The sequence below is a fragment of the Parasteatoda tepidariorum genome, chromosome 5, assembly GCF_982258835.1.
Source record: "Parasteatoda tepidariorum strain Cologne lab strain chromosome 5, Ptep-v5.0, whole genome shotgun sequence".
NCBI classification, from domain to species: domain Eukaryota; kingdom Metazoa; phylum Arthropoda; class Arachnida; order Araneae; family Theridiidae; genus Parasteatoda; species Parasteatoda tepidariorum.
The window spans coordinates 120,344,434-120,488,612 of NC_141759.1; the positions used below are offsets into that span (position 1 = coordinate 120,344,434).

The window sequence follows — 144,179 nt, forward strand, 5'->3', positions numbered from 1 at the left end:
CGAGATTTAAAAAATCAATATCGCGATTTGTATTTACGAGCTTTTAAAGCCCTATGTAGCAATTCGTATTCACGTGAGCTTAAAATCCAATATCGTGATTCGTTTTTGTGGTTGTAATATCGTGCGATTTAAAAATTATGCATCGTGATCAAAAAATTAAAAAATCATGATTTGTATTTTCGCATTTTTTAAATTCGATGTAGAGTTTCATATTTACGTGATTTAAAAGTCTCATATCGGGATTTATATTCACATGGTTTACAAGTTTTAAAATCGCACTTTTTTGTCAAATTTTTGTTTATATATATATATATATATATATATATATATATATATATATATTCTTTTTTTTTCTTTCTTTTTTTTGTTTTTTGGATTTCCTCTTTTTTACTTTCTGACTACTCTCATCCCTGTTGTTTTCCATTTATTCGTTGGATTTGTTTTCCATTTATTCACTGTGTTTATTTTCCATTTATTCATTGTGATTGTTTTCCATTTATTCATTGGCTTTGTTTTCCATTTATTAACTGTATTTGTTTTTCATTTATTCGTTGGGTTTGTTTTCTATTTATTCACTGTGTTTATTTACCATTTATTCGTTGGGTTTGTTTTCCATTTATTCATTGAGTTTGTTTTCCAATTGTTCAATGTGTTTGTTTTCCATTTATTCACTGTGTTTGTTTTTCGTTTATTCATTATGTTTGTTCTTCATATTTTTAGTATGTTTGCTTTCCGTTTCTTTTTTTTCTCGAGGTGTTTTGGGCCCTTTATTTTTAGTCTTTTCACTGTGTCTGTTTTCCGCATTTTCCTAACGTTTCCTTTCGTACCTTCATGGTGCATTGTTTCTTTTTTTTTTTTTTTTATCTTTTCATGGTGTTTGTTTTCCGTTTTTATTGTTTTTATCCTTTTTTCACGGTGTTATTTTGTTTTTGGTTTTCTTTCATCACTTTTTCATTTAATTTTTTTTCACTTTTTAATGGTGTTTTTTTTTTTAAAATTTTCATTGAGCTTCTTAAGCAATGTTTTGTTTATTATTCCCGTTTTTGCTATAGTGGTTTTCTTTTCATTTTCTTTCTATCATTTGTTTTCGCATGCTTCTTATACTTTATTTTAATTTTAAAACATTTATATATTCCAAGTTTGCTTTCAAGCTCTTGCGAAATTAATGATATTTAACAAGCTATACTATTCTTTTTAATACAACATGTTTTAGACTTTCAGGATAATTTTGCATCGTACTACGATAGAAATGGGCCCGTTTGAATGATTCAAACATGATTAATTAAATTAACAACTGCCGGACACATTTGGATGCCGATTTATCAAGTTAGAGCAATTCCGGAAGACTTCTGTAAGTAAAGCATATTTATTCCTTCTGATTTTTTATAAAGCTATAGGTTATATATATTATCAGGGTTCCCACGGCGTGGAAAAAATAAAATAGTGGTAGCTAAAATTTTTCTATTCTACTGAAAAAAACTTTAGCTTTCATTTTAGAATTTTAAAATTTAAATTTCTTTCAAATTAAATATATATTTCTATCTATATATTTCTTTCAAATTAAATATATATATTTCTATCTATATATTTCTTTCAAATTAAATATATATTTCTATCTATATATTTCTTTCAAATTAAATATATATATTTCTATCTATATATTTCTTTCAAATTAAATATATATTTCTATCTATATATTTCTTTCAAATTAAATATACACTATCTGGCCATTAATGACCGGACACCCCTCATTTCGGATACATGAGGTGCTAGTATCAAGTCAGTAGGGCGTATTGCCGCCACGCTCCCAAATCACAGCTTTAACCCTTCTAGGAAGGCTATCCACTAGGTGCTGGTACATGGCGGCAAGTATTGCCCGCCATTCCTCCTGTAACATGGCGAAGAGTTGAGTGGTGGTTTTGGGGCGTTGGAGGTCTGGCCCTCAACCGGAGCTCCAACTCATCCCAGAGATGCTCAATTGGATTGATGTCGGGACTTTGGGATGGCCAGTCAAGCTCTTGCACCTCCATTTCATCAAACCAGTCCGTGATGGCATGTGCTTTATGAATGGCAGCGTTATCGTGTTGAAACACAAACGGGCCATTACCGAACTGTTGCAACAGGGTGGGAATCGCCGAATTGTCCAGGATGCCTCTATACCCTTCTGCGTTCAGGGTTCCACACCCCCTTTATGTCCTTGAGTAATGTTTGAATGGCCCCTATTATCGTGTTGCAAAGTTATTTATGTAATTTTAATCAATATGTATTTTTTTTTCAGCTTTCGAAATCTTTAGGAAACATAAATCCAACCAAGAGACATCATAGATTTTTAAAGGTAAGTCACATAAACACTCAAAGTATTTAATAGTCTTCGTGTGTATGCTAATCAGCATTTATATAAATTTTCAGAAAAATAACAATATATGATATAAATTAAAAAGTTTATAGTAAAGAAAAATATGGTAGAAAATAAATTGAAGTGTAAATTAAATTATGAAGCAAATATGTAAAGTAAATTTAGCTTAAGTTAACGTGTAAAATCTAAAGTGTAAAGTGAAGAGTAAATTATAAAATGAAAAAAAAGAAGGTAAAGTAAAAAGTTATCTGGAAGGTAAACTAAATTACAGCTTCAAATATAAAGTAAAGCATAAAACAAACCTAAAAAGTGTAAAGAATAAAAAACAGTTAATATAAATATAGCAGAAAGTTATAAGTAAAATAAATTATGTATTATAACAGAAAGAAAAGTGTTAAGTATGAGGACAAGTTCAAGGAGTAAAATAGAAAATATTGTGTAAATTAAAAAGTTAATTATTGTATAAGGCAAAGTGAAACGTGAAATATGAAATAAAGTATAATATAGTATAAAGAAAACTAAACATGTCTAAAACAAAACTAAATTTAGTATAAAGAAAACTAAAGCAGAATTATAAAATAAAAATGTAGTTTATAATGTTTAGTAGAAAGGAAAGTAAAACATATGTAAAGTAAAAAGTAAAGAAAAGCGAAAAATAAAAAGCATGTAACTCAACGCGTCAACCAAGTTTAAATCGTAATATAAATCGAGTAATATAAGAATAAAGCAGAGTACAAAGTAAAGTAAACTATAGGATAAAGAGAAACAAAGCAAATAGAAAGTTAAGGGTAAAACATAATGCATAAACTAAAGTATAAAAAAATTTAAAGTTTGAAATGTAAAGTATCTAAAAAGGTGTATTAATTAAAGCATAAAGATAAGTAGCGCTTAAAAAATAATAATACGCAAAAGTAATAAATAAAAAGTAACGCTTAGGAAAAGTTAAGGAAACGTATGATGAAAAACAAAGTATAAAATGTAAAATTAAGTGAAAAAAATGTTAATTAAAGCATTAAGAAAAGTAACTCGTAAAATAAAAAGAGCATAACGAGTAACACATGAAAAAGTAGAAGTAACGCTTAAAAAAGCAAATACGTAGAAGAAATTTTGAAATAATTGAAAATTATTTTAAAAAGTGATTAAATTAAAGCATAATGCGCAATAGTAAAAGTAACGCCTGAGAAAAGTAACGCGTGAAGTATGGAGTAAAGAAAGAAGAGCGAAGCGTAATAGTAACGTAGAACAAGAATTACGCATCGCGAAAAATAACTCGTAAAATATAATTACGCATGAAAAATACGAGAATCTTAGGTAAATGAAACATAACAACACGTAAAATAAAATGAACGGTTAAAAGTTATGCAAAAAAGATTAGCTGCGCAAACATACCGCATACTAAAAAAAAATGTGAATAAATTGAAACAAATGAATTGAAAATAAAAACGTCAATGCGACGCATAAAAGTGAACGCCCTTAAAAAAACGCATAATTAAGCAAAGGCGTAAAAGTTACGCGTAAAAAAATAACACGTGAAAGTGAATTGTTCAATGCGTAAAAGTGTGTATTACCCATAAAAGTAAAAATCACGCTTAAGAGAAGTAAACGCGCGAAAATAATGCGTGAATGAAAAAATAAAGCGTAAGGAACAGTAGAGAATAAAAAGTAAACTTCTAAAAACTCATAAAGAAAAGCAATAAATTAAAAAGTAAGGGGAAAAAAATAGAGCAACGTACTGCACAACAACAAAAAGCCTAAGAAATGTAAATTCTTAAAATTAACTCTGTAAGAAAAATAACACCTAAAATATAATATGTTAAAATAATGGCTCTAAAAAAAACTCGTAAAAGTAACGCTGAATAGAAGTAAACACCTGTAAAACTCAAAAGAATATTGCATAAAAAAGTGAAGTTGTAAAATTAAGAATAAAACAAATTTAATCCACAAAAATAAAACATAAAGAAAAGTAAAAGTAACGTTCATACAAAAATTGAAGATGTATAAGTAACGCATAAAGAAAAGTAAAGTGTTCGATATAAAGGTAAAATGTTTAAAATAAGATGTGTTTAAAATAAAGCATAGAAAGAGTAACACGCACGCGTAAAACTGAGGTATAAGAGTATATGAATAGAAATTATATTTGAAAAGTAAACGTTTAAAAGCATAAAGAAAACTATCACGTGCAATATTATTAAGCTTAAACGTAAGGCGTAAAGAAAAGTATCATATAAAATATGAAGTAAAATGTAGATAAATTGAAGCATAAAGGGAAGTAATGCTAGAAAATAAGGCATAAAAGCATTTGCTTAAAAATGAAAAATGTACACAGTAAAATAATGCATAAATTAAAAATACGCGTTAAAAATTTAAAGGAAGTTTGACGGAAAGAATTAAAACTACTGCACAAGAAAAGTAAAAGTAATACATGAAAAATTTTAATTCTGAATGGTAACATTTTAAGAAAAGTAACGCATAAAATATAATAACGCGTTACAGTAACAGTAAAGAAAAAAAAATAATGAAGAAAAGCCGTTGAGTTCGGTAAACTTAAACTGAAGTATTTTGATCTCGTGTAAAAATAACGTATAAGGAAAGTAAACGAAAAAAAGGAAGTCATACGAAAAAAACGCAGCGCGTAAATAAATACAAATACGTAACACTAATGCATATTATTCGTGAAAGATAAAAAAAAAAAAACGCATGAGAAAAGTAAAATTAACACATAAAGAAGAGTAACTCACCATAAATTGAAGATCGAGAAGTAACGCGTTAAGAAGTAAAGTAAAAATTGTGCAATTTCTGCATGAAAAATCGTAATGCGATAAAGTAACACGTAAAGATAACAAATTAAAAGTAAAGCGTAATATATGATAACGCGTAAATTGAGCAAATGCGTGAAGGTAACAAGTAAAAGTAAGAAGCACAAAAGCAAATTAAATGCTTAAAATTGTTGCATATTAAAAATAAAAGCATAAACGTAAGAAATTAGAAAACTAAACAAGAAAATGTAACGCATAAAAAATGTAGCTCGCATTTTACAATGACTTGTGAAATGAGCGCTTATGCCCTACAAATGTAATTCACAAGAAAGGAATGAATTACAATTGCACAGTACTTATTCCTTCATGAAACAAATTTTTGTTCTTACATGCGTAAAATAAAATATCGCATGAAAGAGAAAATAATCCGTTAGAAAAACTTGCAAAAGTAATTCATAGGAAAATTAACGAATAAAATGTAATAATGTGTTAAATTAATAATATCGCAAAATAAAAATAAACGCGTTAAAGTTATCCATAAGGAAAACAATGCTCTAAAGAAACACAAAAATAAAATTCCCCATAAGAATATAACGTGTAAAAATAGCTCATTACCTGTTTAAATAATGTCTGAAAGTTAAAGAACGCATAAAATAAGTAAAAAAAAAGGTCATAACGCGGTAAAATAAAGGCCTTAAATATAACGCATAAAGAAAATTAATGTCTCAGAAACAAAGTAAACTAATGTATGTAAATTAAAGCAGAAAGAAAAATAATCAAGAAAAACAAACGTATCACAGTGACGAAATGCATGTAAAGCAAGCATAAAATTTTTAAATTACCAGAAAGAGAAAGTAACTCATAAGAATAGGGTACGCTTAAAAGTAACGTTTAAGGAAAGTAAATAATATTTGAAAGTGAGAAGTAAAATAATAAAATTACTGCATAAGAAAAGAAAAAAAAAAGCGTATAAGTAACAAATAAAGCCAAAATGTAACGCATGAAGAAATTGTACTCGCAAAACGAGCGCGTATGTAGAGCTAATGTAAACAATAATAAGGGTAAAGCGTAAATTTAATATCGCTTGAATAAAAAGTAACAGAGGAGAAAAAAACCTGTCAACTATAATAACGCGGTAAATTAAAAATAACACAAAAGAAAAGTAAACATGTGAAACTCGTAAAAATAAAATATCGCCAAAGAAAAGGATAAGCGTAAAAGTAGAGCAAAAAAGTAAAATGTAAAATTAGTAAATTAGCCATAGAGTACAGATAAAAGTAATACATAAAAAAATGTACGAGTAAACTAAAGGCGTTAAAATAAAAAGTCATCGAGGATATTGTAAAGAATAACAAAAATAATAATGTATAAACAGAACTAACGCTTAAAATTATTCAGAAAAAACATGATAAAATAAATACGCAAAATGACCCCATTATAGAAAAAAACGCGTAAAGGTTACGTATAAAAATGTAACGCATGAGAACTTAATTCATTATTATTGCGTAGATATCAAAAGTAAAGTTTAAAATACAACGCGTAAAAGTGAAAATTAAGCATATTCAAAGTAAAACAACGCTTAAAACATAGTAACTTGGAGAGCTGAGTAACATGAAAAAGTATGTAATAAAAAATAATGTGTGTAAACTAAAGCATAATTTAAAGTAATACGCGAAAGTAAAAGTAACGCATAAAAATGTAAACGTGTAAAGGAAACACATGAAATGTGTAAAATATAAAATAACAATGAAACTTAAAGAATAGTAACGCTTAAATGTAGAAGTAACACATATGAAAAGAAAGCGCGTAAAATATAGGAAAGCCTAAAGTAAAGGTGTAGAGCAACATTTAAAAATAAGACAAAAAGTAAATGTAAGGCATAACGAAAATCTACGCGTATAAAGCTCAAAAGTACCTCGTAGATCTTAGAGTTAAGCAGTACATTTTTTTCATAGATATTCCCTTTTTTTTTATCTAAAAGAACCTTATGTAAAGTCACATTTGCTTTAAAAATAAAAAAATTTATTTATTTAGAGCAGGGGTTGCCAAACTTTTTTGATCATCGACCCCTGTATAATTTTTCGAAATCTCCATCGACCCCAACAAACGTAATTTTCTGTTAATTAAAATAAAACTCTATTAGATACAGTGTTTGTACATTTATTTTATGATTTTAAACATTTATTAAAGTAATAGTACATTGTGTAACAATAGTTTTATGAAAAATATATTAATATTGAAATTTACAAAAATTGGTCCATTTTGTAATTTTCGTAAAAAAATACAAAGTGTGCTATATATTGTCGCGGGCTGTACTAATTCATATTATTAGAGCTTACCTTCTTTTTTGTGCATTGATAATTAAAATTGATATCTAAACCAAACGAATGGTTTTATCGAAACAATAATTAATTATCCAAAACTATAAAAGTTTTAATAATGACACTGCAAATATTCAACACAGTTTGCAAAGATAGCTGAAACTGCGTATGATATTTGCATTTGTAACGCCAATGCTCGTCACACGTGACATTTGGACAAGCGCACATATGCATATGACTTATAAACTGCGCTGAGTTCGTGCCACTGCGCGGTGGAACGTAAATACTTGTTTCACCCCAATAAATATACGTTTATTAATTTATGTTTTATAAAGAAACTGATATTGAGTCAGTTATTAAAAAAATTCACAAATTTTACATACTTAATTAGGTATGTGTGATTTGCGTATTGAGAACTGATTTTTTTTTTAAATTCACAATCGACCCTTCCGATTCGGATCGACCCCCATTCGCCCCCCTGTCTCAGATCGACCCCCGCTTTCGTTAAATAGACCCCTGGGGGTCTATATAGACCACTTTGGCGACCTATGATTTAGAGCATTCAATATTGTTACAAGCTTTGCTATCTTAGTAACATTCAAACAATTCCTTATTTAACAATGTACAAAACCACATTTTGAGAGCATTTGTTCTTCTGCATTTCATTTTATTTTTAGCTTAAACATTTTTTTACTTAAACACTTTCCCATTAGTTTCTGAAACATTTTTTTAATTTTTCTTTTCTTTTTTAAATTATAATTTTTTTAAGTATGTTTAAAACACATTTCTATTCGTTATTTTAAACTTGCTTTAACAAAGTTTTTTTAAACTTAGCTACCCTGTCACAAATTATAACAACTGTAGTTTCTTGCAATGTTTTACGTTAAGACGTATGGTCTTCACACCTGGAAAGTCATGAATTTCAATATTGAACAAAATTTGTCATAAAATGTCATGATTTTAATTATTCTTTTAAAAAATAAATCATGAAAAGTCATGGATTTATTAGGTCATCGAAAAATCTAGTATTTAAAATGGAATTTTCCACCATACCAATTTCATGGTGTTCCAAATGTGTAACAAATTCTCCACTCACAGTCTTATTTTATTAAAAAATAAAAGTTTTTATCATGTTCTTTAAAAAATTATGGTGTTCTTTTAAAAAAATAAAAGAAGAAACATCATTTATGGAGCGAATTATCTTTTAAGCTTCTGTGATTTCAGAATTTTTTTAAAATTTATTTATTTTTAAATTTTGTTATTTTATCAATTTAAAACACTAGATGAAGCAAGCCAGTCAATTGGCGAATATTTCTTCATTGTGAACAGTAAAATCAGTAGTATTTCTTTCCTTTCCGATGAATAAGAAAATCATCTTGAGAATATAATTCTGTAAGAAAAAAAAATAATTGCCGATGTATTTTTTCATAATTTTTATTGTTTCAATTCTTTCTTTACTCTGCTTTTTAAATTTAAAATCTATAAATATGAAGGGGCCAAGTTTAACAGTTTTGTTTATACCTATCATTTCAATTAATGTTATTATAATACTTTTTTAAATTTATTGTTGTGTTATTGTCAGAGAAAATAGTAATTTTCCTTAAGTCATGAAAAGTTTTTGGAATTAATCATGGAAAGTCATGAATTTGAAAGTCTAAAATGTAGCAAAAACCCCATATATACCCTGTATACGCACACGCACATGGAAGGAGAGAGTCCCTCCCTTACTTCTACGATCACTGTATATCGAGAAAGGTTTCTTTGCTGATTTGGTTGGGTTTTTTTCCCATTATTTTTTATTTTGTGCAGTGTACTTTAATGGCAGTACTTTTTATTTAAATATAGTCCGGGTTTTATTACATTTAATCTTTCTCTTTTTTTATCTTTGTAAATGTTTTATTTAATACTTGTATACTTTTAAAATTTTACTATTAATAAACTGATAAATTTTAAGCTGTTTTTATTTTTACAAAAACTTGGATAAAGCTTAAATTATTTTTTTTTTAATTGTTAGGATTCGGCCATTAGTTAAGGAAAAGATGGTTTTAAGGTTTTTTTGTGTTATATCCATCATTGAACAGTATCGACCCAATTTTTTGGGTTTACGACTAATTTTCAACTCTGTAGCCTTGTAATTTTGAACTCCAGAAGACAAGGGAACTCCTAGATCAAGTTTTGGGAGAAATTTGTTCTTGTAGAGGACTTTCTGATGGAACTAACTCTCAGTTTTGTTACATGGAGAGGAAAACCTCTCACAGTTAGCCTCACGGGAAGGGGACTCTAACCTATGATTCGTCTACCTCTGAGGATATTTTAGGTCATCACTGTGGTCGAGGTGAGCCGGTTGCGGAATTCTAACCCGGTTAACCTCATTGGAAGGCGAATGCTCTTTCCCCTGAGCTATCACAGCTCGTTGGAAGATATTGAGTAGGATGTTAAATAGTTAAAAACTGAATACTGGGAGTTTAAAATCCAAAACTGTTATTAATGGAGGACCATCCTGAGGCAGGCTCGAGTTTTCAAGGTTCTGTTACAAAACTAATGAGATTAATACTGTAGTTATAAACCACGTTCATTTTGAAGCTCTGTTTGCAGTCACTGTAAAAATAAATATAAAGGTATAATAGTACCCCAAGTCATTCATTTCTTAAACAATTCTCTAGACATGTTTAATCACTGTAGTATACAATATTCCTGCATAATTTGTATAGATTTTATTTTTGAATTGAAATACCTGTGCTTAATGGTAATTTATAAATGATATTTAAATGTTGAAAAAGATTTTAAATTCATTTTATTTATTCTTCTTCCATACATTTTTTTTTATCTTTAAGCAATAAGTTTGGTCTGGCATGGTTTACTCCAACCTGTGAAGTTAACCTTTGTGGTCATGCAACTCTGGCATCTTCTGCCGTTTTATCCTTTGCTTTAAGTATGTTATTTCATTCATTTCTTTTTACATGAAATTTAAATAATTGCTTTCAAATTAGCAATAATTCTATTTTTATAAAAGAATATTTTTTATGATTTGTTTAATGATTTCTTTTTTATAATGTGGTATTTTAACTTCTTTATAACTTAATTTAAAACCGATATCAGTTATTAGCTATCAGCTGTGGATTGCTGAATGATTTTATATTGGTCCCCTTTTAAGACAAATTATCTTTTTTTTAAAAAAAGAATGAGTTGTTTAAAATATATTTGGCACCTTGGCGATTGTAGCGGGTGTGACAGATCACTAAACGGGTGTGACAGATCACTCCTTATATTTTTTTTAGAAAACTAAGGAGTTTAGGAAACTTTTTTGAGTGCTTGAAAAGTACTTAAGAAATGCTTGTTTTTTGTTCAAAAATTTGGATAAGCACCTTGATCTTATGTGTAGCGTTTCTGGAGTGTTGTCAATTGGATGTCTGAGTTCAGGAACTTAAAATTTCTATCTTAAAAGTACTTTTTTAATCCACTTTTATTTCTCAATTTGCATCATCCTTGATTTATTGTGACAAGTACATTATTATTAGGAACAAAAAGTTTTTTATCGTCTGCTATGCTTATTCTTTTGTTATCTATTAAAGAAACAAAAATTTATTTGCATTTATTTCTCAGAGGTGATATTATCATTTGCCTGATTTAAAATTACATTTGCTTTCTTTAAAATTCATCTTTTATAAAACAAATAAAAGCATAATATTGTTTATACATATGCATACTTTATTATTAGGAGGAGAATTGGAGAAGAGCATTATTTATTGTTAAGATTAGATATCTTTTTTATGAAGCAAATTGCAGCTTTCTCTTTTTACAAGTGGTACATTTTTGATTCCCCAATGTTTTGAGATTTTTTTTTCTCTTCGCAATCATTCATAATAAATAAATGATTTCTTTTTATTTATGAATTTTAAGATAAAGAATTATTTAAAATCCAAGTTGATCTCATCATACCTTGCTTTGTTAAATATTTATGTTGGCGCTTCTTTCAACAAACAATTCTGTTTGGTAATTTATTAGGGTTGTTTTTATTTAATTTGATTAATAAATTGATCTTTTATTTTATTATTTTCTTTTCTTTGCCATAATCATTAATTTTGTTTTGTATTAGTTAATTAGATGATTTTAATAAATCTTTCTTTTATTATAATTTGGTTTTATTTAGCTAATTATAATTTTGGCTTAATTTCAATTAACTTATATATTTTTATTTATTTATTTATTCTTTAGTTTAATATTTATCATTAAAATAAGATTTCTAATTTTTTTTAATTTCACAATTTTATTCTCTTAGGTAATTAATATTTTGCTATTTATCCATTTTGCTTTATGATTCTTCTTCTTCGTATTATTATTTTATAAATAGAATATCTTTACTTATTACATTTTTATTGTTTTTTCCTCCTTCTATTTTTAAGAAACTTTGTCTGTTGATTAAATATGCTTTAATTTCAATTAAATGCAGATTATTTGTTCAATATTTTTAGTAATTTAATGATTTTTATAATTTTTTTGGGTGACTTATTTAAAGAATTGTTCTTTTATTTTATAGATTCGTCCTTTATTATCTGCTTTCTTGCAGCTTTGTTTCTTATTTTAGGATGACATTTATTTTATTGCTAAGGATTTAAAGTATTAAGTTATTATCAGTTATTTATCCATTTATTTATTTATAAATCTATTTATCCATTACTGATTTTTATTTATTTTTTATTTTACTTATTTGATTTTATTTATTTTATACATTACACTATTAACTGAGAAACCTTAATCGGGAACCAAAATTATAATTATGATGATACAGCATTGAAGTTAATGTTTAAAGGGGAATGTCCTCCCATTTGTGTAGGCTTACCCTTTTTTTTATCCTCTTCTGAATTATTATAAATGTATACGTCTCCCATTTTTATCAAAGGAGGGGAAAAAACCTAGAAAAGGAATATATGCTAAAAAATCTCCTAAATTGAAAGAGAACTTTTTATATCTAAGAATGAACAACTTTACTAAAAATGTTTTTATTGTCTGAATAAATGTTATCAATGTTAGATATTAGAAATGTGTTTAGAATTTTGTTTTTTAAATAGTTATCTTTTTATTGTATAATTTGTAAAATCTTGCAAATTTTTTATTTTGAGGAAGTTGGCAATTATACCTTACAGCTGAACGTCTTTGTGGATAATTAGGACTCAGACAACCAATATTTAGAGTCAATCAATATTTAGAGTTTTAATTTGGTATTTGACTAGATAAATTTGACTGAAATTTAATAAAGTTTTGACATTCGTCAAAGCTTAATGTAGTGTGTCTACCACTACAAAAATACTATTCCAATTCACTTGTATACAAGACATGTTATCTCGATTCGATGGTGGGGTACCTTTTCGTAGTCGATAACTACTATCCCCACCTTTAAATTCAAAGAGTTTTTTTTTTTTGCAGATAATAGTTTATTTATTTTGCGATTTTTAGTTATTTATTTTATTCCTATAGATAACAAATCAGAAATTATGGAATTTGGAGCTCTTAGTGCCATTTTGAAAGCTAAAAGCCTAAATGATAACAAGATGCAAATTTATTTGATTGTCCATAATTTTACGCCAGTAAGTTACTTTTTCTAAACTTATGAGTTTACTGACTAGTTTTCATTTATTTTCATCTCATAGGTATCTACTTTTTCTCCATTATTAGAGGGTCTTCTTGATTTTAAGTGCCATTTTAGTGTGTGTCATGCGTATCTTTCTGTTTTTATCAAAATTGTGAAAATGTCTATAAAATCTAAAAACAATTTCTCACAGAAAGGACACATATAATAAATATTTTGTACATGTTTTATATATAAATGTGCATGCTTTAAATGAATGATATTAAATGTATTTGTTAAATTCCATGCCAACTGAAACCAGTAGTGAATTTTTAAAGTTTAAGCAATATCCTTGTATTCGGTATCATTTTAATAGAAATTTTTTGTAATTTATGAATTCAGAAATTATTTTTTGATGTTATGCATGATTATAGTAAAATTTAGCATAAATAGAAAGCATTCATGATTTTGATTTATTCTACCAAAAACAAACTGTTTATTTTAAAGAAGAATAAGTTATTAAAAATATTACTATTTTGCATATAGTTTGATTTATATTGTAAAATAAATTATTCCTGAGTCTAACTAAGTAGTGATTTCAAAAAATATTTTTCTTCTTTTTTTTTAAGTTAAAAATTATCTCAAATATGCATTTGTCTCCTTTGTTACAATTATTCTTTATTCATTACACAAAAACCTTTTAACTTAATATTTGGTCTTTACAAAAAAAGTCTATTAGTACAATCATGTTATGTTATATTTTTGAAGAAAAAAAATTAAAATTTTAAAGTTTCTTATATAATAGAGGGGATGTAACAGAGCAGACAAAACTAAATGTCCCCTCAGTTACACAAAATTAATAGGTTGACCGTTAAAAAGGAAATCTAGAAATGTGAACAAGTGCTAATGCATCCTGATTCAACTAGTTTAAATCAGTTCCTCCACTATTAGAGCACACTTTTTATGCAAAGCTGTATCATTTTTATTTGATAGTGTGTTTAGTTTATAGTTAAAAGTTTTTTAAGTGAGTAATCAATATGGGGGAAAGCAGCAACAGAAAGAATGAGAGAAATAGAGCTAGAATGTTAAAAAAAGACTAGGGTAGTTAATTTTGTTGCCCAAATAATTGAACAAAGAAAGAAATAAACAAAACACTTTTTTTTTAACATGGTGTGGTAAAATAAAAACTTTTAAGTATAACTACAAAGATGTAGCATGGGTTTCAATATAGCAGTGCTGCCAATTTCAACTTGAAATAACCGAAGAGTCACTTTTAACAGTGATATTCCCTTTTAACTTTTTGTCAGATTTGTTACATATAATGTCCTCTCTGTAACGATGCATTATTTGGAGTTAAAAAAATGTGTTTGAAATTTTAAAAGTCTTATAATAATTTATTTTACCTTGAAATGTGATAAATTAAAAAAAAATTACTGATATTGTTTAGGATGGTCTAAATCAAAGAATTTAGCATAAATAACAGTGCATGTCAAAAATGTGGGATATTATTTGTCCCCTCCGTTTCAAGTACTTTTAATTAACTTGCAATTTAATTATGAGGCTCTCTTATTATTTATGCCAATTAATTAAATATTGCACCCTAAAGTATCATATTCTAATAGAATTTTTGTTTTCAAAAATATTTAATGCATTTTTTAGAATAAAATACTTGTGTGATTTCCCCTCTGTTACGCTTGGAATTCAACATTTTATTAATTTGTAAAAATATATTAATTTTGTTAAATTTAAAATTACAATATGTTTTGTATTAATTTTCTATTTCTTAAAGTGGAAAGTTCCTATTTCATAAGGAAATTTTTATGTTTGAAAATCAAACATAAAAAGAGTTTTTTTTTTTTTTTAATTTTATTTTTAAAGTTTAAATAACTAGAAGAATTAAAATTTATTTCTATTATAGTTAATGTGGAAAATATTTTTCATATAAATATAAAAAACTGTGTAAAACTATTTTTTTTAATATCCGTATAAATGTCATCAATGGTTAATATTAAAAATGAGTTGTGAAAAAATTGTTTATGTATAGTTTTTTTCTTGTAAAATAATTTTTTATGTAACCAGGAGGCTTTGCTATCTATCCCCATGATTGCCAATTCATTTAAGTTAATTTTCAAAAAGATCGAAAATAACAAAAAGAAAAATATATAGTTATTATAATTTTATGCAATCGCATTTTACTAAATTTTTAATCCTAACAAAATGAAAGATTGTCTGGATTTGAAAGTAATCAAATTATACTTGAAAAAAGGAAACTTTGGAAAAATATGCTACGATAAGAAATAAAAATGAAATATTTTTTTACAATTTGATAGCAGTATGTAATGTTTATCTAATATGAAAGTTTAAATTTGAATTTTTTTTAATTAAAGCTTTTATGAAGAATTTAAAGAATAAAGAATTAATTATTAATTTCTTTAACTCTATATGAAGAATTCATTAATTTAAGAATTAATAATTTAAATATAAGTGTTAAGTTATTAAACTTGGCAAAATGTTCTTTTCGCTCTCTTCTCTTTTTTTACTTTCAACATCAACTGAAGTGTGAGCATATGAAATGAAGAGAGAGATAAAATTGTCTACAACATAAATAAACAGTTATTATTTAAGGCAAAAAGAATTTTAAAAAATTTCTTTGGAAAAGCAGTAATTTTTTGAACAAATTGCAATTTTGAAAAAAAATTCTGAACTCAAGTTCATAAATTGCCCCTTTCAACACGCAAAATTCAATTCTTTAGTTGCATACCTGAGGATTGCAAGGCAACGTATCTTTTACTTCAAGTATAACAGTTGCTGATTTTCAATCTAATTATCAAATGTAAAATTCCTTGTTTACTTGTACATTTTTTACACACCTCTGTAAATTCAAGTTTCTAAATTATGGAATTTGTGCAGAAAAACGAAATATAAGTTGAACCCCCAAATCAGCTGTGGCCAAGTCTCTAACGCATTTTTAATAAAAAGAATATCTTTTTATTTTGTAATATTAACATCTATAAATTGTTTTGTCTGCAGATTTATTTCACTCAAAAAAGATTTATTTCACTCAAAATTTTTAAAATCAAAACCATTTTTCAGTCGCTGAAATAATGTTATAATTTAAATGATAAGTTTTGCTTACATTTTCTATAAGACAAATAAAATCAGTTCATCTTAAAAGCAATTGATGAAATGCTAAAAATCGGAAATTGTGTTTTTGGCACTATATTGATTCGTAAGAATCAATCCTTAGAGCCGGGCATGTGATTCTTCTGTTAATTTGCGGAATTCTGCGAATCAATAATTTAAGCTCCGACAAAAAAAAAATTGTAGTTCTGCTAATCTTAAATTTACATTTCGTTACTTACACATACCTGCCAAGTCTCCTGTTTTTTTACTCTTGTATTTTACCACTATCTCCTGCTTAGCCCTATATTCTCAAATTTCTCCATATTTGTTGAAGAAATTTAAAAATAAAATTTTGGCGATAAAATATCTTCTAATGGCAAGAATACCTTTCTTATTCCTCAACAGATGGTCCTATTGCTAGTACCGCAGTATGTTGAGTGTTTATAGTTTAAGTAATTATAAATAATGGTTTTAAAAAAATCTTCTTTAGATTAAGATTTATATACATACTTTTTTTGCTTACATTACAAACTTCAACAACACAAGACTGAAAAAAAATATCCATAATAACTTTGTCTAGAATTAATGAACTAGTGAGTCAAGCACTAAAGTATAAAATTGATATTCTAAAAAGTAATTCCAAAATAGCAAATTTGAAAGTTTTTTTTCTCATTGTTTTTAAAACTTATATTTTAACGAGTAGCAATTTTGTTACAAATTCCGACTTGTAATTAAAGAATCATTTATTCAAGTGCATTTATTTGCCAGCAATTAGAATGAATAAATTTTTAATGGGATCACTAGAGCCCAGATTTTGATGACCTAAAAAATCTCAATTATTGCCCTTAAAAAGTGCGAAAAATGCCCTTAAAAATGCGAAAATTGCGCTAAAAATACCTAATGACAATACTTAAATAAAATAAAAATATTGAACTAAAACAATGTTTTACTCTTTAAAATTATTTTGTGTACGTTCATTAAAGTTTGAAAAATATGTTTTAGATCCTAAAATAACAAAAAAAAGGAAAATATTGACTCCAAAAGATTTTCATTTTGTATAGAAACTAAATGAATATAACAACTTCTATCTCATAATATTACTAAATATCAGAATTACATTGGATTATTAAATGTTTTTTGTTATTTTGAAATGTAAACGAGCGTCTCTTGTCTGAAAGTAAATTTTTATACCTGGAGAAGCTTCTTTCAACGTCTACTGATGTTATTGGTGCTTACTTGAAAAAGACGGTCTCACTTATTGACAATTCTACTTCAATTTGAAAAGTTGTTGCTTCACCTGTTAATATCCTAGAGATTTTCTTCATTGTTTGGAAGCCAGTGTAATAATAAATGATTAAAAAATAATAAAAATTGGAAAAAATTAACAAAAAATTTAAAAAATGCTTCAAAACGCAAAATATGCCAAAAAAATTAAAGGAAAATGCCCTATAAATCTAAAAAAATGCTCTAAAGGACAAAAAATGCAAATGTCATCGAAGTCCGGGCCTTAGATCATGGATAGATCAACATGGAAATTTCTAATTGCACATTCAATGCGTGCGATCCCATAACGAATCTGTGTTTCGATTTCTTTTTTTTTTTATTTTCTTCTTTTGCAATTAATGAAATTTATTTTCCCATAGTTTTTGAAATTCCGATATTATTACAGCTTACAAAATTTGAATCATGCTTTTGAGTAATCACTTTCTGAAACGCTTGAGTTGTGCGAATAGCATCATGAGTACTGTGATACTATTATATCCCTGCATTACTTCAATAATTTTATTGGCTATTAATACTAAAAAATTTCTAAATGTTTTTTTTAAAATCCCTACATTGTTTAAACATTGTTACGATATGCAAAATTCTATTTGTGTATTTATTAGTCACGTTTCGACCCGACGACACCATTGTTTTTTTTAATGACTTTCTTTCAGTTATTGCGACTGATATCCATGCGTTTTTTTTTAATTCATATTATTAATTTTACATACAATAGCATATAATTTTACTTACCGTATCATTTAGAAACGAGGAATTTGATTCACACATTTGAGTAATTACCTTAAACTGCTCTTGATTATCACTAAATCCAATTTTTTTTCTTCTTTTTTTGCAATTAAAGCTGTTGATTTTCAAATTTTTTTTTTAAAATCATGACATTATTATGGTATGGGAAATTCAAATTGCACATTTAAGTAATTCTATTGATAATTATGTAATTTTTCAACCTATTATTCGGCAGTTATCACTACTTATTATTGTATATTTTTTAAAATTTCCATATTTTAATACGTTATTAAACATATTGAAAATATCAAGAAAACGTCTGAATCTTGAAACATAAATTTAATTAACCCCTTTTTGTCGCTTTTGATTCATTGTAAATACACTTGGGCTAATCGTTATTCTTTTTTCAGTTATTCTTCTAAATTTCAATTCTTAAAACTGTTACTTGATCACCTAAGTTTAAAATATAACATTGAATCTAAAAAAAAGTAGTAATTGAAATATTTAAGGACATATTTTATGTGTTTTGCTTATGATATTTATTTATTATTTTATTTACTATATTTATTTAAACTTATATTCCAAATAAACTTGGTAGATTTCATTGATAATTATTTTTAAGTTTAATGACTTTGGTTAAATTTTTAAAAATAATTTTCAATTATTTTGTTAATTTTGATACTTATTTATTTTAATGAGAAAAAAATGCAAAATTTTCAATTACTGTACAGTAATTTTTTAAAACTTTGCATTACTGTAAATTTTACTTTGATTGGAATGTAAAACACATAGAAATGTTTACTCTGGCTACAAAAAAAGCGCTACCGTAAATTGTACCTCAATTCTATATATCCCATCGATTTACTATGATTTCTACTAAAACAGCAGGATATTTGGTTATACGTTTAAACTTTTTATATGGATGTTAACATCACTTTTTTAGTTTTAATTAAAAAATGGATTTAAAATTTATTTTTAATAAAAAGAGTTAATTTTAAATTTGAAAAGGAATATAAAATTACATACCTGCTAAGTTTCCTGTTTTTTAACAAAGACTCCTGTATTTTACGTCCATCTCCTGTTTAAATGTACATTCTAAATTCCTCCTTATTTGTTGAATAAATTAGAAAAAAATGTGGCAATAAAGCATCCGCTAATGGCAGAAATACCTCTCTTATTCCTCAACAGATGGTACTATTGCCAGTACTACAGTAAGTTGAGTGCTTATAGTTTAAGATATTATAATTAGTAATTTTAAAAAAAATCGACTTTATGGCTTAGAAAGTATAAAGAACAAAACGACCAAAGCTCTGCCTGATCATAATATAGAATATTCAACTAAGATATTTATTGCATGTCTGTCATTGAACTTCTTTCCTGAAATATGGAAAACTGCAAATATAATTCTATTTCCTTTACCAAACAAAGATCTCCGACCAGTTTTCAACCTATAAGTTTGCTTTGCACTCTTGGTAAGATACTGAAAAGAATAGCATACACAAGGGTCAAACCATTTCTCAGTTGTTTACTAGATGAACAGCATGGATTCAGGGCGAAACTGTATACAACAAAACAGTTGTTACGTTTAGTTGGTTATGTTGTCAGAGGATTGCACTTAATGCAGACTTCGGCTTTGTTGATGCTTGATATTAATAAAGCCTTTGATAGAGTTTGGCACAAAGAAATAATTTATAAATTAATTGAGCTTGAATTCCCAAAGGGAATAATAAAATTTGTTTAGAGTTATTTGGCACAAAGAAACTTTCAGATTAGAATGAAAAATGCATGTTCCCCGGTGAGGAGCATAAGTGCAGGCGTTCCACAAGGTAGCACACTCGAACCAATTTTATAAATCCTTTTTACACACGATTTCCCAATAGAACTTAACAACTTAACTGCGTTTTATGCAGATGACGCAGGTGTCATAGTAAGATCAAGTAACCCGAACATGGCTGTAGAAATAACTGCAGGATAAGATATACGAGAAATGGTGCTTAGATTGGAAGTTTGAAATAAATGCTCAAAAGTCCTAACTATTGGTAATCCAGAAGAACAGGAAACCAATTAGACAGCATGATGAACCAGTTCTCGTGAATCAAGTGATACCAAGAGTAACTAAAGCAACATACTTAGGTCTAGTCAGTAACAACGGACGGACTTGGTCGGTGAAAAACGTCAAAGATAAAGCCAATTCTGCAACTCAATAATGTACAATGGAAAACTGAGTTTAAAACTGAAGATATTACTTTTCACCTCCATGATTAGACCAGTCATGACCTCGCTAGCATGGTGTACCGTTTCAGAAAGTGAGCCTGGGAAACTCACAAGAAGGCAGAACAAGATTTTAAGAAAGATAACTGCCGCTCACTGGTATCAGAGAAATGTAGACATAGAGATTGACAGTTTTGATCACCACTTTAACAAACTAATTCGAAACTTTTTTAAGAAAGACTTCAAAGCCGCAAATTTCGACTCAATTTTTTAGTTCGAAAACTTAGCTGAAGATGCCTCCCTGAGGCCAGTAGCTCACTTTTTCAAAAGTGATTTAACACTGACAGTCTGAGTATAAATCAATGGCACGAATATAGTGAATAATTATTTTATGGCGATATCTCAAAATGGCCTTAATATATATATATATATATTAAACCATGTATCATATATATATTTAAAAAAGAATATAAAAAGAAAGACATGGACATGTAATTGTATGAAAGCGTTGACGCAAATCTACTTGATTTGTAACAAACTTGACTAGTAAACTTGCTTTAGTAAAAGTGAACTGTGAGAATGCTGAGAGAGAAAGTGAATTATACCTGAGATGTACAATTAAATTTTTGACAAACTTCTTAAGTATACTTCTTTTATTCTTTTTTATCTACTTATTGTGAAAATGTATAATTTTATGATATCACTCCAGCAATGTGCCCAGTATCAATTCTCTAGTTTCATTTTTAGGATGCAAGGACCTCAAGGTAATACCACAAGGATCCACCATCACAAGATGAAGGGGTAAAGGGCCACTCCTGCCTCAGGCACCCCGACCAACTGAATTTTCAAATTTTGGGTAATTTTTACTTAATTTACTAATGTTATAATTGTGCGAAAAGTAATTTATTGTTAAACAACAATAGTTTTTTATTTCTCGGATAATTCCATCTGTAAGGGATCCCCTCTAGGACTAGACAGCTTTTCCTAAAAAAATGTGATTTTTTTTTTTAAAGAAAAAAGAATGTTATAGCCTTTTTTATTCTGAGCAGTTAGACACAAAGATAATATCTAAATAACATTCAAAGTTACAGCAAAAATTTTGAAAACCATTCATGAAAGCAATAAATATATCAGACTAGTTTTCTAAATGGGAATCGTCTGCAAACTCACTTATTTTTTTCAAAAGTATTTAAAGTTATGTCTTTAAATCGGGTTTTCACAATTTGAGATTTTCAATTTTTGCGCACAAGATTTCTCGACTTCTACTAAATCAATTAAGTTCAAACTTGGTAATTAGATTCAGGATAGCATGGCGCTTTAAAAGAAAAAAAAAATTATTAAAAAAAAAAAAAATTCTTATTTTTCAATTTTTTGAGCTAGTATGGTTTTTGAAAGATATTTTACTCTCTATTAAAAGTCATTAGTAAGATTTTTAGGACTTTTATCGTATGCGCAATAAGCCACAGAATCTCTTTTATTTTTCCTTTAACTTTTAAGTCTAAGGAAAATTAAATTGTAAATGTTCTTTGTGATGTATCACAAAAGTGTTTGTATTTAAATAATACCTGCGCCTATGTTAAAGTCTTGAAATAAATTCCTGAGGACAATTTTAAATAATTAGTAGCAAGTTAAAAAAAAGTACTATCATGCATTTTTGATGAGATTAAAATCATCCTAGACACCCTCAAACAAATTTTTCTGTAGACTGATAATAATATAAGTACTCATTTGTCTAGATATAAAAGAACTTTTTTTAGGAACATAAGGATAACCCAAATTAAAACACAAAGTAAATTATTATAATAGGTTATAAGAGTTTAAAATTCTATTTAAAACTAAAATAAATAATATAAAAATAGTAATTTTATATAAAAAAAAAAAAAATTATTTCAAATTGCAGAGGTGAATTGACATGTTAAAAGGTAAAAACTCAGGAACAAAACAAGAAAGTAAAATGTCATTTCCTCAGGAGTGCTCTTGCTTTCCAATATCGCTCGGTAGACGACGTCCCGCGGAGGGCCCTGCAGCGCTGAATGTGGCCGCCATCCAAAACAGCTTGGCTCAGGCACAGAGAACAATAGGGATCAGGTGCCAGCCCTAAATATATTTTTATTGTACTCCTTTTTTATATTTTTATTGTACTTGTTTTACAGTGTTAAATTTATCATTCTCGTTTTTACTATTATGTATTTCTTTCATTTTCATGTTATTTGTTTCTGCATGCTTCGAACACTTAATTTTGAAACATTTAATTATTCTACAGTTGTTTTTGAACTCTTTCGAAATTAATTGATATTTAAAAAGCCACGCTTTTTTTTAATACAACATGTTTTCGTTTTTTAGGATTGTTTTGCATACTACTACGATAGATAAGGGCCAGTTTGGATGATTCAAATACGGTTAATGGAAGGTAGAACTGCCGGACTTATTTGGATGCTTATCTGTGAAACAATTTCGGATATTTGAAGATTTTTCTGTAAGTTAAGGATATTTGTTTCTTATTTTTTTTTAGAAAACTGCTGATTATTTATTACCTGCAAATATTACCAACAATTATTTTTCAACAAAAAGTGGTTTCAAGGATAAATACTATATTCCAAAAAAGTTTACAAATATAGATGATCCCGCAGTGGACTGATCGTTAAGACACGGTTCCCGACAGATCACCGAAGTCAAGCATCACTGGCTACGGTCAGTGTGCGGATGGGTGACCACTTGGATCAGTCTGCGTAGGGACCTAGGGTGTGCGGTATTGGTCCTCGTTAAACTGTTCTACCGTAAAGTGCTCGACTTCGCATGCAGGTCGTCGGGCTACCGAATCGGGGGTGTCATCCCCTCTGCAGAGGATTAAAATTGTGATGGCATGTCTTCGGATCATCCTCAGGGGTGTTTCCCAGACCGTCGCCAATAGCCCATCGTGCAGCTCTAGTGCGACGTAAATTAACTATAACCACAAATATAGATGTGGTCTTTTTTTATATTTTCGCTGATTTTTTCTATTGAGAAAGTGAGCAATAAATTTTAATTTAATATTTTGAAGTAGTGTAAGCGTGGAATTTCTAATTTTTTTTTCAAGACAACGTGGTTCCGAAAAATATTAAACATCTTTAAATATTAATTATGTGACAGCAATATAATAATGTTCCATGTGATTTTAATGTCACAAAGGCAGCAAATAAGATAAAATATTTTAATTTAATGCTTTTTAAATATATCCTCCTCTGAAGTGTTTGGCTCCCAGTTTTTAAAATAAAAGTAGTTAAAATAAAATCGTTCAGAAACCATTAAAACATTACTAAAGTTAATAATATCATATATGAACAATTAATACGAAGTGCATCCAGAAAGTAACTTTTCCAAATTTTTTTAAAAAATGGAACTCACACTTTCAGGAACATATTTATTGGCAACACGTACAGCAATGTTTAAGTTATTTTTCAACATAGCCACCACCAGAATCGAGACACTTGTCGTATCGTGGGATCAACTTTTGTATCCCTCTGTCGCCTGTAATTGGAACCAGCGGGTAACACACGCTAACCGTTACTGTGACTTGCCATTCAAAACAAGAGTCATGGAATGCAGGTGTTACGCTCCTCCATAACAATGCCACATACAGCACAGCAGCTGTTTTGACGGAATATGGCTGGGAGTTGTTTGATCATCCACCCTACAGCCCTGATATTGATACACAAGCAATTTTCACGTTTTCTTGCAACTCAAGAAATTCCTGTCCTCCGGCGAGCGTTTTGGCAACGACGAAGAGCTGAAAACGTCTGTCACACGCTGGTTCCATTCACGGCCGGCAGAGTTCTACGACGGAGGGATACAAAAGTTGATCCCACGATACGATAAGTGTCTCAATTCTGGTGGTGGCTATGTTGAAAAATAGCTTAAACATTGCTGTACGTGTTGCCAATAAATATGTTCCTGAAAGTATGAGTTCTTTTTTTTTTTTAATATAAATAGGAAAACTTACTATCTGGATGCTCCTTGTACAATATAAACTTATTCACTGCAATTTTTTATAGGATTAAAATATTTGAGTCTGCTATTAACCATTAAGATTTAACTCTCTTCATTTACAAATGAAATGAAACTAGTTATAAATTTCTAATTTTGATTATTCATTTAAATAAAAAATTAATTAAGCATTTCTAAATTTATTGATTAAAATGCTTGATTTCTTTATAAATGTCTTCATAATAAATGTCCAACATCTTTACAAATAACTTAAAAATCCTAAAACGGAAATATTTCTATTGATATGAGGTCGTTCAAATAAAGCCTGTTTTTTCAGTTTTACTTTCGCTCCACAAGAATAAGCAAATCACATCCTTTGCTTGTCTAAGAAAGTAACAAAGTACTTCCTTGCTCTAATTTTAACTTTTTATGAAGTAATCAAATTTTAGAATTTCATTTTAATAAATAATATAACTCTCCAAAAAAAATAGTATAGTACATATTTCAATTAATTTTATAAAATTTTGAGAAGAATATTTTTAGGGAATTTTGCTGTTTTTTTTAAATGGCTAAAATTCTAGAACTCTAAAACACATAAAAACAATTTTTGTCCAAATTTATTTTCTCTTTCTCCAAAATTTTATTTAAAATTTAAATTGTTTCAAGCGTAATTTTTTCCAAATTAATTTTTTTTTCTTTTGAAAAAAAACAACTTGAAATTATTATGTGACTTAAATGACATACGTAAGAAATGCTCGCATCCTGCCATTCCTCCATTGTCAGCAAATTTAAAAACCTCATGTTCATTATGTCCTTAAGTAATGTTTGAATGGCCCCTATTATCGTGTTGCAAAGATATTTATGTAATTTTAATCAATATGTTTTTTTTTCAGCTTTCGAAATCTTTAGGAAACATAAATATAACCAAGAAACATTAAAGGTAAGTCATATAAACACTCAAAAGATTTAATAATCTTCATGTTAATCAGCATTTATACACTACTGGCCATTAAAATTGCTACACCAGGAAGGATTGCAAATAACAGAATGATATTTATTGGACACATACATTATAGTTGGAAGAAAGAGTGATTACATTTTCAGGATATTTGGATTTATAGATCCTGAGGAATCAGTACTCAGAGCAGCCTCCACTGGCAACAGCAGTTACTCTCCTGGGCATCGAGTCGAACAGAGCATGGACGGATACAGCATTCAATGCAGCTTCAACATTATGCCACAATTCACCGTAGTGACTGCCAGGTGTTTGGGAACCATTGACCAGACGTTTTGAATTGGTGAGAGATCAAAAGATCGTGCTGGCCAGGGCAACAGGCTCAATGTCAAGGAAGGTCAGGACAGTGTGGGCCAGTCGTGCATTGTCCTGTTGAAAAGTAGTGTTATGGAGGTCTCGAAGATAAGGCAGAGCAATTGTCCCTAACACATCAGAAATGTAACGGCTGCTGTTCAAAGTGATGTGAACAAGAGGTGTTCGAGACGTGTATCCGATGGCACCCCATACCATTACTCCAGGTGATGGACCAGTATGACGATGTCGAATACAAGCTGCCTATAGGCATTCTCCACAATGTCGCCAAACACGGATGCGGCCATCACGATGCGGTATACAGAACCTGGATTCATCTTAAAAGACGACGTCATGCCATTCCTGAGTTCAGGTTCGTCGTTGATCACACCATTGGACGCGCTCCTGCCTGTGATGCACCGTCAAGGGTAGCCATGATCTCTATGCCGACAGTCCATGCTGCTGCAAACGTCGTCGAATTGTTCGTGCAGACACTTGACGTCTTTCAAATGACTCCATTTGTTGACTCAGGACTCGTGCCGTAGCTGTACGATCCCTTAAGGCCGTGTGGATATCATGTCTGTCTTCTCGGCTGTTAGTGATGGGGGGGGGGGGCATTGAGATCTTGCACGGCGTTCCATACGACCGTCATGAACCAATCGATTCCATATTCTGCTAACAGTCATGAGAAACAAAAACTTTACCAAAAACAGCTCTCAAATTCAATTTATGTATGAAAAACTTACTGTCATATATTTTTTTATACACATTGTAGGTGTCGCTACCACCGCCTGCTTTTTGCATGAATGCATACCATAACGTGCTTTATCCGTCCTGCAAATATCAAGTTCGTGGTGTGTCGCCTTCCTGTTGTAGCAATTTTAATGGCCAGTAGTGTACAAATTTTCAGGAAAATTCACTTTGGGAGAAGCTTATTGAAGCAATATTATTATATTGCTCCAAGCCATGCGAAAATGTATTTTAAAAGTTTAAAATAAGGCTTTGAATTTCGTAGTAGATATTTTAGTATGTTACTAATTAGCTTTGTGTGCAAATTAAATGATCTTCAAACGAATAGGTTATAAAAATATGACAATTACTTAAATGAATTTAAATTGAGCCTTTCAAATATTCTTTTTTTCACATAATATCTGAATTAAGTAAAAATACCCTTGCCAACAGCAGCAGGAAGGAAAAAAACTGATTACAAGTTTCCACCTACGCTAACGTAAGAAACTGTTTGGATTTGGCTTATTTACTGCAGCAATTTAACTAAACTCAATACCTCGACAGCCCATAGCAGGCCAAGGCCTACTGTGCCCATCTCAGTTTTCTTGACATTGGGCTCTGGGGTGCAGGAGCAGATTTTCCTGTTAGGTGGTCAACCGAAAGCGAAACCCCAGTGTTTAGTACCCAAGCATGCTTTGTACTCTTTTATCAACCCACTGAAGGGATGAAAGGCTGGCAAGAAGGTAAAACGCGTATACTTTAAAAAGTTAAAGTATAAGGTTAAGTGAAACGTGAAGCATAACGTAAAATATAGGTATGCAGTAGATCGTTAAACCTGTTGTTACGTATTAAGTAAACAGTAAGATATAATGTAAAGTTAAATATAAAGTAAAACGTGAACTATAAAGTAAAGCCTAAAATGCTATATAAAAAGCAAAGTATTGTATAGAATAATATAAACGTAACATATAAAGTAAAATGTAAATTATGAAGTTTGAGAAGAAAAAGTAAAGCAAAGTGTAAAATAAGAAGTGAAGCATCAAGTATAAAACGATTAAGCGCAAAATAAAAAATATTACTACGTAAAGCAGAAAGCACAGAATAAAGCTTAAAGTCAGAAGTATAGTGCGAAGTATGAAGTAGTTAAGTGAATACAATATAGCAGAATAAGGAAGTATAAGGTAAATGCGTCAAGTAAACTAAACATAAAGTAAGGTTTGAAGTAATGTAGAGTAAAACATAAAATAAAAATATAGCTTATAATGTTTACATGCTTTTTTTACGTTTCTGTTTACTAATAAAGCGTAAAATAAAAAGATTGTAATCTAAAGCGTAAAGCAAATCTAATGCGTAATATAGATTAAAAAGTAAGGCAAATGGTTAAATCTAAAAGTAAAGTATAAAAGAGTAAAGTCTTGTAAACTTAATGCATAAAATAAATGGATTAAGAAAAGTTAACTCTTAAAAATAACCCTGAAGAATGATAAATGAAATGAAAATATACTCGTGTAAGTAACGCATAAAGAAAGGTAAAAACTGGTTACTCATAACAAAGTTAACGCGTAAAGAAAAACTATTGCGTAAAAGAAACTCGTAAAAATACGGACCGCGTAAAAGTGAAAATAGAAGAAAAGTAGTAAAACATAAAGAAAGGCAACAGGGAAATAACGCGTAAAAGTAACATACGAGGTGTGATCAAAAAGTATCCGACTTTTATTCATAAAATAAACGTTTATTATAATAAAATTATTTAATACAAATCCCCTTCAAAGTAGTCCCCTTGGGCTGCCACACACTTCTCCCAACGCTTCTGCCACTGTTGAAAGCATCGCAGGAAGTCCTCCTTCGGTATGGCTCTCAGATGGTCTGTCGCATTCTGCATAATGTCTTCTCTGGTCTGAAATCTGGTCCCTTTTAGTGGCATTTTCAGCTTTGGGAAAAGCCAAAAATCGCAGGGAGTCATGTCAGGAGAGTAGGGAGGTTGACGAACCACTGGTGTGCTGTGTTTTGTCAAGAAGTTCTGAATTAAATGGGAAGAATGTGCGGGAGCGTTATCATGATGGAGCTTCCAACTGCCTGTTGCCCACAGATCCGGGCGCTTGCGCCTCACTGCGTCACGAAGGCGACGCAGAACCTCTTGGTAGTACTCCAAGGTGATTGCAGTACCGTGTGGTGCGTACTCGTGATGTACTAAGCCACTGGAGTCAAAAAAGGCAGTTAGCATGACCTTGACATTGCTGCGAACTTGCCTTGCTTTTTTGGGCCTCGGGGATGAAGGATGCTTCCACTGTGTTGACTGGCGCTTGGTTTCTGGGTCATATCCATAAACCCATGACTCGTCACCTGTAATCACTGTGTTCATAAAGTCGGGATCACCGTTCACAGTTTCCTGCATGTCTTGTGCGATCTCCAGACGAAGGTTTTTTTGCTCAAATGTTAGCAGCTTTGGTACAAACTTTGCTGACACTCTCCTGAGGCCCAAGTCGTCAGTCAAAATTGATTGAATGGAACCAAAACTAATACTCACCTCGTCTACAAGCTCTCTGATCGTGATTCGGCGGTTCTGCATCACCAGGTTCCTCACTTGATCAATGATGACATCATTTTTCGATGTTGAGGGCCTCCCTGAGCGTGGTTCACTTTCAACTGATAAGCGGCCATCTTTGAAGCGGTTGTACCACTCCTTTATCTGTGTGGTGCCCATCGCTTCATTTCCAAAGACTTGTTTAATCTTGCGAATTGTTTCCACTTGCGAATCACCAAGATTAAAACAAAATTTTATGCAATAACGCTGTTCGACTTTTTCTGACATTTTAAAAAAAATAAAATCCGACGACACTCACTTGCACCTGTTCAATCATGAATGGCCTGACGCCGACTGACTTGTATTGGAGCTGTAGAAAAAAATGAGCATGCGCACTAGGCATGCTCACAACCACACATCGAGCCCCGCCCCCATAGCTGCGTTTGTTTGACCAATAAAAATTAAGGTCGGATACTGTTTGATCATACCTCGTATATATTGAACTAGCGTGTAAAATATAATAGCACGAAAATTTTTCAAGTAAAACAAAAAGTAACTCGTGAGAAAAATAAATGACTGCATTATAAAAGTGACTAACTAATAATAACTCGTAATTTGCAAAAATGCGTAAATTGAGTTCGTATGCTGCACAAATATTATGCATGAGAAAGATATTTCGAAAATATAATGTCGTGTAGAAGAAATTGTAACACAAAAAAACATGTAAAATTAATGTAAAAGAATCGTTAACACTTAAAATATTATAATGCACAAGTATAAATATAACGCATAAAAAAACGCGTAAGAATAGTTAAGTATAAAAGAGGCAAATAAAGCATTAAGAGAAATCAAATATAATGTTAGTTAACGCTTAAAATTAATGCACTTGAAAAAACGCACAAAAAAGTGTGACGCTTAAAAAAATAAAAAAGTGAAGTAAAAAAAATCAAAGTTTAAAAGTGAAGCTTAAGAAAAAGTAAAACATAGAAAGAATTAAAGTGTAAAATAAAAAAATGAGGAAATGTAATGCATAAAAGGAAATGTAAAGAATAAGGAAAGCAAAACGTGATCATTTAATTTTATGCGCTACTTTGTGCCTTCAAAGTAATGCACAAGAACTAATAGTAAACGGGTAAAATTGATGCAAAATTAAAAGCCCTTTAAAGAAATGCTTAAAAATAGTAACGCGTATACAAATGTGTACAAATTAAGTCTATAACTCGTAAATGGGACGCATGAAATGTAAAGTGTAAAAGTAGCGCTTACGGAAAGAAAAAGAAAGTGATTGAAAGACTAAAAGCGTAAAGTAATGATGGAATAATTAATGTAAAGCCATAAACTAATAAGAAAAGTAAACTGAAAAGTAACATATAATTTACAATAAGGCTTAAAATGAGCTTGTAGGCATCGTGAATGTAACACATAAAATTAATATAACGCGAAATTAATTAAAGCGCTTAAAAGAAAAAGTAACCTCTAAGAAAAACCGATTAAAAGTAATGCTTAAAAAAGTAATCGCATGAAACATGATAAATCGCGAAAGCATAAATATCGCATAAGAAATGAAAACGTGTAAAAGTAAAGCGTAAGAAAAGTAAAAACACTACGTAAAAGAATAATAAACTGGTTAAAGTAATACATGAAAAGTGACGCATAAGAAAAGGACTCGTAACATAACAGTAAAGCCAAAGAATAGCAAAGTGTAAAATATAATTAAAATAAAGCAAAAAGAAAAGTAATACTTACGAAAAGTAAACGCGTGAAAGTTATAACTGCACATAAAAGAATGAAAGTAAAGAATAAGACATAAACGTTTGAAAGTGATGCCTAAAAATAACGCTTAAATAAAGTGTGTGAAATAAAAAGAAAAGCGTAAAGTAAAGTATGAAAGAAAGTAAAAGGAAAGCGTGAAGTGTAAAATAAAGCGAAATATATAGATTAAAGTATAAAACAAGCATAGCAAAATATAAAATAGAAAGTGCGTTAATTTTTAATAGGGTGTAGAGAAAAATGGAATACAGCTTAAACATAATAAAGAAGTAACGCGTAAAATTTAATAACACGCAACTATAAGGCTTAATTTAACTTGTAAGAGTAACGCACATTAATAGTGAAGTATAAATAATAAAGTAATAAGTGTCATAATTTAAAAGATTATGAAAACGTGCAAAAGTAAATGTAACGTATAAGAAAAAGCGTGTAAAATATCGAAATTTTACGCATAAAGTATAATAACGAATAAAATATAAAAGTAATACGTGAGAAAAATAGACGCAGGAAAGAATAGAATACACCTAATGCATAAAGAAAGGTAGAATATTAATTATAGTGTAAAATGTGTGAAAATTAAAGCATAATTAATAAAAAGAGATGATGTATAAAAATAATCGCTTGAAAGTTTCGCTTTAAAAAAAAAGTAATGCGTAAAAAAAAACGCGTTCCAAAAATTAAAGTTTAGAGCGAAGAATGAAATAGAGCAATGCGTAAAAGTGCTTCATAACAAAATTAACTTTTTAAGGTAACGGTATAAGAGAAGCTATACGTAAAACATGATAATGAGTAAAAAATAACGCATAAAAAAGTAAATGCAAGAAAGGGACAAATAAAAAATCGCATTAAAAAAAGTAAGGAATAAATTAAAGCATAAAGCAAAGAAACGAGAAGAAATAGGGGTAACTCATAAAAAATAAAACGCATGAAAAAAATGCATAAAACATGCAAAAATAAAGCGTATAACGCTTAAAAGTAAAACATTAAAATAGTTAAGCGTAAAAGTAACGCTTAAGATAGAAAAAGTAATGCATTAAAAGAGTAAAATGGAATAAGAAAAATTAACGAGTAAAAAGAAATCCCATAAGAATGATAAAAGAAATAAAAATATTCTCGGATAAGTAACGCGTAAAGAAAGGTAAACAATAGTTATGCATAACAAAGTTGACGCGTAAAGAAAAACTATTGCGCAAAAGGAACGCATAAGTGAAGTGTCGAATAAGAAAGGTAAAACATAAAGAAAAGCAACAGGAAAATAACGTGTAAAAGTAGCACTTACATAGTTACGTATTGCTTTTCTTATAGAGTGCAAAATATAATGGAGCGAAAAGAAGTTACAAGTAAGACAAAAGTTACGCGTGAGAAAAATAAGTGACCGCATTATAAAAGTAACGCATAATGAAAAGTATCTCGTAATTGACAATAATGCGTAAATTGAGCTCGTATGCCGCGTAATCATAATACACGAGAAAGATATTGCGTAAAATATAATATTGTGCAGATGAAATTGTAATACAAGAAAACATGTAAAAGTAACGCACAAGAAGCATTAACACGTAATATATAATAACGCACAAATATAAAATTAACGCATAAGAAAAGTAAACGCGTAAGAATAGTAAAGTATAAAGGATGTAAATAAAACATTAGGAAAAATAACTAACGCGAAAATTTAAAACTTATGCATATGAAAAATGAAAGCTGCCCATTAAAGAGTAACTGCACAAACGTTAATAAAGGAAAGTACGGTACAAAATGTAAAATAAAATATTAGTAAATAAAAACACAAAAAAAAGTAACGCGTGAGAAAATTAAAAGCGTAAAGGAATAAATACAGAAAAATATAGTAAAATAAAGTTAATTAAAGAGTGTGAATTAATGTATGAAGAAATTTAACTCGTAAAAGTAACGTGTAAAGGAAATAAACACGTAAATGTTAAACATATGATAACTAAAGTAAAAGTTATAAAACTAAGTAATATGTGTGTAATTTAAAACATAAAAAAAAAAGTAACACGCGAAAATAGATTTTGAAGAAACGCAAAAATTTTGATCTTTTATCCAACATCTTTTTATTTTACTGAATAATGCAAGTAGAAATCGCAAAATTTGTCAGATTAAATTACGTATACATATTATTATTCAGGCATATAGCCCCAGAGTTTTGTTCAATTTTTTTAAAAATACAGATTTGGTTAACAATGTTAAATAATCAAATATTTATAATGATGATTTCAGGTGACATACGTTTACTAACTATTTTAAGCAAATGCTGTAACCTATTTTGAAGGATGGACATTTGTTTCATGATTCATATCTTTCATGTTGTGGCATAGTGGTCCCTTTTTTTTTTAAAAAAAAAAAACGTGGCCTTTAAAAAAATGGAAAATTTTAAACAATTAAAAAAAGTCTATTGTTTATAAATTTAGGCAATTTCTTTTTAGTTTTTTCTCAAAATATAACAGATGTTACAAGGTTCATAAGAAATAAAATAATTATAAGAGTACTGTAAACAATTTATAATAATTCCAAAAATTAATAATAAAAGATCCGTTTTCGACGAATATAGTAGAGACTGGCAGACAATTTTTTAATCGCAAATTGTTAAATTTAGTCCCCCTTACGACTAGAAGCGACCGTCAATTTTGCCCTATACAGTTCAGAATTGGTAAAATTAAACTGGAAACTTTAAAATGTTTTGTTCTAAACAAAGTAATGCGGAAATTAAAAGTAGTATTTTTTATTTTGTGATAAAATTTAAAGTTTGCCCTTTTTTAATGTAGTCTCGTATACGTATGATCTTCTAAAAAATGTATTCCTTATTTTTTTGTGCGTGTGTGTGTCTTTTATTTTTCGTAAAGTTCATATTAATTTTTCTGACGCACTCGTTAATAAAGTTCAGATTTTTTTCAATTAAAATAGAGGGAAAAAATTAGACGATGGCCCTTGACCACATGTTATGACGAGGTAGAAATAATAGTGCACTTTTTATTGCAGGATCTAGAGGCAGATAGATTAGAGATCGTTACCAATGAGTTGCAAAACTGTTTGTTAGACATTTTACTGTTCTATGTGTACACCATCCTCGTCATAATAGTTTCGTCTGCGTTGTTCCTGTTTATGATAGATCAACATGATATGGATGAAATTCAAGAGTCATGTCACCCACGTGATCTGAGTAAGGACTGAATAACTGATGAAATAAGCAAGATCATCTTCCATGTACATTAAAGACAAAACTGTAAAGGCTGACAAATGTTATCTTTCTTTAACAAAAAGTTATTATTTTACAGGTTATCCTCGCGAATGTAATTAAAATGCATTGTGTGTGTGTGTTTCTTCCTTTATCCCAAACACATAAATTATGGTGTTATAGCATATGACCACAAATATTGAAACTAAAATTTTAGATTTATATTTTTAAATTGGTTAATAGTGACGAAAGGACTCCTTTTTTAACTTATAGTTTTTATGAGAAGATCTAAAAGCTTAGTTTTTTAGAGGTTTCAAGGTATAATTTTATTTCCTCTAATCACTAATTAATGAGGACTCCAATGTGCAGTGAGAACAAGAATGACGATTTAAAACTTAATATAAATTTATTTAAACGTAACAAGTAACAAGTTAGTGCGACTGCTCGCTGAGGGGATACTCACTGGAATGATGTAAAAACCTTAATCCCGGCCTCTCAGGGTAGGCTGAAGAGGCACAATTTGGGGGCTTGATCTAAAAATAGATCTTCCAGAAGGGAATCGCTACAGAGTATCCCCCCAGTGACTTTGTCACGATACAAGAAATTTGCATATCTACAATTTATATGCTATATATAACATGTTTTAAGTTTTATGACATTTTGATTATGGAAATACATGTATAAATATATACAAATGAAATATAAAAGAATAAGATAAATGCATAAATGTTTTCATAAAAATTCTTGAAAAAATTATATATATGTACAATAGGAAGATTTTTAAATGGCATATTCATCAGTTAGATGTTTGGGAAACCGTACATGCCGACCAGATCTGGTGAGAGTAGGTTGTTGCTCTTGTTTTTCTGACAACGGAGTAATCCTTAATGGAGTGGAATTTTGTTGAATTACATTTGAAATTTGGAATGCAGGTTTAAGCCTGTCTATAGAAACTGTTGTCTTTTTTCCATTCAATTCAATTACAAATGTTTTATCAGATCTTTCTATCACCAGATGAGGTCCGGTGTATGGTGGTGTTAAAGGTGGTTTGACAGAATCAATTCTTAAGTAAACATGCAAACAAGTTTGTAAGGACTGATGAATATAAAGTGATTGTTTGCCATGATACTGAGGTGAAATAGGACTTAAACTATTCATTGTGTGTTTAAGTTGTGCAACATAATTTTCTGTTGGTGATGACAAATCATTTGCACAATTAAAAATGTCAGATGGCAAGCGAAGAGTAGTGCCGTACACCAGTTCAGCTGACTATGCATTAATATCAGCTTTAACAGCTGAACGTATGCCCAGTAGGACGACAGGTAATATTTCTGTCCACCTAGGAGTATTATGGGCCATGATAGCACTTTTTAAATGCCTATGGAATCGCTCTATTATGCCATTTGACATTGGATGATAGCTTGTACTATGAATCCTATGTGCACCTATCATATCTGTAAGTTCGCGAAATAAATTTGATTCAAAATTCCGACCCTGATCAGTTGTGATTGTTAATGGGCAGCCAAACCGAGTTATCCACCCATTAACTAATGCTTGACATGTTGTTTTCGCCGTCATATCCTTAGTTGGTATGACTTCGGGCCATCTAGTAAAACGATCGGTTATGGTCATGCAATATTGAAAATTATCAGAAATTGGGAGTGGACCTATAAAATCGAGATGAATATAGGCAAATCGAGCATCTGGAAGGGCAAAAGTACCTATTGGAGATTTAGTGTGTTTGTGAATTTTAGCACGTTGACAATTTTGGCAAGATTTTACTGAGTTTTTTATAAATTTATTCATATTAGGCCAAACAAATCTTTTTGAAATCATTTTAGTTGTTACAGAAATGCCAGGATGAGAAAGGTTATGTATATGGTTAAATATAATAATGCGATATGATTCAGGAATAAATGGTCTAGGAATGCCTGTGTCTAGATTACAGTAAAGATTAATATTTTCAAGGGGAAAATAGTGTTTTTCTAACTTTAAAATTGGTGTTGATTGCGAAAGAATATTTTGTAATTCTAAATCCTTGAGTTGTGCATCCGCTAATTTTTGATAATTTAGTGGTTCACAAGAAATTGTGTTTATCTCGATTCTAGACAGGGCATCAGCAACTATATTGCGTTCGCCTTTAATAAAACGTATATCGGTTGAGTATTGGCTAATAAAATCAAGATGGCGCAATTGCCGAGGCGAACATTTATCGGCTTTCTGTTTGAAGGCATATATTAGAGGTTTTTGATCTGTATAGATGGAAAACACTCTACCTTCAAACATATGCTTAAATTTCTTTATAGATGAATATATAGCCAATAACTCCCGATCATATGTAGACCAATTAATTTGAGATTTGCTCAATTTCGTTGAATAAAAGGCTATAGGTTCCCACTGTTTTTCTGATAATTGCATGAGGGATCCACCAACAGCTACACTCGATGCATCTACCCATAAGCTTAATTGGGCACCTGGAATAGGGTGTCTAAGAAGGGTTGCTTCAGCCAAAGCTTGTTTTGAAGCAATGAATGATTTATTTGCATCATCATTCCATTTTAAATGCTCCGTATCGGTAGCTTTGGAACGAGGATGTTTTTTCGTGTTTTTGTGACCCTCTAAAAATTTAATTAAAGGTGCAAGAATATCAGCAGCTTTGGGAATACATCTGCGATAGAAGTTAAACAGTCCTAAATAGCGACGTAATTGGGTTAATGTTTGTGGTTGGGCAAAATCAAGAATACATTTTACTCTATCAGGTAGCGGTTCGATACCCGCACAGGACAATTTAAATCCTAAGAATTCAAGAGTGGATACACCATACTGACATTTTTGAGTATTTATGCAAAGACCGTATTCATCTAATTTGGCAAATAATAAGTCTAAATGATGCAAATGTTCTGTCTCATTATTCGATGCAATTAATAAATCATCAATAAATGCGTAAACGAATGGTAAGTCCCTAATGATCTCATCAATAAAGCGTTGAAAAGTTGACGATGCATTGGTTAGACCGTATTGCATTCGTAAACTTTCGTACAAGCCGAATGGTGTGCAGATAGCAGTTTTGTGCACATCCGCAGGATTAATTGGAATTTGATGAAACGCTTTGACAAGATCAATATGGCTATACACCCGTTTACCATGTAATTCAGCTGTGAAATCAGTTATATGAGGAATTGGATATTTATCTTTTATTGTTTGCGCATTGAGAGCACGATAATCACCGACAGGTCTCCATTGGACAGTGCCTTTTTTGGGTACCATATGCAAAGTTGAAGCATATTGGCTTTTGGATGGTCTCATATGACCTAATTCTATCATGCATTGAAATTCATGCCTGGCACTTTTAAGACGATCTGGCGCTAGCCGTCTCGGTTTAGCTACAACTGGAGGACCTTTTGTGTTAATAAAATGTACAGTATTATGTTTAACTGGTTTACTAGGATCATGAAGTTTAGTAATATTGGGATATTTTAATAATAGTTTACCATATATATTATTTTCAATAACTGATTTCACAGAAAAAATAGAACAATTATACAATTTAGCATGCACTTTTAAATTTGTATAAGTATCAATTAATTTTTTATTTCGGAGATCAGGAGCTAAATTGAAATTATATAAAAAATCTGCTCCAATTATTGAACATGAAATATCACAAATATAAAAAGAAAATGATCTCCTTAAACCCAAATTAAGTGTTAAATTTTTACGTCCATAAACGTTAATTAACGTGCCATTGGCAGCACGAAACGTTTGAATTACAGGATTTTGTTTTTCTTTTTTGGTTGCCATTATTAGAGATGCATCACTACCGGAATCAATCAAAAATGATTGACCCGAATTTTTATCCATGATAAACAAGCGGCGAGATAGATTGGAAGACAAGGAATTACTCGCCGCTATTCCCTGACCACTTGATTTTTTGAAAAATCACAAGGGGGCACGCATTTACGTGCGTTTTCCTGGAATTTACGATGGTAAAAGCACAACTTCGTAGCACTATTTCCAGATGCAGTGGAGGAAGAGCGAGCGCGCGAAGAGCTTCGAGTATCATTTCGAAACAGAAACCTGCTCCTGCTTCGAAGAAAGTTCACCTCCTTCCGTAATGCTTTCACTTCTTTGTACAGCTGGGAGAGAGAAATTTCATCCTCCCCCGATGAAGAAGGAGAGAGAACGGGGTGTTGACAGTCCCGCGGGGCTGTTGACCTCTGGGATGAATGGACTGAGGGAAGTGGGGAGTGTAGAGGATTCGAGATCGCAGGATTCGAGATCGCTAATATTCTATCAGCAACTTCTGCAGCTTTTTCTGTTGACAAGGGGGAAATCGAAGCAATGATTGTCTGGACGGGGAGAGGCATCGCTTGAATAAATAACTCGAAAAGCAGTTCGTCCTCAATTTTATGATTTTCCGCTCTTCGTTTCATGTCTCGCAAGAGCTCTGTAGGTTTCCGATCCCCAAGATTTTCTCCAGCCAGTAGACGTCTGATTTCTTCTGTTTTAGATTCCCCACATCGTTCTATAATTTTAGACTTTAAGTCCATGTAGGGATCAGTGATATCCGGATTCATGATTACATCTCGCACGATCGTCGCAGTATCAGGTGGCAAATGAGCGACGACGTAGTTGCTGTAATCGACGTTTTTGCTTCTGTTATTGCCTTTGGAGCTGCTAAGGCAAAGGTTGATTCTAGCATGAAGAAACAAAGGGCGGGGTCAGCACGTATGAAGGGAGGGATCACTACGGCGGCAGCGTCACCCATTGTTCTGGATCAGTAGATTTTTATTTTGTTTGTCGTCCGTGTCACCATTTTAGAGGTTTCAAAGTATAATTTTATTTCCTCTAATCACTAATTAATGAGGACTCCAATGTGCAGTGAGAACAAGGATGACGATTTAAAACTTAATATAAATTTATTTAAACGTAACAAGTTAGTGCGACTGCTCGCTGAGGGGATACTCACTGGAATGATGTAAAAACCTTAATCCCGGCCTCTCAGGGTAGGCTGAAGAGGCACAATTTGGGGCCTTGATCTAAAAATAGATCTTCCAGAAGGGAATCGCTACAGTTTAAAACGCCGACACAAATGTTTCACTCAAATTTTTTAGCCTCAATTATAAAGTCACAATTAAAAAACTCGTAAAGGTTATGCATATGTAAAATAAACGTGTAAAGGAAACACATAAGTCAAAAATGTAATGGATGAATATAAATGAAACGAATAACTACTATAAATAAGTATAAGCTACTCATTAATGCTAAGATATGCATATGAAAAATAAACGCTTAAAAACGACTTATATAGTAACACGTAAATTACTAATGCATAAAAGCTACGTAGAATTAATTGTAAATGTGTGTAATAACTAATATTAAAATCTAGTTTCACTAGTAGAAGAAAAGTATATAATAATGATACAGGTAAATTTCAAACTATGAAGATAAAATTGTGTAAAATCATGAGGTAAACTATGATTTAAAAAAAAAATGCACTGCGTAAATAATAGTAACTTGAAAAATTTCTTAGTAAACGTGGAAAAAGCGTCATTCAGAAATTCTAAATGCTTCATTTTATTAATAAGTCAGCTCCTTATCATATGATCAATTCTCTAGTCAAATGCATTTTAATCAGTAAACGAGTAGACTATATCGATTGATCTGTACATGTTCTTACATTTTTTTTTGATCATTGTTCGAATCTCATCTAATCGGTTCACGAAACTCACCATATTTTGACCTATGCGGACCTAACGTTATCGAAACGTCCCCTTATTGAGTTTAAGACCTGAGTATTTTTTTTCCCTCTTAAACTGATTTTCATCGGTTCTCAAAACCACAATTAATTGATCAAAACTTGAAGCCTGAATTATTCAACAATACTCGAACTCTCATATCATCGGTATCCGAACTCGCTATCATTTAATTAACGCTAGCACTTGAACTCATTTAATAATTTATCGATCATTTGAACACATTTTGTCTAAACAACTCTTTGTGGCTCGAACCTACAACTTGATCAACAATCAAACTTATATCAGAATAATATCGCAAATCCGCTCTATTTGATCAACATCTGAGCCCATCTTTGAAATACTTTTCTAACTCTTATGTACAGTACACGAACCCACTATCTTTTTATTGGGAAATGAATATACTACCATTTAATCAGTGCTCGAACTTAATGCAGATTTCATTCCTCTCTTCGAGCAAAAGCTACGAATGCTCTCCTTGTGACGTCACGCCGTACATAAATCTCGGAGATCGCAAGCGAAGATAAGAAAACTTGAAAGCAATAATTGTCCTTTTTTTTCTTTAGTATGAGTAATTTAATGAGTATATTTTCTAAGGCTGTGAAAAAGCCCAAAGGTAAATTAAAATTAATTTATTTCAGAAGGTATAAAAAATTTTCACGTTTAATGTTGGATTAGACGAAATTTATAAAACATCACAATTAATATTTTTAACCTGCTTGAAGCCAGGGCTAGTTCATTCCGCTCTTAGAGCTGAAGCTACGATTTCCCTCCTCATGACGTCACGCTGCACACAGATTTGGGAGATCGCTAGCAAAGATATTAGCTTTTTCAAACTTAATGCAATCAACATATTATTTCCTTTCAAAAGCATAGTTTAGAAAAATTTTCTTGGCCATAATATTAAATTAAATACCTTTTTAAACTAATAAAAATATTTTACTAGTTGTCGTAGATGACGCTATAAATACTCTATTTTAACTTTTATTGTTAAACAAAATTAAAGCAAATATAGACCATTTTTAGCTACATGTTGTTCGATACCAATAATTTACAAATTTGGCTTAAATTTAGAATCGTAATTTTAGACTATGCTGTTAATAGCAATTTGTTCATACTTAATCATTAGGAAACATCAACCTTTAAGCGCTAATTACTGAAACAAAATAATAATTTAGGTTTATAAACAATATTAGAAATTTTACAATTGTTTATAAATATTTAAATTTTAAAGAATATTATTAAAAGAAATCATAAATATTTAGTTATAATTTAATCATAAATATTAAAAAATTTGTTATGAAATTAGGAAAATTTCAACTATTAATTACTTATACTATTTCTTTAATTTTCTTGGATTTAAATCCATTTTTTTTTTTTTTTTGAAGTAAAGAGTCCGCAAATTCTTAGAAAAGTTCTTATTGCAGATTTAAAATAACTACATTTGCAACGTTGAATCCGTTCTTTACATAGTTTTTTCGGGGGAAAGGTGAAAATATTTGATGTAATGAAAACATCCAATACCACCTATTTCAGCAACATGCAACCACGGAAATTGTTTAACTTTTTTTGGTAAACTGGAAAGTCATCATGAAATATATCGGGCTGATTTGGATGAAACGCAACACATCATCATACTTGGCCAGATAGCCCAATGCTTTCTCCTGAAGATTTCTCCATAACAACTTCCGATTTATCTTTGATCTCAAATTCTTTTCATTAATTACAAGAAAATCAGACTCCAGCAAATCAGCCCATCTCAGCCGACTGTTTCCAGTTATGTTAGATATCAACGTTTTTCAGTAACGCACTTTTAAGGAACGGATGCCTAAATCCAAATGCTGTAACTTGCTCGTGCAGGAAAAAAATATTACTTTGATATGTTTAAAAGTCTCATGGATGGGCTGGACATTGATCTGTAATGAGGAGGCCTTTTCTTTTTCAATTTGTTTTCTCAAATGAAAAAAAAAATTTGAAGTCATCCATTGCTTGAGTACTCACAGGAAATTCGCTTCATTTTTTTAAAACAACGAGGCTTTTTCGACTTGCCAATAATAGAGGGTGAGTGTTTTCTTAACCTACCTGCATTAATAAAATGGTTAATCTATCTTTACTGTTTCTTCCACTGTGGCAGGGTTCCTCATTAAATGCCAATGTTTTCTTAGGCATCATCCTGAAAAACAAACCAGTTTCATCACAATTAAAAATGTCCTATGGTTTGTATCCTTTAATTAAGGATTTTAATTCTTCTTTCCATTCCTTTGCGCTTTCACCAGGATTCCCACTCTTTCAACGAAGCAAAAATTAAGGACTTTTTTGAAAAATTAAGGATTTTACAAAATAGTGTGATTCTTTATCATTGAATATACATATGCCACCAGTGACATTGCAAATTATTTACCTTCCTAAAAATATCAATCAATAAAAAAAACGATTTTATTATAATGTAAGCACTGATATAATTGCATTAACAGGCTCGCCAAAGAATTACAAGGCAAATCTGCTTTTCCTTAAGAAATAAAAATAATAGCATAACAATCAAAACTTTACAAAAAATTATTACATTGCAACAAAACAAATTATAAATAGTTACCAAATACTTAACTTTCTTGTTAGAAGCAAATTATGCTTACTTATTAGTGCCCAGGAAAAAAAATTAAGTATTTTTGAAAAAACTTGGTTTTTACCAATAAACTCCAGGTTCCTGATGAAAAGCCTAGGTGGGCTGGGATTTTTCAAACCCTGTTTCTTACACATATGTACAATCACGAATTTTAAAAATTTTTATGCTTTCTATAAATTTCAGTTACTAATTACACATTGAAATATTATACAAATTTAATTAATTAGAGATTTTAGAAGTGGTTTTTGTTATGGTTCCTAGTGTTCAAAATATTTTTTTTCCCCTGATACTTCTTTTCTTAGCGTTTTACTTAATCCCTATAAGCAGATGCATTACCAGTAGAACTTGAATTCTGTCAATTTTGAAGGTTAGTGTGGGTTTTCTACTTAGGTACCTAAAAATTCCCCCCCCCCCCAAAAAAAAAGACCACAAACTCTTCCATGAGCAGTATTTTTTTCTTGTGGAATACTTCACTTTCCTCATAAAGTATCATTCTAGGTAAGGGGCAGAATATATTAATGAAAGAACGTGCTTTCTTCCCCTTGCCTGTAACCCCCCCCCCTTTACACACATTAATTTTTGTCCCTCTAAAATGCTTTACCCTCGGTGCATAGTGTAATTTTAAGTGATAAAAGAAATCCATTTTGTTTAAAAAAAATTGAACTGAAAAATTGCTTCTATCAATTCATAGTGATGCTAAAAAACTAAGGACTTCTAAAAACCTTGAACCAAAACTAAGCACTTTTAAGGTCCCTTATTTTCCAAAATAAAAATTAAGCAGCTTTTAAGGACCGAGGGAACCCTGTAGTACAAGTTTCTAGGCCATGTCGGATTTTGAACTTCTCTACTCATCCATGTGAAGCTGAAAAATTTTCAATTATCTAAATTTCTTCAAGATGAACTGCTTTTTGCCTAAGTAATTCAATATTAACCGGAATGTTACAAGCACGAGCTTCTTTAAACCATTTATAACAATACACTTTCCAGTTCTTGAAACTTTCCACCTTGAATAAGACTTCTCTTCGAATATTTAATTCCACATTACCGTTGAACAGCAACATTTGTATCCTTTATTTTTAAAATCCCTTTTAAAGTTGGTTCAGGAATTTTAAAATGATCAGTTAAAGCTTTTTTTTAGTTGTTGATGGATTTTCTTAAAATCTCTTAATGACATCCGCTTTAAAAGATAAGCTGAATTTCATTCTCTTTGCCATTTCGTCAAGAGGTAAATCTTAAGTACTACACAAGTTGAAGTTAGATAGATTATTATTTTCCTACCTAATGTATTGGGACCTATAAAAATCGTCTTATAAATGAAAAGGTGCATAAAAGAGGAGGTACATAAGTGAGAGGTCACTGTAAGATGCAGTGGTTTCTTTATGTTATAACAATTAGCGTTAAAAAATATTCGAACTATGCCTGATGTACTTCAGAATATTGATTTGTTTTCTAATTAGTTCCCAAAATCAATTTCTACATTTAGAGTAGAAATGTCTAAAATAAAAAATATATATATAGCTTTGAGAGACAAACGTTAATATATATCTAAATGAATTTCTTTCACATCTATTTTATTGGAGGGTTGAAATTTTACGAGCTATAAGATATATAATTGAGCTAATATTTTATCTGGTTTTTTTTTGTTTGTTATAGTGTCTTTAGTCCAAGGCAAATTAATATTTTTTAAACTACTAGATTCTGTGTAACTGTTAAATGAGTCCAAAGAGGTTGGAAAAAAATTATATTTACCTTTCATTTGTTCATCTTGGTCGGCATTAGATGATTTTGCTTTATTACAATTATTGGAAGAATAGAATACCATCCCAGAATAGAAGATAGGCTTCTTTACCTTCTCTTATAACTCTCTTCATAACAAAGAGTAAAATGAGCACTTAAGTTCCCGGAAACGTATAAGCATATTAATATGATATTTTAAATGAATATTTAAGCAACTTTATTTCTGGACAAAAAAACTATTAACTAAGTGACATTATTTATCCAACTCTCTGAGCTAATATATGTAATGCATATGTGGTTCATGATGTATGTGATATAGACATATTTATTTATCTAGTTAGATACTTTTTGCTTCATTTCATTTGATAGGTAGTGTTAATTTGTAATGTAATTGCAGACAAATGAAATGCAGCGAAAGAACAAATCAAAGCGTACTTAAGCAAGATGATCATTGCTCTAATGTAACTCTGGCTTAAAAAAAGAAGGAAAGATCTCTGGGGTAGAGGGATTTGAGTTAACATATTACTGATGAGGATAATATGACGCAATGGCAGAAACATTCCTTAAAAATCATTGATTGTTTTTAAAATTAATCTTATCCGACATTAATAAAAATATTGTTTTTCTTAAAAGTAATTTAATGAAATTTTCAAAGTTATTAAAAGAAGGAATGCAGATTTTTCCATCAATCTACGTGTCTACTGGAAATATGTTATGTCCAGTTGTTATCTCGTATTCATAGAAAAATGTTCTCGTACTTGCTATGTATTATTTGAAATAATTACATTCTTGGCAGTATAATAGAAGTATTTTTCATTAATGAAGTTTGTCATAGTAGCTTAAGAAGTTATCTAATATTGAGCAATAATAATAATACATTTTGTATCAAAATGCTTTTTTTTCAATGTGCCACCTAAAACCGAAATTCCTAATACTTTTTTGAAGAAAATTGAAAAATAGAATTTTAATTTAATATTTTATTTCTTAATATTATTTAGATTAAATATAATTTTAGATTTAATTAAAAACATTGTTTATTGCAAAATATTCTTTGATTCGTCTCATCAGGTAAGCTCGAGGAGCAACATAAATGTTATTTTAATTAATTTTATTAATATGTTAAAATTTATGGTATGGTTTGTTAAATATGTTAAAATTTATGGTAATTGAAAAGTTATTTTTTTGACAGTAAAATTAATCGAGAAATTTGTCTGTGGTAAATTTTGACTATAATTAGTTGGCAAGCCTGATCAACGGCAGCTATGTATTGCTATTATTTATTTTGTTTCCATGTTTCTTTCTACTAAATGATTATTTCTTCTTTTGAAATGAAATTTTATATATTTTTAAAAAAAATATTAATACATAAGGATTAATTTTAACACTTCATAGTATTTAAGAAAATGATTACGGCTATTACACTTTCAGTATGCATTTTTTTAAAATAGAAGAATAACACTGGGGACCAAAATTTTTGTTGCATTTATACGAGTGCTTGATATTACTGAATTTAGACAAGGGGATTTGAAATTAGTAATGTTAGAACCCAAGCTGGTATTTTCTATATAGTTTATTTATTTTATTGGGATACACAAGTTTATGAAGAACAAATAGAGGTTTATATATATATACAGGGACAGCAGCCAAAACTTTCAGAAAAAAGTAAGGAAAATAGGTGAATTTAAAAATAAAACAAATAGGAATGTTGAAAAACAAATAAAAAATTTACTTTAAAATAATTTAATAAATTTTCATGAATATTAATTTAAATCACAAAATAAATCTACTTCCCTACATAGTCAATATAAATTTTAAAAACACCATTTAAAAGATTAAAAAAAAATATATCAAAAAATTGTTTTTGACAAATTTTGTATTTTTATAAATTCTTATATCAAAAACTATTATTTTATCAAATTTAAAAATACACATTTCACAGATAATTTTTTCTAAAAAAAGTTATTTTAGCAAGGAAATTTTTCTTTAGGTTAAAAAAAATTAGATTTTATTTAATGTTCTATCATGTATCAAATTTTACATTTATTATTAATCCTGAGGCAGAATTTTTTACAGCTTTCTGTAAGATACTTTTAACAACAGATATATATTTTAATAATTTAATAAAATAAAAGCGTTGTGTTTACAAAGAAAAACAATAAATTGGATGAAAAAGTAGGAAATAACAGGGAAAAAAACGAGGGATGTCGAAATAATAAAAAAAGTAGGAAAAATAGGTCGTCTGCGGTCCCTGTATATAAATAAATATACATATGAAAAATTCAAATTGTAATGTCAAAATGCACAGTAAAGGATTAAATAGTTTTAAAATTTTTCTTAAGTTTTATAAAACGCACTAATAGTATGGCGATGTAATAATATACAAACAATGCTTTTTTGACTAGGTATTGTTTCAAAGATTCTGTTAAAGTACTTAAAATTTTTTTGATATTTTTAACTTATTAAAGCATTTTGTTCCTAAGACTGTTGATCGATACATTATTTACAATACTAAATATGCAAAAATGAAAACATATAAAGTATTAAAAAGTATCAGGCATCACATATGTCCCCTTTGTGAATACTCTCAATTAAAAATAAGCAGCAGTTATTTCTTTAAATACATTAAAGTAAAGTTACTTAAATCTAATAGGTATTAGTGTCTTAAATATATAGTTTTATTTTGAAGAGAACATTTTGTCTGTTAAAATTTTTGATGAGACATAAAAGCATAATATTATGTCACATATTCCTACGTGATAAAACAATCACGAATGAAATAAAGTTTTGGGGATATATTTCAAAATTTAAAATTATAGCCGAACTTATAAAGAAATATAAGTCGTAAAACGTTTTGCTAAATAAAAATAAAAAACACTTTTTTTACTATGAATTTGAATTGATCTGAATTTCTGAGATGAAAGATACATTAAAAAAATAGAATAACTATCTAAAACATTGATTAAAATAAATATATTTATATAACTCTAAATTGCAAAAAAAAAAAAAAAAAAAACAAAGAAAGAAAATTGGAAAATTCAAGAATATTAAAGCAGTTTTAAGTCAAGCGTTTTCCTCATCTTGTTTCGGTTAAACTTATAGGTTTTAAAAATTGAATGTGTCGTGCTTAAAAAAAGGAAAAACAAAATTATTTAGTTGATTGACAGAACTATTATTCATATTTTGAAGAAATGATAAATTATAACGATTGTAGTCAGAATAATTTCTGTGCATATTTTATTTAATATATTTGCTTTTTTAATATTTACAAGAAAATATACAAGATGAGATATTTCGTTTTTTTTTTTTTTTGGATCCCATGGTCCATTTTGGTAGCCATAAAAACTTTAAATAAATTTACGCAAATAAATAAAAAAGGCAACACATAAAACTTTCATTCTTTTCCTCTATCAGCACTATTTAAAATTTCAATATTAAAAAATTAACACTTTTAATTCAAAAAAAAATATTTGTTAAAAATAACAAATTATGAAAATGCTAATTAGCACAAAATAATTACTTTAAAAATCCCATATTATTTTGTTAAAAAGAGAATAAATAAAATTGCAAAAAGCATGCGTAAAACACTCATGCAATAAATTATCCCATTTTTAAAAAATATATATAATATGAGTATGAAATGAGGGAGGAAACACCTCCTACATCAAGATGCATTATTATAAATTACATTTAATATTTTGGCTTTCTCTCCTTCATGCCTAAGTTTTTTTTTTTTTTAACTGGGTAAGATTGACATTGCCAAGTGATAATCATCCTCTTCATTTTACGCTTTTCAGAACGTTACTCTAGTGAAACTGTTTTTAATTTTGACTGTTTGAACTGTTGAAATTATACTCATACTTTTTTTCTCATTCATTAAAATTGAATAATAATAAAATGTGATAAAAAAAAAGACTATTACAAAATAAAGTATTATTAAAAGATTTTTTTAAGTATTATTAAAAAATAAAACGTAATTAAAAGTCTGAGAAATGCAAAAATGGTATAAATATTGCAAAATGTGTAACAAATAAAAATTAAATGATTAATAAAAAAGTTAATAATTAAAATTAAGAAAAAAAACTCAATATGTATATTGATGAAGTATATTAGGAAAAAATTAATTTTTTATAATTATTAAATAAAAATTAATAGTGCTTAGGAAAAATGGATGGGATTTAGATAAAAAAAAAGTGAGGAAGGGATTATTTTCATAAGATGAAGGAGGATTATAGGAATAATATTACAATAGAAATAAAGAAGAATTACCAATAAATGTTTTAATGGAATTCGAAAATACATAAAATCTAATGTAATTCATAGAAAAACAAAGGTTTTATTATATAAATTTTTTTTACAATCAATTTTAACGAATGCTTGTGAAACCTGAACCACATCTTGTACAGATGAGGCTATGTTGGGTACCTCTGAGAGCATTGTTTTCGATGCTAAAACTGTTGGCATCAGAAAAAGCAGATCCGAAAAGTACGGCTTTACTTCCTACGTCTGCCACCATCACCAGAATGAGTCTCTGTTTGGACCCTCAACTCTTTAACGAAGGAATTCCTTAAGCAATTCCACATTTTCTGAATTTCCATGCCTGTAAGAATTACGAAAAATATATTTTCAGGGAGCCAGATAATTCTTTCAACAAAAAATAAGCACCTTTTAAGTACTTTTAAAGCACTCAAAAAATATTTTTAAGCCCTATATACATTAACAAAATACAAAACTAATTTTCAGAGATTTTACATGATCATGATAAAACAAGTAGTTTCTGACAAAGAATTCTTTTCCACATTATATTAGCTACCATAAAAATATTTTTCAGTTCGATTTTAGAGTGTGGGAAATGAAGCCTGAAACTGAGAATAACTTGCAGAATGCAGCAGAGTTGCACATGACAATGCAATAATCATGCCGAATTCAGCTCAGTAGAAGCACATGTGGAGCATTTCATCAAATATGTATATTGATTGGCGCTTTCAGACGCTATGGACCAAATGGATTGGGGTTGAATGAATTATAAAAACTTGGAGTAGAATAATGTGAAAAATATATAATATAAAATTATTTACATTATTTTTATATTGAAAGAAATTAATTGTGCTTAGGTATCAGTTACTTATACATACAACATTGAATTTATCAAAACAGTATAAGACCCCAAATCCGGCACTCACGGGACCCATGAAATTCCGTATTTCGGAATTTGCCGAATTTCGAATCTCTTTCGGAAATTTCAAAATGGCACCCATATAATACAATAATTCAATTATACTGCTAATTTCAAAAAATTAATTAATTCCAATAAATTTAGTTAAATTTTGATCACAGTAGGTGAATTTAAAACTTTCCCATCTTAAGAAATCTCATTAATTAAAATATAATCTATAGAATTGAAATAACAATATATATTTTTTATAAGCTAACAACAAATAATGATAAAAAAAAACAAGCTAACAACTAAATATGATTAGAAAAAACAAGCCATCAATTAACAAAAAAAAAAGGAGCAGTTAATAACTAATAAAAAAACAAAAGAGTATAATTTACATCAAATAAGAAAAGCAGCAAAAGGGATAGAATTCAGTTTGTATCCCAGGTGGTAGCTTCATTATCAAAAGGGTGTGGCTAATTTATGGTCAAACTGGAGAGGGAAATGTGGGAACGAAGGAGTAAGAAGGGGGGAAAACCAGTAGAGCACTTGTACAGCTGTCAAGATTGATTGATAAGTTTCTTCCAACTTGCTTTTCTTTATTTTGTTCATTGAAAATGCAGGTGTTTTTACTTTTCCCTTTCACTTTAGATATTTTAAACTGCTTTAGAACCAGATGTTTCCTTTGACACAGATTTTTTTTCCATGCTTTTTTTTTTTTTTTTTAGAAAGATAAAATAAAGTTACTTACTTCAACAGAATAAAATTCCAAATAGAAAGAGAATATAACGGATTTTTTTTTCTCTTATTAATAAAAATTTCTTTAAAAAAAAAAAAAGAATTAGATCAGATTATGTGCCAAATTTTGGGTCCTGCCGAATTAGGTGTCCCATACTGTATCATGAAAATTCCTGTTAATGATAGGAGGTTCCTTCAGTACCAGAATATAGACAAAACACATACATTTCAAAATTATGATAGCTGTCTATTATAATTATTAAGTCTGTTTGTAAAATTAATAATGTTATTTATGTGTTACCCTGTAGTTTTTGGAACGTGAGATATGTTGGACAAACTAGTAACTCCAGGATATCTGCTACATTTCAGATTTTCAAATCCATGACTAAATTTCAAGAATTTTTCATATGACTTAACAAAGTTACTATTTCTCCCGACAAAAACACAACAATAAATTTAAAAAAGCATTATTATAACATTAATTGAAGTTTATAATTTAAAAATCCAGTAAAGAAAGAGTCAAAACAATAAAATAGCAGAAAAAAATACAAAAGCAAATATTTTTTTTTCCTTTTATCTCCAGAATTATAATCTAAAGATACTTTTCTTATTCATCAGAAAGGAAAGAAACACTTCTGATTTTTCTGTTCTCATTTCGGAATTAAAAAAAATTCACCAATGACTGGCTTGCTTCAGCTAGATTTTTAAATTGATAAAATAAAAAAAATTTAATAATAATAAATATTCTGAAATCACAAAAGTTTGAAAGATAATTCATTCTAGAAATTATTTTTTTTTTCTTTTTTAAAAAGAACACTATAATTTTTAAAGAACATGATAAAAGCATTTTATGTTTTAATAAAATATGACTGTGAGTGGGGATTTTGTTAGAAATTCAGATTTTCAGAGTACCGTGGGGGATTCCATTTTAAAAATTAGATTTTTCAGTAACCTAAATTCATGACTTTCTATAATTTTTTTTAAAAAAAATAGTTAAAATCCTGACATTTCATGACAAATTTTGTTCAATACCGAAGTTCATGATTCTCCATGACTTTCCAGGTGCACAGATACCCTGCAACTCTCTTAATATAAGAATTAATAAACATCATAAAGATATAAACTAATGAAATGATCAATAACTTAGAATTGAATCATATTAGAGAATCATTTTTGTTTTCAGTTTCATATTGAATCATATTTTTTTCATTGCATCATATTTTTTTTCCAGTTTCTCTACAGAATTACAGTATAACTCGGATTCCCTAAGAACAAAATCATATAACTAATAGAATAATTATATATAATTAGAATAATTAATTATTCAAATCATGAACAATTTCTTTACGGATGAGCAAGATTGAGTAAATCTTTTTAACAGTAAAATTCACAGAATATTAACTAACATGATGAAAACTAGTTTGTACTGCAAAAAACATTTCTGATCAAATACATAAAGAGCAAATACAGAGGGTGTTAATTTTACAGTGAGAGAAATAAACAATAAAACATATTAACCTGTTAATACAAGACACCAACATATCACATGCCATGAATTTCAATCTTTGTTCCAAATGTTTGGCAAAAACTTCATCAGGTCAATGCAAGTCCCGGATGAAAGATTGCAATGCATCTAGTTTCCAAAAAAGATCTTCAGAAGTAATGCATCCATGCCTGCAAGACGAAGATGAAAATGCATATCACAAATCAATGAAATAACTATTACTACAACACAACATTTGAATTTATTAATCAGGGGTACGTCTAGGTTTTTTTTAGAGGTATTTTGTGAAAATTCAGACATAATTAATGAAAAATTAAAATTTATACTAAAAAATCAGCACAAAAATTTGGTAGAAAGCAAATATTTTTAAAAAATTTCACTACAAATAAAAATCATTTGACTCGTAAATTTCTATATATTTTTCCACATATATTCAAAAAGAATTTTACTATTTGAAAATTTTGGACTTAAAATTGTATCCAAATTTAAAAATCATTGTCCATAACTAAATTTCAACTTAAATTTAATAAAAACATGCATTCAACAATGTTAGCACTAAAAGTTATTTTCATTATGAGAACATTTTTGACTAGGTCAAACAGAAAAAAATTTCCCAGAGAAAAGATGTTTCATAAAAAATAAATTTTTAGAATAATGTTTGAATTTCGACTTCTTGTACAGTTTATACAGGGAGAGCCACGTTGTTTCATTAAAAAAAAACTGTACAAAAAAAAGAAGCTCGCTTTGATATGGCATAAGCGACTAGCATACCACATTGCTGTATCTAACCAAACACATGCTACCCTTTCATAAAGAACAGCTGAAATAAAAGCCCTTCTTTTCCATAGATTGCAACGAGAGCTTGCTTTGTTAAAAGTATTTTGTGAAACTAACGTTAAATTGAATTTGTGAAGGTATGCAAAACCATACAAAATTCACTCAGGACAGACCCTTGATAATAGAGATCAATTGCACACAACATTTAACTTTTAGAATACATATGGAAGATTCAAGTTTCATCCGTACAATGCCTCGAGAAGAAAAAAAACAACAAATTTCAATACATTCTAGAAGTAAATGATTGATTTGTTTTGTCAAGCTGATATACATTGCTGAGTTTTGAGAAGTCACTCTCTCCAGACTAACATTATTTTCCTGAGTCCTCTTACAGGGTTCCCACTAAATTTTTTAAAAAAAATTCAAGGACTTTTCAATGACTTTCAAGGACCTAAAATCAAGTTTTTTAAGGACCTATTCGGTACTATTGTTATATGCTAAAGTACATGCCAACCAGATTTTACAATTACGTAGAAGCAGAAATTTTATGTTTTTAAATCACAATGCTTATTTGACAAAAAAAATTTTTTTTATTAAATTTATCAGCTAATAATACGAATGGTTGATAGTTACATTGCTGTTTCAAATCACTTAGAAAAATTCCAATTGACAAAAAAAAAAAAAACTCCAACAATACAAACTAGCATGAGGGAAACTTTTTATGAAAATTCAATGAAGTGAATTAGAATTAATGAAACTGAATGAATGTATAATGCATATTAAACATTCATTCAATTCCTTATATAAATTCTGATGAGCAATTTGCAAATCACTTTAAAGTAACATTCGACATGCAATTCATTAATCACTTTCAGTTAAACGGCAATTTGTAGAATATTTCATATGAATTCTGATCCGTAAACCAAGAATCTTTTTAATGTGAATTGCGATGTTTATTCATAATGAAACCTGTAGAACTAAATTTTATTTATTAGCAGTAAAAACTAACAGTAAAAATTTTATTATAAATGATAAAAAAATTAATTATTCTTTGTACACAAAATAAAAGAACAAATAGGATAACAATATTAACCTGTTGTAATAATGAAGTTAACACATTGAACATATTTCTAAATCCATTAAACACTATATATCATTTAAAAACTATGACTAAAAACCTAAAATTTGCTAGAAATTTTAGCTTTCAAAACATCAGAGTCTGAAAAGTCTAGGTTAGAAAAGTTTTGTATCTTCTTTAACCCCTTTTCACTTCAAGCATTAAAAATTGCATCAATTAGAATTTCTATAATTTTCCTATGAATTTATTTATTATTTTTTTTTCCTACTTTTTCGGAAGAAAAATTAGTAGTATTTTAACTCCTAAAAAATCAAGAACTTTTCAAGTATCCAATGGCAGAATTCAAGGACTTTTCAGGGCCTGATTTTTTTCAACCAAATTCAAGCACTGTGGGAACCCTGTCTTAAAAAAGAAGATTATCCCCACAAGAATTATAGCTGTGATAGAATTCAATGAATGGATACCACAAGTTGATTTATTGTGGTTTTGTGAAAAGTTGGGAGAGCTGTGTTAAGATCACTGTACTTTGGAGTGCTGACAATGAGAGCTGTAATAAGTTCACGGTCGCTCCTGTGCTGAGCAGTCGAGTGTATACATTCTATATGAATGAGACTGAGTAGCAAAGAGCGCGAGGAGGTGGATAATGTCGCAGCCACAAATAGCAAGTCAACTATTCAATATGAACCACCCATTGAAGTCGGAGTGTCAGATCAAAGTGGGCGTTACTGTCAAGATAGGTGTGTTCTTATCGAAGTGGGAGTTTCTGTCATCACGTCCGGGTCACTAATCTGGGAAGTGAGTTGTTATTGACTGTGTCAACCTTCATCTATGAAAAGGTACCTCGACATAGAATCGAGATAACATGCCTCATATACTAGAGAGTTGGATTTGTATATTTATAGTGGTAGATACACCCCAAAGTCAGCCAAAACATTTATGTTTAATAGATTCATTATTAATGTCAGAAACACAATATGAATTAGATTAAAAAAATGTATTATCTTAATGCTTTAAGAAATATAATTAGTATAAAAGAAAGTGTTGTTTAATAGAAAGTAGTATTATTATTAATTAGAATTATATTTATTAATATTTTTTTTTAAAAAAAACAATATAATTTTTTTAAATTCAACATGTAATAGTTTTTTTATTTTAATATTATGGGTGATATTCTAGCATTTTGTTGGGGGGAACATTTTTGTTGAACATATTTGAAGAATATTTTTGTAGTAAGTTTTTTCTTTGTGATTAGTGTAAATATTGCTTGAAATCGTGTTATTATTTTAATATTGTCCAATAACAAATTTTGATGTTGAGCAGAGGCATTCGTTCAATTTTAAGAAAGTTAACGATTAAATTTTAACACATAAAAAAATGGTTAAAAATATAATTCATTACCATCTTCACTGGAAAACAATCCTATGTATCTGAAGGCTGTTCAGCTAAAAGTGTGTCCATATCAACAGCTAAGAACAACCAGAAGATCTCCGCGTGTTCAACCATGCGAAAGCCTGTAAAATTTATATAACATATATTTTCTTTTGCTGATGCAAGCAATTTTAATAGCTATCCTAATCATACCTAACGAATATTTCTTCTATCAAAAATTATACAGAAAAAAGTTACTTCACTAAATAACAAGATAAATCTAAAAATTTAGTGAACGGCATTTATGAATATTTCAAAAGTAACAAGAGTAAAAAATGCAATTCTATACATACAGATGAGATGGCTGATAGAAAGGAGAGTAAGAAGTTTTGTTTGAGCAGTGAACATATCTACTACTCTAAGTGTATGTCTAAGAAATGCATTACATGTAGACCTAGATTCCATATTCAATTGGTTTAACCTTTAAACATTTCAGAGAAGGAAAGGAAACCATACTGATGGCAAGTCATATTAGGGGGGACCATAAAGAGATGTGACAATTCCAGGTATGTGACATATGCTGTTGGTCACTTATAAATGATGAAAGATTCTGGAATTAAATAACAATAAGGGACAGTGTTAGTAGATCATTTACAGAGGTTTTAGCAAATGCATAATACTTTCGCATTTTATCCCACATTCATTGAAGACAAATAACATAGAAAAGGTCTTTGAGGACTCCCTGAAGACAACCGTCTTTCGATTTAATGTAAAAAAGGCTTCATTTAAGGACAGCAACATAAATTCATTGCAAAAAGAGCCTTCACTGTCTTAGTTTGTGCAAAGTGTTTTGTAACTAACTGATTTTGTCTTGAGCGTTATCAAAAATGTTCTAATTTACCATTCCATTCACCAATTTTTTAATTGCACTTTCTATTACTTTTATGTGTATTCATTGAGTAAATTTAATTAAAATCGGATCCCTAACATTGCATCAATAATTAAACAGATTCAAATTCTTATCAGAAACATTAAATAAGAGCAAAGCAAGTTCAAGCTTTTAATAAGGTTCTATAAGCGAAGTGCTGATTATATAAATGAATAAAGTTAATCAAATATGAAACTGTTATACATTGCACAATTTAATTTTGAAACGTTACATTAATTTCCAAAAGTTGAATTTAATTTTTAGCAGTCAATTATTAACTGGTCACCAAATTGAATTGTGAAGAAAAAAGTATGGATATGTTTTGGTTTCAGATAGTGAAAATGCTGGATTATAATCATTTTGCAATTTTTTTCTGAATCTTTAAAATGTTTTCGATTATATGATAAGATTTTAAGAGAAAAAAAAATCAATCTGTTACGGAAACAAATACTATTTATTGTGCTGCTTGTCAACTTCTTGATTGATTAAAAAATTGAAAGAAATAGAAGCATTTTATACCACAAGAAGTCTGTAAATATGAAGAAAAAAAATTCTAAACAAAAAAAATTTCTAAAAAATCTGAAATTTTCAGAATAAAAATTTCTGAAAATTCTACAACAGGCCAATAAGCTTTTTCAGCAAACATTCAATTTGTTTCACTTTTAAATGTACACAACGTTTATTGACTCTATACTATTTGCACAACTTTTGACCTTGACTTCTATTAACAATTTTCAAAGTGCACTGAATTTGGTACTGGGTAAGATAAAATTTAAAGCAAGCACTTTTTCGCAATTTAGAAGCTGTTTTAGTACAAATAGTTTCAAAAATCGAACAAAAATATTCAAATTTTCTTTTCAAATCTGCTAGAAGACAGTTTAAACTAACTTAAGAGAGAATAAGTCAGGAAACATTTTCCATAATATTAAGAAAAAACATCTTCTAAGATAACAAACAAAAAACCAGAAGTTTAATATTTTCTACAAAATCCAAAACTTTCTTGAAAAAAAAAATCTAATGTATACAACCCTGTAAAAATATTATTATTCATATTGCTTTTTGAAGAATTAAGATTTGTAGAAGAAGAGAAAAACTTTAAAAATGAATAATAATCATGAATATAACCGGAGAAATATTAAAACCAGTTAAAAAAACATTCATTTTTTAAAACGAGATATTTGTAATAAAAGATTACAAAATAAATATTAAAAAAAAACATCACAAAAACAATTCTTCAAAATTTATCAAACAGTAAAACTTTATATACTATATATAAACAAGAAAATAATACATTTATAAAGTTTTATACTTAATATTTAGAAAGACTGAAAGCTATTCCAAATGCACTTTTAAGTTCATAAGAAAAAATCAGTATTGCACACATCTATTTCAGAAACTTGCAGAATATTTTTTTTAAAAACTTTTTAAAAAAACAAAAAATGTGACAGATATTAAAATTTAAGTAAACAAATCATGGTCATAAAACTGTCACCACTTTAAGAAGGTCAAATTGTTTAATTGAATTGTTTATGAATTTGTTTTAATTTCTTTCCAAATTTCATGGATATTTCAGTTTACTCTACATTAAGCTTATGCAATAAAATTTTTTTTTAATGTCTTTATACAGATGCTAAAATGCTTCGAACGATGTAAAAAAAAAGTGCAGAGTAAAACAGTGTGAGTGGAGAGAAATGCATTACATAATTCAACAACGGTTCCCAACTTTCGTTGAAGTTTTATCTCATTTCAGCAAGAATAAAAATGCTACTGAAATTAGCATCTTCTAATGTAATCAGGGTCCTTTTTGTTCTTTGTTTTGTTTACAAGAGATTCTATTCAGCAACACTTTACAAAAGCAAGATTATATCAAACATCTATGAGATTTATCCAAGATTTCTTTTTATTTCCCAATATATATGTGGTGTAGACTATATCTTTGTCATAAATATAAACTACTCATGAAGACAGAGATAAAAATTTAAGTGAAACAAATTAAGAAAATAAAAACTTAATGAATTGTTCTCCACAACAACACATACAGCAAGTATTTATAAAAATAGTTTTCTTAGTAAAGGAATTTTAAATCAGAAGATTTATATTACCTTGTAAATTTGAACTTTGGCAACTTTGTATACAAAAGTGCAAGTTGTCATTTTTAGGTAGCTGGAAAAAGTTAAGTTAAGCTTAAAAGTTATCTTTTGCATGGAATTATCTTTGAAAAATGAATTTTATAATTGTATGCAAAATTTTTTCAATTAGCTTAGAAAGTTCGATATATAGCAAAACACGTAAAAAGTAAAATTAACACAGGGTTCAAACTTTAGACTTCTTTTTTGACCTAACTATTGGGGCCATATTTCCCAGATTGTGGCTACCCCCTATATTTAGAGAGCCAGAAATCTGAATGAGTCAAACAAAAAAATATTTTTTCATTCAGAGTATGTATATGTTGTATGTATATGTTCAGAGTATGTATATGTACTTTGTGTATATGATTTCGTAACTTAATATATTGTTTGCACTTATGAATTAGTATATTTGAGGTCACCTCCTCAAACCATTAAGAATGAGTTCCACAACAATCTGAAAATCTGTTCATTAGATAAAAATTATTCAGGGTGGTCTGTTTTTTATTTTGCGCACTGTGCATTTACTAGGATACTGTGCATGCCTACAAACACGTAAGATAGTCCTTAATTAATATTAAAAGTACAATACAACACAAAATGTTGTAACTCATACTACCAACAATTCAATTCTATGACTACGAGCAGAAATGAATTTGTATGAGCCATATTTCTTCCACTATAAAGGGAATAAAAGGTACAATTAAACTAAAAGTTAAAACTGTTTTACTGTGTTATTAAAGAATTGAAATCAGAAAAGTTAAAAAGGTAGAAAACTAATAAATTTGTTAAAACATAAAAAATATTGATTTATTTAAACAGATTAAGAAGTTAGAAATAAGAGGTAGGGAAACTAAAAATCAGGAAACAAAATATCATAAAAAGATAAATGAATAAACAAATAAGGGGATAATTGTACCTCTCCTTGATACACTTTAAAATATGCATATAGATTTACAGATTTAAGGCCAACTTATGAAATATTAATATAAACTTTTATAAAAATTTTATTATTGAACAGTTAATTCCCGATTTTCCGTCAACTATAAAGGAGTAAATATTACAATTAAGGTTACCTTAAAAGCAAGTAAATTAATAGTGAGAACATGATTAAAGAAAACATGCTTGATACTAGTAGTAGTAATATGAATATCAAATCATTTGCAAATTGAACTTATTAATCATTCATAATAAAAGAAGTTATAAAATACATGCAAAATGAATGCACTAAAAAGAATAATAAAAGTAAAAAAATAACTTTTAATTATACACTGCATTACAAAATGTATGTAAATTAGATGCAATTATTTACAAAAACCTGAAGTTTAATAAATTAAACTGAGTTATTTAATAAAAAAAGGTTGTTAATAGCTGATTTATACATAAAAGTGATATATTTATCAAGAAAAACATCAATAAGATTTGATAAATTAATATCAAAACATATAGAAATATCAAATATTTATAAATTACCAATATATTAAAAACCCAAATTGATATTTAAATTAAGATAAGCATTTACCCTAATAATTATAAAGACACAAAAAAAGCTTTTTTTCATTAGGATTTATAAAAAAAAATTTTTTAAAAATTATAAATATTTCATTAAAATATAGCGTTTAGTATTAACAGTTGAGTCAAGTTAAATAACCAAATTTTAAAAAAGAAATACGAAGTTTAAGTATTTTGCTTCAACTGTGTGGTTAAAAATATTACAAAATATATATTGTACTTTTTATATGTATGCCCTGTTACAATTTTGATACAAAAATGTTTATCATTTCAAAGTTATTCAAAAATTCAACTGGAAAAGATGGTACATGTATATTAAGCTCAATATTTTAAAAAAAATCTTTAATTGAAGAGAGAACAATTATGTCATTGTCCTTAGTTTTAAAAAAATGATAACTTTCATATTTAAATGAGACCATAAATAATTCCCAAAATAAAGAATAACTGAATTAAATACACAATCGAAATAAAAAAAAACATCAAATAAAGAAATAATTAAGTAAACTAAAAATCCTTAAAGTTAAACAATAAGTAAAATAATGTATTCTCATTCATAGTATAAAATGCAAATGGCATGCATTAGAAATTCTACAAAACCCAAAAAAGGGAGAAAAATAAAAAGTTAATAAAATATACTTGCTATTTGGTGTTATTTCACTAACCACATCATAGTTCTCATTCTTCTGTTGCAAGATCGACACATAATTCAGCTAAATGTATCTCCATTTTTCCTTCCAGGTGACCCATCTCTGATTCTATGATATAATAACAAAATATATTATTAAATACATTCATAACAATTACATACAGGGTATCTGCTACATTTTAGATTTTCCAATTCTTGACTTTTCATGTATTTTTCATGACTTAACAAAGTTAATGTTTTCGCCAACAAAAGCACAACAATAAATTCAAAAAAGCAGTGTAATAACATTAATTGAAATGATAGGTATAACCAAAACTGTTGCACTTTATAGATTTTAAATTAAAAAAACAGAGTAAAGAAAGAGTTGAAGCAATAAAATAGCTAAAAGAAATACAAAAGTAAATAATTTTTATTTCTTTTTTTCTGCAGAATTATATTCTAAAGATACTTTTCTTGTTCATCAGAAAGAAAAGAAATATTCCACTTTTTTTTTGTTCTCATCTCCTAATAAAAATTGGCCTGTGACTGGCTTGCTTCAGCTAGAACTTTAAATTGATAAAATTAAAAAAATAACAATAAGAATTCTGAAACCACAGAATAAGATAATCACTCTAGAAATGATGTTTTTTCTTTCATTTTTTGAAAGAACACCATAACTTTTAAAGAACAGGATAAAAACATTTTATAATTTAGTAAAATATGACTGAGTGGGGATTTTGTTACAAATTCAGATATTCAGAACACCATGAAATTGGGGGAGGAGGTAAATTCCATTTTAAAAACTACAATTTTCGCTGACCTAAATCCAAGACTTTCCATGATTTTTTTTTAAAAAAAATAATTAATATCATGACAAATTTTGTTCAATACCGAAATTCGTGACTTTCCCTGATTTTTTATGACTTTCCAGGTACGCGGATACCCTATATATAATGAAAAACTATCATTTCTTCTTGCTAGAATAAGCTACTGAATCATACATACGTAAACGACACTAAGCAGTTTCATATTAAACGAGATGTTAAATATGATTTAATTCTTAAACTGATAAGCTACTATACTACTAATCCTTTAACTGATTGGCAGATTATTTCCATTAAGTAACATATAAGAAAAACTGCATTCCGTGCACGAAAGTAAAGGAGCTGTCAGCAGTTAGTTGGCTTTTTTAAAAAAAAATACAGAAATATTTTAAATTGTAAAAAATCATTCAAAAAAATTTTAAAAATTCAAAAAAAAAAAAAAAAAAAAAACAATTAACTGACTGTAGAGTTTGCCAATAAGGGAAACTAAATTGGCTTTACTGTACCAAAGGTAGATGACATAACAAACTCAAAATAAGTTCTGATTCAGTATTGTAAATATGTCTGACAAATAAGAAAAAAATGTAAGAAAACGAAGGAAAAAAATTAAATTTACTTGTATTCAAGAAGTATATGTTTATCTGAAGAAATGAGAAAGAGAAAAAATAAGTTAAAAAGCATATTATTTGCAAAATAACAAAATCTGTGACATTTAGAGAAAATATTGATGTCCTTGATTAATCACAAAAATATGTATAGAAAATATTTTCTTGATTGAATCAAAAAAGTGAACAGCAAATTCATGTTAATATTAGAACATTAATGTATAAATGTATATAGAAGTAGAAATTAAGAAGATTTAGTCACTGGTCTAAAGGACCAATAACTAAAAGAACTGAAATAATAGATAAGTAAGCGATCGAAGCACCCAGACTGCCGGGGCCAGATTCTCAATTGGTCGCCTAAAATGTCTAACATTCAAATGTGGCTAAAAAATTTACCCGACTTGTAAAAAATGCTGTATCCAACCAGCATCACCGAAACATATACTTGATTGTGTCGGAATGTCCAGGGCGGACTTAATTTCCCATCCCCTTCTTGCCATCGACTTTCTGGCAGTAGACTACTTTTTGGAGTTGATCTGACTAATGTCAGATCTATGAGCAAACTGAAATAACAGCGAAACTTCCCTTAACATTGATTACTTGTCTAAAAACACTCAATATTATATAATGGTTTTTACTATTTTATAATGGTCCAAGTCATATTTAAATCACCACTTATTTTGAGCCCTATATATATACACCGAAATTCAAACCTGTTAACCTTTTTAAAAAGCTTTAAATTACCATTTAGACCTCTATTTCAACAATACTAAATTAACACTTTTAAAAAGTTTTGTTTTTAACTGCTGCAAATTTTCTTCTCAAAGCACGGAAAATTGATCAAAGAAAAGAGACAAGTTTTTAGAAATGAAATACAGCGTGGCAAAACTCTCTCGATACTGGGAAAAAAAGTTTTAGGTGGTCTTAAATGTGTGGTCACTTTTTTCATTGATCTTTACAATCAATTCAGAAAAACATGTGATATGAAAAGTGTAGAGAGCCATCAGAATAGTTTGTCAAGTAAGCAGGGATATTGTATGAGCAGAGCATAAAGAAATAAGTAGAAAGGAAATGCAGGGTATCTGCTACATTTTAGATTTTCAAATTCATGACTTTCCATGACTAGTTCCTAGAATTTTTCATGACTTAATGAAGTTACTATTTTCTTCGACAAAAACACAACAAAAAATTTAAAAAAGCGTTATAATAACATAAATTGAAATGATAGGTATAACCAAAACTGTAATACTCTGCATCATCATATTTAAAGATTTTAAATTTAAAAAAAAAAAAAAAAAACAGAATAAAGAAAGAATTAAAGCAATAAAATAGCTGAAAAAAATACAAAAGCAAAAAAAATTTTTCTGCACAATTATATTTTAAAGATACTTTGAAGATACTAAAGATACATCCGAAAAGAAAGAATTACTCCCGATTTTTCTGTTCTCATTTCGGAATTTTAAAAAAATTCGCCAATGACTGGCTTGCTTCAGCTAGAATTTTAAATTAATAAAATAAAAAAATAAAATATATAATAACAAAAATTCTGAAATCCCAGAAGTTTAAAAGATAATTCACTCTAGAAATGATGTTTTTTCTTTCATTTTTTGAAAGAACACCATAGCTTTTAAAGAACATGATAAAAACATTTTATATTTTAATAAAATATAACTGTGAGTGGGAATTTTATTACAAATTCAGATATTCTGAACACCAAGAAATGGGGAGGGGGTATTCTCAAATTCCATTTTAAAAATTAGATTTCTCAGCGACCTAAATCTATGACTTTCCATGATTTTCTTTAAAAAATAGTTAAAATCATGACATTTCATGACAAATTTTGTTCAATACTGAAATTCATGACTTTCCAGGTGTGCGAATACCCTGAAAATGTTACAGAAATTCTTAGTTTATTTGATGTTATAAAAGGTTTAGAAAGATACTAGAAACTTGGACAGTTTTCCACAATATATCACTTAGAAAAAGAAGAAACAATAAATTCTACTTTATATTTTTTTAGAAGAGACACTTAAGTACATATTTCCTTCATGAATGTTTAAGTCCGTAATATGAATTTGAAATTTTATTAACACAATATGGGTAAGATATTATAACTTCTGTCTACTCAATTAAAAGCTGTTCCTTTACCATGAAAAACTCCTTTAACAGGTTGAACTGTTACAAATATAAAAAGCAACTAACTGACTCATTTTAGCTGTAATGTTAAAAAAAGATTAGAACTGGAACTGCCTAAGAAAAAAATGTGTCAAACTATTATTAGAAAAAAATGCTTATGCACATGTTATACTTTAAATGATAATTACATGCAGTTACATAAGCACAACACAACATAAACACAACACATATTAACAATTTAGTTAAAAAATTGTGTTTTGTTATAGTTAAATTTTATCATGTTAAGAATAAAATTCATTTTAATTTTGTGAAAGCACTCTATTACTCCTGGTCTTATTCTTTAATTAATTATGGTGCAATAATATATGGCGGTGAATATAAAACTAATTTACTTCCTTTAATCTCAGTTCAGAATAAATGCTTCAAGATTATTAATCCTCTAAATATAAATAATTCAAGTATAACTACTACCAATATATATACAAGAAACAACCTATTACCATTTCGCAATAATGTATTTTTTTGTATGTTACTTTATTTACACAACAATAAATTAATGTGCAAATTAAAAACTAATGTGTCTGAAAGGAGACCAACTGAAATATATGAGATTCCCCACTTTACAAAAGAAATTTCACGAAAACAGTTTTTTTACTTAGCACCTAAATTATATAATAAATTACCACTTCAGTTGCAAAACATCCAAATATATTCTTCTTTTAAGCGTGCTTTATTTCAATTTGTGATGAACATTTACGATTAAGATCTCTATTTTTCACTTTAAAGGAAGCATTTGATTTCTTATACCAGTCTTGTAGCAATCCAAATGAATTTCTTATGTTACCTTTGTTATTTTTGATATAGCATCATGTATTTTTTTTCCTATTATTACAGTATTCAACAATATATGTCTTATTATGAGCAAAATAATTTAAGATTGTAATATCCCCCTTCCTTTTTTTCTTCTTCTTTTTTTTAAATTTCTATTTTAAATTTATTGTATTACCAAACCAGTAAAGCACTTGCACAGCTGTCAAGATTGATTGATCAGTTTCTCCCAACTAGCATTTCTTTATTTTGTTCATTGGAAAAGCAGATGTTTTTACTTTTCAATTTCACTTTATTTTAAACAGCTTTAGGAACAGATGTGTTTTTTGACACAGATTTATTTATTTTTTTATGCTTTTTTCAAATTTTTAAACGATAAAATATAGTTACTTACTATAAATAAAAAAATTCCAAATAAAAAGAGAATATGACTGATTTTTTGTCTCGTATCAATAAAAATTTCTTTAAAAAAAAGTTTAAATTTTTTTTTAGGTAGGATTAAACGAATTTCGGGTCCTGCCGGATTACGGGTTTCCGGATTAGGGGTCCCATACTGTATAGCAAAATGCATTTTGATTGAAAAGACAAATGAATGATACATAGCTATATTTACAACATAATTGAAACTCTGTAAAAACATTGGAAGATGCTATATTATTAAGAAATTTTTTCTTTATCAGCTTCAGAAAATAAATCAGCAAGGCAAAATATGAAAATATTATATTTTTCGCAAAGCACTCTATTAGAAGATCAACAAGCCTGTCTTATATATCAAAGAAGGTAAAATATAACAAGGTAGGTTTAGTTTCACAAATAGTTAGGGAGAGCTAAATGTAGAAAAAAATTTCTTTTCAAAATCTATAGCCTTACATAGTTATTCAACACAATATCTATCATACAGTAGAGGATTAATTTTACATTTATGGTTGGTTTTTACCAGGGTTTGTTGATTTAAATCAGCTTGATTTAAATCACAATTTAAATCAAATGATTTTTTTAAAAAAATCATTGATTTAAGTCAACTGATTTTTTTTATGTATATTGATTTTAAAAGTTAAATAACAGTGTTTTAAATTATTGATATTTTTATTATTTTCATTTTTAGTTTTAAAATTTATTTTAAATAAATTGCTGCATTAATTAATTTTAGTTAACGAAATTACTTTCCTTCTTGGTGTGTGTTAAATTCCGACACATTTGAAATTAAATTTTTAAAAATCTTTCGATTCTTGAGATTGAAAGTACAAAATAAAGTACACATTTAATGCTATCTTAATATAGACTTGCATAATTGTAAGTAATTAATAAACATGAATTTTTTTAAAAAAAAAATGCAAATAATGTTAATTAAAATTCTACCTTTTGATTGAAAAAGCATGGAATTAAAATTTACATTATATTTTATTGGTGGGAAATGTATATTTCTAAAGCTTGAGGTTTTGTTAATAAGAAATTACTCTTGTTTTGACTCTTTTTATAATTTCAATAACAGATGGCGCCAGTGGTACTGTTAATCAAGAAATATTTTGTTTTTGTTATTTCTTTCCTTTTTTTAGTTTCAGTTTAGATTTATTCATTATGTTGGTAGATGAGTAATATTTATGTTTGGCAATATGGCCATTGAAATTTCAATTACTCATTTATAATTCAATGAAAAATATTTCAGTGTTATCTATAAATCATGCTCTGATAATCAATCAAAGAAATAAAGTATATATCCAGTAAGATTTTGAAACTTATTTGTTGTGCTAAGTTGTCATAATTTTCATTTTCCCACATTGTATTAGTTTCTATAATTTTAATGATATTCTACTTAATTCTTATGATTTTTCCATTATATAAGTTTATGATTTATTTAAGATTCATTCCAACTCTAATACGCCAAAAATAGAAGAAAAAAATAGGCTAATGAATTCAGATATTTTTTTCCTGATATAGTGTCATTCCTCCCTTTCAAAGTCAATTTGAAGCAGTAGAGTTATTAACTGGTATTTTTTTCTCATAGTAAGTTTACAGTACCTTTGACATTATCAGATTTTCGATAAAGAAATTTTGCGAAAAAAATTCGAATGAATACAGATTTTTAATTTTTTTATTTTTTATCTTAACTTATCTATTTTGACATAGGATTAAAATAAAATATATTTTTATATAAAAATACATAGATTAAATATTTATTTATTTTTTGATAAATGACTACATTTGTAAACACAATCAGTTACATTTATTTTGCTGTATTAAAAATCAAGATTAAAAAAAATCACAATTTTAAATTAAAATTATGGTTTGCTAATTGAAACTTTGTTTTAATAGTTAAAGAACAGGGGTCTGTCCAAGCCAAATTTACTACCGTTTAGCGGTACCTTCACAAATTTAACTTTAGGAAAAATGGTAGTTTCAGAAAATACTGTTTCTTAAAATTTTATTTCTGTGTTTCGTAAGAAACGATAAATCCATATTTTTACCATACTTTTGTGCTGATTTTTTAATATAATTTTTAATTTTCACAAATTATGTCTAAATTTTCACAAATCTCTCAGAAAAACCTAGACAGACCCCTGAAGTATTCTTCAAAATCTCTATTTCATTCTCTATTCAATCATGCATTTGTTTCAAAATGGTTGCTATGCATTCAAAGCTATGTATAATAATGAAAAATTATTTTAGTAAGTTAGAGCTAGTAAAATATTTTTATAATATAGTTTTAATATTAATTTGATTTTGATTAAACATTTATAAAGTTTTTTTAATCATAAGTTAAAAGTTCTTATAATATATTTGAATAAAAATCAAAAAAATCTGATTTAAATCCAAAAAATCTGATTTAAATAAAATCACGAACCCTGGTTTTTACACTGATTGGAGCAACTATATTGTTCACAGTAAAATATAATAACAAAAAAAAAGATTTACTTCCTCAATTGCTTAAATAGCATAAATAATTTAGGAGCAATCCTTTAAATGTTAATTGAGAAAAGCACTTAAAAACAGCAAATCATTGAATAAAATATTAATTGATGATTTAAATAACTAAGTAAGCAAAATAATAAAGTTTAGTTATAAGTAGTGCTTCAAAATTTGGCCATACTGAAAGCAACATTATTTGTTTCAGGTAAACTGATATAAGTTAGCTATTAACTAAGTCTAGAGCGAGAAAAAAAAAGTGAACTGGGGTATATTAGACAAAGTCTAAGAAGATAACCAAAAAACAAATTTGCAAGTGGATTTTAAACAACAAGCTAAGTTAGATTAAATTATAAAGAAAAGAATAATATATTTACCTAAAATGAGTAATTTGGTTTTCGAGCAGTATTTTTAATTGTTCCTTAATATCGGCAAAAAAATCTTTCTCTTCAACAGTCACAGTTCCAATGCCATCTGGCTTTAGGTAGAAAATAACTTTTACTTTTTTAGAATATTATTTTCGTACAGCACATATAATATTACAATAAAATTAGTATACTAAACTATTTATAATACACATAAATTTGTTCTTAGCATTGATACAATCTTCATAATAAGCTATGAAGTGTATTTAAAAATGGTTACTTGCTAGTTAAGTTTCACTTAAAAAATTAATTAACAAAAATTGTTTCTGATAAATTTTTCTGATAAAATGAAATGTAAAAAAAAAACTGATTATCAGAGAAATGTTTAAAACAAGAATACAGTTTGTATAAAAAAAAAAGTTTGAGATCTTTTTTAATATGTAATTTATACATTCATGTCGCACTGCTTCATACAATTTAAGCTTTTCAAAATAATTTAGGTAAGTTTTGACATTATTTTAGACACTGAACAAACCATCCAAATGTAATGCATAAGTAGAAAAATTATTTTTCAAAATATGACAATTTATTTTTATGCAAAGTATTGAATGATAATGCAAATTTTAAATTAAATTGAAAACTGTACTATTATGAATGTAAATTATTTATTTTTCTAGAGATGATTTTCTATTTTTACCACCGATTTCTAAATAAGTTTTCAATATTTAATAAATAAGCACAATAAAACTTTGCTGCAAAAAGAAGTTTAATTAGTTGAACAACTTTTCAAAGAATAGTTAAACTTTTTGTAAAAAATTCGTTATGCTGCAATTGTTTTCTACTACTTACCTATGCAACTAAAACATTTTATTTTATAAAAATCTCAATAACTTTAAAAGCCATAATTGTTGGAAAAAATAATATGAAAGTTGTGGATATTTCAGTTCAATATTCGTTTTTAGCTAAATATAATTCATGAAATAATTTTAATTAGCTTCTGGATAATTTTGTATTTGTGAAAATAAAAATCACTTAAGACCAAAATAACATTCAATGTATGTATTATAGAATTTTTTAAAAAAAAGCTATTACAAAAGTGATTAAAATAATAAGAATTAAAAAAAAACATAGCAGGATCTGCAACAACTTATTATACGCTACTATTCTAATAAACCAATATTGTCTACATTTTTTAAGTACTCTAAACAGATCCACGCTTTAATATCAAACAAATATAATATAATTTAAGTTAATTTTATTATGTAAAAATTATCAGAAGATTAATTCAAAAGAGAAATTTAAATTATGCATAATTAAGATTAACACTGAATGATCAAATGTGATACAACATTACATTACATGTGATACACTGTATCAGATATTAACTGCTGATAAATATATTTTTACTACAACAACATTAATCACAAAATAATAATTCCAAGTCACACATAACAATAATATGAAAGAAACCCCCCAAAAAAATTAGAATAATATCAAATATTTCAATAAATAAGAGTTAAAAACAAAAACGTTTTTCCTTATAATCCAATAGATTCTACAGAAAAATTTTACTTCTCTTAAAGTTTTAAGGTATAAATTTAAAGAGAGATGGGTGTTTTTTTTTCTTCCAAAATATTTTGTCATTTAAATACATGATATCAATCTTTTAACACTTATTAGGTAATAATATGAACTGTAAATGTATTAATTTAATATTTCTTTAAAAAAACATGAGTGGGATAAACAAAACAATTTTAGGTTGATGTCTTTTCCATTCTTTCCAATTATGTTTCAGTACTTGGCAATCTAAACTTACATTACGAACATGAGGACAGACTCCAACAAGTGTTACGCTCGATCATGCATGTGTATTACAATTGTTGAATGTCTATTTGTCTTGTATTGTATGAATGTGTGTACATATCAAATTTAATTAAAATCGGTCCTGTAGTTCTAGAGATAATCGACCAAGTCTGCAAACTCTCTTAATTTCTTACACCAGTGTATAAACAAAACAAAAAAGTAAATGCATAAAAGTGAAAAACAGATAAACTAACTTGTCTACTAAGAGGGTATCACAGCAATCACAACGATGGCGATAAAAAGTAGAACAATTATGACCCAATAACCTATAATCAAATAAACATCTTATAAGTTTGTTTGTTATTACATTAACATTTATTACATTAAAAAAAAAGCCACCAATGAGACAAGATTTTTGATGCTTGATAAAAATCATTTAAACTAAAAACTAATTCTCAATTTTTGAATCCACAAGCAGTAGAGCTGGAATAGTTTTTCAAACTTTAAAATTTTTTAATTCCAAGCTTTTTCTTCATATGGACATTTTGAGAAATTATCACAATAAGTGCAGATGGACAAGACAGTGGATGTAATCCATTAACAACAGTTATATACACTGAATGCATATGACAATGAAGTCTTCAAAAAACAACCTTAAGTAAATAATAATTTGTACAAAGTGATGGGATTTTATTCGATTAGTAGCTTCCCTTGAAATTTCCAAATCATTACTTGTTCCTAACCCATTTACATCTAAGTGTATTACAAAAAAAATTAAATAAATAAAATTTTAAAAAAATACTCCAGATAAAAATTTTCTGAATATCCACACTCATATCAGTTGAGTATACCTTGGTGGAAGAAAAAACGCATCTACAAAATTTTAAAAAGTACCTTAACCAGACTTTAAACATTTATTACAATACAAGATATTATAGAAAAAAGTGTATTACATTTTTATACAACAAATACAGTTTCGTCTGGACTATGGTAACGATGTATAACTATTTCAAGAAGAGGTGTGGGGTGGCTGTTTAGAAGAAAAGAGGAATTTTTTTCTTCTGTCTGTTATGTAAGCCCTAGAGTGGAGAGAAGCTACCCTCCTTGAAATGTGCTTTTCTTGTTTCCATAGCAGCAGACGGACTCAGGCTTCATGGCAGGGGGAGATCTTACCGTAGACAAACTACACCTAATCGAGATTGTTTTTCACACATTTTCTATTCTGCAAAAATGAAGCTCTTGAATTGGTTAGTTCACAAACAGTAAATATGTGAGGAAGGACAAATTCGAATATTTTTCATTGAAAAGCTATTGACTTTTTTGCTTTAAATTTTGTCACACATATTTTTAGTTCTTATATGCTTTTAAATTCTTCATGTTTTGGTATTAAAATTATTTTAAATAAAATTTTTGAAGTAATATATTAGTATGAGTAATATATAAGTAATAATATAAAGTAATATATTAAAGCATTAAATTTGGCTACCACTAAGAATCATAAAAGTTGGCACAAGCATGTAAATCACACAGCTGTGGATTCCTCTGAATTTTCCGAAAGATTATATAGTTATATTGAAAATGGTATGTTTATGTTTTTCTATTTTATTATTGGCAATTTTATATTGGAAAATAAGGAATTCTAGCTAATTAAAAGACTTTACTTTAGAAAAGAGCTTTATTTTAATTTTTCCAAGTTTGCAGTTTCTCTTTTTCAGGTTCTTAGTAAAAAATTTCATTTTCTAACCCTGATTTCCTTAAAAGTTTTTCAGGAAAGGGAAGGAGTTATTTTTGCAATTCAATAATACCTTACTCTTATGTAGATAGGTTGTAAGGGGTTTCTCCGTTTAGAATATCTAATTAAAATGCCATTTGAGTTGACATAAAGTTTTTGTACCAGGGTTGCCACAGAAAAAATGTTCAAAATAGCTGCTTTTAGTAGCCTAAAGCATGAAAATAGTTGCCTAAATAAGAAGAAATATTCCCAATAATATGACTAAAATGTAACTAACTGACTTAATTGTCACATACCATGATCCATTTAGCCAAGTTGGTGGCAAATATGATAATTTTTATATAAATGTTGGTGCTCTAGCACTAAATTTTTATATCAAAAAATGAGTATATTCGTAGAAATCAAATACTTTTATTTACTAGAAATCATTCAAAAAAAAAATTTTTTTGAAAAAAAAAACACTCTTTCTAAAAAATGTTCCCTTTTACCAATAATTGATTTAGCATATATATATATATATATATATATATATATATATATATATATATATATACAGTGAAACCTCGTGTTATGGACACTCCTGCAAAACGGACGCCTCTCAATACGGACATATTTTTAATTCCCCTGGAATCTTCTATGAATAAACTATTACGTACATTCTCCGCAAAGCGGACACTCGGACAGTCATTTTGGTCCTGAAACGTTGTTTTTTATCTCTACAAACCGGACACTACTTTTTCTAAATAAATTGCAAGATAAAAAAATTCAACTTTTCACCATTTTTAAAGCATGTAAATAAAACTTTTTGCCTTATCCATAACTAAAAATATTGTTAAGCTATTTCACCAGCGAAAAATCAATCTTTCTCCTGTCACCTTGCCTTATCTTTGTAAAGAAAGGAGAGAAAATGGTACTGCACTCCTGAAATAATTCTGACATCGGCATCTTTTGATCTTTTCATCTGGACCACACATGTTATGAGACCCCTCAAGTTGAAATTACTTTTCTCAATGCTTCTTCCCCATTGAAAATTTCTTTAATTTTCTTATCAATTTGAAGACTGTATTTAACACAACTGGGGTAGAAAAAAAGAAAACAGAAGTATAATCTTTGAGAAGTTTATATAAATGAAACATTTATTCAGACACTTGATAGCTGATCAATTGTGAATAATCATCTCCATAGGTCCTCATGACTTACAGGTATGCATTACTTTTTTTTCTGTGAATCATAGGAGGTTTATTTTCCAAGAAGGTATTAACCATGTTCCCTATCAAATGATAAGTAGGTGTAAGGGGATGTGAACCTAATAATTGAAACGGACTGAGGACAGTACGCTCCTATTTGGTATCATATGTCTAACTTGAGTATCTATGCTAATAGGAAAATTATATTTATTTATCTGTAGCTACATCCGGAATTATGTATTTATATCAAACTTCTTTATATATTCTTTTTTATCTTTCTTATTGTTTAAATAAATATTCTTGTAGATATTATTTAATAATTTCTACATCTTTGAGAATATTCAAAAAACAATTTACGGTGTTAAATTTCGTTATTAGGGTACCCTTCCCGTAAACGGACAACTCTCATAAACGGACAAATTTTTTGGTCCCATGAATGTCCGCTTAACGGAGGTTTCACTGTATATATATATATATATATATATATATATTGTACAAAGTGATTACACAAACTGAAAATTTGTGCGCATTAAAAAATAATGACTCAAATTTGCAAATCAAAATTTTCAACATATTTTATTTTTTAAGAACAAAAAAATCATTGTCTTTAGAAGCTTCCGCGGGCCACAGATTATCAACCCAATTTATAGTAAAAAAAACATAGGAGTATAGAAAAGTCTCTCAATAGACTCCTTTCCCCAAAAATAGTTGCTTTTTTAACCATTACAGGCAAAAAAAAGTTGCCATAGTCGCCTCAGGCAGAAATCGCATTTTAGTCGCCTGTGACAACCCTGTTGAATTCAATTTAGATTGTTAAAGATTAGAACAGTCAAATCATGATATAGTTTCATGTTGAAATTTCAACTCTTAAGGGTCATTTCTTCTCTTAATAATTTTATAAGCTATTTCTTGAAAGGATATTAAGAAAAAGATTGTTTCAAATGAATATACTCCAGAAGCAGTTATGTCAGATAAAAACCTGTAAAATTGGAACGCTAACGAAGCATTATATTAAAGAGTACTTATTATATTAGAGAGAAGCATTATATTAGAGAGCATTATATTAGAGAGAAGCTTTATAGCAAAGCTAGTAATAAATACTGAAAGAAACTATGTTGAATCTATGTGTAATATAAAGCATTTAGATATATGTCAAACTTAAATTTAATTCACTGGTAGAAGTTATAAAAAAAAGTTGAAAACTCATAAAAAGTTAAACAGGGCAGCCACTCAAATCAGGTTTCAAATTTCCCTGATTTTTCCAGGTTTTCTAGTAAAAATCTTAAAATTTCTAGGTCAGCGTGTTTTTTTTTATTTTTTTTTTTTAATCTCATAAAGTGAAGGTGGGTGTACAAGAAAATCGTCAATATTATAAAGTATTTTATTTAAAATGTTATTTTTAATGAGTGTCAAGTAGTTTTAGCACAAAATGTACCAAATAGCAAATGCAGAGTAACCCAAAAAACCTTGGATAAGTACTCTTTAATATATTTTCATTAAACAAATGAAAATAATTTCAGGTGATTATACACCAATAAATTTTTATATTTATTTACATTTCAATACAGAGTTATTTTATACTGTATTTTATCCAAACAGTGCTCTTTATAAAATTAATTAATATAATTTTATTTAAAACCAATATCTAAAGTCAAATGTTAATGTTGTTTGCTGTGAATAAGCACTATTATTTTATGAGATATTCAGTATTTGTAAAAGCAAAACTGTCAAATTTCTTGTTGCATATTTTATACAAAAAAAAACTACATAAAATTCTATAAATTTCATTAGTTTTTTCTTATTAGAATATTTAACTATTTCGCCTAACTACATAGTTTCTTAGTTTAGATTAGTTAATTGTTTGGTTTTAACAACTTAGCAATTCCCTGGTGCCGAACGTAAAAAATTGACATAAATTTCTTAGAAGAACTATCTTATATAACATAGGTTTATAATCATCATATTTTTATATTAAATATTTAGTACATCATAACCTATCAAAAAAACAATTTGTTTCACAAAAACTGATAGTAAAATGTTCAAATTAAATGGATTAAATTGTTGGTGTCAGATGTAAATCACACGAAAGCAAAAATATATTACTCAGTTACAAATTGTCTAAACTCTGAGAATTTATTTGTAATTTAAATGTAAACTTGACTGAATTTTGAAGCTGACATTTAAATGAAAAGTTCTATATTAACTAAAATATGGTATAAAATTATTTTGAACTTTTTAACTTCCATGTCAGACATAATTTTTCAAGTTGGACATAAATATAAGTTAATGGTAACCATTATAATGTCTGAAAATTACTTTAATTTAAATCTCAATACTATAAACATTATTTTTCAATTGATTAGCTTTTTTAAATTTAAATTGTCTTCTATTTATTGTTGGAATGGATGGACTAATGTGTTTTATAACATTTTCCACTTTGCAAAAGTTTGTTAAAAAATCACTCATTTTAATTTAAACTGTGCAATATATATTAACAACAATGTAAATAAAACTCATATCTAAGCAATATTACCTTAAATTTAGTAATTTTTCATTACTTTTATGTACATTAAAAAAACTATTGAAAAAATTGTCACTATACATTAAAAAGGGAAAAGAAAAAACAATTTTTTACAACAATGACTATTTTTATACATAATAACATAAAATATTTATATATTTTATGTAATTATAAATGCTTAATATAATCTATACATAAATTTTATATAATTTTAATTTTATATAAATTTTATATAAACTAAGAAACCATGTAGTTAGGCGAAATAGTTAAATATTCTAATTTCTAATAAGAAAAAACTAATGAAATTTAAAGAATTTTATGTAGTTTTTCTGGCAAAAAAAATAATTGCACAGGAAAAATGACAATTTAATAGCTTTATTTAATGCCTGCATTAAATTAAATGATAGTTTTGCATAGTTCTCACAATCTATTGTATTTGATGTTTCAAAGCAGATGATATTAACCGATATACCTTTTACTTGCATTTATTGGCATAACTAGCAGTGAACAAGAAAGAGCATATGCTCCCAGTTATAGCATTAGAGATGAGCCAAATTTATGAAGAAAAAAAAACTTAATTGGAATTTTACAATAAATTTTTATCTATTTTTAGTAAAAAATAGATAATTTTATCCAGTTTTATTTGCCAATAACTACTAATAATTTTTATACCATTTATCTAAAAATTGAATTGAATAGAAAAAATTTAGTGTTATTATAGTAGTTTACCATGCAAGTAGGTTACTTTTTTTTCCTTTATTAAAAAATAAATATATAAATAACTAAAGAATGTTCTGAAAAAAAAATTTCTGCCTAAATACATACATTTTATAAGCTCTAATTAAAATGACTGATTTAAAATGTTCTAAATGAAGTTAAATTGTTTCTTAAAAAATTAAAACTGAGTTGCTTACCTCAAATAAATAAAATAAAAAAATATATAAAAACTTCATTGATCAATTTTAAGTTATATAATAAATAACTTTCAGTATGGCATAAATAAATTTAATTTTTGTTACTGAGGTGAAATACATTATTGTAAATTAACCTAAAGGAATATTTAGATGGTTTCTATTAATATTTCATTTCATTTTATGAAGAAAAAGCAAAATAAGAGATGAAAATAAATAAAAACAAATGTACTGAAAAGAAAAGCAGTGGTGTCTCACGTAAAATAAATTGATTATTAATTTAAAATAAAAATATTTATTAGTATCCTGCTTTAAACAGAAAAAATAATTTTATTATGTAAAATCCTAGTGGTACAGTACAATTAATTACATATTTTGGTGCTGCGTGTAAAATATCTGTAAAAGTCTATCCTGCAAATTTTTTTTTGTAAATCGTAATTTGAAATAATTCTATACATTTGTTCAAGATATCATGTTAATTTCAATTACTATTTTTTCCATTTTTAATTATTAGTGTGAATTTTTTTAAAAAAAAAACTGTACTTAGTTTAAGATTCACTTATCATGGTAAAAAATTTTAAATGATGTAGACCTTCATTTAACAGCCTATAACTTATTGAAAACTGATATTCATAAGTTAAAGTCATTATTTCTAAATCTTTAATTTTTTACCTTGGAAATGATACCTTGTTTACTTGATATTAAGTTTAAAATTTTGGTCAACTGGTTGCGCAACTTAAAACCTATACCTGTACAGTGCAGAACAAAAAAAAATTTTAGTTTTTTCTTTCTAATGAACAAATATAAGTTTTTACATCATTTAACATGTTTTCCATACATTCCTTGGTTTTCACCAGTTTTTCAGGGTAAAAGAAGAAACAGTTTTGGAAATATCATCTCTGGAATGTAAGCAACATTTACGAACTTTCAACATTGTGATTAACACACAATGTGAATTTTGAATCAAAAATCAAATAATTAGAAACAAAAGAGTAAAATTTAATGTTAACATCTAGTTGGTTCATAAAAGAAATAAAATATGTTATAAAAGGTTAAAATGAAATTCAGAAAATTAGCATCAATGCAACAATTTAAGTGTTAGTGATTCAAGAAACTGAGTGACTAGTTGGCTTTGCTGAGAAAAAATAATTCATTGGATAAGAGTACAAAAGCTTTCAGTAAAAGAGTGCAAGAAAAAGTCTATTATTAAATTATAAAAAAAAAATTTTTGGAGACTTTTATACAGTTAAAAATTCTAAAACATTTTGAATAATTTTGTTAAAAGAAAAAATATCTTCAAAGCAATAGAACAAACTTGAACAATAATTGAATTCAGCCCACAAACTAGAAAAAGATTTTTAAAAAAAAATTAATTTTAAAAACAGAATCAAATATCCTAACTAAAGAGCCAATATCTATCACCTCCACCGCAATCTTTGCCTTTCCTAAACTGCTTAGTCCCATAATTTCCAAAGAGGTCAAATAATTCTCCATTCATATAGCAACATGAGAGAGTTTCATATGGCATTCTAGTTTAGCAGGATAATAATGGAGAGAACTTTAATGCAAGCAAAGATTGCCAAGTTGATGATATTCCAACTGTTTGACAATAAATTTCTGTCTAAATAAAGTGGATATAACGGATAGTAAAATAATTTAAATTAAGAAAAAAATTCCAGCTTTACCTTAAATTCCCTGATTTTTTTCAAGTTTTTATCCAAATTTCCCTGACTTTTCCGGGTTTTTTTTTCAGTGTAAAAAAATTCCCCAATAATTCCAGGTGAGTGGCGACCCTGATAAAAACTATTTGGGGAAACAGGAGTTAGTTGACACATTCTCTAGCTTCTAATTTTTTTTATTTCATATTTTTTTCTCTGAAAGAACCCTTAAAGTGTGGATAAATGTACACCAACGGTGGAGTACTTTTAGAAATTATATATAGCAATTATACATAGTAGCAATTATAGTAGATATATATATAGTTGCCAACATAGATAGGAAAAAAATCAAGAAGAATTTCCGAACTATAAAATAAATTTCATGATAATTGTTGCATAATGTACTAAATATTTTACACATAGGGAATTTTAGGGATTGTTATAGTCATCAAAAAAGAAAAACTGCAATACTTTCCAGTCATGAGTGGCATTAAATATGCTTGAAATATAATGTATTATGTTTACTCATAATTTTGAGTAGTAGTAGGCATTTAAATTCATAAAAAATAATTGAAATTTTTTAATTAATTTAAAAAGGGAGTTGTGAATAAAAATAAACTGAACACTTTAGAGCAAAACAAAGTTTTTAACAGATTTCTATAAATGAGTCTCATTTTATTATATATTAGTAATACTTATTTGCAAATTCAAGCAGTCAACAATCCATGCAAAAATTCTATTTCAATAGAGATTTTTTTAAGAAACTTTCTCAATTTCTGGGAATTTTCAAAAATGTACAAAAACCGTGAGAATTTTTATTAAACTAGTAGACCAGGAGAAACTAGCAAAATCCTGTAGTCTACTGGAAAATCCATTGTTGAAAGCTATGGCAAGAGTTGGCAGCTATGTGGATATATGTAGTGTCTATTTCATAGGGTGCATTGGACACAATATAGTTAGAACCCCAAATTTTGAGTGTGATTGTTTAAAGAACATGGATTGTAAAACAGAGACAATTTTTTAAAAAGGCAAAAGTATAGATAAGTTTTTAGATATTTTCTCCCATTCCATATGAATGGTAAATAGTTTTTAGTTGTGTTTCTTATGGGATAATTTAAATTGAAAAAAGGGTTATTTTCTAATTAAGAGCATTCCACTTTAATCATCTGTCACAATGAAAATACAGAGGTCTGCCTAGGTTTTTTAAAGAGGTACCTATTTTGTGAAAATTTAGACATAATTTGTGAAAATTAAAGCTTAGTATATTAAAAAAATCAACACAAAAATATGGTAAGATAAAAAAATATTTTCAAAAATTGACTCTACAAATGAAAATTATTTATGACTTGTAAATTTCTATTTATATTCTTCCCATATGTTCAAAAAAAAAATGTATCCAACTATAAAATTCCATAAAAATCATTGTCTATAGTTAAATTCCAACCAGAATTTAATAAAAATATGCATTTAACAGTATTAGCACTAAAAGTTAACTTCATTATGAGAATATTTTTGACTGGGTCAAACAGAAAAAAGTTTAACAGAGAAAAAAATGTTTCATAAAAAAATAAAGGTCTATTAGAATAAGGTTTAAAATAATAGTTTGAATTTGACTTCCTGTAAACTTTACAGAGCTTCAAGCCTCATCATTTCATTTTTAAAAACTCTGCGGGGAAATATTTTTTTTATAATATGGTGCGAGCGACTGGTTAGGCTTGTCATAACGCACTATCTGACCAAACACGTGCTACCGATTCAGAGAAGAGCTCCTTTTGTCTATAGATTGCAAAGAGAATGGGGCTTGCATGGTTATAAGCACTTTTTCTTCCAAGTAAATTAAGGAACGGACTGGCTGACGCTCCTTTTCTCTCACGGTGTTTCGAGATACTGGCAAGCTTTCAGCTAGGCATGGTGAATAACAGCACTCTTCATACAAACCGGATATTCATCTCAAATGAGTCAGGATTTAGTAATGAAGAATTAAATTCTAATTTAATTAACGAAATTATTAACTCTGTAGTGACGTTGAATGATTTATTGAATAAATTTATAAATGAGTTAAGTAAGTTAAGGCATTATTGCAGATGTGCACACACTTAGCATGAAGGTACAAAGAATGTCTCTGATTTAATGCATTGAGATTGTGTTATCGCTTTGATAATTTGGTAGTATTGAATATTTGGTAGTATTTGAATATTTGGTAGTAATTTGGTATCAATAATTTGGTAGTATTGAGCCATGAGAAAAATACAGAAAACTTCTAAACCGCTTTGAGATATGTATGCAGAAATGTGTGTACAGATTATTTTTAACAAATTTAATGTAAATAATATAGAATTTATATTGTTAAACTAAATGAATATCTAAAGATGAATTTAAAAAAAGAAATCTAATGAAACCCTGAAAAATCTTTCCAGAAAAATCTTAATAGTTAGCGGCTATGCAACACAAAAGGACAAGAAGAGAAAAAATAATAAAAATTTATGGCAAAATATTGCACAATATGAAATTCAAAAAGTAGAGAATTTTAAGTTGTTTTTTTTTAATTCAGTAAAAGATAATAAAACTCTAATACCTAAATATTAACTTATATATATTGCTACTGGTTAACATTTCCCATTTATAATAGACATCAAATATACTTGAATATAAATTTATAATTATATATTTAAATTTAAAACTTGAATTTAATTCATTATTAGATAATTGTTACTTATTTTTATAATAAGTTACAATCAATAGACGTTAAAAAATTTCCAAAGAAAAGCTAAATATTTGAATTAATTTTTTAAAGAAAATTAATATTAATTTAAAAATATGTATATATATAACGTCGTTGCCGAGTGGAAGGATTAAAACAGGTCATAGGTCGGGAAGGAGGGTACAAAATTTATTTATTAATTATTAGACAAGAGCAGCCATGAGAATGAGTAAAAGTGCACATGAAAAGTTGCGCTCCTTGGTTATATGTTAGGGAAAATCTTGCAAAGTAAAATCCGTAAAATGTCTTAATTTAGGGAAAGAGGGAAATCTTAGTAGTTGCTATTGGTTTATGAGATAGATCGAAAGTTTCCCACACAGAGCAAAGGGGAAAATGTCCTGCTCTTAATTAAATGCATACTTGAGCCAAAAATAGATTTAAGAACAGGATGTGGCTTTTAAAAGTGTGAGAAAGTATTTCGTTTAGAATAATTAATTAGGATGAAGTGTTATAGCAAAGAAACTAACATAAAAAGATTAATTGAAGCTTTTTATGTATAGTATTTCCATGAATTTTTCCAGATCATACAAATTTACTAAAATAAACAGAAGAAACTTTCATTGAAATCAAGAGAAACTGATATAAATAAATTTAAAAACTCACAACATTCTCCAGACTTCCGATCGACAATGGCAACGTGTCTAGTTTCTTTGATAAGACGTTCTCTGGTATTATCAGCATGTTCAACAATGTCATCAATTATTTCTAAGAAATCAAAATGTTTTATATTAAAAAAAAATAATTTAAATCATTAAATTCTTTCCAAATTCTTAAAAAGTTAACTAAAATATTTTTTAAATGATACTTAAATTCAACTACATGCAAAAATGATACACATGACTGTAGTTTGTCCTTTGTAATCAAGAGAAACTGGTATAAATAAATGTAAAAACTCCTCCAGACTTCCGATCAACAATAGCAACATGTATAGTTTCTTTAAAATTTATTTATTTATTTTTTGCAGAATTAGCACGGTTTGGTTAAAATTATAAAATCTGCAATAAAAACTATGATTCTGTCCAAAACCCCTGAATTAAAAATTCTCATTTAAATTGTCAAAAAACATATCTGTCCACAGCTGCTTTTTTATAGAAGTTTTATTTAAGCAATTCTAAAATATTAAAAAATTAACATTTAATAATAGCATTAAATTAACTTAAATTATTAAACTTTCTTAAAATATGGATAAGGAATAGATTACATAGATAATGGATGAATTAAAATATGCATATGGATTTAAAATATATTTAATAAAACAGAATTAAAAATAAGTTTAATCTTTTCTTAAATTTTCCTTAACCATTTTCGGCCAAAGGTGAGCAAACACACCTGTTCAATAAATATTCTTCACTAATTTCATTTTTTTTTGTTGCTATTGCCAAGGGTTCTGAAGACATCGATAAAATATTAGTAATTCAATCAGTGTAAACACTTTCTGTTGCGAAATTTTTAAACTACTCTAGATAATTAACTTAAAACGATTATTAAGAAATGAAATTTTTTTAAATGTATAATTACTTCTTTTGAGATTTATCATAGGTTTTTATGATATATTAAAGTTGCAAATCAGTAAATAAAAAACAAAAACAATTTCATTAACAAAAAACAAGCGTTCAACTAAATGGTTTATTAGTGAATGGTGCTTATATGTACCATTTTATTTCTTCTATTTAAGAATTAAAATGGCACACATAAGCACCATTCACTAAATCCATGAATTCACTAAATCCATTTATTTGGACGATCTTTTTTATGAAATTTGTTTTTTTAATTTTATTTACTGACGTAATTTTTCATACATGGAATTTTTCTGTGTCTTGATGAATGCAATGTAAGTATATTTCTATTAAAATAACACCACATTTTATAAAATTTCCATGCTTGGCCTAAAATAGGTTAAATTAGAAGATGTTACACGAAAAGAGAATAGCATTAAAGGTCATTTCTAATTGGGATTCTCACAGTTGTAAGCTTTTGCTGTAATAGTTCAAAGCAATAACGTTAAGCAGAAAGTTTTACGAATATTACTTAAGCTCATGCAATATATCTTTTATATATAGACAAATATAAATCATTCAAATTTTTGCCTGAGATTCTGTATTCATATTCTGATAAAAAGTTGTCTCTAACAATAAAAAAATAAGTCATGAAAAGATGTAATTCATAAGAGCCCCAAAAGGATCCCTCTTCGGAAATGAAGTTAGGACTCATTTCTTCGTGTCTTTTCTATGTATTGTTTAAAGCATTGTTAAAAGCTTCTTATAAAACATTTTATATCCATGAAAGAACCATATGCTATATTTTAAAAATATCTGCCCATTTATTTTCGAGCGATGAATATTTAAACTTGTAAAATAGGGAAGCACAACCTTTTGAGAGAACACCCACTTGCACAGCAGGTAAATTAACAAAGGGTCGCACGCATATTTCGTCATATTAGCAGCAAATATGATAATTTTTATATTACATTAGTGTCCGAAGCATTAAATATTTTAGTCAGTAAATTTAATAACATGGTTGCAGAAAATTCAATACTTTTAATTATTTGAATTTATTAACTAAAAAATTATACTTTTTTTAAAAAACTTTTCCCATTTTTCTCAATAATTAATTTGCTAAATATAAATATTATTAAATATAAATTCTAACCCACAGGAGGCTTACAAAATGAAAGTACAAAAAAATATACGCATTTTATTGAGTAATATAAACTTGAATTAAATATTTTAATTAAAGAAAATTTGTAATACTTAAAAAAAATGAAATGTGAAATTTGTTTTATTGCATCCAGAAGATCTTGTGGGCCGCACGCCAACAGTCGGAAGGGCTGCATGTGGCCGGCAGGACACAGGTTGTGCACCCCTATTGTAAAACAATAATTTAATTAATGAAAAAAAATATTGCAAAATTCTTAAATTAAGTTAATGAGTTAAATCTTCGATAATAGAATTGAGGTTTTTGACGTTATCTTTTCCCTTTGAAAAAATACATATGCATCATTCAAAGTTTTAGATATTTCAAACTTGTTTTTTTACTTTGAATGATACAAGCTATAAAAGTTATAACATAGTTATAAAAATACAATGAATTGTGGGATTTCAATGGGTAATGTAGATACATTTAAAATTTAATATAAGCAAAATATTATAGCTAGATATTTATTATTTATATGCAATAAAATAAATGTTAGCAATACAAGTAGAAATATTTTAGTCATTTAAAGAACATAGATTTGGATCACTTTAATACTTTTTTGAACAATCAATGTTTTATTTAGGATGCATAAAATCCAAACCTTGCCTCATTGATTTACAACATTTATTTATCAAGTGTGAATTACAATGTATTAATTATAAATAAAATATTCTTGCATTTTTTATTTAACTATTATTGTCCTCTACCAAACTAATTAAATTTAAACATTTTTAATTTTGCCCAACAAATATAAAAAAATATACTATTCTTAAGGTTTCTTAACAGAAGTTCGGGAAATTTTTAAAGCCTAATATTTCCCTAGAACAAAATTTTTTTTATTTTAAAATTTTCCCAAACATCTTTTTTTTTTAAAAAAAAATTACAATGACTTCTTTAAAATATTTTTACAAAGTAAAATTTTTGCATAGCATATCGTTAATTTTTTTTTTTTTCCTTTACAAAAAATCATTTGGTTTTACACTCTTTTCGAATAAACTAGCAAGTGTGTAAAAATAACAGAAATCAAAATATATTGAAGTAGTAATAATTTATAAAACTAATTTATAAACTAAAGGAATTCAAACTAATAAATAAATACATTGGCATGCAAAGTTATTTTTGTTATAACACTTTTTTACAGTAAAAACTTTTTGTTGCATTCTTTTTAATCAGAATAATAATTTCCCTAGAGCTGTTTGAATTATCCAGAGATACTCAGTACCCCTCAGAACATTTGACAAACGATATAGATAAGTACAGTTTTCTGCTAAATGAAGAGGAATTCAGAAAATTAACCATAACTATTAAAAGAGTGCTTTTCCAGTAAGCCCCTGCATTTGCTGACAAGTTTTGTAATTAATTTTAATAATTAATATTAATTTAATAATCATTTTAATAATTTAATAATTTGTAATTCACTAAATGAAAAACTAATATCTAGTTTCCTAAGCAGAATGATACAAACATATATTTCCTTCTTTAAATGAATGTTCGTATCACTCTTGGGACGACTAGTATGTTTTATAGTCTTAAAAATAACTATTAATCTACGAAGTTTTATAACAATATTCAGTGTAAAATAAAAAGAAATTAATGGTCGTTCCAATCAAAGTTTTGTAAGACAAATTTTTTATGTAGAAAAAAAAACATGGGTGCCACTATAAAAAAATTTCAAGACTTAACTTATTTTTTGACCAACTAACATGGTCTAGAGTTATTTAGCAGAATTTTTCAGCAATTTATAGCTCAATTTGTACAAGAATGGCCCACATATTATATCAATGACTAGATTATTTTTCTAAAATGATACATTTATATTCTTTACTTTTAGCATCAAACAAAACAAAAATAACAGCTAACCTCATATCTTTTTAACACTAATATCTGAATTACACCACTAATTTTTTCTTGGAGCTATTCATATCTCCACTTATTTTTCACTTTATCATCATAAAGTTTTGTCCCATTTCTATACATTTTTTTTTTTTTTTAAATAATCATAAATTCACTTTACCCAACAAATCAAAATCTTGGGGGGGGGGGGATGCAAACTCAAGGAAATTCAGATTCAACAATACAAATTTTGGTTATAAAAGCAAATGTCGATGTTTAGATAATCCCATTCTTTCAACGTGTTAAGAAATTATTCTTTGCCGTGATTCATTTTGCAAGGAGTATGAAAAATAAAACTGATTTCATAAAAAGTGAGAGAGAAAAATTCATTAACTTGGCAGAAAATAAAAGTTGCATTTTTTTAAGAGAAAAAGAGAAATTTAATTTTTTTTGGAAAACTTAGTTTACAAAACAAACCAGAAATAAATATTAATTGGAGGATGGAATTCAGTCCCAGGGCTAAAGAGAAGATATAGAAGGGCTGGTTCTATGCATACTCAAAACTGAAGCATTCTATGCATACTCAAATACGAAAATCAATGGTTGATATTATATACCGCATGAGCAAATCAAGACATTGAATTTTAAACTTGCTTGAATACGAATTGCTACATAGGTTTTTAAAAAGGCGTAAACACGAATCACAATATCGGATTTTTAAATCTCGTAAATAAGAATCGCAATGTACAATATTCAAATTGCGTGAATAAGAATCGTAACACGCAAATATGAAAAGCTATGTTTGATATCAAAATCGTGTGAATAAGAATCGAGATATTAGCAGATTTCAGGCATGTGACATCTAAAAGGCTTATCAGAAGCAACATTGTTTGAACTACAAAAATCGGATCTATCTGCAGGGCGGGTAAAAAATTCGGAAAATCTTATTTGCTGCGTGTAAAAGGAGAGAAAATAGCTAAAATAAGTTAAAAAATAAGAAAGGATTGGTAGCTATGTAGTTTGAATTTTCTGTTTCTCTTTGAAAATCGGTGAATTTTCTGAAAAAGCAGAATACTTATGAAAAGAAGTGAAATTTTTGAAAATCTGAATTTTTGATTAAAAAATAGCTGAAATTCAAGAGACAAAGGTGAAAAAAGCGGAAATTCGCTAAAAAGCGGAAAAATCTCATTCCTGAATACATTTTCTTATTTATAATTGTAATTTTTTTGTATATATTATCACTAGGAAACAAAAATCTTAAATGATAATTACTAAAAAAATAATCTTTCAGTATATAATAATGAAAATATTACACTTGCTCATAAATATTTAAAATTAAGGCGTTATAATTAAAAACATATTTTGAATAATTACATTAAGAAATATCTTATTAAATTGGAAGAATTTTTAAGCGTTAACAACTTTTATTTTTAAGTTCAGGATTTTATTTTCTTTGACCTTGTATATTTTTTCTTCTTTTCTGTTTAAAGTTATCATTTTAAATGGCGAAATTAAAAATTCTTAAACTTCTAAACAAAAAACATAATGCTTTTAATCACAGCAAGATTAATTCTTCTAGCTCATCTTATAATTCATTTGATGTCACCTTTATATTTTCTGTAGTAAAACATGGAAAAGTACGTTTTCTCATTTTGTGTTTTATAATAATTCTTGCCAGTGATATGACTACTACTGTTAAATTTTTGGAACTAAATGAGAAGAACATCACCTCAAAATAAATAAAAAAGTATAGAAAAATATGAATGTATTGAAATAAGTTTAAAAAGGATGCTAGTTACATGCAAAAAAATTTATTTTTAAAGTGAGTAGTTGAGGCTGCGGTGACGTCACTGGCTAAAATCAGAAGTTCGGAGTGGCACGAGACTCTTCAAAGGTGTGACCCAGCCCTTCTATTCTCTCTTTAGCCCTGATTCAGTCCACTGATCTTTTCTCAAGACTGATTTAAATCCTCCGGAAATCCACTTATGAAAAAAATATTAAAAGGGTAGACCACCCATAATCAAGACCACTCTATGTAATCATTATAAATTAACACACAAAAATATATTGAACCATTCTGCAAATCCAGCTCCTGGCCAATATTTGCTGCCATGTGCTTCTGCTGAACAACAACATCGTGTAATGTGTCCAATCCTTTGTCTTGTTCTGTGAAGAAGAGAAACATTTTTACTCTAAAATCAATCACAATGCTAATTTATTGCAAATGTAAACATATTTTAAATTTAAATGACAATTTTCTAATCACATCTTATTTATTTCCTCTCTATTCTTTACTATATCAGACACTGTAGTTTTTGAAATTCGATTAATTTCAGTTATTATTTATTGGTTTTCTCCTTTTTCAGTTAAATTTAATATTCCATGTTTTTTATCAATTGAAAGTTCAACTAGTTTTCTTTTTAACTATTTTATGCAAAAGTTTATCTCAAACTGTCTCTAGAATCCCCCTAGCTCAGACACTCATTCTAAACTGCTCAGCATACTTTAAAGAATTTCTTTACTGATATTGATTTAGAGCAGTGCTTCTAAACATTATTTTTCTCATGGCACACTTTCAACGATTTCAAAATTTGATGACACACAAAGAAAAAAATAAGCTTAAAAGTTGTTTACTCTCCTATAATCCTCACTGTGCAAAATAGTGTATTTTAATAATTCTGAATATAAAATAAAATAATCTGTACTACAAAAACAGGTTTTATAAAGGAATTAATTAGCTCTTTCCACTTATGCAGCTCTAATTTCGCCTTCTTTCCTTCACATAGCTTCATAGTTCTTTTGTTTTTTTATTTAGCTATTAATGTTTTTTTTTTTTTTTTTGCTAGTTATTAATTGTCAGTTTTTTTAACATTAATTGTTATATTTTTGTGATTCCTTGTTAACTTGCTTTTTTGCTAATTATTAACTGTTAGCTTTTTTTGCCATTAGTTATCATTTTTTAATTTATTTTAATACTAATAACTGCACAGCTTATTTTAATTGTTCGCTTTTATTTCTTTGTTAATAAATAATTTTAATAGTCATTAAATTTCCTACTAATTTTAAGATTGTCAGAGACAAGATTATCACCAACAAAGATATACACGCCATTAAAGAACTGAAAAATTATAAAAAGTATATAAATATAAAAGATTATAAATATACTTTTCTTTAATTTAAACTTAACTCGTAATAAGAAAAGCATTATAATTTTTACTGTATCATCTCTAAAATTTGGCAGCACAGAAAAGTGCCATAGCACAGTGGCTGAGAATCACTGATTTAGAGAAAGATCAAATCATATTTCAAGGAATTTATTTATTGACATGTCAACTATATTAACTGAAAGAAATGTTTTTCAACTGACACATGAAAGATTTTTGACTGACACATGAAAGAGTGTTAAAAGATAAGGATGTTAATTGAAAACTAGATCAGGATGCTTAGCCTGATTTTTCAACAAAAAATAAGCACCTTTTAAAGCACTCAAATAATATTTTAAATAACTTTCTGAAAAAAAAATCATAATTAGAATCTGTGCAGCAATAAGAATTATCTTTTACTATCATTTAAAGTTCATAATCTATAAACATAAAATCAATAAAATTCAAAACCATTTACATAACCATGATAAAATAACCAGTTTCTGATAAATATTGCAGACAAAAATTGTGAAAATCATGCATTTTTTGCAATTTAGAACAACAATCGACACAGCAAAGAAAAAAATCTCTTTTAAAAAGACGAAAATTAAGCACATTTTATAAACCTGGAATAAAATAAAGCACATTTAAGGGCTTTTAAAAAACGTAAATATAAATAAGCACCTTTAAGGACTTTTTTAAAAACGCTACACACCCTGTAGATAAGCCTCTTCTAGTTTCCCCAGGTGGTTAACTTACCAATGTTAGCTTTTCTCACTATTTAGGGAAGTTCAAAATTCGATAGAAAATTAACAGAAACAAAAAAAAATTATCTTCCCTGATAAATGTAAAAAAGTTTATGAATATTTCATAATTGTTGGACAATTTTAATGTATTTTAATGGTGAACATACTATTTTAATGGTGAACATACAAGATAGATAGGTGGTTAGGTAACAAAAGGTTTGCTCCCTTATGTTATCTAGGATTCAAATTCAATTCTTAATAACTGAGGTTAACTTAAACAGGTAGTTAACTTACAAGGGTAGTCAACTTGAGAGATTACACTGTTGTAACAAATGAACAAATCAATCAAGTTGGCAGTTGTATGGGATAGACAGGTCTTCGGATAGAAGCATGTCGTACAATGAATTTCAAAAATCTTTAAATTCTAACTGAATGAATGAGCTATTCATTTTCAATAATGTTACCATTATTTGGTAAACAGAAATTGTTTTATCAAATGCGTTCAATTATAATTAGGGTTGCAAGTTTGTCAAAGTGCGAATTTTTATACACATTTCTGTGAATTATTATTTTTTTCTAAAATCTGTAACATTTTCAAACTGCAATTTGTACAAAAAATTTTTAAATTGTGAGATTTTTTGGTTTTTTAATTTTCTGCTTAGGTTTCAACAACAATCAGTACTTTCCTGATGCTAAGAAATTATTAACTGTTGACATGAAAATAGTTAAAAAATAGTCTAAATCATGTCTTTCTATAATCCTAAATTGATAAGACTCCCTAAAGTACAATACATATATATATATATATATATATATATATATATAGGTGGTATTTAGGTTGAAAAGTTTTTGTCTTATCTATATTCAGGTTCTGTCTGGATTTGTTTTAGAGGTACCTATTTTGTGAAAATTAAACATCATATTAAAAAATCAATACAAAAATATGGTAAAGTAAGAGAACATTTTCAAAAATTGTCACTTCAAATAAAAATCATTTATGACAGGTAAATTTCTGTATATTTTTCCCCATGTAAAAAAGATAATTTTGCTATTGTAAAATTGTGGGCTTAAAATTGCATCCAAATATAAAATTCCATAAAAGTCATGGTCCATAGTTAAATTTCAACTTGAATTTAATAAAAACATGCATTTAACAATTCTAGCACAAAAAGTTATTTTCAATATGAGAACATTTTTCGACTACATCATACAGAAAAAAGTTTCACAGAAAAAAAATGTTTCATAAAAAAAAAGGTCTGTTAGGATAAATTTAAGTATAGTGCTCAAGATAATGTTCGAATGTTTAGAATAATGCTCTAATTTCAACGTCCTGTAAAGTTTACAGAGGGAGATCCTCGTTGTTTCATTTTAAAAAACTCAATAAAAAAAAAAGAAGCTCACTCTGATATGGCGTGAACGAACAATTAGGTTTACCACATTGTTTCTGACCATACATGTGCTACCTTTTCGTAAAAGACATCTGACAAAAAAAAGCTCCTCTTTTCTCCAAATTGCAACGAGAACGGGGTTTGCATAAGGACTTGCTTTATTAAAAGTATTTTGTGAACCTTCTGTTCCTCTTAAAATTGAATTTGTGAAGGTACCGCTAAACGGTAGTAAATATACCCTGGACAGGCCCCTGATTTAAAATATTTCATTATTGTGTTTTCATGAGAATTTGCTGTGAATTCGGTAACTTTCTTCTTGTAATGTGACATACCTTGAATAGCCATTAGCTGTTGCTCTTTTATTTCATTGAAGCTCAAATCTCTGGTTCTCTCGTCCTCTTCCATTCCCCAAACATTCGTGGAAGCAGTCACCATTTCAGCACCCAGAAGAGCTTGCCTGGAACAATCATTTATAATTTATAGCCTCAACAGAATTTCACTCTAGTCTAAAAATTTTCCAGCAACAATTGGACACATGTGATTGTGTTAACAGGAAAAAATATATACAGCAGCGACAACAATGCTGCCATTTAAGTTCATTAAAAAAGGGTACATTTATTCTTAAATTTATTAAAGGTTTTTTTTAAAAAAATTTCCAATGAGCTGCACAATCTGTCTTCCCGTTGAGCAGACCTAGTGCGTTCTCCAGAATTGGTATCCACTCTTTCAGGACCACCACAATGGGTGAGATACCGTTGACCATGTTAATTTGGACGTCTAGTTTCTGCCACACTAGATGGCAGCACCGAGACTCTATATGGATGCTAAAGTGTACTAGGAATTTAATTTTGCCGGAAATGCCAAGAGCCAATAAGGCACTCTAGGGATCTTTTACATGCCGCATAATCATACGACATGGCCTCTGAGGATTTTCTGCATCCCGAAAATCCGGTGTCAGGGTCGGGGATCGAACCCGCAGACTTGGGCTCAGAAGGCTGAGAATTTATTAAAGGTTTATGAAACCTTTAACATATACTGAGTGCTTCGACACTTGCACATACCTGCCAACAGGGATAGGAAAAAATCCAGTAGATTTTACGAAATAATATAAATTTTATGATAATTGTTGCAGAATGTAGGCAAAGGGAATTTTTATACTCATCAAAATAGAAAAACTGCAATTTCCAGTTATGATTGACATTAACCTAAAAATGAAAGAAGTGAGCACAATCCGGGAAATATGGTTCGGGGGAGCGGTCTGACCTAGAGAAGTTTGAACCTTTATTTATTTTTTGCATATTTTGCCAACCATGAGAAAATTTTAAGCATTTTTGGAAATAATTATAAAACTCGTTTGTCAAGACAATTCCATGCTTAATAATAATTTTTAATAATTATGTATTGTTTCCTATTATTCTATTTAATTTGATAATAGTTGGCTAAAAGTGTCAGCTATTTAAAATTGGAATTGTCAGGAACTATTCCACTGATTTTGAAAAAATATTGCCATATAAAATTGCATTCTTTAAAAGGATGTAGAAATTTTTAAACCTACATTAAAATATTTTTCGATTATTTTTATATAAATCAATAAAATTATTAAAAATTGTTTTTTGTATGAAATTATTTTTGCATAAATGAAATGTTTACAAAAATTTTTCAATTCACTTTAAAAGTTCTCAAAGTATGGCAAAATACACAAGTAAAATTAACATTAAGGGATTCAAACTTTTGGGACCCTTTTTTTTCAGACTGTGGCTACCTTCTATATTTTGAGGGTCAGATATCCAATTCAGTCAAAAAAGTGTTTTTTATGTTTGATTTTGTAACTTATCTTATTGTCTACACTAACTGATTACTATATTTCAGGTCATCCCCTTGAAATTTTAAGTTTAAGATCCAGCACATCATCAGTTATTCAGGGTGATTCTTCTTCTTTTTTTTTTGCATCCTGTACACAATAACTTTATTTAAATTTTAGGTTTCGTTATTTCATAAGCTTCAACAAGCTGTTTCAAAAATAATGATGAAACAAATGAATGAATAAATAAAATCTTAGATCCCTTCAAAAATTTAATTTGTTTCATACCACACTTCTTCCATGCATCAGTGATTTTACATGACATCCTAAACCTGATTAGAATTATGTAGGTTTGGTAAGATTTAAATCAACTTATTTTCTTTAAAAAAAAGGATCATTAGTTCAAACGCTTAAAAAATTTATTGAATATGTCAAACACATTTTTATAAAGTATAATTTTATATCTACAGTGATTCCGCCCTTCAGACTTCTGAATCCACTAACGACGTTTCTACTAACAACTGTTCCTATCTAAATTAAGAATTTTCTCTTCATTCATCATTTAATATGCACATTCATATTACTATTTCATCCATTGATAGACAAATCAAAGAATTTTTTAAGAAGAAAATAGTTATATTTGAACATTCAAGAATGATCAAACACCTGCATCAAGGAAAAACAAACAATGCAATGTAACACTGAGAATTATTCCAATTTTCTTTAGCTGCTAATAAACAAGAAGAAATAAATTTTTTATGAGTATATTTTAGTTTCACTATAATCTTGCCAATATGCCACTTTTTTTTTTTTACACTGGAGAATTATGCGCTCCAGGGGATACGTAATAACTTCCTTTTTTGCAATATGGTTTTCAGTGTATTTCATTAATAATGAATGCTTCTTCAAGTGATAAAAGTTGGTTGAATTGATTGTTGAACTTTTCATATATTCACACTAAATTAGAAAATAGACTAGGAGTATAGAAAAGCTGCAAAACTTGCATTTAGTTGCAGAATGTAGAGAGATCACAAATTTGTAGATCTATTGATTGTAGACTGTTAAGAAATTTCTAAAAAAAAAATTATTCGTTCAAGAGAAATAAAAGTTTACAAATTTAAAATATTTTCATAATGATATTTAAAATATTTTTGACACCCAGTGGCTGAGTGATCACATGTCACAGATCCTGGTTAGATCCTTGAACTGGGTAAAGTTGACCCACCCTTTCTTCCCTTCAATGGGTCCATAAAATGAGTACCAAGCATGCTTGGGGACTAAGCACTGAGGGGTTCCACAATAGGCTGACTACTTAACCGGAACATCTGCTCCTGCACCCCAGAGCCCAAGGTGGCTGAGAACTAAGATGAGCAAACTAGGCCCTGGCCCTCTATGGGCTGTTGCGCCACTGAGTTTAATCAATAAATATTTTTAAATTCATAAAAAAACAAATATGATTATTGATAATGCATGCATTAGAAATTAACATAAAAATGTTATATCTAATGTTTTTGTTATTAAATAAAACCAGACTCCAGACAATATATTATAAAAAAAAAATATTTTGGCCAAAAGTTAGGTAAATATTTTATTTATTCATCTGTAAGTGAAGAACAATATGTCTAAGAACAATATATGTCCATGCCAAAAATCCACAGAGAATTCATTCCGAAACTGATCATATATCAATGAGATATCACTACTATTCTTAATTTGGGATTTTTCTTCATTTAAGGATTTTTTTTTTTATTATTAAAAGATGTACACGGCAAATAATAAAAAATAGTAATATTTTTCCTAAAATTGTAACATCAAGAGGAAAATTATCTTTCTTTCCGAAGTGGTAAAAAAAAGAAAAGGAAAACATCTTTAAAAGAAAAAAAAAAACAATGAAAAAGCAAGTAAAACCATAAAAACCAATGTGGAAAATAGGTTTTTGGAAAGGACGTATATAAAGGAATTACTGTGAAAGGTGTGTAGATTAATATTGCAAATAAAACATTATTTTTGATTTCCTCTGTGGTTTGTATTGAGAAAAAAAGTAGCCCTCGTATTACAAAGTCAATATTTAATTTTAGTCATTTCAAAAATAATTTAAATTAATATTTATGTGTAAAAAATATATATAGAAAGGGAATAAATACTAAATGCAAAAAATATGCAAAACAAAGCAAATAAATACCTGTTTCCACCCTCTTCTCTGCCACTGAAGGCGTCATTGATTTGAGTATTCTTATTATTTAGGCCATCAATGAGTCTCTCTCGTCTTTCAAACTCCCCTTCATCCCTTTAAAAGATAATAAGTTAAAAATCTCTTCAACAATATAAATAATTAAATTCATTCAATAAAAAAGCATTTTAATATAATTTTATAAACAGCCTGGCTTACATGTTAACTTCAAATTTTAATTTATTGCATAATCTGAAAGAAATATTTGTTCAAGATTATTGAGTCAAAATGACAAGTGAATTTGACAAGTGAATACTATTAAGAATAAAACTTTACTTCTGAAAAACACACATTCTTTAAAAGTTCTCAAACTTCTACTCATATTATTTCACCAAATTTTTTGCTTCTTTACACCCAATAATATTTTCTTGAGTACTTTTCACTTTAAATTTGATTTATCACAGTTGATCAAAATCCAAGAGTAAAAAATTTATATAAAAAATTTAGCTAGATCACCATTTAGTTAATAAAGTCTAACCTGCTTATTATAAGTGCCAGGGCAAAGCAATATTTGCACGCTATAACTCTGGTGCCAGAATTGCTGGCGACATTGTTGCAAAACTTTACAGTTCTCGCAGAAAGATTTTTCTTTTGAAAAGTTAAAAAAAAAAAAAAACGTTTTTTCTTTCTTTTCGACAGAAATTTACTCACAATATTTGAATTATGCATTAGCTTAAATTTGAACACATCAAATTTAATATAGTACTAAAAAGTTTAAAGTTTTTCACTTTTAAAAAATTTACTGTTTCCATATAATTTATTTTAGTTATATATACAGAAGTTTAAAGTCTGTATACATTATTTAAATATCAATGTGAATCTTCACAGCATTTGAATAAATTAGAGAGCTATTTGTAATTGTGAATTTAATTTGTGATAATGTATACATTTAGTTTCTGATTTGTTAATTTAGTGGTATTAATGAAGACTGGTTAAGATATTTCAAAAGTTTTTCATATAATTATTATCTAATATAATTTATTATTCATCTTTTTTCTAATTAATTCCACACAATTTAAAATAATATATTAAATGGCTTGAAAATCAATACTATTGTCTAAACTAGATTGCGATTGTAAACTGCTTAAAAATTGTTTTATAATTTGATATTCCTCTTTGAAAAACAATTTTCTCTTATTGCAGGGTCACCACTCAAATCTGGAAAAAGAAATTCCCTGTGTTTTCCCTGTACATATTATACACAATATATTAAGAGGAAACAACAATTACTGTGCTCTCATGTGAGCTATATTGGGCTAACTATATTAATTAGTTTTAATTTGATTGTGTCGGACTATTCAGGGCGGACTTAACTTCCGATCCCCTTCTTGTCATCGACTTTCTGGCTGTCAACAACTTTTTGGAGTTGATCTGACTAATGTCAGATCAATGAGGATAAGCAACAACAACAACATTAGCAACAATAACAAACTGGAGAAACAGCTGAATGTACTTAATTAATGCTATAATAAATGAAATAGTTTAGTATAGCAGAAATATCATAGTTAAATATCCCATAGATTACGCTTTGAGATGTCACCATTTTTCAAAAGACAAAAATAAGAAACAAAATTCACTGCATTTTCTCTGTTGTTTTAGGTGAATTCCCTGTATTTTCCAGGTTTTTCCTATTCTCTCTGTGGAGTGGCAACCCTATAGTGGGTTAGAAGAAACCTATTTCTTCCAGGACTAATTCCTAATGGGAATTTTTTTTTTACAGTATGTGCTATTCCTGTTTTATTACATGCATGGAATGCACAAATTAATTTCATCTATGTAATTGTTCTTTTATATGATAGAAATAGATTTTAATAAAAAGTTATTTTGAGGAGTTAAATAAAACCTTTAGTGTGAATGATGGTAAAATTGCAAACATTCTGCAATAACTATAAAAATTCTTTAAAGGAAGATTTCAAAATATTGTTTTAATAATTTCATTATCTTAAGCACAAACTAACTACCTGTAAATATCTGTTTTTCTTTTTTTCCAAATAATTTAAAGATTAATATTAACTTAAAATTCTTTCTTTCACATCAATATCTAAAAATTATATCAAGGGGAATAAATGATATTGCTAATTTAATCAGGGTGCGTAGTCAAATTTTTCAACAAAAAATAAGCACCTTTAAGGCACTTTTCAAGCACTCGAAAAATATTACTAAGCACTTTTAAAAGAATATAATTTGGCAGGGTTGGCAAGTTCTTGACAATTGACGGTTTTATCCGGTTTTAACTGTCATGCCAAGAAAAAAAGAAAAAACTTTTGGCATAGTTTTTGACAATTGTCAAAAATAATGATATTTTGAATCATGTAAAACGAATGGCGTTTTCCTACGCTACGGACTAATGGTACGCCGAAATAGATTGGGGTTGAATTCATTGTGAAAACGCTGAAGAAATTGAAGAAACGAAGAAATTGCTGAACCAGCACAGTAACAATGTGTTGACAGAATAATCTTTTCTGAGAAAATATTTTGCACAGAGTAAAGTTATAATGCTAAGAATAATGTTGTATATTCAACAACCTTTGATAAAATACCTGAAAGTGTACTAACTGTGCAACACTTTCAGAATAAGAATTCTGTAATGGTTTGGGCTGTAGTGTAGGAAAATTTCCTCTGAACTTCATTGATGAATGGGTAAAAATCAATGCTGAACATAACAAAAAGGAAGCATTGGTTACACATTTATTGCCACATGCTGTATTCAAAAATTGATAGAATATTTCAGCAAGATTCTACACCATAACACCAAGACGAAACAACATAGGCTTGGCTCAATCTTTTGAAATTTATTAAGGCAGAACAGTGGCCCCCATCTTCATTAGATCTAAATCTTGTAGATTATAGTGTTAGGGGGATTCTAGATTCTATAATCAATGATAAGCAGCACAGAAGTTAGTGACACTCTCAGAGATCTTTAATTGCGTGAATGGGACAAATTATTTCTGAAAATAATTCATGCCGGCATCAGACAATGACATAAAAGATTATCTTCAGGAATCGATGAAGACGTGTTTGAATTGAATAACAGTTTTTTAAAGTAAACTTCCACTTATAGTGTTCATCATAGTTGTATATTTATTATTTTCTATTTAATATCAGCACAATAAAATTATTCAATATTTTTAACAGTATTTTGTAGCAATTAATCTAACAATAATTAACATAAAAATTTTAACCACTTTTAGAAAAGCAGATGTTTTAAAATTTCAACTATAGCCTTGCAAATACAAATGACAACGTTCTAAAAAGGGGTTAACAAATTCAATTGCTATTATATCGCCTAATCAAAATTTTGATTATTTTCCGACGTAAATAATCTACAAGGCATAAAACCTAAAAGAGAATATAACATGGCATAAAGTTTAAAAAAGTATATTCTTAAGGCAGTAGAATATTTTCTTATCAGCACCTGTTTGCACCAATTACCATGATAAAGGAGTAAAAGAATTTTTATTGGATACGAGTTGGAGCATTTCTGTAATCATTAAAAGACTCTCGTTTGGATTTCCAAAATTTGGAACTTTCTTGGCACAGGTTAAGATAAGGATATCTTCCTACAAAAAGACTACAGTATGTGATATTAGTCATATATCACAGCCCCAAATGTACTCCCAAGTCATTCGAAAAACATTCTGCCAAAATAATATTATTTTTTCTTCTTTAGTCTACTTGAAAGACTTTTTTTTCACCTTTCCTAATGACAAAAATTAGATGGATGATCTTGCTTTTATATATTAATTTAAAAAAAACTATAAAAGGGGGTAAATATAAAAGAAATAACATTCAGAGTTACGCAACTTGTAATGATCCGTTAGAAATGCAAATAATATATAAAGTAAAGAAACTGAGCATTATTTACATGGACATATCCCCATACGACTTATATAGTACATATTTAAGAATAAAAATAGAAATTGGCACATTCTCATCAAGAATCTTGTCTGAAAGCCATTATAGATTAATATTTTAGTTCAGAGAAAAAATTAATAACTAGATATTATGTACAAACATCATCTAAGAGAAAGATTTCCAAATAAATTATCAACAAATTTTAATCCATTAACCAATTATAAGAGAGACTAGTTCGACTTTAGCTGCCTATTTCTGTAATTTCGTTTGTCGTAAGAGACTAATCGTAATCAGACGTAGCAGTAGAACACCGAAGTAACACCTAAGAAATTTTTCTTTTGTTGCAGTTGTTTTTCATATTCATTTACGTCGCACTAGAGCTGAACAATGGGTTATTAGCTACGGTCTGTTGTTGTTGTTAATTTACTTCGCACTAGAGCTGCACAGTGGGCTATTGGCGGCGATCTGGGAAACATCCCGGAGGATGATCCGAAGACATGCCATCACAATTTTGATCCTCTGCAGAGGGGATGGCAACCCCGCTTCGGTAGCCCGACGACCTGCGCACGAAGTCAAGCACTTTACGGTAGCACAGTTTAACGAGGACCAATACCGCACATCCTCGGTCCCTACGCAGACTGATCCAAGTGGTCACCCACCCGCACACTGACCGCAGCCATAGCGACGGTCTAAAAAAAATCCACGAGGATGATCCGAAAACATGCCATCACAATTTTGATCCTCTGCAGAGGGGATGGCACCTCCACCTCGGTAGCTTGACGTCATGCACGTAAAGTCGATCACTTTACAGTAGAAAAGTTTAACTAGGACCAATACCGCACACCCTCAGTCCCTGCACAGACTGATCAAGGTGATCACCCACCCACACACTTACCACAGCCATTGATGCTTGACTTTGGTGATCTGCTGAGAACCCTGTCTAAACGATCAGTCCACTGCGGAACTAAAAGAAAATGAATAATACTCTGTCTTTTGACAATACTTAGCAAATTCATAACTAGCATAACACTCGCAACACGTGAGACATGCTGTTTTTTTTTAAGAGTCCCTGAATTATATAAGCTGACTTCACAGCCGAAATTTTCCTTAAGGCAGAAGAACTATAATATTTGACAACTTATTGCGGAAAATGACACTAACCTCAGCAGAAAAGCTGGTTTGCATACATCGATATACAATGTTTTTCGGAAACTTTTTTTATACTTACTCTTATTTCTTATTAAATGGTCCCGCAGTGGATTGATCGTTAAGATACGGTTTCCAGCGGAGCACCGAAGTCAAGCATGACTTGCTACGGTCAGTGTGCGGGTGGGTGACCAGTTGGATCAGTCAGCGTAGGGACCGAGGTTGTGCGGTATTAGTCCTCGTAAAACTGTTCTACCATCAAGGGCAGCGTCCATAGGGGGTCAGGGGGGCAATTGCACCCCTGTCGGACATGGCCAGCTTCCCCCCCCCCCTCCCCATCGGGAAAAATTTAAAGTCTCGTCGGGAAAATAGTCTGGTCACATTTTTTTCTAAATAATGTCAAAAATTCATTTACGAATGCCTAATAAAAAATTTTGTAGTTGACTTTTTATTTATTTATTTTTAAGAATTAGTAACAAAAATTAGTAAAATATATTGTAAATTCTATGTAATTGTAGTTTCACTGCACTACTTGTAACTTAGCCCATACATTGTTAAACTAGAGGCCGGATGCGATTAGATATGGTTGAAATTGACCACTTTTCCAAGTCTCATAGAAATCCTTTCCCAAAGACACATCTTCATTTTCTTGGAAACTTATCTTTTAAACTGCTATTCTTTATTCTGGAGAATTGAGGAGGGGATATTCACACTTTCACACCTTTTTGCTGGGGAATATCTGACAAAAGACTGAGGGACAGAAAGAGACAAGTCCTCTGCTTTACAAATTCGTTTTTATGTAATGTGTTTATCAATGGTGTATGGGATCACATAATTGCTTTTTGAAATTCTCAAGCAAAATAAAAGAATAAGAATAAAATGAAACATTTTCAGTTTTAATATTTTCATCTTTTTTTAAAATTTTTTTAAAATACTTTTAAAGGAGGAAAAACATTTATTTATTCGGATTCAAGGATTATATTTTAATCAACGCAATAAATATGCAGTTGGAAAAAAAGAAAAATAAACAGTAACACATATTTTTAATTTATTTTAATTTTTGAGGCAGATTTAATTTATTATTTTTTTTTATCATTTTCTTAAAAGTAAAATAATTGTTGATTCATTCAGAAAAACAATTAAACTGTTCGTATTCAATATCTTAAAATATATGTTAATCAACATAACAGATTCTCATTGACTTATTTTATGTACAGTGTATGAAATGGAAAAAGGGAACACCTTGATTAACTTTTCATTTAATTCTGATTTCGTGTACAAAGAGTCAATTTTTTAAGTTGCGAAATTGAACACAAAAACGCATTTTGTTCTGGATAAACATACAAGTTTTTCTATAGTTTCAGGTTTTTAATCTTCAAATGCGGAAATAGCTGCAATCTCGAAGATATGGTTCAAAGTTATGGCAAAGAGAGAGATGGAAAGTTTGGGTTCTTTAATTTTAACTTCACTCTTCGATTATTGCCCATTATCTCGAGAACTTTTTGAGTGTATAGAAAAATGCTTGCTTTCAATTACAAAAATTTTTTATTTGCAAATAATTTTGAATAATTATTTGTTATTTTTTATTAGTTTATTAAATAATAGTAAAATATATTGAATTGTATGTTCCACATATTTTTGCTTTCAAACTACTATACTTTCTTCTATACTACTATACTTTTACAATTTATACTTTCAAAATACATACTTTCAGAGCAATCAATCGATTAGTTTCTGAGTCATCAAATTTAAAAAAAGTTGGTTTGCTCAAAATTTTATTCATCTCGAATTATTCAACCGATTTCATAAAAAAATATATAAGAATTTGTATATCTTGCTATTTTATTTTATTTTATCCGTCGTTGAGCAGCCGACCCAATTTTCGAGTTTACGTCTACTAATGTTCAACTCCGTAGCCTTGTCATTTTGAACTAATCCAGAAGAAAAGGAAACTCCTGAATCAGTAACCCCATAGGTACTGATTTGTCACGGGAACATGGTGGACTTAGCGACTCGACAGATTTAACGTGCATCAGTCACCATTTACTACACGGGGATTTCAAAATTCAGGATTCAAAATTTCTCCAAAGCATTTAATAAATAAAAAATATATTAAATATTTTATAACTATTAAACTATTAAACTATAGGGCCACATTGTGTACTCCTTATTGAGCCTATAATTATTTTCTCTGGTAGAGTACTGTAGTACCCGGTGATATAATACCTGGTCTAATACAAATATTATGGGTCAACATTAAGGTAAGATATCGGGCTATGTGTTGCAACAGAATATTGACTTCGAATTTCGTCATTTTAACGCTATTCAACACACTATTATATTTATGTATACATAGTAAACTATAGGGCCACATTGTGTGTCCCCTAAGGAGCCTATAATTATTTTCACTGGAAGGGTACACTAGAACGCAGTAATATAATGCGCGGTCCAATATAAATATTATGGGTCAATATTATGGTAAGATATCGGGCTATGCGTTGAAACAGAATATTGACTTCGAACTTCCTCATTTTAAAACTAATAAACACACTATTATATAGTATATACATACATATTAAACTTGATTGTCATATTGTGTGCCCCCTAATAAGCCTGCAATTATTTCCTCTTTTAGGGTATACTAGTACTCGGTGATATAATACCTGGTCTAATATAAATATTATGGGTCAATATTAAGGTAAGATATCGGGCTATGCGTTGAAACAGAATATTGACTTCGAATTCTAGACAGCCTATCTCCCTTTAGCGTATTGCCAAACCATATCATCGGTTATAAACTTTGCGATTGCAGGTGGAATTGCCGATGGATTACGATTAAATGTGGTGGGGGAACGAAATTACATTAGCCTAAACAGTGTAATTCGATATTCTTTTCTCCTCCTTGACTAGCCATGATGAATAAAAATAACTTATTAATTCTTCTTGATAGAGAATGAAAAAAGAAAATAATCTTTTTATTGTTAGGATCACTTTACAAATACACTGTATTTATATTTTTTATATTTTATTAATCGCTCACTTTACAAATACACTGTATTTTTATTTTATTAAACGCAATAATTTATATTTTATGAAACGATCTAGTTTTTTAATATAACGTATTTATTTTTTTTACAAGAATTGCGTTTGCGAGGAAATAAAAATAATTTATTAATGAATCAATCAGAAAAAATAACGTAACATTTTAATACCATGTTTTATTAGAACGCTAGTTTGAAGAATTAATTCTATTTAACTTTTATTGTAAGAAAACATAACTTGTTTTATTTTAGTGATATCATCTGTTAAATCAATCTTGATAGAAGAAGAATGTAAACTTTTTATGAACATTTTTCTCAGAAATTGACAAAGACATATTATTTACTAGATAAAAAATTAGAGTATTCAAAAATTTTATCATGCTTTAAAGTAAAAATTTCTTGCAAATGAAAAAATCGATATTTTTAAAATTTTAAAGATATCGGAAATTCGCTAGTGAAAAAAGAAATATGTGAAATAATTTCAAGAAGGAAAAAATTTACAAATGAAGGGATTTTTCCCCAATCTCCAATAACCTATGTCGCGTTTATTTTATTAATAGAAGCATTTATTGTAAAAAAATCTTCATTAAATTACCTTTTTTTCAATGGGATGAGATCCTAAACTTCGTGAAAAATTGATTCAATTCCTTAATATACATAAAAGTCAGTAAATACTTCATTAATTACGAAGGTCATAGATACCTTGATACTCTTTTAATATTCGAATAATAAATGCAATTAATAGATAATGCACATTTTCAAAAAAATATTTTAGTATTTACTAATATTGCGTGCAGGTTTATACGTAACATACATACGTATCAGTTAAATGTTTTGAGTAATTAAATACATAACATAAATAAAAAAATAACATAATTAAGAAATAACATAATTAAAAAATACCATAATTAAAAAATAACATAATTAAAAAATAACATAATTAAAAAAATAACACAATTAAAAAATGACACAATTAAAAATATAACATAATTAAAAAATAATAATATTAAAAAACTAAAATAGTTAAAAAATATATACATATATAGTGAAAGATAATTTAAATTTTCTAATGCGATGAAGCACTACTTTGATTTTTTCTCACATTTTCAGCGAGATTTCTTTTTCGCTTTTTCCTTGAGTACCGCTCACGAACTGGTGAACGCCTAGAGCAGGGATGGCGAACCAATAGCACGCGTGCCATTTATGGCACCCGACACAATATTTCGGGCACGCCACCGATCACATTTGTTATTACACAAATGGTATTACACTATGAAGCATATGTAACAATTAAATTAAAATTCACAAAAAAACACACAAAGTAATAAACAATTATTAATAAAAAATTAACAATTAATGCTAAAAAAAGCAATTAATAACCATAAAAAATAAGCTAACATTAAATAACTAGCAAAAAAATTAACAGTCCTGCTTAAACTAACATCTTACAACCTAATATAAGTTATTTGTCATCTAATCTGCAACAACAGAAGTCACACTGATGTTACTTTAAGTTGAATTACGCGTATAACTGAGACAGTGCAATTTTTTTTTCTCAATGTAAATAAAGAGTTTTGAGTTGATAGTATTTAGTATTAATTTTTTCTCAATAATCACGAAGTCAAAATTATTTGACGGCACGTCTATGACCTCATCATACATTTTTTTAGAAAAAATGGCACGTTGGTGTATAAAGGTTCGCCACCCCTGGCCTAGAGGGTATCCTCTTGTTGCCCCTGGTAACTCCAACTCTTCTACGGCTTATTGAAGAAAGTTGAACTTTAATTTTACCTCTGTAGGTTTCCGAAATGTGGGCACCAGCTGTACATTGAAAGGAGTCCCATGCACTCCGAGTTTTAACTACATTGATGCTTTTCTTTATCCTGTTTAAAAGTGTTCTGGACGTGCCAAATTTCTGATGGCATCTTCGTTGAGCCTAAAATATTAAAATAATTCTCTAAGAATTTCCAATATTAAATACCTTTAGAATTTGCAGTAAATTATTAAAATCAGGCAAACGAGTAAATAATCTTAATATTGTTTGTTTCAAGTTTCTCATTATCCGTAAATTAGAAAAACAGTTAAAGACATGAAAAAAAAAGAAATAATTTTCGACTTGAAATATTTATAAAGGAAATTTTAAATATTTTAAATTTGCTATCATAGAAATGTTACTCATAATATTTGCTCTCATAGAAACAGAATCGTTACAAAATGTCTTATTAAAAAGAAGTCGAAAATAATATGAATATCTTATTAAAGCTCACTATACTTACAGTTTAAATGATTAGATAAAAAAAAACTCTTTCCAGAAAAAAGTACACAGGCTCATATAGGATATCGGAAATTCAAAAACTACTGTATTTACTACTAAACTACTGCAATTTTAAACCAAAATATTCTTATTTTTATTCGTCCAAACGGCATTTCAATCTCGAAAACTTTTAATTTAACGAAGCTAATAGCGAACCTTCCTGTTATCAAATATCAATAATAATTATTATCTTTAACAACTTTTTTTAAACACAAATTTCTTATTCCCAAACTTTATACTATCCTTCATATGAAAATATCAGTTCGAATCCCAGGGACGGACATTTTTTCAAAAAATTTTCTTTTTCTTTTTTTTTTGTTTATTTTAAATAATATTATTTTTTTTAATGTGTTTTTCGACATTCTGGTGGGTCCTGCATGTAGGAAATAAAATTTTTTTATTGGAAAAATGAGAAAAAACTGGAAAAATTCAGGAAAATCAGTTTATTTGCTCTTTTTCGACTTCTTTTGTAACATTATAGATATTCTAGCATACCTAAGTAAATTTTTATCGATAGATTAGGGAGGTCGCAGTGACCCCTTACGTCTTTTGTTTAGCTAACCGGGACAGGGTAATTAAAGCTATGTAGTAGCACGAACCCCGTATAAGAGTGGGGCAACGGCTAAGACCATGTGCGATTGGCGCGAGAAGGGACGGGTTCGATCCTCGGCTGTGGTCAATTTTTAAATTTCTTGTACCTTTTGTTTATTTTTCATTATATTATATATTTAATGTGTTTTTCGGTATATTAAAGGATCCTATATATAAAAAATAATATTTTTTTATTCGGGAAATTTCAAATAATGCTTAAAAACAGGAAAAATCCCGGAAAATTAATTTATTTATATAATATTATTTTTTTAAACTTGTTTTACAATACTTTCACGATAGTTTAGCATAGGAAAGGTGTTCTATGTATAAAATCAATTCTCTTTCTGTGTGAAAGAATGCATAATGGAATAAAAAATAAAATAAAATAAGATGGCGGGAAAAAGGCACAAATTTGAAGACAGCCTAACTCCCTTGAATATTAAGCTGTAATTTTCAAACTCGTACCGAAAGTAGGCCTATATTAACCGAACCAGCCTACTAAAGTAAAATTTTATAGATAGATTAGGGAGGTCGCAGTGACCCCCTACGTCTTTTGTTTAGCTAATCGGGTGAGGGTAATTAAAGCTATACAGTAGCAGGCACTCCGTATAAGCGTGGTCCAACGGCTAAGACCATGTGCTAGTGACTTGCGATTGGTGCGAGGGGGGACGGGTTTGATCCTCGGCAGTGGTCAATTTTTATTTTTTTTTCCTCTTTTGTTTATTTTTCATAATATTATATATTTAAAGGGTTTTCCGATATATTAAAGGATCCTATATATAGAAAATATTTTTTTTATTCGGAAAATTCCAAATAATGCTTGAAAACTGGATAAAAACCTGGAAAATTAGTTTATTTATAAAACATTTTTTAAAACTTGTTTTACAATACTTTCAGGATAGTTTAGCATACCAAAGGTGTTCTATGTATAAAATCAATTCTCTTTCTTTGTGAAAGAACGCATAATGGAGTAAAAAATAGTATAAAATTAAATGGCGGGGAAAAAGGCTCAAATTTGAAGACCGACTAACTCCCTTGAATATTAAGCTATAATTTTCAAACTCGTACCGAAAGTAGGCCTATATTAACCGATCCAGCCTACTAAAGTAAAATTTTATAGATAGATTAGGGAGGTCGCAATGACCCCTACGTCTTTTGTTTAGCTAATAGAGAGAGGGTATTTAAAGGTACGTAGTAGCACGAACTCCGTATAAGCGGGGTCCAACGACTAAGACCATGTGCTAGTGACTTACGATTGGAGCGAGGGGGGACGGGTTCGATCCTCGGCTGAGGTCAATTTTTCTTCTTTTGTTTATTTTGAATCATATTATTTATTTATGTGTTTTTCGATAAATTAAAGGATCCTATATCTAGAAAATAATTTTTTTTTATTCGGGAATTTTCAAATAATGCTTGAAAACTGGAAAAATCCCGGAAAATTAGTTTGTTTAAATTATATTATTTTTTTAAACACGTTTTACGATATTTTCACGACAGTTTAGCATAGGAAAGGTGTTCTATGTTTAAAATCAATTCTCTTTCTTTGTGAAGGAACGCATAATGGAATGAAAAATAATATAAAATAAAATGGCGGAAAAAAGGCTCAAATTTGTAAACCGCCTAACTTCCTTGAATATTAAGCTATAATTTTCAAACTTATTTCATCATCATCAAGAGTTTAGCATAGATTCAAAACAATCATATCGCCATATGAACTCTGATAAATAAGATTCCAAATGAAATAACATTTCCAAAACGTACGTTTACCAAGACAAAGTTTCATGTTGTGGGAATTGGTACATTTTCGTTTTTTCGGTAAAATATTTCCCTCCTGAAAAAATAAAATTGCATCTTGTTTTGTTTTTGTCAAATCCCAAAGACGAATTTTCGTAGCACTAAACATGGCGACGAAAAAGAATTGTTTTTTTGTTTCGTCAGCATTCCTTATTTTACGTTTCTTAGTTTCTAAATAATGATTTTTATTGAAACTTGAAATTTTTTGATAAAAATTGTTCTCAAAAAACTTTTTTTACAAAATTAAATTTCATAAAATTATGAGGTTTATGTATACTTCTTGTTCATTTTAATTTTTGAAGTAATATGATTCTTAAAACTATAGAATGTAAAGTTTAAATGGGCCTTTCATGTTATATCATTAAATTTAGTCAAACTATTTCTCGGGCATTAGGTTTTAACTCTTATAAGAATATACATATTTTTTTCTGCTAATGTACAAATATTTTTCCGATGTGTTTTGAATATTCCTTCTCCAATAAAAAGAAATACCATTTTGTTTTCGTTTGCATAAGAAAGAATATCAAACATTTTTCTTTTTTAAATTTAATTAGCCACAATAAAGAAGGAACATTGCAATCAAGGGCGCCGGCAGCGGAGTGCAAGGGGGTGCACTTGCACTCCCCTGGCTTTTTTTCAAACAATTAAAGAGTATAAATTTTTTATTAAAGATATTTTTATTCGAAAACAAATAATTAAGTAATTATTGATACATAACAATTAAAAAATTGTTTAATCAAACAAGAATTGTAATCGTCTTGTTAGCTGTCTAAATCTGTTTATAACTTTTTCAATGAATTCTGAGTCATCTTTGATTCTTTTCTTATGCATGCACAAATTACTTAACCTCTCGTGAGACATTGTAGACCGATTCTATGTTTTGATGAGTCGCATTGTACTAAAAGTGCGTTCAATAGTGCACATAGTAGCTGGAAGAGTTAGGCCAATTTTGACTGCCTCCGCTACAGCTGGATAAAACGGTGTGGCCTCAATAACTAAATCGACGTATTCGAGGGATTCATAAGAATTTTCTCTTTTCCTCCACATTTCGTAACACGTAAATTCGTAAAAATATCTTGTTAAGAATGAGGAAAGGTATATTGAAAAAAAATTATCAGATGAAAGTATATGTAATAACAAAACAAAATGTAAAAACAGAATATTTTTAATTTTTCTTTTGTTTGGGGGGGGCGTTAGTTTGTTAGATGGTTGCACCCCCTTTTATATTATTCTGCCGGCGCCCTTGGTTGCAATGCTACGTGCTACATTAACGAGTAACTGATTGGCTGTTCATATAGAAATCGCAGGTATCCGTCTCATACAACAACGCCCCCTATAGTTCGTTGCGATCGCGAATTAAGTACATTTAGGGTTAGAGAAATACAGAGAGTTAAAGTTACATTAAAAAGACGCTTTACTGTGAAAGAAATACTTTGTGGCGAATTCTGTTTCAGCTGCTAATTTAAATTCTGCTATTTTAAAATAAATCATCATTATCTAATATATATAATTCTCTTACGTGGCTCCCAAATTTTGGCTGTATTCCGCCGGTGGCAACGTTTGCTTTGTTTTGTTTACGTTACTATTTCTCTTACACGGCGAATCGACCAATGATTGCGGCTAAAAATGTCACATGCCAAATCTAGCTGAAGTGGCTCATAGCGCTTTTAAAAGCGGAAACTGAAATAACCAGAGAGCATCAGCTGCTGCAATCTCATACTATTAAGCTAGGCAGAAGTGAGTTGTCTTTGTCGATAGATCTCTATTTTAGTATTTTGTCGAAAGCGCTTTTTTTAACGAATTTATATATTACGAATTTATTTGACGATTTTTGATTTATATCACGAATTATACTATAGCACATTTCTAATAGGTTTAACGAATTGCATGTCATTTATTTGAATTCCAATTTATTTTATTGACTTAGTATTTACTGAAAAGATGTAATTTTTTTAAAAAAAAAAGTTTTTATATGGATTTGAATGATTGTTTTGAATTCTTAAAATTTTGTGCATTTGCAATGTACCTAAGTTAGTAGCGAGCGAAGCAAACCATATAAGATTGTTATTAATTTTCGGGGGTTGGCGAGCGTTAGCGATCAGGGGGAAGAAACCCTTTCATGGTAAAATCTCTTTCACCTGCGTAAGTAATTTAAAATTAAAGGCATCAAAAAGTGAGTTTAGGTTAGACCTAGAGTAAGACATGAAGTTTTAAGTGATGAAAAATCATTTTCAAAATATCAAAATGTAAAGAAATTATGGCAGGATTTCTCAGGATAAAGCAATGGAGAAGCAATCCTGTAATATTCTATGTTGATATTTTGAAAGCTTTTTTTCAGAATTTAAACCTTCACTTCTCTGAGATTAAGGCCGGCCGAGTGGTTAGCGGCCAGACTGCGAACTCGAATCCTGATCTCGGAATGAATGTTTCTCTCTGTGCGTTGTCTTCTATTGTGTATGAAAATTGAGCCGTGATGGTTAAGGGGATAGAGCTTTCTCCTTCCAATGAGATGAACCGGTTCGAATCCAGCGATGGCTGGTCGATACGAATTCCGCATCCGGCTTGCACAGATCACAGTGCTGACGTAAAATATCCTCAGCAGTGGACGGATCATGGGTTAGAGTTCCCTTGCCGTCAGACTAACCGTGGGAGGTTCTCGTGGTCCGGTTTAATTCTTAGGGTAGAATTTATCATTTGTATTACGTGCCTACCCAAGTCATAATTTTTGATGGTTTTTCAATGATGGTCCACCATAATCTGGATGGCAAACATTAATAATTCCATCACGAGCCATTATATTTTTAATGGTAGCCAACATAAGTAACCATCCCCCCAATGTAGAAATTCGGACCTATTTATGATGGTCCAACATATGAATAGCAACTTGTTAGGATGGCTTGTTAAACCATCAGAAATTTCCATCATAATTTCTTGGAAATCAAATGTTGGAATGATTCTGAACAACCATCATCCTACTATAGGAATTGGGACTGATTTGTGATGGGTTAACATAAAAAAAAAAAAATATTTGTTTTTATGGTATTTTCCAGAGAACGAAGGATAATTCCCCTTAAACCATCATGGAAATGCATAATTGGAACCATCATGAACCAATGGTCCATGAGAATCAAACTTGTCTTGATGGTTAACCATTATAGTATTGAATTACTTTCCATCAGTTGAATGATGGAAGTTTGCTGGCATATCAAAAAGCATGAATGCATAATGGAAAATGTTGGACCATCATGAATCGCACTGAAACCAATATAAACCATCAAAATGTTTTGATGGAATCATCAAGAATTTTGACTTCCTAATGCATGTAAATTTTTTTTTGTTAAATTTTTGCATCCGACTAACCTTATAAAATTTCTTTTGCAGATGCATTGGTTTAGACTCAGTATTGTGATCTGCTTTCTGACTACCGTGTACTGCCAGGATCAAAATTGGAATGGGCATTACTATCAGCATTATTCATCCAGTTCAATATGGGTTGCACAGAACCACAACAATCGAGGCGGAGATCTGGAGTTGCAAAGTTCAATGAATAGACCATCTTCCAGGTTTGGAAAAATGCCTTGGAAAAACCCACAGTCCAAGCTACAGTGGCAATCTCCAATGTACAAGCCGAAATGGCAAGATTCGCTTTCAAAACCGCAATGGCAACTATTGAAAGCACACCACATGAAACCGTTTATGAAACGACCCTTTAAGAATTCGAACTCTTTAAACAAACAGCCGCATGACCAATGGAGAGCAGGACCTAAAGAGTGGCAAGGAAGATTTCGTACTAAACCTAATGGCATATTTTTCCGACAAACTACACCCCAACCCAGAAATTGGCCAGATTACATTCCTGCACTTTCTATTATAAAACCTTCTATGGATGATCCACATGCACTCTACAACTTTAAATAATAATTATTCATCAAAAATGAGGCAAAACATTTATATGGTTTAAACAAATTCTCATTTGTTAGTGTATGATAAATATATCTGCAAGAAAGTATCTTAAAACAAAATCGAAACTTTTTAGTACATATATGAATATCTACAATCTGTCTAACTAAAGAACTTCCCTCGCCACAGCTTGAGCACAGTCTATGACCATGGTTACGAGTTAAAACTATTTCAAGTAAAGCAGGTTTTGACTAGAGTCAGTGAGGGAAGTAGGCAAGAGTTCTTGTTTCCATAGCAATAGACAGCTCCAAGCGCTTTGGCGAGAAAGCTTTTAGATTGTGCAGATAGATGCTATTGGGCGAGTGTTTTTCTCCCCATATATTGAAGTGAAATTAATGTTCCTATTTTGAGCTGTAGAAATTCCATATTTTTAAACTCAACATATGAAAAAGAGTTCTACTAAGGGATTTTTAAGAGATCACGGCACCGGAAAGTGTCTAAATCATTGAAACAATTTTTATTGCTCTCTTTTAAGTTTTAACTCACTGAAAAAAATTCCATGGCTTTACCTGAATTTTTAATGTTATGACGAATTTTGAATTAAAAAAAGAACAACCAGCAAAAAAGAAATTTTGAAATTAAGCTGCAAAAAATTTAGAAATTGAGTAAAGCGATGCTTTATCAGAGTAATTTCAAATTTTTCTGACTAAAGAAGGAGTCTGTTTTCTTTTTCGTTATGTAGTTTGAATCTAGGAATGTTTTTAAAATTATTCTTTTAATTATTTACCTTTTTAAGTTTTTTCTAGGTGTTTCGTTATGTATTTCAAATAAAGGAAAGTTTTGTTTTTAAGATTTTATAAGTCTCTCTTTAATTGAACTAGGCTAATAATGATTATCTTGTTCATTATAGGGGGAAAATTTGATGAATCAACTGTACAATGATTTCAGAATTTAGGTTTAAAAAAAAAGTACAACAGAGCACTTTAATCACAAGAAAGTTTAACTGATAGCGCTTTATACGTAATGATTTAAATTGTTCTTCAAGTGACAGCTTTTTAGACATTATGATTTTATTTTTATTTTATAACCGTCGTTGAACAGTCGACCTAATTTTTGGGAATTCGTACTGGGACTCCGTAGCCTTGTAATTTTGAACCCAATCCAGAAGACAGGGGAATTCCTGGATCGAGTATTGGGAGAAATTTGCCTTCGTGGAGAAGTTTTTAATGGAACTGACCCGCATTTGCGTTACATAGAGAGGAAGACCACGAGAACCTCCCACGTTTAGCCTAACGACAAGGGGACTAACCCTTCATCTACCACTGAGGATATTTCACGTTAGCACTCTGGTCGGTGCAAGCCGGATGGGGAATTCGTATCGACTGGGATTCGAGACCGGTTCATCTCATTGTGAGGCGAACGCTCTATCCCCTGAGCCATTACGGCTCAGTATATTGTAATTATCATCGAGAGATGCAGAAAGTTTTCCATTATTAACTCATGTGTTGCCACAGAGATGACCAAATGCTCACTTTTCGATGGCATAGATTCACAAATTTTATTTTTCAACCAGAGATTATTTAAAGCACTCTTAATGTGCATATTTAAGAATTACTGTCAAAGTTGGAGCCATAAAAATGCATTGGCTAGGAATCTTAAAAATATATTGGACTTAAGAAAAAGCAAAACATTTAAAATCTAGTGAATCCTTTCTGAGAAAGGTGACCAAAAAAGATCAAAACCCGTCTTTTTGGCAGAAAGGAATTGGAATGTGATTATTAAATATATTTTTAATTTAATATGCAAACAAAACTTATCACGATTGCTGATAACTCAGTTTCATCTGATGAAATAAAAGTGAAATTTTCATTTTTGACTTAATTTCTGGATCGGAAGCAAGCTATATCCAAAATGTTATATCAAAAAATAATAGGCATAAACTCATAATTTTCCATCTTAAACTGCGAAGACACTATCAGAAAAAAATATTTTCTTTGTTTTATAAATGACCAAATGGGTATTTTTAATTGATGAGTCATGAGTCGGGGCGCAAAAATTATATTTTTAAATATTCAAATAATTTCCAACCAAACTAATGTACAACCCAAATAATGATATGAAAGCGCATTCATTGTTTCGAAAATTAACTAGTGTTCGAAGTAAAGCATCAACTTTGTAAATTTATGAGAAAACAAGTATTTTTCAATTTAAAAAGAACGGAAGAATTCATTTTTAGACGACAACTTCCGAATTGGAAAGAGCTAATCAGAAGATGTAAATAAAGTTTAATCAAATAGTTTAGATCTTCAAGTGTAAAGACGGCACATTCAGAAAAAATGTATTTCATTTGATTTAAACAAAGGAAAATTTTAATTAAGCAAATAACGCAAACTATGCAAACAAAATAATGGAAAAAAAGTATTGATTGAAAAACTAACTCGTATTTGAAATAAAGCATCGAAGCTTGCAAAAGGGACAAATCGCCTAAGACTGAGTTTAGAAAGCTCAGTATGGAAGAAATAATCCTAACATCGTTTTTTGTTTTACAGTGCAGGTAAGCGTGCATTGCAGGTACATATTTCACACATTTATGCATTTTTAAAGAGCTTTTAAAATTGAATGAACGCACAAATTGCTAATTTTTATACCTTAATTTTTTTAAAGGGGAGGTTAAAAATAATAAACTAACGTAGTTTAAAGAGAAAATTAAATTTCATTAAAATATAGATTTGATAAAATCTAAATCTTTCAAAAACACCTCAACTACTCAAAACTGATAAAAGTTCTCTCTTAAGCGACCTTTAGTTAAGTTTGAAAATCTGTTTACAAATTTGAATTTATGTTGAACTATGTAAGAAATTAAATCTGAAATGAAGTATAACCGCAAAAATTCCATTTTGTGCGAGAGTATTAAATACTGGAATTTTTCTAATCCCGATCCTTAATCTGCAAATTAAAACCACACTAAAAACAAAAATTTTTAACCAAAAATTTAATTTATTTTCAATATAAAATACACAGTACAGATACGATTTTTACACTTTATCTTTTAATATAGTCTAGCATTACAAAAAACTAAAAATCTATAACCAAAATACTTTTATGATATATAGTATAAATATCAGAGTAAAATTTCTTTCAATTACTGTAAAAAGTTTCAAACACAAGTTCAATACAATTATACAATGTAAACATTTACCACTAATTTGTTTCGTTAAACATTTACTACTAATTTGTCCCGGAAAAAATTTAGTATTAAAAATGACAACGTTTTCATTTCGTTTATGATAAATTTTCCACATTACTGAAAGCAGGTGATTAATAAATAGTATAATATTGTATATTGCAACTCGATCTAATAATCCTGATATTGCAACTAAATCTGATAATTTTTAAATTAAACATTTTAGATCTTTGTAAAAGGACTGTTTTGTTGACTAGAGTTTTACAGCATGTTATAAAAAAAAAAATCAAACTTCAGAAATTTTACTAGCAGAGGGGAAGGAATTTCCAAGCAGTTCAAGTTATTAAATTTTAAGCCACTAGAATTCAATTTTGATTAGTATAAACTAAACTTTGAAAAAGAGATTTCTTCGATTCATCCAAAGTGAAAATCCTCCTTTCCAAAATGATAGATTCAGTTTCATTAAATTTTAAATCCAAATAAAACGTAGTCTTCTTGCTAATGTTATTGACAGAGTTTACAATGATTCCTTTTAATGTGAATTTGTTCTGTTACTAATTCTATTAAAATAGAAATGTTCGCAATCTAGATATATAAATAAAACCAACTCTGCGATTATGACAACACTTTAAAATTAAGTAAACTCCCAGAAATTCAGAAAAATTTTACATTTTGGTAGCCGATTATTCAAACTTTGGCATCTTTAATATTTCTTTAAAAATATGCAAAACTGATTTGGATTTATTTTAAATATACTAAAGCAATATAGTTCTATATTCAAATTTATACTTTATAGTTTGGCAGAAGTTACAACAGGATTTTTACACCAATAATGTTCTTATATACGCATTGGATTAATTTTAGTGTCAAATGCTCAAATTAATGAGTTTCAAAAATGAAAATACATAAATTTCTTATCCAACACATCAGAGCAGCATCAATATACATCAATGACATTCACATTATGAAAAATTACAATTTTTGAATTCCGTTAGGTACATATTTTATAATATAAGTTTCATTTTATGCCATACACATAGATTACACATTCGACATCTAAAACAAGACTGATTACATAAACTGTATATTCCACTGCTTTTTAGGCTTTAAGTCGATGTTAATTTAGCAGATACAAAATATTTAGGAAAAACAAAAAGTTTAAAATTTGAATAATTGTCGTAAAGTAGAATTTAATTAAAAATAGTATTAAAAGTAAATTAAATAAAATGTACACTTTACAAGTTAATGCACAGCATAGCCTTCTCTTGTTTGTAAAAAAAAAAATTCAGGTTTCTCAACCACAATTTTAAAATATGCTGATCCAAAAATATTAAAATTGACCTAAAAATTATTATTTATCTAATAATAAATCGCTAGTTTAAAGAAATTTTCTAAGTGCTTAGAATTTTGAATAAACAAAACTGTTAAATGCAATTTAATGAAACTCACTCAGGTCTGTAACTGAATTTGTTTTCACAAGATTTTAATAAAAGTACGAGTTAATTGTTAAAGTTTTCGTTTTCACAGACACTTTGCTAAAATTTCAAGATCTACAGAAAAGTTTTAGTACCATTTTTAGGCCGATTATAAGGTAATATAGAGAAAGTACGATAACTGTAATAGTTACGCACTTTTAGCATACAAATCTTAGTTTACCGTTATCTCGAGTCGCTTAAAACCAATTTTCATACAACTTAAAAATTAAAATTTAGTTAATTTTGAATACTAAAAATGTTTTTATTCAGCTCTCACTTCCTTAATTTCTAAGTTACAATATATCACTTTGACGTCTTAAATTTCTTAACGAAAAGAGAGTTCTAAATTAAAGTATAACTGATGAGAGTTTTTATGTACGGCAACGTACACTAGGGAATCTGAAACTTTCGAAACTGCTGAACGAGTGTGGACGTCGAAGAGGGCCGTCTACCGCTACCATTTCTAACTCCACACTCGTGTAGGACGGAAAATTTCGAAATTTTTGAACAAGTTTTTTTTTGTTAGCGCTATATCAATCTCCAAATCAAACAGAAAGATTTCAAAGAATTGATAGTAATTAAGTTAATAGTGTTTAGAAGTCCACGAATCTCAATAAAGTTTAACTATTTGATTTTAGTAGCGCAGAAAATTTTTGGTTACTCTTTCTAAAAATGTCAAATTGCGATTGTAGATTTGAGTAATGCACCGATGATTAATTTATTCATTATTCCTGCTACCAAATTAACGGTTAATATTTTGCGTGCGTGCGCGTATGATACTACTTTCGCTCTAACGCTCCCCCCCCCCCTTCAAGAAGATCTATACAGCTTGATTTAATCCTCGTGTTTCGATTTAAATTAAAAATCATGATCGTCCTGTAATTGTTTTCCAGCTGTTTATTTTTTAAAATTTTGCTTATCTGTCAAAGCAAGCTACGTTTGCGTAAAAAGTACTTGAACGTATAACTTCAATTTCACTGTAATTAAAATTTCGGCCAAATTGTATTTAAAAAAGATATAACTCATGCACCTTTATTGAAAAAAACATTGCCTATCTATCTAAGAAAAAACTGTTCTACATACCATATTTTACTTTTAAACTAAAAAATCTAGGCAAAACTGAAAATTTAGTAAAACAAAATTTTCGGAAAAAATTTTGTGATTTATTTTGCAAGATTTTCTGCACAACGTTAATTTTAAATTTTTTTTTTACTCAATTCTGCATAATGTTTGGTGCTTTATAGGAATTTAAGGAAACTAATTCCACCACTGAAGCAACAAGTTAGAGTTAGATGTTAAGTTAAGTTAAGTGATTAGTAAATTAGGAATTATTTTGTTACTTCAGCAGCAAAATTTAGTTACATTAAACGTCCTGGAGTTTTATTTATTTTAAATATAAAAACGCCATAGCCTTCAAGTACTTTAACAAGAAAAATACTAAAAAATAGTTTGTTAATTTGTTGAAATTTTTTCCCCTCATAACACGTTAATGTCTACAACTGGATACATTATCCGGATAATGTATCCAGACTTTTAAATAAAAATTATCAAAGTAAGTGCTTGTTTTTACATTAATTTTTTACATTTTATATTTGGCGTTAATTACACTAAGTCATATAAGCCTTGGCATGAGAGTTCGTATATTAATTACTTTAAATGAAAGTTAAAGTATGTAAAACAGTAAAAATATGCGAAATTAAATTTAGAAAACCTAGAATTTGAATTTTCTTCCCTTTCAAAAAGCACCTTTATAATACCTGCCTTTATAATACCTTTGTTTAGAGATTTTATTCTTGAATGCTCCAGCATGAATACTAAAAGTTAAATTTAAATAGTTTGGGAACTACTGTAAAGTACTGTACTGAACTACTGCATAAGTAACTTTTCCGAAGTTTGTATGTCAGTTTTCTATTCTTTTCTTTTCTTTTTCAAAAAGAATAGAATTTGTCAAATTCTATTCTTTTAGGTAATTATCATAAAACTTAATTAAAATTTAGTTTATTTTGAATACTGAACATTGTTTTTTTATCCAGCTCTCACTTCAATTTCTAAGTTACAATATCTCACTTTGAAGACATAAATTTCTAAACATAAAGAACGTTCTAAATTAAAGTAAGTCAGAGCGGAGAGTTTTTACGTACAGCAACGTAACCAACCGCTACCAATTCAAACTCCACACTTGCTCAGAAATTTCAAAATTTTCCGTCCTACACAATCTTTCATGTTAGCGCTATATCAATCTCCAAATCAAACAGAAAAATTTCGAAAAAATAATAGTAATTAAATTAATAGTGTTTAGAAGTCTACGAATCTCAATTAAGTTTTAACCTCGAATTTAGTAGCGTAGAGAATTTTCGGTTACTCTTTTTAAAATTGTCAAATTGCGATTGTAGATGTGAGTAATGCACCGATGATTAATTTGAACTAACAGTTAATATTTGGAGCGCGAATGATACTACTTTCGCCCTAAACCCCCTTCGTGAAGGTCTATACAACTGTGTATAATGCTGATGTTTCGATTTAAATTAAGAACAGTAATCGTCCTGTAATTTGGCTGTTTATTTTACAGAATTTAAGCTTACCTGTCAAAACTAACTACGTTTGCGTAAAAAGTACTTAAACGTTTAAATTAAATTTCACTGTTATTAAAATTTCGGTCAAATTGTATTTTAATAAATATAACTCATACATTTATTAAAAAACATTGCCTACCTATTCTAGTAGTACACAATTTCAACTTAACATCTCAGGCACACAGATTTCCAGAACAGGTAGTCTTAAAACATTACTACAGAATAAAACGACATAAAATTCTATCATACGTCAACTGATCTCATGCCGGGATTGAGCTACGAAACTGGAATAGAAAAAGAGCAGTAATTTCCTAAATATAGCCTAGCGGCCTTAATTCGATCAAATTTGCCATGTTTAAAGAAAGCAGGCACATTTTTAAAATAAATTTAACTGTTATGAAATTTTATATAACCAGAGCTTATTCTACTTCCCATTATATAATATACTAGCTCATAAAAACTTTTTTCAGCCTTTTAGAAATTTTGAAAACTTTGGGAAAACTTTCATAAAAGCATTTTCATAACTTTTCATATTAAAACACAGCAATCTGTTTTAATACAAATTCTTATTTTTTTTAAAAAAATTTATAGAGATTTAAGACAGAAGACAGTATAATTCATTGATTGCTAATAATGCTTTAAATTTTAGACTGGATTCTTTCTGCAGAGTTGAAAATAGTAAAAATCTGTATATTAGAGGAAAATATGGTATCGGACGAGGGGTGCAGACGATTAAGAAAATGTGTAGTCCTTGTAGACAGCTATATTTGCATTTTGTTTTATATGTGCTCCTTATAATTGTTTAATATTTTGTTTTTACCTTTTCTTTTTAAGAATTTTAAAGCTTTTATTAGTGAAAATTCCGTACTACAGTTAAAATTAACTAATGGAACTTTAAGATAGAACTGCATTTTTATCTTGAAACTGTTTTCAACGCTTTAAAATACTCAAAATATTACATCAGGCAAGATATTACGAAGATGCAATTTGAAAAAGTCACAAACAATTAGGAAAGGTACAAAATGTACTACACCTTAACGATAATAAATTTGTAAACTTTCAAGTATTAGTTTCTTTAAAGAGAATCATTTCATTTAATTATATTTAAAAATTTAATAAGCTTTAAAAGATTTTAAACTGCTGTTTAGTATTTTATGAAGGAATTCACTATTTTGTTCTCGTAAAAAATAAAAACTGTTCTACATGCTAATATTTTACTTTTTAGAAAGAAAAACTTAAAATTTAGGCAAAACGGGAATATTATTAGACCAAAAGTTTCGGGAAAAATTACATTTTATAGATTTTTTTGCGAAATTTTCTTTATACCGTTAATTTTAAGTCTTTTTACTCAATTCTGCATAATATTTGCTGTTTTAGGGGAATTTAAAGAAACTTATTCCACTACTGAAGCAGCAAGTTAGTGTTAGATGTAAAATGTTAAGGTAAGTTAAGTGATTAGTAAATTACGGATTATTTTTCTACTTCAGCAGCAAAAATAAGTGACATTAAACTTCCCTGAAAATTTGCCAACCAAAAATATTTGAATTTTATTTTTCTTTAAATATATAAACGTTACAGCCTTTAAGTACTTTAACAAAAAATACTCATTCAAAAAAAAAAAATCAGTTTAGTAAGTTGTGAAAATTTTTCCCCCTTCTAAATCATAAATGGCTACAACTTTTTTAAATTATCCAGATAATACATCCAGACTTTTTAACTATTAATGTAAAAACAAGCAGTTACTTCGATAACAATTTTTATTTAAATTTTATAATCGGTCTTAACTACACTAAGTCTATATAAATCTTTGCATGAGAGTTCGTATATTAATTATTTTAACTGCAAGTTAAAGCACGTAGAACAGTAAAAATATGCTCAATTATACAATTAATTTAGAAAACCTAAAATTTGAAGTCCTGTTTTCCTTTTAATGAGCACCTTTATAATATCTCCCTCTGCTTAGAGAGTAAAACATTCCTCTATTAAGTTAAGACTGAATTCCTTCCTTTGTTTTTCAAAAATTTACTTAGCTATAAATCTAGTTTTGTACACGAGAGGTAAATTTATATTACAGTATACAAATAATATATTTTTTTCAATGTATTTAAAAATTTAAATTAAATTTATTAAATTTGTATTTAGAATAGTATAGCACATTATGATTTGTGTGTGTTCACTGTAAAGTTTATGATTTCAAGTTATGAATCCGTGAAAAGTGCAGGGGTGGAGGATATTTAGAAATTTTATTTCTCACAATTTTGGAGTATAGAGTTTGTGTGGATCCGTCTAAATTCAGTTAAAGGGATTTATTACAAAACCATTAATGCATCAATAAAGAACAAACGAGACATGTCTGCGAATTTGTTTAGAGATTTTATTTTTGAATGTTCTAGCATGAATACTAAAAGTTAATTTAAATAGTTTGCGAACTACTGTAAAACAACGTTCATAAATTAAGCAATTATATATAGTAATAACTCTTTAATTTAAAAAATTTGTATTTTTAAGTCACTTTTTTGAAGTTGGAACGTCAGGTTTTTGTTAAAATTAAATTGTGCCAAAATTTACGCTCCAAATAAATGCAAATTTAGAAAAATTAAGCTTAGATCATTCTAAAGCAGTCTAGCATTGTAGTACCGAAACTATAATACGAATATTTCTACACACTTTTATTTACGATTTATTCACTTTAGAATTTGCTTTATACAATGTGAACTATTCTTTTTGGTATAGGAGTTCCCGATTGAAAACCACATTCTACTTCACGCTAATATGAGCCAAACTACCCCTCGTAAAAGAATAAACTAAAGTTCGAATTTAAACTTTTTTTATAACGGAATTTTTAAGCATTCTAAAAAAATATGGTTCACAAGTTTTCTTGGTACAAGGTGAATGTCTAGTACAAATGTTTTAAATTACTGGTATCATGGCGGCGACAGTTTTTTTTAAAAAATGGAGTGATACAATAAAGTTAAACGACGAGAACAGTTTAGAGTTTAGGAAAACTGCGTGCCTGCGGAAGATAGAAATATGGCAGATAATTTTTTGCATTTAACAGAAATGTACCTAAAACATTGCTAGAAATTTTGAAAGTTTGCGCAGAAGGCTTAAAAAGTAAATCTTTGTAAAAAAAATTAAGACTAAAACTTCGAATATCTTAAATTCCAGCAAAAGTTTTTTTAAAATATTAAAGCCAAAATCTAATTTTTGAACCTAGTATTTTTATCAATCATAAACTTTCACATAGTTAATTTACTTTTCAAAAACAAGAGAAATAATTTCTGATACAGATTTTATCTATAATAAACATCTTATAGATAACAATAAAATTTGCAATGAAAAGCACCGAAGATACGAGACCAGTCAATAGAACAAAAATAAATGTTGATGACCTGAACGCTGCAATTATGACAGTAGCAGATAAATCGCCATGACGTTTATCGTAGAAGGAAGACATGAAATCAGTAGTAATTCCTATCTGCCATTCTGAAAACAAAAATATTTGTTACTTCCTAAGCAAGGAAAAAATGCTAAATCCTTAAAATTAGTGATCTAAACTCAAAAAATTGTGGCTACGACTTTATATTTAGGTGTAGTGAAGCGCCATACATACTTCTATTGATCTAGATGTTTCCGTACATCAATAAATGCTCTTTTACAACACTTTCAGTAAAGTTTGTCATTTGTAGCTGTTTTACTAAAATTTGTAATTTCCATAAGAGGACGCCATGTCTCGGAATAAAATTTTACTCATTTCGATAAGATATATAAAATAAGCTTTAAAATTGTTCATGAACTACTAAATGTGGGAGTCTTAAGCATATTCAATAGAAACTATTTAATTCAAAAAGAGCTTCATTTGTTTACCTTAACTAGATTCTCATCCTCAAGGTGAAGCATTCGTGTGAACATTTTGTAAATATTTAATATTTCAATATAATATTCTTTTATATAATAAATTTTATACATTTGTCAATATTTTGAGAATATCGAAGAACCAAATATGAACACATAAAATTTTATAAACATAACTTTAAAAGAACGTCTAACTGTGGAATCACCCTTTCGGAACTAGTGTAGTTTTAATTTCCAAAAACCTTTCGGGCACGTTAAAAATTATTTACTGACCAATTAGTAAACAAATCTTAAAATTGAATAAGTGAATTATTCAACGTTTGTGATTCAATAATCACCCAAACTGTGTTTAAATAATTTTTACTAACCATTTAATATACAAACATAGAAATCATTATTTTCGTATAAACTAATACACAAGTCAATCTATCAATAGCAAATCTTAAAAGCCAAACTGAAAAAAAAACTTTAAGCCTATTCTTAAAAAATTTAAAATTCTAATAATTTAGACATATTGAAAAAGAAATAAACTTTACTGCCAGTTCATAGAAAGTTGAACAAGTCATCAAATTAAAGACTTCTCAACTGAGCAAAAATATTTTAAAGTTCGGGTTGAGACTAAAATTTACCAGTATTTGCAAATTAAAAGAGAATGCAAATTGTTTGGAGTTTAAATTTATAAATGTTTACAAGCTAGATAGAGGATTTTTAAAAATTCAAAAGGATTCCTTCAAATAATTTTAAATTTAGATCGAATAACTAAGTTCTAGATGCGACTATCAGCACCTTATTTTTATGCCTCCTAAATTATCAAGATAAAACTTTATAAATTTAATTTATACAAGTTTCTTCACTCTATTTCGAATAATAGAACCTATGTAATATCCACAAACAATTAAATTTAACGATCTCAAATATTTATGGGCCAATAATTTATAACTTTTATAAAAGTATTTTCAGATAATACTTATCAGTTTTAAAAAGTTAAATAGCGTTAAAAAAATTTGCCATTTTAATTTTAATTATACTTAAAATTTAAAGGTAGCCGACTTGCATAATTTTTTTTTTATTTTCAGGAGTTTAAAAAAAAAAAGATAACCTTTATATGAAAATAAGAATCTATGACAGATCAGTTTTGCAAAATTTTAGGTTTTCGAAATAAATTTTAGGACTTTGTGGAACCTCTAAAAATTACGAATTACGCCCTAAAAATGTTTTATAGAATTTATTATGAGTTAACAGCCACCGTTGTGCAGTTTTGACTTAACGCAATTGAAGCAAATTACTTTACTTCCCCCAAAGCAGGAAACTTTAAAATTAAAATCCTCAAAATAAGATTCCACTGCATCAGAAAATTAGATAAGGAAATCAGGCTTAAAAGCATAGCAATCTTAAAGTTAAATAAATTTGAAGTTAATATTCGGTATACCTTATGTTAGATCTGAAGAGGCTTAAAAAGTAGACTCACTACTTTATTATTTTTACATTTATTTTTTGTTAAACTAGTCAGTCTAGACTGATTAAAATATACATAACAAATCAAATACAGCTATAATAAATATACAGCTATAACAAATCAAAAATTACTCATCTATAAGATTAACATAGAATGTAGATCAGTGGTTACCAACTGGCGGTCCGCCAAGCGTTTATTTTGTGGCCCGCGAACTAAAATATTAGTTGTCATTTTCGCGAACAAATTTCGTAAAAATTTAATATGGATTTAAAGTACTTTTCTTCGTTAAAAAACCTTGTTTCTTCGTTTTTGTGAAATTTAACATGCCAATGGTGAGAAAAAAATTTTTTAATCAAAATCTACTTATTTTAATTTGTAATTAAATACTTTCGTTTTGTACAATTTGATAAAAGTCTGACAGTAATATTTAGTGTTCCTTCAAGCATAAAAAGTCCTATATAAAATTTTCATAAAGATGCGACCAGCCATTGGGCTGATGTTTTAAATTACGGCCTTCGGCCTCATGAAAGTTGGAAACCCCTGATGTAGATGGAATTTTTTTCACGCTTGAAAACCCAACGTCAATCTCGATTTAAGGTTTTAATATAGAAGGTAGTTTTCCAAGGTTCTGGATTAGGATAATGAGGATAGAATTGAGCAGATTGTCACAGATCTAGTTTTGAGGTTAGAAGATTTGCACGTAAACCGCATAACAAACCTTTTCAGGTTTACATTAAAAGGTTTTTGCTGAGTGAAAATGGACATTATTTTGATATTTGGGATTAATTTTGAATTACCCTGTATTTAACGTTTGCACTCTTTGAAAATTCTTAAGTGTTACAGTGACAACCCTAATTCCTCAAACTGGAGAAAGAAGTTTATCATGAGAACGTAAAAGGTATCCAGGGTTAAAATATAAGTTATGTAGGAAAAAAAACTCACCCTTTTCTTCATATGCACTTTAGATGGATTTCCAGCCAAATATTTTCATTGTCTCGTCTCCAGATAAACCCAAACATCTAGCCGAATATTTCCACCATCATTATTGTAGTCGCATCTCCAAATAGAGTAGGTCTTTACATGCATTTAGGCAAACGATTCCACCATCATCATTGTAGTCGCATCTCCAGATATATTCTCCATAAAACCACATCCATTTTCCATGTAACCTGGATGAAAATCTGTAAGAGATTGTGATATTACTTTAAAAAACTAAAAATACTTAAAAACGTCTTAAAGAGAGATCAACATTTTCAACTGGTCAAAAGATTGATTCTTCTAAATCTATGTAATTAGTATAAAAATACAAAAATCAGAACTTTTCGAACATTTGAAAACCTAAAAAAATTTGCACTAATATTAATCTTCAATAAAGTTTATTTTATATATATATATATATTTTTTAAGAAGTCTTAGCATTACCACCACAATTATTGCCAAAAAATTTTCAAATTGTTTCTTATTGTTGGCTTGCATCGCACTAGAGCTGCACAATTTGCTAGTGGCGACGGTCTGGGAAACATACCCGATTAGGATCCAAAGACATGCAATCTCAAATTTTTGGATGGCTCTGCTTCGGTAGCCCGACGACCAGCGCGAAGTCTTGCACTTCTCGGTAGAACAGTTTGACGAGGACTTTTTTGTTCCATTGGAAACAGTGTCTTGACGATCAGTTCACCGTGGGACTTTATAATTTTTAAAATATATTTTGATACATTAATTCGAAGCACGAAGTTATTATTAATCTTTTTGGAACTGAACGCCTGCAATTACCTGAATTTAAAAACGATACATGACGTAAAATAGACAAATAACCAGAGTTCAAAATAATGGCAGAAATGAGATTTGGAAAGTCGTAAGGGAGACAATATTTCTAGAAATTCGATTAATGAAGCTTAAATTGCCTTTAGTTTTTAATTATAAAAAAGTAGCAAGCTTTGGATAGAGTAGGATAATTTTTTTTATTGTGTATTTCCTTGCATTTTGGTCACAAATACAAAATGCGCTAGACTTGCATGGCATAAAATTGTCTTTCATTGTAATTAAAATTCCCGACCTACGAAGAGCCTGGCAAACTTAATTATTGTATGAAAAGTAATACAGTTTAATAATTAAACTTGAAAATAGAGAAATAATTAAACATGAAAAAAAAGCTTTAAGTTAAAAATTTGAAATGAGTCTTTGAAATGCTTGGCAGAAGAAATGTTACAACACTAAATGAGAAGTAGTAAACAATGACATTACCTACAGTGTCAAACAAAATGAAACTACCAAGAGTGGTGGATAAATTGTAAAACAGATTCCTAGCAAAAAAATGACTATTGCATTTAGAAGGTCCGTATGTGCTGTATACGAAACTAATGGTTGCTGGTTATTAATACTACAAAAACTTAGATTTAGGAATACTATTTAACAATACTGCGATCACAGCAACAAGGGAAAAATTTTTTAAAAGTTAAATGAACTTTCCTTTCATAAAAAAGCATTGAAGTAAATAAAATAAGACTAAAAATTTATATAAAATATTGATTCGGAGTAATAGGTTAAAATATTAGGATATAAAGTTTTTTAAGAAAAAAATATTTTGCAAATAAATTATTTAACCTTACGTTTTAAAAAAAATCAAAAGTTAGAAAATAAGAAATTAGCATCGATTTTCTCTTTAGAATTTTTGCAAAAACATTTTCGTATGGAATGATAAAATTTGAAAAAATTATGAAACTGTAACATAAAATTCAGTAAAATTGATAACGTATCTCAAACGCTTTCAAGGATTCTAAAAATTAAGTATTATAGCTACTTCATATTACTAAATCCTGAAATACGATGCACATTTCAACGCTAGCGATTAATATTAGGTTTAAATATTTCAAGCACAACAAAGCGTTTAGGTGAGTTTACCTTGGGAAACAATAAAGTGCTACGTGTAACTATTTATTGACTACTTATTTTACTCTTGTTGAACTATTAGAAAACTAAACGGGAATACATTAAACATCTTTATAAGTATAAGCAAGCAAAATTTGGTAATACAAACTCCGTCTGGTTAATTTAAAAATTACAAGGCGCAATTATTGATACATTAAAATAAATAAGTAAACTTACTTGATAGAATCAAACTTCATAATTTCAGGGCCCACAAACTTCAACTCATAGACAAATTAATTAGTTATGTTTGTAACACCGAAAAATCAACGCGTGGGCGATGAAAAAGTAAATAATGCACTCTTATATAGGTTAAAAGAAAACTGCGTGAAATTACTTCCGGTTGCTGGGTTTTGCTTAATTAGTGAAATTTCACATGGACAGAGTCTCTTTATACAGTTTTCAATGATCAATATATTTTGAAAATATCACAGAAACAAATATGAAAGCATAAAACTTTATAAATTTAAAAAAGTATAGCTGCTGAATCACCCTTTCAAAACTAGCGTAGTTTTAATTTCCAAAAACCTTTGACACGTTAAGAAACTATTTACTAACCAATTAATCAACAAATTATAGAAATTGAATAAGTGAATTACTCACTTAACGTTAATCACCCTAACGGAATTTAAATCATTTTTTACTAACCATTTAATATACAAACATTAGAATTCATTATTTTGGTATAAACTAATACACAAGTAAATTTATCAATACCAAATTTTACAAGTCAAACCGAAAAAGAGAACTTTAAACCTATTTAAAAAATTCTAATAATTTAAACATAATGTAAAAGAAACAAACTTTGCTGGCAGTTCTTAGAAAGTTAAATTTGTCAAATTAAAGACTTCTCAACTGAGCAAAAATATTTTAAAGTTTGGGTTGAGACTAAAATTTACCAGTGTTTGAAACTAAAGAAAAATGCCGATTAATTGTTTGAACTTTGGAATTTAATTGTATGGAATTTATGAATGTTTATAAGCTTGATAAAGAGGATATTGAAAATTGAAAATTTTGCTCAAGGACTTCAAATAATTTTAAATTTAGTACGAATAATTAAGTTCTAGATGTGACTATTAGCTCTTTATTTTTATCTTAAATTATTAAAATGAAACTTCATAAATCTAATTTATACTGAGGAAATTTTATCATAAAAACGTAAAGGTATCCAGGGTTAAAATATAAGTTATGTAGGAAAAAACTCACCATTTTCTTCATATACACTTTAGATGCATATCCAGCCAAATATTTTCATTGTCTCGTCTCCAGATAAAAATACACATCTAGCCGAATATTTCCAGTCATTATTGTAGTCGCATCTCCAAATAGAGTAGGTGTTTCCATGCATTTAGGCAAACGATTCCACCATCAATATTGTAGTCGCATCTCCAGATATATTCTCCATAAAGCCACAAGTATTTCCCATGTAGTCTGAATGAATATCTGTAAGAGATTGTGATATTACTTGAAAAAATTAAAAATACTTAAAAACGTCTTAAAGAGAGATCAACATTTTCAACTGGTCAAAAGTTTTGAGTTTTCCAAATCTACGTAATTAGAATAAAAATGCAAAAATCAGAACTTTTCGAACATTTGAAAAAACTAAAACATTTGCTCTGATATTAAACTTCAATAAAGTTTTAAAAAAAATTTTAGTCCTTCCAGCATTACCCCCACAATTATTGCCAAAAAGTTTTCAAATTGTTTCTTGTTGGTTTACGTCGTACTAGAGTTGTAGACTATTGGTAACTGGTCTGGGACACATCCTTGAGGAAGATCCAAAGAAATGTCATCACAATTTTGATCCTCCGCAGAGGGGATAGCTCCCCTGCTCGATAGCCAGCCAACTTGCATACAAAGACTAGCACTTTTCGGTAGAACAGTTTAACGAGGACCGATACCGCACACTGCCTCTTTGCAGGCCGATCAAAGTGGTCACCCACCCGCACACTGACCGCAACAATTAATGCTCGACTTCAGTGTTCTATTGGGAATAATGTCTTGACGATGAGTCCACTTCGGGACTTATTCATGATTTGTGCAACATGTTTTGATGCATTTATGAGAAGCGCAACGTTATTAATCTGTTTCAGAAATGAACGCTACAAGTACCTGCATTTAAAATGAAACATTGCGTAAAATAAACTACCCGAGTTCGAAATAGCAGAAGTGAAAGTTTTATTTGGAAACTCACAAGGGTGATAATATATTTCTAGAAATTCGATTAATTAAACTTAGAAATTGTGTTTACTTTTTAATTGTTAAAAAATTTAGCAGTCTTTGTATAATGTAGGATACTTTTATGGTGTATTTTTTTGTATTCTGGTCACAAAAAACAAATTTACTGGACTTACGATATGCATGGCATAAAATTGACCAAAAGGTAAATTTAATTTTCTTAAAGTCTTTATTATAATTAAGATTTCCAACCAACGAAAGTAAATACAAAAATAAGTTTACATAAATAAATGCTTTGTACAGACATACAAAGAAATCAAAATCCTAAAAGTTTCAGCAATAAAACTGTTCCTAAAGTTTTTCAATATAGTGGAACTGGGTTTTAAGAGGTTTTTTAAGTTGTGTAATAATTTGTGTTTTTTTCATAGAGACTAAACCCTATATTCTGTTTCGTGTTTATAATCAATACTAAGTCTCAAACCTGTTCATTTATATAAAAATGTCAAACTATACACTTATAAAATCCATTAAGGTATCAAAATACACAGAGTGGTTAAAATTGTATACCATATTCACATTTTAATATTCAGGATTGGCTAGGAGCCTGCAAACTTAACGCAAAGTAGTACAGTTTGATAAATAACTAAACTTTAAAAATAACTTGAAAATAAAATTTGAAATGAGTCTTGAAGGCTTTGTAGAAATAGTGTTAAAACCCCAAATGCGAAGTAGACTTGTAAACAAGGACATTAATTACTTTCTCATAAACAAAATTAAAACTAACAAGAGTGGTAGATAAATTGTAAATCTTATCGACTTGTGGAAAAAAATAAAACTATAGAATTTCGTTGCTCCGTATGCGTTGTATGCTAAACTAGTGGTTGCGGTCACCAATCCTTAAAAAAATTAGATTCAGAAAAATATATTTTTATCTATACTGCTATCATAGTAGCAAGAGAAAATCTTTTTAAATTTCAATGAATTTCCTTTCATTATGAAGCATCTAAGAACATAAATAAAATAAGACAAAAAATACTCAGTTATGTAACATATTAAAATCCTAATATTATAATCTATTGTTCCGAATAAACAGTTCTTAAAAAATATTTTTAAATAACTAGTTTGACCATACTATAAAAGAAAGCAAAATTTTGAAAATAAGAAATTGGTATAAATTTACTTTTGAATTTTTGCAAAATAAAATTTTCGTATAAATTACAGAATACTAATATTTGAAAAATTTATAAAATTGTAACATAAATTCAGTAAATCGATAACATCTCAAACGAATTCAAGGATTCTAAAATTAAGTATTATAGCTACTTCATATTATTATATTCTGAAATACGATGCACATATGAACATATAGGATTAAATATTTCAAGCGCAACAAAACGTTTAGGTGGGTTTACATTGGAAAACTTAGAACAACAAGTGCTACGTGTTACTTTTTATTGACTACTTATTTTACACTACTTGAACTGCTACAAAATCTGAACTAGAATACATTAAACCACTTTATAAATAAAATCAAGGAAAATTCGGTAACCCAAACTCCGTCTGGTTAATTTGAAAACTACTAGGCGCAATTATTCATACATTAAAATAAAGAAAGTAAACTTACCTGATCGAATCAAACTTCACAATTGCAGTAGGGCACACAAATCACAGACATAGTATTTACTTTTGATCGTAACACCGAAAAAATCGACTCGTTCGTTGTAATAGAACTGGACAACTGAGGCCTTAAAAAATCGACTCGTAGGCGACGAAAAACTAAATATCGCACTCTTATATAGGTTAAAAAAAACTGTGCGCGAAATTACTTCCGGTTGCTGGTTTTTGCTTAATAAGTGAAATTTCATATGGATAGAGCCTCTTTGTCCTAATGGTATTTTCCTTCCACCAAACGTTGTGAAGGATAGAGATGGTAGGTTCGAATCCAGCCGTAACCTGGTTGTATTTTTGAGCTGAACTTCTTTATTATGTGATTTCTGATTTTCCACTTTACAAGAATTTATAAGGCATTTCTTTGTATATATAAGCTCATAACCCTGATTATGTATGAACTGGGGCCTCCCTTGCAGAGCGGTATCACTCGCCAAAAGCTGTGCAAAGCGTGGAGGTAGCGGGTTCGAATCTCGCTGTTACACTGGATGTATCTTTTTGCTGTCCTTCTATTTGAAAAAGGTTTATAAGTCTAAATTGAGCACACATGCCTGCAAATGTAGTAAATCCAATAAACCAAGTAAATAATATGCATGTACTATTAAAAAATGGTTGAGGTCTTCATGGCCACTGAGTATTGTCAATCCGCTAAACATTCTAAAGCGTAAGGGTCGTGGGTTGGGTTCCCACTTTAATCCAGAATGTATCTTTCATTCTTACTATACGATTTTAATTAGTAACTTGTTGTGCCCTGTTCTTTCTTTTGAATTAAGCACATAGGTCTGTATTTATTTATTTATTTGAATGCTTATCCAGGCTTGTATGCTCATCACAAAGTACGACTTATAAGAGCATGTCAACTTGAAGAACAGATAGTACAAGTAAGAGAAAGATATCATAAAGATACAGGATTGATATCAAACGGATATCATCCAGGTTTATGACGGAATTCGAAGCCGCCACGTCCAAGATAACCGAATTGGCGGGACCACTCAATCAGGGAGGCCCTCTCTCAAACCTGTAAATTTGTGAATTTCGTGTCGATATTTACTCGTTTCATTTGAAAGATTGGATGAAAGTTAATAAACTTGTGCTTCAGCAGTAAAAGTTATGCTATGAAAATAAAAAAGCTACAGTTTATGTGCCTTATACTTGAAGCAAAACGATGATTTTAAACTATATATATAGATCATCTCAGGGCAGGGATTGCCTGGTTGGTAGGGCACTGGGCCCATGTCCGAGAATTCGTGGGTTCGATCCCAGGCTGGCCAAAGACTCCCCGAGTAGTAAATGGTGACTGATGCACGTTAAATCTGTCGAGTCGCAAAGTCCTCCATGTTCCCACAACAAATCAAAACCTCTCGGGGTACTGATCCAGGAGTTTCCTTGTCTTCTGGATAGGCTCAAAATTACAGGGCTACGGTGTTGAGCATTAGTAGTCGTAAACCCAAAAAATTGGGTCGGCTGTTCAACGGCGGTCATAGAAAAAAAAAGAAGAACTATAACAGTGATTGCTAACGTACTTATTTCTGTGAAAAACTATAAAAAAAACTTTATCGAAATATTCAACGAGTGGACATTAAATGTCTAGTCAAAATGTGTGTTATCACGTATCTTGTTTCCTACTTGTCACAAAACTGTCCTTACCCTCTAAGCAAGTGACATCATTTGTGTACGACCCCTATACTAAAAATGAAAGTTATTATAGTTAAGTGAAGAAAAACCAAAGAAGTGAACATCGTGGGACATGAGATGAACATACATCGAAGAGAGAGATCTACTTTTTGTTTTTATAAAGAATGAGGCTGCCCTTTAAAATAGCGTTTAGAATGGAGGGAGGATACAAAAGGATTTATCAGCAGAAGATATGTTTATTTAAAGTCACCCAACTCTCAGATAAGAGTTTGTTTTGGCATTAACAATAGTACTATTCCTTCCTGAAGCCAAAGGAAACAATAAACACTTTTTTTCTTTTTTAGAATACTGCCGCGCAAAAGAAAAATTAATGTAAGCAACCAAAAAATTCAATATTTCGCATTCCTATAGGATAAACTACAGTCTCTGCCCAAATGATGAGACTTCACTCTAAGATTCTATATGTAAAATCTTAAGTGATACTCTATACAGCTTTTACGAAACTTGTTTGCACTCGTTTACATTCGTGTAATCAATGGGTTGAATTAAGAGTATATATGTCGACGATTCGATACATGAGACGACATATTATATGAATATAGAATATTTATTACATCAGGTATTGTATTATAATAATACCTGATTGGAAAGATAGATTAACAAGAGAGATTAGATGTTGCAAGATGTACAGTCCCTGATCAAATGATGAGACGCACTCTTAAGATTCTAAAGCCTTAGGAAGTTTAGAATTTTGATTTTGAACGTTCTAAACTTGTCCTGACAGCAGGGCCGGATTAAGAACCTAAGAGGCCCTAAGCACTTAAAAATTTTTGATGTTCCTTAAATCTAATTAAAAACATCAATACGAATATAAAATCTTTTTCTTAAATAAGTAAATTGAAGAAAGAAGAAAAATAAATTTATATCACCGTCAAATTTAAAGCTTCTTGCCGAGGATCTGATGGAAATCAAAATTTTTAAATTAATTCTTTGAAGGGTTATTACTTGTGCTGGTCATTATTAGCAAAAGATAATTTAAAAGCGACGCAGTGATTTCGAATCGTTACATAAAAAATTGTACAGCAAACGCTGCTTGAGAATCTGGACATTTGCATTGAAGTTGCCATTAGAGTATTGTTCTTTTGCCGAATGTTACGAAGTATAAAGTAAGCAAGTTCAATTTTCTTTTTTCTTTTCTTTCTGATCTCCTTCTTAAAATTGTTCAACCTGTATTCCTTTATTGTTTTATTAGAATTACATACATTTGCAGGCTTATTTGCTCAATTTAGGCTAATAAACCTTTGTCAAGTAGAAGAAGAGATAGCACAATTTAGAGAAGGGCATAACAAAGAATACATCCAGAGTTACGGTGGAATTCGAACTCGCCACCTCTACGCTTTGCACAACGTTTCATTGGAGATAACGCTCGGCAAGGGAGGCGCCAACCTGCATTCCATTTTATAGAAGTAGCAAGAGGGTGTACGCTCGTTGCTTTAATCCTACCATCAAAACTAATTTTACAAGAAACAATAAACTTCTTAAAGTCATTCTTAATAATTTAGATTTATTGCTATACTAAGAAGTTAATGAAATCTTACAAATCTTACTTAAATTAAAATATTCGATGTGATTCTTTATTTCTTCAAAGCAAATATATACTTAGAATAACTGTCACACAGTGGACTGATTGTTAAGACCCGGTTCCCTGCAGATCACGGAAGTCAAGCATCACCGGCTGCGGTCAGTGTGCGGGTGGGTGACCACTTGGATCAGTCTGCGTAAGGACAAAAGGGTGTGCGGTATTGGTCCTCGTTAAATTGTGCTACCGTAAAGTGCTAGACTTCACGTGTAGGTCGGCGGGCTACCGAAGCGGGGGTATCATCCCCTCTGTAAAGGATCAAAATAGTGAAGGCATGTCTTCGGATCATCCTCGGGGATGTTTCTCAGACCGTCGCCAATAGCCCACTGCGCAGCTCTAGTGCGTCGTAAATGTACTACAACAGCAGCAACAAAATTATGATCATTAATTTAGATTTTAGGAAGAATTCCGTATTTTTGCTATCTCGATTTGTTTTTCTGTTTTCAACAAACACTTGATGATAGATTGCGATTTGAAGGTTATAAGGTTATAAGGTTAGTAATATTGGTTAGGCAACTTAACATTTGTCAGCTGTCCATTATTATTTATACCGACGAAAATCGATTTTTGGATTATGCTGATAATCCTTCTGACCTGTTTTAAGCAGAACCTTTATAGTTAATTTAGTCCTTGTAAGTACACTATTTTCGTTTTTTAGCGATCCCGCAGTTTACTGATCGCAAAGATATGTCTACCAGTAGAACACCTAAGTCAAGCATCACTGACTGCGGTCATTTAGAGGGTGGGTGACCACATTGATAAGCCGGGGGTGTGCAGTACTGGTCCTCGTTAAATTGTTCTATCGTGAAGTGCTCGAATTCACGAGCAGGTCGTCGACCAATGCAGGGAAGCCATCCCCTCTGCAGAGCATAGAAATTGCGAGGCATGTCTTCGGTTTATTCTCAGGGATGTTTCCCAGAACGTCGCCAATAGCCCATCGTGCAGCTCTAGTGTCGACGTAAATAAAATACCTACCTACCGTTTTTGAGTGTTGACATGATTTAGCAAGTCAGGGGTGCAAATCTACCAACGATTTCAGTTTGTCACCCAACAGCAAAGTCACTAAATTCTATGGCTAATAAAATAGTTATTCTAAAAAAAAATTTCTGCTTTGAATATATAAAAAATTTTAGTGAATATTTTAATATAAGTAAGACTTGAAACATTTCATTAACTTCTTAATACAGCAATACTAATGATGTCTTAGCATCTGGGCATTTTCCTTTTTTATGATACGAAGACAAATCAGACGCATTCGTAAACTACACTTTTTTGGTACTAAGCTCACAGTTGTCGAATTGATCTTGAGCCTTAGTTCCTGCTGCATCACGGTGGAGAAGGTCGCAGGATCGAGCCCCGAAGTTTCAAACGAATTCCAGCTTTTACAAATATGCAAGTAACCGAGTGATCTGCATAAAAACTTTATTTTGAAATATAAAAAATTACACCGCAGTGTCATGTTGTGTTTCTATGTCTTATAATTAAACAGTCATGTACTACTTATAAATATTCGTTGTACTTATTGGGTGAATTTGGATTATAAACGTGTGATCATCTTTATTGTAGTTTGGTGCTTCAGCTTTCAGACTTTTCCAGTCTCAGAATTTTCTGCGGTTAAACTTTAATGCGATACGACTTTTAATTATATAAATCTAAGTTATTAAAAATGACTTTAGGCAGTTTATTAATTCTTGTAAAATTACTTTTCATGGTAGGATTAAAGTAGTAACGAGAGTACATCTTCTTGCTACTTCTATAAATTGGAATACAGGTTGAACAGTTTAAATAAGTAGATCAGAATAAAAAAGAAAATTGAACTTGCTCTCTTTATACTTCGGAGCAATTGGCAAAAGAACAATACTTTGATGGCAACTTCAATGTAAATATCCAAATTCTCAAGCAACGTTTGTTGTAAAAATTTTAATGTTACGATTCGAATTCTGCACGACTGCATAGCTTCTGAATTATCTTTTGCTAATAATGACCAACACAAGTAATATAACTGTGACCATGGGATGAAAATCTATTTAAGCTCTCCAGCCATCTCGTAGCGTGCTCTAGTTCAAAAGTTTAACTAACTGAGTATTGTCATCTCAATACGCTCTTACGAATTATCCTACTAAATTTTAGGAATTTTAGTTACGGCAGCTTCAGCTATATTTGGTAAGTTTCATCTTCGCAGCTTTATAGAATTTTTAGCAGTGTAGAATAAAATTTGGATTGTTTTAGAATTTCCTTTTATTAAAAAATTACTATTTTTGAATTTTTAAAGAAATTGTGATATTTTAATTTTTAAAAATTAGATAGGAAATATTAAGCGATCTAAATTTATCTAAAATTTACTGTAATTTTTATTCCATGAGTTACAGTTTTAATAAAACTAGTGATTGATTATGTCTGCGTTAATAAAAGCCGTTACTTAGAAATTATAATATTTTCAACCATTTGATCACACACTGAATTTAATTAAATTCGTATTCTGTTTTTCTCACGGAATGCCAAACGATATTTAATGAATTTTGGTAAGCATTGCTTTTTAAATGTTCTAAAATAAATGACCTAAACATTTCAAACCAACTTCATTTTTAATTCAATAACATAAGTAACTCTCATAAACAAAATATTTGAAATAAATTATATTTTCCAGTGAACTTACACTCGTAAAAATAAATGCGTATTCACTGTCGAACACACATTGATTAATGCGATTGTGCGTAAAAAATGAAAAGAATGAAAAAAGTTAAAAATCGGTAAAAATTTCAACAGATCAAACAAGTAGTTGAATCGACAAATTGTTAAACAACACTTGTGTAAAGTTTTCGTTTATCTTGTATTAATTTCTCAAGTTAAGCGCAAATTAATTTGTATAAAAACTTGTCGTATATGACATTGTATATTTTAAATGCGAAATTTTAGTTAAATTTTAAGTCTGAATATTTTTAAATGTATATGAAATTTAAAATTCTAAATATTTGTGTCATTATAGGTTAATTGGCAATTGCATCTACAGTAATTTGAGCCACAAACTAAGACTGTGTTAGAGTCTCGCATTAAAGACTGTGTTAGAGTCTCGCATTAAAGACTGTGTTAGAGTCTCGCATTAAAGACTGTGTTGGAGTCTCTCATTAAAGACTGTGCTGGAGTCTCTCATTAAAGACTGTGCTGGAGTCTCTCATTAAAGACTGTGCTGGAGTCTCTCATTAAAGACTGTGCTGGAGTCTCTCATTAAAGACTGTGCTGGAGTCTCTCATTAAAGACTGTGCTGGAGTCTCTCATTAAAGACTGTGCTGGAGTCTCGCATTAAAGACTGTGCTGGAGTCTCTCATTAAAGACTGTGCTGGAGTCTCTCATTAAAGACTGTGCTGGAGTCTCGCATTAAAGACTGTGCTGGAGTCTCGCATTAAAGACTGTGCTGGAGTCTCGCATTAAAGACTGTGCTGGAGTCTCGCATTAAAGACTGTGCTGGAGTCTCGCATTAAAGACTGTGCTGGAGTCTCGCATTAAAGACTGTGCTGGAGTCTCGCATTAAAGACTGTGCTGGAGTCTCGCATTAAAGACTGTGCTGGAGTCTCGCATTAAAGACTGTGCTGGAGTCTCGCATTAAAGACTGTGCTGGAGTCTCGCATTAAAGACTGTGCTGGAGTCTCGCATTAAAGACTGTGCTGGAGTCTCGCATTAAAGACTGTGCTGGAGTCTCGCATTAAAGACTGTGCTGGAGTCTCGCATTAAAGACTGTGCTGGAGTCTCGCATTAAAGACTGTGCTGGAGTCTCGCATTAAAGACTGTGCTGGAGTCTCGCATTAAAGACTGTGCTGGAGTCTCGCATTAAAGACTGTGCTGGAGTCTCGCATTAAAGACTGTGCTGGAGTCTCGCATTAAAGACTGTGCTGGAGTCTCGCATTAAAGACTGTGCTGGAGTCTCGCATTAAAGACTGTGCTGGAGTCTCGCATTAAAGACTGTGCTGGAGTCTCGCATTAAAGACTGTGCTGGAGTCTCGCATTAAAGACTGTGCTGGAGTCTCGCATTAAAGACTGTGCTGGAGTCTCGCATTAAAGACTGTGCTGGAGTCTCGCATTAAAGACTGTGCTGGAGTCTCGCATTAAAGACTGTGCTGGAGTCTCGCATTAAAGACTGTGCTGGAGTCTCGCATTAAAGACTGTGCTGGAGTCTCGCATTAAAGACTGTGCTGGAGTCTCGCATTAAAGACTGTGCTGGAGTCTCGCATTAAAGACTGTGCTGGAGTCTCGCATTAAAGACTGTGCTGGAGTCTCGCATTAAAGACTGTGCTGGAGTCTCGCATTAAAGACTGTGCTGGAGTCTCGCATTAAAGACTGTGCTGGAGTCTCGCATTAAAGACTGTGCTGGAGTCTCGCATTAAAGACTGTGCTGGAGTCTCGCATTAAAGACTGTGCTGGAGTCTCGCATTAAAGACTGTGCTGGAGTCTCGCATTAAAGACTGTGCTGGAGTCTCGCATTAAAGACTGTGCTGGAGTCTCGCATTAAAGACTGTGCTGGAGTCTCGCATTAAAGACTGTGCTGGAGTCTCGCATTAAAGACTGTGCTGGAGTCTCGCATTAAAGACTGTGCTGGAGTCTCGCATTAAAGACTGGATTAAGAGCAGTTCCTATCAGTAAGAGAATTTTATCCTTCCAGTATCTTTGTTCCAAGACACTCCCATTTTTATCCATCAATAGATTATTCAATATTCTCTCAAAGTTAAATGTTTTGTTAAAGATGTTAGATAATCATTGTTAGATATGTATGATTTATGCAACAACGTAACTTTTTATCATGCTATATTCAAAATTTTACTTGCTGTTTTGTGTTAAAATTTAGGTGAAAATTCTTAAATTTTCTAGCTTTGAAGTTAGCCGCTCTTTTTAAAGTTTATTTAAATGCAGTTTTGTTACAACTTAGTTTTTCAAAGTATTATAATTAAATTTATTTTAAAACTTAATTTGAGAGCAGATTATTGCGAGAGAAAATTATCAGCATACTTATGAGCAATTAGAGAACTTATATTTTGATCCCTTGGTTTCTATTGAAATTTTTATACGATTAGAAATTTAGAGGTTGACATTTTAATTCTGGTATTACACTTTACTCGTATTTTGTTTATCGCTAGTGATAAATTCGAAGCAGCATTGATAGAATGTAATACTTGCGAACTTTTAATGTATTCAACAAATCTTCATATATTTCAAAATTCTAAATCCCTCACAATTTTATTTTTAAAAAAAATTACAATGTCTTCAAATTGAACGGATAAATGACAAATTTACTGGATGTTTCAAAACTGCAATAGATATATGAGAACTGACAGTTACTTTTCAAAGCAATGCAGTAAATTATATGTAAATTCTACGTTCTAGGGATAATCAATAATATGGTAAATATACCAAATCTTTAATTTTACATTGATAGTGTCGGATGTCATATGGTTTGTTACGGAATAGTCACCTTGCTTTGTATAAGTTTGAATATCATAATAGATTTTAATACTTTGTTATATGCCAGAAATAATTTACAATGAAATCTAATAAATTTTAATAAAAACAACCGATTATTGACATACTTTTATTAGTCTATACGCAAAATTTTTTCAAGCATTATTATTTAAAAACTTGTTAGCTTAAGTATATATCAATATTGTCTTGCCTCAAAAAATATAATTGTGTGTTAGCAAATGATTTTGGTTTCCTATTGAAATTTCTATTAAACCAAAAATTTCAGGAAGTTTTTAAGAAATACTTGATTAGTTTTTAATACTATAAGAGTCGGTGCAAATTTTCAAGTCTTTTAGAAGAAAAAACGTTTCACTAATAAACATGTTATATTGCGACTGCTTTCACACGCTAATTATTAAAGTATTTTATCTGTTTAAGCATTATTATACAAAAAAAATTTGCTAAAAATTATTTTGCGAAGAGTCTGTGAAAATCTTCTGCGTATGAATTATAATGAACGAAAATAAAGCGTATATAGACATTGTAGTATTTTTTTTAAAAAAAAAGACAAAATACCGTTTGTGTTAACTGAAGTGTAAGAGAGCTCTAGATTCTATTCCTTCTACACAGTGTAAAAATACCTTTAACTTCATAGTCTCGGCGCATACAATTCAACTAAGCGGTAAACTGGGTTGTATATTTGTCACTCTTTTTCGAAGCAGACACTCTATGATCATATTCATTAAATATTCTTCGTTGCTAAAAAAGTAAATATTCGTGAATCCCGTTAAATAAAAATACTTTACACTCACTTGAATAGTATTGTAATTTAAAACAGAATAAAGTGCATAATTCAAATTGGGCGTCATGTTACTCTTAACAATGAAATTTTCAAAGCTCCATATCCAAATTCCTTTTCAATGAATTCTTATCTTTGAAATTTATTAAATGATGCATTTTAATAATTTTCTGTTTGCATGTTTCGTTTAAAGTTTAATTTTACTTATTGCTTGGTTTATAAGAATGATTGCGCACAAATATAAATAAAACATATATAACTTAGATTCAACCCATAATTAAACATTGCATATGATACTAAACACCGCGTCATCTGTTTTCTTTATTTCGGCAACAAAAAAATTTCAGAGGTCTGAGAGGAAATTAATTCCTTTTCCGTGATACAGAATTCAATAATTCTAATTTAATGTAATCACTTTTAAAGAAAAGTCTAAGCGTTTTAATTTTTAATTTTGCGAAGGAAAAATTCTGACTCGTTTTTAAGAGTATGTGGGAAAAAATGTCCTTAAGTGAAATATTTAATATTTTCTCTCCTAAATACGCACAACTTTGTTTTTACAGATTTTCCTTTTTTTCTTTTTTTTTCTCTTTGATTTATCACTTTTAAAAGTATAATTGTATTTTTCATGTCTATTATTGTAAATTTAAGAGGATTTAATTTTAAAAAGCGAAATAAATATTATTTTATCGGGAATTGTAATTTGAGAAACTAGTTAATAATTCTTAAAATTAGGAAGAAACTGTTTAAGACCCAGTATTTCTTCCAATATGGTATTCATGAAATCTCAATTATTTTTATTTACGTTGGAATATTTCATTTCTTTTGCATTGCTTGGGAAACATCAATAAAATATCTCAGTATTTAATTTTATTAAAGATAAGAAATTACCAAAACGGCGAGTAATAAAAAGAATAAGTATTTTGGAAAACCAATTATTACAGTAAGTAGATGGTTTTGATACAGGTATTTTAAACTGGTATCAGCAACACTGATGATACACTGCTAAATACTTTGATGCTAATAACATTGACTTTTACTAAACACTAGCATTAATACTAATAATCTTAACACCGAAAAGTATTTAGGAGTGTTGTCAGTAACATGGAGGGTCTACAACTATCTCAAATATCGGGCATCTGGTCGCTACTGCTATAGCAGGCCCAAAAAGTGAAACAAAAGCAAAAGTCTTTAAGGCTATTTTATGTTCTAGAGCATGCTGGGCTCTTAAAAATTTATACCGATTCCTAGAAAATTGTATTTTTGTAGACCCCAGAATATGAAACTAGACAAATTTATTACCTTGCAAATAATATGCTATGAAATGTTTTAATTAGTTTTTTTGTATAAAGTATACAAGGATGTATACAGTCTATGTAAGTAGTGCAAATGTGTAACAGTAAGTACTTTTTTAGATGCAAATCAAGCAATGCAAAAGAAATACTTATTCTAATGTAGTTTAAAATAACGCAATACTTCTAATATGAAATTTGATAAAATCTAGTGTAATATGGCTTCAGGTATGAAAATAGTGATGGGAACTTCCAGATTATGAAAATTTTTTATCGGAGTAATTTTTTATAAATGGAATAAAACATGGGATGAAATATCCCGGGAATTTCATCTTTCGTTCAATTCCAGAAAATAAGCTTTTCTCAGTAAATTTAATTCTTACTTTGATTATATAATTAAATTTATTAATTTTAGTATGTTATTGTTAATAGTAACTAAATTTATTTCCTCCCACATACAGTCTTGTTCAGAACTTAATTTTAATGATTTTTAACAAATTAAAGAATTCACTTCTTACTGATTTTACTTAAGAATTTAGTTATTTCAATTTATTTTCCACTGTTTTCTAGTTTTAAGCTAGCTTATAACAAGCGAGTTCTCAACGGAGCAAAATTACGTTATTAAATTCTTTGCTAGTTTTAATTTATCAACACAGTACAAGAGATTTAAAATTTCAAAAGCAGTAAATGTATCTAAACAAGTTGAACCAAATATTAAATTCAGGGATCTGTTTATGAAGAAAAGGAGCAATTTTTAATATTGTATTTCAGGAATTTTCAATATGAGATCTGAAACTTCGCTTTCATTGAAAATATTATTTATAGTTTAATCGAATGTAAACGTTGACCAACTTAAACCTTAGTGTACAATAGATTTTTTAAGCTAATTTTAGTTATTTTCTAACCTAAAATCAATAGTTCGATTTTAATTCGATTAAAAAGATAATTATATCATAAAGTAGTTTGAGTTCGTGGTGAAAGAATTTAGATTACATTAATTTAAACATTTCTCCCATTTTTAAAATATGCTTTAAATTTTATAAAGATATAAATTCGTTAAGATTGGAATTTTGTCTAACATTGTAAATTAGTGACAAGTTTCAAAATGAACTCTCCTTACGAACTTCAGTTATCACAAATAAAGTATTTTTTGTCTGCAGATGTATGGATTAATTAAATGATACTTGAATATACAGCACAATGTCAGTATAAACAGATATTTTTTGTTTAAAATTTCCTCTTTGTATCTCATATTTTAAATTTGAAAGAAATCTTAAATTATTTAACACAATGAAGTTGTAATTTCTAACCTTTGTCCCATTTAATTTTTATGCTTAAGTCTCTTTTCAGTCAAAATCAATTTGTGTTAAATTACTATTTTTAATATACATTTTTGTAATGTTATGTTTCTTTAAAAATAGCACACTTCCTTAACGAGGACAACTTCAGCAGAAATGAGTTCTCTAATTTGTTACGAAATACTGAAATCCGTTCAATTTTTACAGTGCATTTTTATCCCAATTTTATATATATTCTACAATCTTAAGCCTATATCGAAAATACTTAAGGGAAGTCACCAATTTAAGTTTAAGAAACACATTTTTACCCTATGTAGCAAAAGGTGACAATTCGGTAATAACACATCTGCTCGCGGAATTCTTAAATGCTGAAACAATCAGAGTTAGTTCAATATAATAAAAAATTAAATGAAGGTTTTCAGATTTTTAATTTCCCGTTGATAAGAAAGCTCAGTTTTAGAAATAAAATTTTTAGTGGCTCTATATGACTTTAAATATTTACACAATTTTAATTGTATCCTATTTTTTACTAAACCAATCAGGTTCCTGATAGGATACTGGCAAATAGACGCGTTTGAATAACGCTCTAGAAATGTGACGGGGAAAGAATAAGCTGTGGGTAATAAAAAGTATAGTATTTTAATTAAAGAAACTAAAACCAAATGTTTTTCATTTGACCCCTACTGATTGATTTATTTGTATGTATTGCTATGTTTCTAGAATGAAGTAAAAGCAAGTTCTTAAAATAGTGGTACTGTTCGTTTTCGAAAGGAATATACTACACCAGGACGATTGTCATAGAGAATGAGTAATTTGGTTGTATACATCCTGAAATAAGCGCGGCACACGTCAAAGACGGACACTTTTTTTTCACTACACCCATGCATTTATGAAATCGAAGTAGTCCTGACGCATGCGCTAATGTGCGGAATGCTTACCGATAACAAAATATACAGAACTACCATTCCAGAGAGTGGTAAACTAAAACTTTCATAAATAAAAAAAAATAAAAATTAAGTGCTTATTATTGACTGGGAGTCTCTAATTTAAGACTGGATTTATTGACTGGGAGTAGCCGTAAAGACTGGATTGAGAGCAGTTCCTATCAGTAAGAGAATTTTATCCTTCCAAGATCTTTGTTCCAAGACACTCCCATTTTTATCTATCAATAGGTTATTCAATATTCTCTCAAAGTTAAATGTTTTGTTAAAAAAGTTAGATAATCATTGTTAGATATGTATGATTTATGCAACAACGTAACTTTTTATCATGCCATATTCCAAATTTTACTTGCTGTTTTGTGTTAAAATTTAGGTCAAAATTCTTAAATTTTCTAGCTTTGAAGTTAGCCACTCTTTTTAAAGTTTATTTAAACGCAGTTTTGTTACAACTAAGTTTTTTCAAAGTATTTTACTTAAATTTACTTTAAAACATAATTTGAGAACAGATTATTGCGAGAGAAAATTATTAGCATACTTATGAGCAATTAGAAAACTTATATTTTGATCCCTTGGTTTCTATTGAAATTTTTATACAATTAGAAATTTAGAGGTTGAGATTTTAATTCTGGTATTACACTTTACTCGCATTTTGTTTATCGCTAGTGGTAAATTCGAAGCAGCATTGATGGAATGTAATACTTGCGAACTTTTAATGTATTCAACAAATCTTCATATATTTTAAAATTCTAAATCCCTCACAATTTTATTTTTAAAAAAATTACAACTTCAAATTGAACAAATTTACTGCATGTTTCAAAACTGCGATAGATATATGAGAACTGACAGTTACTTTTCAAAGCAATGCAGTAAATTATATGTAAATTCCATGTTCTAGGGATAATCAATAATATTGTAAATATACCAAATCTTTAATTTTACAATGATAGTGTCGGATGTCATATGGTTTGTTACGGAATAGTCACCTTGCTTTGTATAAGTTTGAATATCATAATAGATTTTAATACTTTGTTATATGCCAGAAATAATTTACAATGAAATCGAATAAATTTTAATAAAAAACAACCGATTATTGACATACTTTTATTAGTCTATACGCAAAATTTTTTCACCCATTATTATTTAAAAACTTGTTTGCTTAAGTATATATCAATATAAGTATATATCAATATTGTCGAGCCTCAAAAAATATAATTGTGTGTTAGCAAATGATTTTGGTTGCTTATTGAAATTTCTATTAAACCAAATATTTCAGGAAGTTTTTAAGAAATACTTGATTAGTTTTTAATACTATAAGAGTCGGTGCAAATTTTGAAGTCTTTTAGAAGAAAAAAA

At 29.0% G+C, this 144,179-nt stretch overlaps 1 protein-coding gene, 2 long non-coding RNA genes and 1 pseudogene across 19 annotated transcripts; 1 reads left to right on the forward strand and 3 right to left on the reverse strand.

Moving 5' to 3' along the window:
• Positions 1–10,247: 10,247 nt before the first annotated feature.
• Positions 10,248–33,966, forward strand: LOC107450769 (uncharacterized). Its single transcript, XR_001584994.4, has 4 exons — positions 10,248–10,365; positions 12,909–13,018; positions 21,091–21,199; positions 33,633–33,966. It is a non-coding gene; the product is annotated as an uncharacterized LOC107450769 (long non-coding RNA).
• Positions 33,967–37,733: 3,767 nt separating this feature from the next.
• LOC139426358 (uncharacterized) lies at positions 37,734–38,593 on the reverse strand (annotated as a pseudogene).
• Positions 38,594–48,203: 9,610 nt separating this feature from the next.
• On the reverse strand, positions 48,204–97,953 carry LOC107446870 (syntaxin-8). Of its 17 annotated transcripts, XM_071184873.2 has the most exons (14): positions 97,688–97,920; positions 93,775–93,879; positions 90,124–90,248; positions 86,588–86,680; positions 82,738–82,849; positions 80,591–80,692; positions 70,171–70,439; positions 69,472–69,543; positions 67,427–67,527; positions 59,768–59,882; positions 57,592–57,652; positions 54,592–54,704; positions 51,353–51,508; positions 48,204–48,538 (listed from the first exon to the last, which is right to left on the reverse strand). In XM_071184873.2, exons 1-6 carry the CDS (start codon positions 97,693–97,695, stop codon positions 80,683–80,685), a joined length of 453 nt encoding a protein of 150 aa, XP_071040974.1. In that variant the 5' UTR covers positions 97,696–97,920; the 3' UTR covers positions 48,204–48,538; positions 51,353–51,508; positions 54,592–54,704; positions 57,592–57,652; positions 59,768–59,882; positions 67,427–67,527; positions 69,472–69,543; positions 70,171–70,439; positions 80,591–80,682. The 17 variants fall into 17 exon arrangements, with proteins under 17 accessions (XP_071040974.1, XP_071040976.1, XP_071040972.1 ...); XM_071184875.2 differs by lacking the exon at positions 82,738–82,849; XM_071184871.2 differs by lacking the exons at positions 70,171–70,439; positions 82,738–82,849 and having other exon boundaries at positions 69,471–69,543; positions 97,838–97,953.
• A 15,483-nt stretch (positions 97,954–113,436) lies between these two features.
• On the reverse strand, positions 113,437–129,908 carry LOC122271830 (uncharacterized). Its single transcript, XR_015434214.1, has 4 exons — positions 129,734–129,908; positions 127,138–127,374; positions 123,949–124,187; positions 113,437–121,181 (listed from the first exon to the last, which is right to left on the reverse strand). It is a non-coding gene; the product is annotated as an uncharacterized LOC122271830 (long non-coding RNA).
• Between the last annotated feature and the right edge of the window lie 14,271 nt (positions 129,909–144,179).

Bases quoted from the DNA above. Each gene is read 5' to 3' on its own strand.
- LOC107446870 (XM_087164984.1), bottom strand. From the start codon at position 97,257: ATGGTAATTGGTGCAAACAG. The intron at 86,681-90,123 runs GTATGTCACATT...TCTTCTTCACAG, and splicing joins ACAGCTAATGGCTATTCAAG to AACAAGACAAAGGATTGGAC. The intron at 80,693-86,587 runs GTTCAATATATT...TTGATTTCTTAG, and splicing joins GGAGCTGGATTTGCAGAATG to AAATAATTGATGACATTGTT.